The 141,205-nt window shown below is 42.8% G+C and overlaps 7 protein-coding genes and 1 pseudogene across 9 annotated transcripts; 5 read left to right on the forward strand and 3 right to left on the reverse strand.

Annotated features, from left to right (window-relative positions):
- Positions 1 to 8,809: 8,809 nt before the first annotated feature.
- LOC139303551 (neurotrypsin-like) lies at positions 8,810 to 31,235 on the forward strand. The gene is made up of 14 exons (XM_070927401.1): positions 8,810 to 8,908; positions 14,002 to 14,044; positions 21,688 to 21,930; positions 23,094 to 23,232; positions 23,313 to 23,491; positions 23,745 to 23,892; positions 25,823 to 26,001; positions 26,371 to 26,512; positions 27,197 to 27,417; positions 28,408 to 28,549; positions 28,641 to 28,919; positions 29,779 to 29,910; positions 30,018 to 30,286; positions 30,643 to 31,235. Exons 1-14 carry the CDS (start codon positions 8,810 to 8,812, stop codon positions 31,233 to 31,235), a joined length of 2,808 nt encoding a protein of 935 aa, XP_070783502.1.
- On the reverse strand, positions 16,747 to 19,436 carry LOC139303437 (E3 ubiquitin-protein ligase TRIM21-like). The gene is made up of 2 exons (XM_070927259.1): positions 19,382 to 19,436; positions 16,747 to 18,790 (listed from the first exon to the last, which is right to left on the reverse strand). The coding sequence occupies exon 2, from the start codon at positions 18,786 to 18,788 to the stop codon at positions 17,097 to 17,099; it is 1,692 nt and encodes a 563-aa protein (XP_070783360.1). The 5' UTR covers positions 18,789 to 18,790; positions 19,382 to 19,436; the 3' UTR covers positions 16,747 to 17,096.
- Positions 31,236 to 40,253: 9,018 nt separating the features above from the next.
- On the reverse strand, positions 40,254 to 72,242 carry LOC139303165 (calcium/calmodulin-dependent protein kinase type II subunit gamma-like). Of its 3 annotated transcripts, XM_070926890.1 has the most exons (23): positions 71,988 to 72,242; positions 69,818 to 69,912; positions 63,770 to 63,829; positions 60,515 to 60,569; positions 60,333 to 60,398; positions 58,652 to 58,724; positions 57,153 to 57,255; positions 56,600 to 56,683; positions 56,226 to 56,320; positions 55,348 to 55,470; positions 55,063 to 55,146; positions 54,108 to 54,150; positions 53,267 to 53,329; positions 50,513 to 50,553; positions 49,667 to 49,750; positions 47,886 to 47,930; positions 47,713 to 47,758; positions 47,410 to 47,490; positions 44,811 to 44,951; positions 43,165 to 43,240; positions 42,895 to 42,989; positions 41,876 to 42,112; positions 40,254 to 41,170 (listed from the first exon to the last, which is right to left on the reverse strand). In XM_070926890.1, the coding sequence occupies exons 1-22, from the start codon at positions 72,047 to 72,049 to the stop codon at positions 41,880 to 41,882; spliced, it is 1,848 nt and encodes a 615-aa protein (XP_070782991.1). In that variant the 5' UTR covers positions 72,050 to 72,242; the 3' UTR covers positions 40,254 to 41,170; positions 41,876 to 41,879. The 3 variants fall into 3 exon arrangements, with proteins under 3 accessions (XP_070782991.1, XP_070782992.1, XP_070782993.1); XM_070926891.1 differs by lacking the exons at positions 49,667 to 49,750; positions 53,267 to 53,329; XM_070926892.1 differs by lacking the exons at positions 44,811 to 44,951; positions 47,410 to 47,490; positions 49,667 to 49,750; positions 53,267 to 53,329.
- A 3,166-nt stretch (positions 72,243 to 75,408) lies between these two features.
- On the forward strand, positions 75,409 to 80,579 carry LOC139303032 (zinc-binding protein A33-like; annotated as a pseudogene).
- A 517-nt stretch (positions 80,580 to 81,096) lies between these two features.
- Positions 81,097 to 85,650, forward strand: LOC139303605 (NACHT, LRR and PYD domains-containing protein 3-like). The gene is made up of 9 exons (XM_070927453.1): positions 81,097 to 81,121; positions 81,392 to 81,532; positions 81,608 to 81,679; positions 81,803 to 83,585; positions 83,840 to 84,001; positions 84,089 to 84,262; positions 84,401 to 84,568; positions 85,000 to 85,046; positions 85,130 to 85,650. Exons 1-9 carry the CDS (start codon positions 81,097 to 81,099, stop codon positions 85,648 to 85,650), a joined length of 3,093 nt encoding a protein of 1,030 aa, XP_070783554.1.
- A 2,823-nt stretch (positions 85,651 to 88,473) lies between these two features.
- sec24c (SEC24 homolog C, COPII coat complex component) lies at positions 88,474 to 104,900 on the reverse strand. Its single transcript, XM_070926881.1, has 25 exons — positions 104,789 to 104,900; positions 102,927 to 103,105; positions 102,563 to 102,643; positions 101,646 to 101,772; positions 100,537 to 100,703; positions 99,658 to 100,389; positions 99,434 to 99,576; positions 98,076 to 98,144; positions 96,657 to 96,765; positions 96,283 to 96,410; positions 95,091 to 95,229; positions 94,883 to 94,998; positions 94,120 to 94,244; positions 93,511 to 93,702; positions 93,314 to 93,407; positions 92,468 to 92,584; positions 92,158 to 92,328; positions 91,876 to 91,972; positions 91,615 to 91,760; positions 91,217 to 91,355; positions 90,633 to 90,751; positions 90,209 to 90,388; positions 89,271 to 89,456; positions 88,941 to 89,030; positions 88,474 to 88,622 (listed from the first exon to the last, which is right to left on the reverse strand). Exons 2-25 carry the CDS (start codon positions 103,084 to 103,086, stop codon positions 88,482 to 88,484), a joined length of 3,768 nt encoding a protein of 1,255 aa, XP_070782982.1. The 5' UTR covers positions 103,087 to 103,105; positions 104,789 to 104,900; the 3' UTR covers positions 88,474 to 88,481.
- Positions 104,901 to 106,393: 1,493 nt separating this feature from the next.
- LOC139303519 (synaptopodin 2-like protein) lies at positions 106,394 to 118,672 on the forward strand. Its single transcript, XM_070927362.1, has 5 exons — positions 106,394 to 106,495; positions 109,526 to 109,677; positions 109,783 to 110,085; positions 110,729 to 111,117; positions 115,056 to 118,672. Exons 1-5 carry the CDS (start codon positions 106,394 to 106,396, stop codon positions 117,785 to 117,787), a joined length of 3,678 nt encoding a protein of 1,225 aa, XP_070783463.1. The 3' UTR covers positions 117,788 to 118,672.
- A 2,989-nt stretch (positions 118,673 to 121,661) lies between these two features.
- myoz1b (myozenin 1b) lies at positions 121,662 to 130,303 on the forward strand. The gene is made up of 6 exons (XM_070927540.1): positions 121,662 to 121,836; positions 124,632 to 124,715; positions 127,653 to 127,819; positions 127,905 to 127,971; positions 128,071 to 128,257; positions 130,069 to 130,303. The coding sequence occupies exons 2-6, from the start codon at positions 124,634 to 124,636 to the stop codon at positions 130,301 to 130,303; spliced, it is 738 nt and encodes a 245-aa protein (XP_070783641.1). The 5' UTR covers positions 121,662 to 121,836; positions 124,632 to 124,633.
- The last annotated feature ends 10,902 nt before the right edge of the window (positions 130,304 to 141,205 follow it).

Consider the following 141,205-nt stretch of genomic DNA (forward strand, 5'->3'; position numbering starts at 1 on the left):
TGTCCGGGTGACCACACGGCGGCGCTGCCGCGACAAAACACACTGTAAGCCTGCTAAGATTCACCACCGCAAGATATTGTTGCTGTCTAAGGGATATTAATAGGATGGTAGTTTCAATAAGTTAATGATAAAAGATATATTAAAAAACTAAATCAAATAGTAGTTTCCATTGAATTTGTTCCATTTTCTGTATATTTGATGTTTACTTTAGTGGTAAGAAATACCACCACTACGAGCCCACTCGTCAATGATCATCATGAGTTAAACAAACCTCCAGCACACAAATCAGCTCCCCTTCCAGGCATTTATTTTAAAGATAATGCGTTGCTGACCATATTTTATAAGCAAAACAACATAGTAAATGTAAACACGGATAGAGAGTAACAAAGTGCAATTAGTCGACCAGCAGTTGGTTTCAGTTGAACATTGCTAGTAGCAACCACTACTGGCAGAGTTCCATAGCTGAACTGACCTTGTTACAGACACCATTTTGTCAGATCTGTGACCAAACGAGTATTGACAGGCATCTTTTATCTGCTCCCCTTGTAGAAGCATTATCTGTAGGTATCCCTTTTATTACTTTCCTGATTTAGTAGAATTTAGATTGTTCTTATGATCAGGTTACTGCTCACCAAGCTAGCTAGCATTAGTTATACTAGCTGTCTGCTAATGTGTTGCTAATGAAACATTCTAAACTGTTGAATTACAGTTCAGATAACTGTTGTGTATTTTACTCTTTTTACCTTTACTCTTCTACAGTTTTACTTAATTAATGACTGTGTTGTACTCCCTTTGAGAACTTGATCTTTTAGTAGTGACACAAGAAGCTCAGTGTAACTAATTTGACAGTAAACCTTAAAGGCCATTTTCTGTCTTCAACCTTTTATTGGAGGTGTGTTGAGCTCACTATATAGCTGTGCATCTCCACACATAGTGAGGGCAGAAGAATTTTACTTGTGTTTTGATTTTGCTCAACTTTATACTTTATACTATATTCTTCTAGCTACATTTCCAGCTTTGGAATAAGTATTCAGATCCTTTCCTTAAATAAAAGTGAAAATATTTCACTGTAAAACTACTCCATTACAACTGAAAATCCTGCATATACATTTGATTTAAGTACATAAGTATTATCAGTAAAATATACTTAAAGTATCAAAAGTAAATGTACTACAATAGCTGCTTCTGAGGGATATTATATTGTATAAATTAAATTATTGGATTATTATATGATATATAGCCTATTATATCATTAGTGTGTGTGCAGCATTTGAATGTTATAGCTGGACCAAATAGAGCTAATTTTACTTTGTATCCTGAGTAGTTTCATCTATAATGATGCATCATATTTCATAAATTGATTACATGTTTTGTACATAAAATCTTTATCTGCAGTAGCTATAGCTGACAAAACAATGTAGTAGTTTTGTAGTAGTCTTTCTAAAACAATTTCTACAGTTGCTATAAATAACATGCACATACAGATAAGTGATCTCACAAAACTGCTTCTGCTTTCAGCCCTCAGGGCTTGTTTTCTGGAGCTTGTGGCTCTTCAACAGGCTGCATCTCAGTGAGGCGGTTGACTCAGAGACAGTAGGTCATCATAGTTCAGACACATAGAGAGCGAGAGGCGATGTATTTGTCAAATCAGAGCGCCTCCTCTCTGCAGAGGGACGTCAGAGAGCAGCTAACTGAAAGACAGTGCAACACAAAGCTCTTTCAGACATGTAATTTCCTGAATTCATCTTGTTTCCCATCTCCCCTGAAAGTACGGATAGTTGACTCAGACTGAGAGGCTGTAGGACGTCAGTAGTTGAGTCATCTTTCAGAGAGGAAAAGTTTTTACTGTGAGTAGTCGAGGTATCTGGACCTCAGTGGCCAGGGACAGAGGGGGCGGCATCCAGAGATGGAGGACGAGCTGCTTTCATGAATTTTTCTGAAGTCTTTGGATTCTCTGGCAATGAGACATCGTCTGGAGTCAAGGGATGTATCACATGTTGTACGCTCTATGATGATGATTCAGAATTATTATGCAAAACAAACCAAGATTGAAGCATGTATATTGAGCTTTACTGTCACACATCTATATAAAGTGTGCACTGTTATCTGGTCTAATGTTTTTGTTATTAGTTTGGAGTTTGTAGATTGACATTTTGTTATTTCTGGAGCAAAATAAAAGTACTAAACTGTTTGCCTTTTGCCTAAGACACATAGCACCACTTATGTTTTCAGTTCTTTCCATTAAAAGCACTATTTCAGTGAAAAGCTGCATTACCATAATGTGTATTTCCATCAGCTGGTGGCAGTGTAGTCTCATAATTTGGTCTGAATTCCCTGATCAGCATAACATAAAAGTGTGCCTTTCATTCAAACAAAGGAGACATGTTACACAAACACATACTGATTTACAGTCGATTAGTCATTTGAACACATTGAAAGAAATACACACGATCAAATAAATTAACATACCACAGGGTGTTGGTCCACAGTACAGATAAGAAGCAGCTTTTGATCGGCAGCACAATCAGATTTCAGTTTCGGTATCAGACGGAGACAGATGAAAACATTATGCATGTTTTGTCTTAGATGAGAAATGATGTGCTGTTCTGGACCCCAGAGGATGATGATGAGTGCAGCATCAACCTCTTCATCCTCTCTATCTCCTTCCATCTCTTTCTTTTCCCCCTAAATGTATGTAAAACACACTTCAGTTAGCTGCTGAGCAGGGATGTACCGCATGTTTGTGTGTAATGTGGGGGTGTTTATTTTTATTGTGTGAGGTACTTTTATCATCTCTGCATTCATTCATATATCTATATCTCTTTGTATCCTTTTCATGACCAAAAGTATGTGGACACCTGAACATTACACCATTATGTGATTGTTTCACGTCTCATTTCAAAACCATTGACGTTAATCTGCTGCTGTAACATCCTCTTTTCGATACCAGTTCTTAACTTCCTTCTAAATTATAATACATGGTTCTGTGTAGTGTTCTTTGATTTGAATTGATTTTTAAGGACTTAATAGTGCTGTTAATCAATAGCAATGACTCAATGATTTCTCAGCTGGAACTTGAGATATGTGGCCTCCACCAAATTGTATTTTTAGCCATGCTAGCAGCTGTTGCTCCAAAACTTTTGTCCAGACTGGAATATCTCATCATGGGATGGATTGACAGGACATTCATGGTTCCCAGAGGATGATACACATCTTGTGCTGTCATCAGGTCAAATTTAAATGTATCCAATACTTTAGTTTAAGACCAAATACCTGCAAAACTAATGACATTCCCATTGGACTTTGTGTTTATTACTAATTAGCAAATGTTAGCATGCTAACACGCTAGACTAAGATAGTGAACACGACAAACATTGTATCTGCTAAACATCAACTTGTTAGCATTGTCATATTCAGCATGTTAGCATGGTGAGGTTAGCATTTAGTACAGCGGCACAGAGCTGCAGTCTTGCTAATAGTTCAGCAGTGGATATTAAGTTGGGAGACATTTTTACTGGGGAGCCTAAAAAGCCTCAAGACTGTAAAAAAAAGAAAAAAGACTCTAAATCTTCCAGTATTTGTCACAGAAAGGTTTAGTCTCTGTATTGCGTTAGCCAACTTATTTCTTCCATTAAAACATAATATTTGCGTCATTCATCAGTCATCATTACCAGCCATGAATAAAAGTCCCTGATTACTAAGTGTCACTAGGAAACCAGGAAGCTGAGTCACAACAGTTTTCCACGAACAGATTGTGTGAGTAGTTGTGTAGCTGTTACGTCTCACTAACTCACAAACCTCAGGCCAGATTATTCAGCCAGGTTGAGGATTAGCTGCTGTAACATCACAAGCTTTTCCTTTAAGGCCTCTTAGCTCCAGCCCTTTTCATCTTACATGTGCTCCCCCCCGTTTTTTGTGCTCCACCCTCAGTGTGTTCCTTCTCTTCCGATTTGTCCTCCACCACCCTCCTGATTTCTCCATCTCTGTTTTGCGGCTGTCAGCGAGATGAGAGAAAAGGCAGCGCAGGAAGCAAGAGCTCTCTGCAGGGATTCGGCTTCTCAGAGTGATAAAATAGCTGTGATCTTTTTTTCTGCAGAATCAACTCTCTGTTTGTATTTCCCCCTATCTACACTTGCACCCGTGGCATTTTTGCTTTTATTGATGCTGTATTGCCTTTTTCATTTTGCATTTAACGGGGTGTGAAACGCCAAACAAAAGACTGGGACCACATGCACTTCTTTAGCCCTCCTGTTATTTTATCTCCCTTTCAGAAAATGATTAGAGGTGTGTTTCATGTTTTCTCTGTGTCAGTAAAGGCACCTTCAAGCAGCACAATAATGGCTTTGCAAGTAAAAGGAAGTCAGATAAACCAAGGGAGGAAATTGAAATATTACAGGCGAGAGTGCAGGCAAACAGGATGATTACCACCATGCTCACCAACCCATTCACACATTCCTCCTCATCCCTGCAGCGATCTGGGTTAGTAATAGTGTTTCTCACTGCCATAGCGTGGAAGCAGTGACATTAAAGGGCGGCAGCAACCGGTAATGAGTCGTTAAAAGAGAGATTTGGAGCTTTACTGATCCGTTTCCATACCAACTGTCTCAGCTGTGGGGATTGGATCCTCTCAGTGTTTTTTTTTGGGGGGGGGGGGTGCGAGGAGGAGATAGGGATGGGTGTAATGGGATTTGAAGAAGTGCTTCTGGGTAGAACTAAAACACACACACACAATACATATGACAAAACCTGTGTTGTATGTGTGTGTGAGTGAGTGCTTGTTTTAAGTTAATCTTCAAAGCTCTTAACGTTTGGCAGAAATCCATCGTGACCGGCCGACGATTTTAATTTGTCGTGAATTATTTTTGACAGACAGATTCTTGTCGTCTTCCATGTTTTTTTTGTTATTTTTTTTTCCCGACTGCCTTTTGTTCTGGACATGAACAGAAGACAGTCAAGGATGGGGAGATGTACTCGCGTTGAGAGGAGCAGCCGCGTTTCCATGACAACCAGACGTTTGCAAAAATCAGCGTGATGCCAACTCTCATACAGGATCACATATGGGCTTGTGTTGGGGGGGGGGGCGACGACAAAGACGCTGGCGGGGGGGGGGGGGGGGGGGGGCAAAGATGCTGGCAGAAGCAAACAAGCACACATGCTGTATACTGTGTGTGTGTGTGTGTGTGTGTGTGTGGCAGATATTGCTTTTATATTGCACCAGTCCATCCATGTTGTTTACACACCGCAAAGCAATAAACAGAAAATTAGGAATGAGAGAAATGGGAAAAGAGAGACGCAGAGATAACCAGAGAGAGAAAGATGACGATGATATGAGAAATTGGATTCGGGTTAAAGACAGCAAACCGTTATCACTGAACACCAACATCAAAGGCATCGTTGGCAAGGGAAACTATGAAACTTTAAAAAAAATAAAAAAGTTTAATTTCACAAGTAATCTCCCACCCTGGGGCCCGTGGGTAAAACAAAACTCTGTGAAGTAGATGAATTTAGCTAATCTCTCTCGCACAGCTTCAGGGGATCACAGAGGCACAGGGATAGAAAATTGCACTGGTGTCTCGTCTGGTGCTCACATTTTATGAAACAGAGACGTCTCATTCCTCTGATCTGCTGAGCATCGACGGTGGGTAGGTCCATGCTCTCAAACACAAGAGGAAGAAAAAAAAAACATGCTTTTGACCAGGATCCAAGAGGGAAATTAGTCTGAGAGGATGAAAGGCCTCTGCTCTTACAGGTTGGAGAGAGTGACTGGCAGCTGTCTCCTGCGCAGATGTTTTCTGTTGTGTGTGGATGAGAAGAGACTTGGCTGATGTGACGTCAAAACACAGTGCTGATACAGCAGACAGGAGGGATGACGGATGGTGTGTGAGTGTGTGTGTGAGTGTGAGTGTGTGTGTGTGTGAGAGGAGAACAGCAATCCAGTTTAGAGCTGAAATGATCAGTCCATGAATCAACAGAATATTAATCTGCAACTATTATGAAAACTGATTCATGGATTAAGTCATTTTTAGAGACCACTTTGCTCCAGAGTCTCTCAACAACTTTTGGATGGATTGCCATGAAATACTGTACAGACATTCGTGGCTCTCAGAGGATGAAACATACTAACTTTGATGATCCCCTGACTTTTCCTTTAGTGCCACCAGCAGGACAATGTTTTGACTTATGCAGTGAAGTAGCTTGACATCTATTTGATGGGTTGGCACACATTCATGGTTCCCAGAGGATGAATCATACTAACTATGGTGATCCTCTGCCTTTATATCTCGTGCCATTATCAGATCAAATTTTAACTCTGTCTAATACTTTGATTTATGAACAAATACCTGAAAATGAATGACATTCCTGACAATGCCAGTCCCTGTGACTGGTGCGTCCACAGGGCTGTACTTTGTGTTTACTGCTAATTGACAAATGTTAGCATGTTAATGTTAGCAAGTACAGCCTCACAGAGCTGCTAGGATGTTTTGTTTCAGTATAAATGCCAAACATTTCCCAGTTACTTTGTCTGATGTGAAAGTCAACAGAATATCTTTGAGTTTTAGACTGCTGGACATACTTTAGGAAATTGGCCATTTTTCATTTTAATACATTTTATAGACCAATTGAGAAATGCAGAGTAATCAGTATTTGAAAATACTTAGTTGGAGCCCTAATCCGGTTAATTTCTCTTTTTTTTCTGAGTGATTCTGCTCCACGCACACCCTCACTGCACCTTGGTGTGATTGCATTTTATTTTGGATCTGATAAAAACACACACAAGCTGGGAAAAGCTGAGCTGACCACTTCTCTCCAGCAGTACAGTCCAACTGCTGAGTGAAGACAAAACGTCCTGGCAGTCGACTCTGTTTTTATCTGTACTGATCTGAAATGCTTCTTCTTGGATTAGTTTCAAATGCAACATCTTGAGGCAAAGCATTCAGGCAATTTTGTCAACAACTATAGACAAAATGTGTGTGTGTGTTTTTTTTTTGGATGAGTTTTTGTCGCCATCAGCCAAAATCTTTGCTGTGCGGATTTTATTTCACAGCCAGTTTCTGTTGTGGATGTTTCCTCACAAAGCTGATTATGTTTAAGCAGTTATACAAAAAGGAGCCGCAACAGTAAGAAAAAAAACAGACAAATGGGGAACATTAGTAGTGTTTTTCCACAGTGGTTTGAATCATTGAACACAGACAACTTTTCCCTGATAAACAGCGAAGTGGCCTCTTGCAGCTTCCTTTAGTGTAATGTTATATTTACAGATGGGAGACAAATTAAAAGAAAAAACATCAGCTTTAGTTCTCCTTCTCATATTTTGGGATGAGTTCTTCCACAGTTGATGATGTTGGTGGAGAACGCTTTCTGACATGTTGCTCCAAAATCTCCCGTCGGAGCTCAGTTTGGGTTCAGATCGACTCTGAAGGTCAAAGCAAATGATTCACATCATTTTCATCAAACCACTCAGTGACCACTCGTGTCCTGTGAGCATATGTATTCGATATGTTTCTTCATGTTTTTCCTTTCAGTTCTCACCTGACTGTATAGTGGATTTATTTACATGTGGATGTCATTGTTTTGCAAGTCACTAATAAATCTGAAGTCAGATTCAAGTCCAAGTCTAAGGTTGTAAATGTTTCCAGTCCTAAACCAGCCATCATGAACAAACCACTAAATTTAAAGCGTAACTGCACCCAGCCTAAATATTCTGCTTGCCCTGCCAGCGTTGCAATATAGTGCTGAGCTACATCACGGCCGGTTGTGGTCACAATTACAGCAGACCCAGCTGTGATGTTGGGTGTGGTCAGAGATTTATACCTTTCAACCCATAAAGGCCAGTGCAGTTTTCCTTTAACACCATTTCAAATGTTCAAACTGAACAGCAAGTATAGTAAATATAGAGAAACGATGAATTCTGTTCTGAATTATGACATTTCTGACTTGACTGTAGGTATGTTTTGCATATTGCTGTCTAATCTTTACATGTGAATGTGATAATCCATGGCATCATCTGTAATGATGTATTATACTACTGTACTCTACTGTTATATGTTTTCTACCACATAGCGTTGTATGTTTTTGGCTTATTTCCTGTGGTCTCTTGAACTGCTGTGTTCTGAATATGACATATGACATGAATGAGCTAAATAAAAACTGTTAAACATCACTTTTACTACAAGGAATCATGATGTGGAGCATCACAGTGATGTTTAATCTGTCCAAAAGCCACAAAACAGACTGGATTATTAATTACTAGTGAAGACAAATACAATATTGTTCAATCTGACTGATCAGCCGTAAACATGTGTGAGAGGTGCAAGGTGTGTTTGACTTTGTGAGTAGTTTAATTAGTGACATTCATTCATCAGCTGAGGAGGTCATTGGCAAAATTGTCCGCAGAGCTCAAACCTAAATATGCAACATGAACCAAAGTGATCAAATCAACAATTCATCAATGATTAGCCACGTAGGTGTGTGTGTGTGTGTGTGTGTGTGTGTGTGTGTGAGAGAGAGAGAGAGAGAGAGATGCTTGTGGCATCAGGTTTTTGCAGAGCTCAACACTATTTCATCCAGGATTGGATCAGTCTGTGTGTGTGTGTGTGTGTGTGTGTGTGTGTTTTCCATCCCGTGTAGCGTTTATAGTGCCGCACCCTGTCTTCTGTGCGTAAAACCTCCCACGTAGGCTACATCATCATCATCATCATCATCATCACACACCACGTTTCTTCCAGCAGCGGGACGCGCGGAGGATAACGGTTCACCTCGCGGACAGGTTGGACTCAGAGATGGGAGTGGAGCGGCGGCTTTTCTGGCTATGACACGGACACACCGGGCGGGAAGGATGGCTCTAACCAGCCGGGAGATGTTGTGCTTGATCGGAACCGCCTGCCTCTGGCTGCCGTTGTTCGCGGAGGTATGTACTCCTGTTTGATGATGATGATGATGATGAGGTTGATTTTGCAATGTGGCCTGATTTTTTTTTTTTATGCTTCCCTTTTTTCTCGATGTCCCGTGACTGTCACGCTTTGATGACCTGAGCTGCATTTTACAGAAAGAAATTAGGTCGATAATTAGATTGATAATATATATATATACATATATCACAATTCAGGGCAATGCAGCCAAGCTGTTAGGACTGACTCATGTATGTTTTCATGCTTCACAATAAACCCTCCATTGATTTATTCAGGGTGCGTTTCCAACAAAGCAGGTGCAGGTCGGGGCGTTAGAGGAGCATCAGACACCTCTAATCTGCCTTTTAGCCAATTAATGGTGCCATCAAAGCGCATTGTCCAATTAAGCGGACACTATGGTGTCTCACACGCACGCGCGTACACGTACACACACATTCATGCACGGTCTCAATCACAAGCCCTCCTCCCTCCTCCTCCTCCTCCTCCTTCAGCCCCTTCGGCGGGGTATCATGAGAGGAGCCCATCGGTGTCTCCTGTGCCCCCGCGGTGTTGTGGGAATGAACCCTGTACGGGCTGTTGAAGCTTGTCACAGCCATTCAGTCAACTCAGACATGTTGAAACTAGTGGAGCAGGTGTTGTTGTCAGGTGAGGGTCAGAGCATCCTGAAGTCAGCTTCAGTCATTTAAAGACACATTTGGTTCTTATTTCTAAAGCTGGCTCTGCATGTTGCAAAGCAATTAATGCTAAACCATGCATTAATCATTAGATTCATTCATTTTGTTTTTTTACTACAGTAAAACAGTGTGTGTTGTGCTAATGTGCAGCATATGAGCTGTGTAGCCTGCGCAGAAGTCATTAGTGGAGTACAGTGATGTGCAGGATTTAATTAGACCCACTAACACTGGAAGCAGCCATGCATGTAGCACAAATAGCACACTGCAGATGAGTTTCAGCCTTTTTTTTCTTTTTCACTTCAACTTCATTAGACAAACCTTTTCATCAGTAGCACCCTGAATGCAGGGGTGGGCTACTGTCTCTAGTCGGCAACAACAGAACAAAACATCTGTTTAAACTCTGCTTTAAACTGAATCACAGCCAACGTTTATTTATTTTCAGAGATCTGTTTCTCAAAATGTAGTTATAGGATTAAGTTCCCAACATGGCCGGATCCACCCTCAAAGAGTCCTGGGTGCCAGTGAACCCTGTGCAGGGGAACAATCTAAATACATTGGCAGAAATATTGGTAGGTATAAACCAGCAAGTCCACCAAATTAAGTGACAAAGTACGTTGTTTGTCCACGCCGTCTAGAACGACACATAAGCGTTTTCTGATTATCGGCAGGAGGGAGGATTTGTCTGCGCCCTCTGAAACTGTTACAAATCACTGATAAAAACTACAACACTCAGGTTGGCACAAAGACGACTTGGTTAGGTTTAGAGAAAGATCGTAGTTCGGGTTAAAATAAGTACTTAAGGTTTTGGGAGCTTCGTCGTCGTCAAGCGATCTTTGACCGTCTGTAGGAAACATGAAATGAACAGCGGTCTCTTGTGTTTAAGTCAGACGTTTTGTTGACTCATCCGTCCACCTCGACCTCCTCCCGCTGTGGACTTTGTCACTCTTTTCCCTCTGTGAAAAATACTGCAGCTGCTCGAGCTTTTGTCACTTAAACGTCGTTTTGGGCACTTGCTGAAATGACTGATGCTGTCGAACACAGACTGTATCTGCAGAATACATTTGTCTGGATGCAAAACCACCAACTCTGTCTGCTAGAAAGCACATTTATACACTTCTAATTTGCAACAACAAATACATTTTGTGATGACAAGTGATGTAATGTCACCTTTTCCATCAACGTAATGAGAAAATGTTGTTAATTAATGTATCAACGCAGTCGCAAAACGTTCACTGACAATGTATTTTATTTGTTTTCCAGACAATGTCCAGTTTTTCAAAACAATATCCACTGGTAGCGACTGAAACGTCGTACTGTTTCATGTTTGTGTTTAGGCACCCAGTTAAATTTAAAGAAAGAGAGATCATGTCAATTTAAACCACCACCTTTTCCAAACCTTAACCAAAGTCCTGACCACACGAGAGGATGTGAACCGCGGCCTCCAGCGTCAAAGTCCTGCTCTTTGTATGTATGTAGCAGCAACTGATAAATGAATTGGTAGTATAGTAGCTTAATTTCTGGGAGACAGAATTGGATCGATCAGCATTTAAAACAACAACATTTTGGGGGAGAAATCATTTTAATAGAATCATCACAATCAGTGTTCAACTTTGGTGAACTTTGACGTGTAACTACAAACCGTCTTACTTTACTATTTACTACTATTTTTCCAGTCTTCTCGTCTTCTGTGATTGAAAACTGAGTATTTTTGGTTTTATACTGTTGGTCGGACAACATTCGCTTAAATTTAGTGTTTCAGTTCAAAAAGCTTTCAGCACTAAAGATTTTGTGACGACTCGAAAATGAATTCAGCTGTCCCACTTTCTGTTGTGACCAGGCACTTACACACATTAATTATAGCTCGTGATGATAGACAGCAGGAAAGCTAGACTTAAAGCACAAATTGTGCTTTTACAGGTTTGAAGAGGTTAAACCGTGAAAAAGAGGAAAACATTTCCAAAAATACACATTTTGTATCATTCAGGACTAAAAGCTTTCCATCCTGCTGTAATGTCTTGTCACCCAGATCAGAAATAGACTGTCTATCTGTACATTTCCTGCTCTATTAGGTGTGTGTGTGTGTGTGTGTGTTTGCATGGCCATGCACTGGACGCAGCTGTGAGGAGCGTCATAACTGATTACCGCAGTAATCGAGCCGTGTGATTGATATGAATGGAGATATCAGCACCCGTGTTCACTACTACAGGTCACCTGTTCCTGCTCTAATGTCATTAGACTGAGCAGAGTCTTCTGGGAGGTGTTCGCGTGTGTGTGACTGTGTGTGTGTGTGTGTGTGTGTGTGACTGCGTGTGTGTGTGTGTATGTGTGACTGTGTGTGTGTTGTGGGCTGTTAGAGAGAGACAGTTAGAGAGCAGACGTCACCTGTGTGAAGGTGAAATGTGTTGTATTTCACTGCTGTCACTGCTACAGTTATTCCAAAGCGTGTGTGTGTGTGTGCGTGTGTGTGTGTGTGCGTGTGTGTGTGTGTGTGTGGTATGTACATGTGTGTCCTCTCGTCTTCTGCAAGGTGCCCTGCTGTGTCAAGGTGTGACCTGATTTTGAAAATGAAACAAGCACTCCTCTGTCAGATATCATCTGATGCTGTCTAGTACCATTTGTGTGTGTGTGTGTTTAACACTGAACACTACGCTTTCATACCTGCGTGTCTTATACTTGTTATATTTCCTTCTTCCTTTGACTGGTGATCCCTGCTGTTAATGAATGAACTTGAATGAATTTTACCTCTTGACATGGCAGACTTGTCTTTGTTCTCTGGTTTCTGGCTTTGACCTGAGAGCATTTCATATTCAAGAATAAGTAGAAACCTCTCAGACAGCGTCAAAGCCGCAGAATCCTGTACTAGAAGGTGTTTTTTACTGTTCTGTTTGTACAAGAATGAGTCAGAGCCATCCTTTAAGTTTAAATTCATCGCCTATATGCAGAGATACGGGACATGTGGGATCACTCGGAGCTGATACGTGCATGTTTAATCTAAATTTGGTTGCAGTTACACAGTGACACCAGAAAAACCTCAGTGCTGGTCACTTAAAATTATATATGTTTGCATTGTTTAGACGAGGACCACTCGTGATCGTGTGATCGGTTTCTGTTAAGAGCAAAGGTGGAAGTAGCAGTATGTTGTTACAGTGCTGCAAAATCTGTTTGGCTGCTGTTTGCATCCAGATTACTATCAACGTTGGTTGCTTTTAACCAAAAGCACAATCTTTCCCTAACGCTTTAGTGGCCTAAACCTTAACTATAGGAGGCAGATCAGCGAACGGTCATATGGGTCGTTTTGGACTGACAAAGAAACAAATGTGTCTAAGTTTCAAGGACGAGTTATTATCGAATTTGGCACCCTGTGACAGATAAAACACTCTGGAATGTTCAAAAACATAATTTTTTGGACATTTTGACATTTAATTACTACATGATAGATTCATCTTGAACCAAGGAATGTAGAAAAGTATCTGTACACCTCATGGTTCACGAGTTATGAGCCAATTTGTTAAAGAAATAGTTCAACATTTACGCTTTCCGGTTCTTGCCAAGAGCTAGATGAGAAGATCAATACAACTCTCATGTCTGTACGCTAAGATAAGAAGCTACCGCCAGGAGATGATTAGCTTAGTTTAGCTTAGCATAAAGACTGGAAATGGGGGGAAAACGCTAGCCTGGCTCTGTCCAAAGGTAGCAAATCTGCGCACTAGCACCTCTAAAAGCTCACTGATTTAACATGATATATCCGTATATATATATATATATACAAAAATCTAAGAATAAAAAAGTCAGTCTGCGTGCTACGGGGGCTGATGTGTTTGACTATTTCTTGGCTGGGAGCAGTGACTTCCTGGAGTCTTGTCTTGAACTATTCCTTTAAGGGCTTTATAAATAAGGACAGAAACATGTCTCAATAGTAGTGACACATACATGATCCACAAATGAAAACCAAATTTACAAATGTGAATGGCACATACATGATGGTGATTAGATTAATGAACTGGACCATTAAGTGACGTGTGTACTGTCTACACTTGGAAAAACATAACATTTACTCAATCAAGTTTGGTGGTATTTGTTGTGATGTGGATTGGAGTATTTGTAATCACCAGAATTTATTCACAAATCATCATATACATGTAGTTGTGCCCTAATATTGAGGCTTATTTCTCTCCATATTTAGATGCCTTCATGGTGACGCAGGAATAATGTATTCCTGAATTTTCCACCATATTGTTTGAGATATTCTGCTAAAAGGAACAGACAACCTCATAGCCTTGGCAGTCTGTCTTGTTGTTAGTCAGCACTTGTATCAATAACATTATGGGTTTTTTTTGTTGCCTTAAATAAAAGTAAAAATACTGAGATTATCAACTGAAATCCTGTTTAACTTGCTGTATCTGTCTTCCCATCTGCAGGTGGTGGCTGAGGACAGTTACTTAAACGAGGTGCAGAACTCAGGTAAGTGGGAGGTGATACTCCTGTCTGTACACTTAGCTATAAATCAAGCTTCCCTCTGTCCAGCCTCTCCTCCTACCTTCTGCTCTATTTGTGTTTTTCCCTCCAGTTTAACCCACATTCTGACTCAGACACTCATAAAACCCCTCTGTTGACGCCTCCTCTTTCTTTTATCCACCCTGCTCCCACTCTCGCTCGTCTTACCTCTCCCCTCTGCATTTAATTTCCCTATTTTCTCTTCTTTCTCTCTACATCCCTGAGAGGAGTGGAGGCCGTGATGGGGGTGGGGTGTGGCGAGGAACTCCGCCTTCTCAGGCTCATTTCCAGTGCTGAAATATCTGTCCTCTTACAGCCGTGCAGACATTGAAAGACGAGTGAAAATGACATGCAATTACAAACACACTCTCATCACAGAAGCAGCTAAACCAACTGGATCACGTGGAAACCACCTCAAGGCTCTATAAATATGATTTAGCACCTGGATAACAAGTTGATTTTCATAACGAGAATTCAGCAAATGTTGCACAAGATGCTTTTCTGTTGCAACGTTTTCCTCCGGCTCTCCTTTGTTGCACGAAATTGAATCAAAACCAGGTTAAATAGTGAAAAACAGGACGCAATTCTACCCGTATGCCATATTTATTATAATGTGTGTGTTTTGTGTAGAAGATGCCGCGCACCCACCCCCCATACAGCAAGCCTCCGAGTGTGAACCGTGTCAAATACTCATTGTGGATGGGAAATGGATTAAGGGAGCAGGGAGACTGAGTGTTCCCATGGCGATGGGCAGAGTACGTTGTCGTGGCAATGAGGAGGGTGTTAGCGGCGAGTGTTGTGTGTGTGTGTGTGTGTGTGTCTGAGCGCTGCGGGTGTTGAGATGAATAGAAGAACTTGAATGAGACATACAGGACGAGGGAGGAAGGAGGAAGTGGGATTTACAAGTTGTGAAAAAAGGGGAGTTTAAAGATGAAAATCAGACACGCAGAGTGAAAATAAAATCCAAAGCAAAAGGAGAAATGTTCATTTTATGATGTCCTGCTTTCACTGCTGATGGAAATGAAGGATATAACAGAGACAGACACAGAGAAAATGTTGCCCGGTTTAGTTACGTAATGCTTTCTTTGCTTTATTAAAATTTCATCAAGCTGACTATAAAAGTTTTATCCCCATTACAGAGCACATACGGCTTTAAAATATATGATATAAATAAATATTGAATCATTTAGTTAATCGTCATCGACACAAAATATAACAAGATATACATGTTGTGTTATCATAAAAACAAAATCAACATCAGAACGCATGCCGTACATAATTTAAATGACATGAATATGTTTGATGTCTTTGAAATATTCATGTGGGAATTAAGAACATATCATCAACAAACAGTAGAAAGTTGCTTATATGTGACATCATGCTGAACATTATTCTGTCGTGAAGTGTTCAGTGTAGTGTTTTTTAATATAACAGATACTAAAATAACTTAACTGACTCCACTCATGTATTAGATGAAGAATGAGTTTTGGATGGTATGTGGTGTTTTTACTGCCTTCTATGTCTATTATTTAAGCGAGTACACCTGATGAATGAATCTAGACATTTTGACGTGTCAGTAATGATAAAGTGTCCCAGTAAGTCGTGACGGTGTTGCCGTGAGCCAGCAGCTAAATGGAATTCAGCCATCATTGGTATTATTTACACCTGGGCTTTTCCTGCTGTGACGCGTCAAAATGTCTTCTGTGAGAAAGGCCTGTCATGAGCGACTGCACGACTGACTTCCACAGACTTAACGTTGCCTATGAAGAGTTCTGAGTCACCTGGACAGAAGAGGCTGATAGTTCATTTGTAGTTTAACGATGTTTCTCTTTTCAAGCAAACAGACATTTGCCTTTTCCAGCCTCACGAATGTGATGATTTGCTGCTTTTTCTTTGATTTATATGAACAAGCAGTTTAATTCTGCTACTTTCAGCTCCATTTTTCTGACATTTTATAGACAAAACGATTATTATTAGATTCAGCCTCACGTGTTCATACTTGAAAGGAAAAAGTTGTTTTTTTTTTACAAGGGGGAATTACACTGTTATTCCGCCATTTTAACCTCACAAAGCTTTGCATTGTGGGTTATTCCCTTGAGCAATGTCACACAGAGTGTGCATATAGGGCTCAAATAGTCAACCAGAGCCAAAGGAGAGCTCAACGAGAGAGAACAAGCTCTCTAACACTCGCCAACTTCATAGAGCCCTGAGCCCTCGCCTCATAGTCTGTAATGGAAATGGACCAATGTCTCAGTGATATGAGCTCTAGATTTTCGCCCCTCGTGGTTCAAGCATTTAATGTCTTTTGCCAAAACAACCTCTAGTGTGTTTGTATGTGCTGGTTTCACCTTTACAGAATCAGAATCAGGAATACTTCATTGATCCCCGGGGGAAATTAGACAAAAACTCTCTCTACCAGCATGTTTGGAGAGGTTGCAACTTCAAAAAGTTAGTGGTTAAAATACAAAAGTTATAATAAAGGAATGCGCACACTATACGCAGGTGTGTGTGGTTACATTACTTACTCATGTGGGAAGGAGTGCAACAGATACATGTTGGTGTATATTTGATATTAATGAAAGACTTTTGACAATAATGAATCACCCGTCAGGGAGCTCTGGAACTTGATTTGTTATAAACCATCTCACTCAGATTTTTTTCCTCTTTAAAAAAACATTAACAAATATTTCCTGCAACCAAACCAAACACCACCTTATTCAGTCAAATAGTGATAATCTTCACTCTTTACTTTCCACTCTATCGTTGTACTTCCTCCGCCAGTTTCTACATTTCTATATTTACGTTTAACTCCACTTCCATCTTCCATTGTCTTAAAAACAAATAATAAATCAAGCTAATTTTGTTACCAAATATTTACTTACCTGTATAAAATTCCCAGTTTGGATTTAAGGCACTGAGATGGTTTCTCCCCCGACATGCTTTCCATATTTTGTGATTATAAAAAAGCTGCTTTACTAAGTACCAAGAGTTTTTAGTAAATAGTGTCTGAGGCCTCCGTTCACTCCGTACGGCTGGCAGGAACAATTATCATCGGATCCAGGTTTGAACCATATTCATTATCACAAGGATTAAAGTACGGATACAGTTCCTCAGTGAAGCAACACTCAGTAAACAAGTAAATAAGTGTTGCGGTCTGTACATCGTAGAAAGAAATCTGCCCTCCGTTATAATCCACAAACACGCCGACCCTCTCCACTTTTCCTAAGTGCACCGGCACGTTTGGAGAGCTGAAGGTCTCGAACTTATCTTCTAGGAACCAGATGGCCCAGAGTCCACAGCGAGGACCCCGAACAAGTGCCCCTCTCCTCTGAACCGACGCCATGGCAACGCCCAGACACCACTCCGTCTTTCCACCCACGAACACCTCAAAGTAAAACCTACGTGACGAGAAGCCTCTCTGTCCCAGGACTGCGAGATGCTCGGTAAACATGTTCGGGTTCAGGTTCTGGATTGCCCACAAACCTGAACCCATGCTGTATTTCACCTGCTTCCTGTCATCGGATAAAATGAGCAGAGGGTGAGCCGTGTCGGGATCGAGCACAATGTTGGCTTCGTACTGCTGCAGATATCTCAGCATGGTATTGTTTGACACGCCTGTGCCGTCAGAGAATTTCTTTATCTCTGTGTTCATTTTATTCAGCGACATTCGCAGATGAGACACTGATTCACTCAAAGATTTCTGTATGTGCAGAATCTCCACATGTCTGTTAAAGCTGAATGTGGCCAAGTCCATAGTGTGCGGTAGGAGGGATGAGTTTGGGAAGCTCTGGAGGAAACAAAGCTGGTCTTCAGTCTGTTTCAGCTCCCTCAGCTTCATCGTTGTCCTCTGCAGCTCTGTGATCTCCTGCTCGATATCGCTAATAAACCCATCAGCTTGTTCTTGTGCCGCTTTTTGCTTCTTCTCCATCACCTTTACAAGCTCCGTCTGGCTCTTCTGAATCTCAGACACCAGCGCCTCCAAGTCCTGCACGCCGTTTGCTATCACATCTTCGGTTTCCACCTCGCTTTGTTTTACCGACTCCTTCACAGCTTGGACCTTCTGCAGCCTTTCCTGGATCATCTGCTGCACTTTGGCCTCTGTGTCGCCCAGCAGAGCCTTCATCTCTTTGTACGCTTGCTGCACAGGAGTGACGTTGTGGTTCACGTGGCACGAACTGGCGCAGACGTCGCACAGCAAAACCTTGTCGTTTCTGCAGAACAGCATCAGGAGTCTGGTGTGCTCCTTGCAGGTCCTGTCCACCAGGCCCGCCAAGGGGTCAACCAGTGTATGTCTCCTCAGTCCGGCAGCTCTATGATGAGGCTCTAGGTGAGCGTCGCAGTAAGAAGTCAGACACTCCAGACAGGATTTGACTGCCTCTTGCTGGGTGTCAGTACAAATATCACACAGCACTGTGCCGCCACAGCTAGCCTGCTGCTGCTCCATGCCCCAGATGTGAGCGTCTGTCACTTGAAGCGACATGAACTGCGATGCAAGCTCTGAAATAAAAGTGTTGACCTTGAGGTCCGGCCTCCTTTCAAAAGTTTCCTTACAGATCGGACACTGGCAGGCCGGTGTGTCGTCCCAGTAGCACGAGATACAGGACATGCAGAAGTTGTGTCCGCACGGAGTGGAGACGGGCCGGGCGAACACATCGAGGCAGATGGGACAAAGAAACTGCTGCTCAGTTAACAGACTGTTGCTGGAGGCCATTTCTGAAAACAAACAGTTAAATGAAGATAAAAAATTCATAAACACAACACAAAACTGAGATCCAAAGTTCACTCTTGACTTTGGGATTAGTAGTTGCAAAAACTAATCTTACCACAAGCTGTGGAGCGTTTGATCACATCGCATGATCTAAATCAGTGGATGGACTTTGCCCAGTTGCCATGTTTTAAGAGACGCAGCAGTTGGAAAAAAACACCACAATATCATGTATGATCTCCACGAAGACAATGTGAAAGCTCCAGAAAAGCCAATAAATGGACCTTATGGTGGGTTTCTTCAGCTTCAGCTGCTGTTTCCAAGTTCAAAAATCAACTGAATCTGAACCTTTTAACCAACATGGACGAGAAGTCCTCAAAGTGCATCGACCACAGGCTACATTTCCATGACAACTGAACAAACTGTATCTGCTGATGAAGATCATGTGATGTGAAAGCTTATGAATTTACATCAACTAGACAAAGCTTTTATTATTGTGATTGAGAAAGCAGCATTTCTCAACAAAAAGGCTCAAACAGCAGACAGTGGGGTGAAACTACAACCTACAAACATACAACAACATAGATTTCACTTCTTACGTGTTATAATGAAGGTTTGGCTCAGTAACGGCTGCTCACGTCTGTCTGTGTTGGTCTGAGAAGGCAGAAATAATTACAGCAGAGAGCACGGTTGTTTCCCAGGAAATAACTTTACTTTCAGTTTCTTCCTGTGTCATGTTTCTTAAAGGGACAGACACACCTTTGTGTCTGAAGTCAGGGGCTTTTTTAGGGTTTTGGATACTAGTGAGGGTTCCTGGGTCCAATGTATGAGTGTGTTGTATTATTTATTGTTTGAGGATAGATTTCTGTTTTAGTTCAGTACATTTCTGCCTGATTGATTTTCAGTTTCTCCTGCTTTCACCGCTTCCCCCCTCTGCTCTTCCTCTTATCTTCCTCCAAATTGGACCCAGCATGTGTGTGTGTGTGTGTGTGTGTGTGTGTGTGTGTGTGTGTGTGTGTGTGTGTTTCTGCATCCGACTGTACTGTAGTGTGTGTGTTTCTGTCTCGGTCACTATGCAGCAAATCTGCGAGTGTGTATGTGTGCTACTGTGCAAGGTGGGCATGCAGGTTGCACTGCGCAGATAATGTTCCAGGACGGCCGAGCTGTGTGTGTCGAAGAGATAAGACTGTTGCTGGTTACTGAAGCACCTCTGCCATTAATCATAGTTTAGTAGCCGCTTGGCCTCAAAAACCCTTAAAGCTTCAGTAAAACTGAAAGTAGCAACGCCGCAGAGGAAAAATACTCCATTACACATAAAAATTTACATTCACTGTTTCGGTGATTTTCATACTTTCAGATCAGTGGATGAAGGAAATGAGAAAAAAACCAAATAAAGGAAAAAAAGGCACAACAGAGGGAAGGATGAAAGAATAGCTGGAGGAAAAGATGGAAGCAACGAGATAGAAAGAAAAAGAAAGAAATAATGAAACACAAAGAAGTTATGGAACCCCAAAGTGTTAAATATGTAATAAACAAATGAGACATTATGAAATAAATGTTCGTATGAATATGAGTGAAATATATAAATGAACTAATAACTTGTGAAACAGTTTGATTGGCTGAAAGGTGACTCCACTGTCATGAAAAGTGACATCATGAATTAAAAACAAGCTTTTGAAAAGAGTTTCAGTTTTAATTATTTATTATATAATTTCACAATCGATGGTTTGATTTATCTAATGTCTTATTGGTTTATTTAATATTGGACACTTTGGGGCTCCATACAGAGTATCTCCAGCTGTCAGACAGAGTCTGGTAAAAAGTAAAAATGTTCCCCATCGGATGGATTGTCATGATTTTTTTGTGCAGACATTAAGTGTTCCCAGAGGATGAATCATGCTTGGCTTTTATTGAAATATCTCAACAACTATTGGATTCACATCAGCCTGTGTTTAGTGCTAATTAACAAATGCTCATTAACAAACATGCAAAATGGTGAGCATGGCAAACATTGTGAAGTAACTTATATGATACAGGCAGATGAGGTGTTCAGGGGTGAAACATCACATTTCGCTTGTGAAAACATGAATATCACATTTTACTTTCTTGGAGGACCACGTGGGCTTTTAAGACAGTAAACAACCAAGACGGCCACTTAACAGTTCGTCATGTGCACCTCCACAAATCCCCAAATACACGTCCGATTTACATAATAGAAAAGTCCTATAAACAAGGATGCTGTTTAATCTGCCATCCTTATTCTATAAATCCAATAAAAAAATGTACTAAAAGTTTAAAATACCACTTTACAACTTTGCAGTTACCTTGCACCTCTGAGTGCTTTAGCATGTCTGCTGCCCTTTTCTGCTTGTTATGTTGTGCAATATAATTCCTTTTCATTAATGCGTGATGTAAGTTTTTAATAGGCTACACTATATAAACTGCTCTACATTTTGTGGCCTAATTTTGCAGCACTTTGATGTCAGCAGTTTCCCTCTCGGTCTGTCTGAGCTTCACTCACATGTTCCCTCTTCTCAGAGAAGATTACTGGAAGTATTTGAGGGCCACCATGTTAAGTGAGGGCGGTTTAAGGTTATGGAAATTTCACCAGTTCGGCTTGGATCAGCGGGGGTAAATGCATTAGGCGGGATCCTGCTGTGGCAGTGGACAGCATATGAGAATCGTCCATGTAAGCCTTTATGTTCAGATAAAATACAGACACGGGGATAATGTGACTTGAATAAGAGCAATCCCACTCCTCTTTCCTCTCACTTCTTCCAAACTTTCCCCATTTCATTCCCTTTTATTCACATTGACCCAAATCCTCCTCCTTTCATCCAAACACATCTTATTCTCCCATCTTCCTCAACATGTACTCACTCTCCTCCCCCTCCTCTCTGTGCAGTGCCTCTGTCCTGCTCTGAGGGATTCACAGAGTTGGGATACTACAACGGCACCGTGTCTCAGACGGACTCTGGCGCCCCCTGTCTGAAGTGGACCGAGTTTCCAGACTATGTCATGCAGTACCCGGGCCGAGGGCTGGGCGACCACAGCTACTGCAGGAATCCAGACCGAGAGTCCAACCCCTGGTGTTTCTTCAGACAAAACTCTGGAGCCATTGGATGGGCCTACTGCGACTGCCACCAGGGTACGACCACAGATCACCGGGGAGGTGGCTGATCCGGGACCATTTAAAATAACAATGAACTTTGTTTTTACAGCACTTCTTTAAAACAAAGTTACAAAGTGCTTCACGATTTAGAATAAAACACACAGATAAATAACAAAAGGAATTATTAAAGAACAGTAAAATATAGAGCAACACGGGAAGAACAGGGGATGCAGCTAACGACTGTCCCAAGAGGCCGCGCAATTAATCTGAGATGATCAAAGGAATAGGAAAGAAAACATTTGTGCTCTACAAAATAAGTTTATTTCTTTACAGTTTTTGTCTAATCTTTGCATTTTTCTTCCAATTCAAATGAAATACTAAAAGAGGGAAATAAGTCTGTGGTTCAACTGCCTACGACTTGTAGACAAATGCAAATTCTGACAAGGTGGGGGCACAAGAAGACGCTGCTTTCTTCAAGAAGGTCACAGGCCAAAAAGGTTGGAATCCACTGGTTTATAAAATGTCATCAATGCTCATCATAATTTCCCAGAGTTCAATATAATTGCAACAATTCAAAACCCAATGATATTTAATTTACAATGATTTAATAAATTTGATAAATGTCTTAAAGGTGCACTAATCAAAAATGTGAATGGATCAGATGCCTCTGTAATGTGAGAGGGGTTGTTAATAGTGATGAACCCACATTGATGAGTATTATCATCCAACTCTGCAGTTACCTTCATCTTTACGGAGTGTTTTAGTCTATTTGGATCTTTGTTTTTTGTTTTCTGACCAGCAAACTCTGCTCTCATCTACCTTGTTTTCCAGCAAAAAAGCACTAAAACTCCACTTTACTCTACCTGCTTAGCACCCATTGGCTGACAAAGACAAAGTTAGCGACTAGCTGGTGAACAAAGTGGAGCATTTAGCAGCTAAACAGCCAGAGATACCTGTCAGGAGTTGGTGTAGACCAAAACAGAGCTAAAAGAACAGTGAATATTGGACTGGCACCTGAGACACAACTTCAAATGAATGAATGAATGCTAATGTTTCTGGATGTATTAATGGACAACTGCTTATAACCATAACAACTTTATAATAAATGTCATGTTGTGTTTCCAGCTTGCTCTGCTGCCCAGTGGCCAAAAAAAGAAGTGAATGCAGCTTTATTAAACCGTCTGTCTCTGGCTCTTTAGGTGCGGCCCGTCTGGTCGGCAGCTCGTCTTCTGGCAGTGGGCGAGTGGAGGTCTACCTGAACGGCCAGTGGGGGGCGGTGTGTGACTCTCACTGGTCAGACAGAGACGCCAGTGTGATCTGCAGGCAGCTGGGCCTCGGGTAAGAGAACACACTGAACACAAGTCATCGTTCAGCGTTGACAGCTTCTTCTTCTTATCGGTGATTTTCTACTTTAACAGCGACGTTGGCTCAGCGCTTCAGCACTCGCAGTTCGGCTCGGGCTCCGGCCTCTTCCACTACGAGCGTCTGGGTTGCCGTGGTGACGAGAACACTCTGAGTAAGTGCCGGAGCAGGACGTTCGTCACTGGTGACTGTAGCCATGGAAACGAGGCAGCAGTGGTGTGCGCACCGCCGGAAGGTCAGTGTGACTTCCACAGTGTCATGGCGACCAGACCGGAATATTTCCCCCACACACCTGAGAGACACAGAGAGATTTATTAAAATGATTAGTTTTTCTGTTATAGTACACTGTGTAGTAATACTTTATGCATTCCCACTGTATTAATACTAATTACAGTCATGCTAATAAAGGAAAATTAAAAACTAATTACAGGGAGACAGGCAGACAGGAGGGATGCTGTTTGACCTTGTATTTCCGCATCCTCTCTCAGGCAGCGGCCCTCCGCTGCGATTGGTCGGAGGCGAGGAAGAATTTGAAGGTCGTGTGGAGGTGTTTCACGCGGGAAGGTGGGGCTCCGTCTGTGACGACCAGTGGGACGACAGAGATGCTGAGGTGGTGTGCAGACAGCTAGGTTTCGGGTGCGTACATCAGGGCTTTTTCACACCTTCACACCAAGTTAACATATGTGACATTAAATCCAATCCAAGACCAAAGCCATCAATGTGTTAGTCCGCCTCACAACACTCTCTGAATTCCCCACTCTGTAGCCCTTTGGTTCCTACTGAAGACATAAATCACAAACATGTAGTTTCATTTTTAAAAAAGTGTCCAGACCTGTGTACTACAAAAAGAGGATGGTGCTACTTTGGGTCATTTTGAATAATATGAATGGGACACTTTGCAATTGCAGTGTTTTAACTAGATAAACAGGAGCTGCCATTAAAGAGTGGGAGGAGTTCAGTGTCAAGACTTTGGATCAGAGCACATGGGTGTCATTTGGATCAAGGTTTTCTCACTTAGCCAAAAAACAGAAGAAGAATCCCCAGGAAACAACTCTGTTTAGGTAGATTATGTTTGAAGGTGTTTCCTCCTCACACACACAGTGTTTCCCCCGCAGAGGAGGTGTAACTTTGAGTGTCAAACAGGGATGAAGTCTTAGCTGTGAAGAGAAAGACCTGCTCCCATGTTCAACATTAGGTTGCATTTCATCTCCTGAAACACAGCGGGACACCTCACCATCTGTGTTTGTGCTTCTGAATAATAGATGTTCTGACGCTGATGCACAGGATCCCTCACAGCTGCACACAGCTGCCCTGATGTGTTTTGACACTTAAACACAAAGTGAAGTGAAAATGATTTGTTTTTTCCCACCTGGATTTTTTTTTTCTGCAATAGATATGTGTGTCAAACATTTACATGCTTTTCATGTTATCAGGTTTTTGCCAACTGACATCCAAACCTACTATGATATTATTCTACTAGCTACTACACGTGCTAACAGTCAAATGTGGTTTATTTGATGGGTTGGTTAGCTAGTTACCCATCACATTTAATTGGATACAGTTATGCGTATACCTCCGAGTTCAAGCTGAGTCATGAAAAATATTTTAGTGCTTTACAGGAAGAGAAATAAGAAGGATCCCTCCTCTACTTCCTGTATTCTGACCATTCTGCACATTATTCCATTAAAAAAGCTCCATATTTATAATAATAAGAACATGGAGGTGTTGGAGGAGGCTCGTGGTCACTACAGTATGATGCATTCTAAGTTCAACTGTACACAGGAGCAGAAATGCATGGACCCACTCACGCACACAACTGCTTTTTGTAGCATTTCAGCATCAATAAATAATCACCACATGAATGCAACAACATCCTTGTAGGAGCTATACATTATTTATTTGGATGATTTGATTTATTTTAGATATCTGCTTTATTTTGAGAGTATTTTCTTTTGCTACCTCTTTGTTTTGTAAGAAGTGGGCAGCAGTACAGGGACCTCAGGTTTATGTCCAGTATGTAGGCAGGGAGAGAATCTATATGCTGATCGTTTTTAGCCATGCTAACGGCTCTATGGATGATAATGTGAGTTTGTCCATCACTCCAGACTGAAATATCTCAACATCTGTTAAATATATCGGTATGAAATTTTCTACAGACATTCATAATTCCCAGATGATGTAACCTAAAGACTTTGGTGACCCCCTGATGCTTTCTCTAGCGCCACCGTGAGGTTGACATTTGTGGCTTTTAGTGAAATATCTCCAGGTTCCATCAACCTCATCTATGCTTTGTGTTAAGTGCTAATTAGCATATGTTAGCATGTTAATACGCTAAATTAAGATGGTGAACATGGTAACCATTACACCAACTGAAAATCAGCATCTTAGCGTTGTCATTGTGAGCATGATAGCATGCTGATTTTAGCATTTTGCTCAAAGCACCACTGTGTGAGTGAGTGCAGCCTCACCAGAAAACATTTACGACAATCTTACAGTATATCCCTAAAAAAGGTAGAAATACACTCAATGTTTAGACAAATTGTGTGTGTGTGTGTGTGTGTTGTAGGGGTGTGGCGAAGGCCTGGTCCTGGGCTCACTTCGGTCAGGGTTCAGGCCCGATCCTGCTGGATGCAGTGAAGTGCACAGGAAATGAGCTCTTCCTGGAGCAGTGTCCCCATGGCGACTGGGAACAGCACAACTGTGACCACATGGAGGATGCTGGGGTCTCCTGCAGCCCTTATACAGGTACATGTACAGAGCACACACACACACACACACACACACACTCACACAAAGGCTACTGTACACACTGATAGGCTTCAAGCTGCTATTTATAGCCCCTGAACATCAATAAATCATTACAGGATGAAGCAGCAACATCCTCTTTGTGACAAACAGGATTTATATGAACTGCGGAGGAACATATCTACTGGCATGAGATAGCAGCTACTGTTCATCAAAGATTAATAATGAATCTGAAAATTATACATTAATTTTAATGGAAAATGTAATTGTGTTTTATGGTTACATAAAGTCCAGTAAAGTGTACCTGCCTTTAATCACATTAATGTTCCCAAAGGACTTTATGACGGCAGCAATATGAAACTGTTACAGATGGTGTGGTGCGTCTGGTCGGAGGAGACAGTCCCTGGGAGGGTCGGGTCGAGGTTTTCCACAACGGTGACTGGGGGACGGTGTGTGACGACCAGTGGACCCAGCAGCATGCAGAGGTGGTCTGCAGACAGCTGGGCTACAGGTATTCTAAAAAGCTGCAGCCAAAGAGATGTACACCAACTAAACACAAATAACTCCTTCTCCATGTGTGGGGAAATTATCTGAAGACGTCATCAGATGTTTTTACAGACAATTATTATTATTAGTTAAAAGGAAAATTAAACAAATTAAAGAAAGGCAAGGGGTGGGGTTGGGTGTAAAATTAGTTTTTCATTCTCTTTCTCTCGTCCGTCATGGATTCACTTATTGTTTTGCTTTCGTGGCAACATTTGTTTGTTTGTTGTTTGTTTGCTTTGTTTGTTTGCTTTGCTGGATTTTGTGAAGAAAAGATGAGTACATAAATGAAAATATTTAAAAGAAAACGTCTTTATTGTATTAGTAACCTTGAAAAGCTTGTAATTATTAAGATTCTGTTACTCCAGCTCAATGTTCTTGATGTGTTTGATTTATTTATTATTACAGTATTTTACATGTTGATGTACAATGTTGTTGTTGTTGATAATCAGTTTGTAATCTGAGAAGGAAGCAGAAATCCGGTAACTGATCTGATGAATTTTACCTGATGAAAGTCAACCGAGACGTTTTGCTAAACAACTAATTTTGCATAAATTTACCTTCAAATTCTGAATATGGGAAAAGACATAAAAGAGTTTTGACCTGGTGTCCACAAACAGGGTAAAGACCTTCACCTCTTCTCCACCTGCAGGGGTCACGCTGAGGTCGTATCAGACGGGACGTTCGGGGAGGGCGTCGGCCTGATTCTCCTGGACGACGTCCACTGTGAGGGGTCTGAGACCTCCCTGCTGGACTGTCGGCACGGGATCTGGGGGCGGACTGACTGCTCCCACAGCGAGGATGTGGGTGTTCGCTGCAGGGGCCGATCCAGCCAAGAGACCAATGAAGTGCCGGTTATCGCACCTTCCACAGGTAAGAGATGATGAACAAGGCCTGCATGCATGTTGTTAAGAAATGGGGTGCTAACTAGGCTAATTCAACTTTTTATTTTCTGTAGTCTTCCCTCCTAAAAGTTTTATTTTACTGTTATTCATGATACCTTCATCAAGACACCAATTCTCTATTTTCCAGGTGTAGTAAGTTGTGTAGATAAAAATGAACATTAAATGTAGATGACAACAATGTGAATTAAAGCTACAAGGAGCAACAAGGCAATAGAGTTATTACTTGATTGTTAGCATTTCCTCAAAATCCAGAATGAAGTTGAGAGTTTAATTAATTTTGGTGTAAAAATAACACGTGTTATTTTCTGCTGCCTTCTAATGTTTATTGTCTTCCTTTTCATGATTTTACATCAGTTTTGCCTCTAATTCTCTGCACATGTTCACACTTTATTTTACTCAATGTCTGTAAAGCATTTTAAAACTAGCCTCGGATTTGATTATACGTTGTTTGCACTGCAGAAGTGTGGTGACTGCGCAACTGCAATTAATTTTGTACAGAAAGGGCAAGCTGTCCCTGCAGAGTGCTGGTCTAATGCCAGGCCGTGAGCTATTTACTTAACTTTAGTAAACTCTTGCAGAAATGGCATCTATCTATATATCTATCTATCTATCTATGAAAGAATAAAACCAGTTGTGTCTGCTTTTGCAGCGCTGTATCGTTACCTCAGTGTGAAGACGCTGGTGTTTTTCTCTGTCTGAAGAGTTTAAATGCCACATGTTGACAGCAGAGAGAATAAAGCTGTGTTTACTGTCTCAGCACCTCCAGAGGTCCTGCGCCTCCTGTAGACACACAGTCCATTAGAATGAGAATGGAGTCTGAATAAAGAGGCACTGGGCTGCAGATGACATTTAACACCGTCAGTGGACATATAACTCGCTCTCAGTGAGTGTAGTCTGGAGTATGTAGACGCACACACATGAATATGAATGAGAGTTGTGTGTTTTTTGTTCCTGTCAGGTCCCCTGGTGCGCCTTGTGGGTGGCAGCAGCAGAAAGGAGGGTCGAGTCGAGGTGTATCTCCATGGCGACTGGGGAAGTATTTGCGACTCAGGCTGGAACGACCTGAACGCAGCCGTGGTGTGCAGACAGCTTGGACACAGGTTCATAATATAAGTCTATATGTGCATGAAAGAGACAGAGAGTTGCGTTTTTAAATGTTACACAAAAGTTCACATTCTCCTCCCTCCTCAGTGGTGGAGCGGTAGCAGCCGGAGGGTTCGGTCAGGGGAAAGGGCCCATCCACCTGGACCAGGTGAGGTGCACTGGGAAGGAGGAGTTCCTGGGAGAGTGTCCCTCTCTGGGCCAGAGCATCCAGGGCTGCAGGCGCAGGGTGGATGCAGGGGTGAGGTGTGATGTCACGTCGCAGGAGTCGGCGGAACAGGCTAAACCTGAAGAGCTGAGCTGTGGACTGAGGAAGCTGGTGGAGGAAGAGAGCAAGAGGAGGAACCATGGGGAGGAAAACATGCTCAGGTAGGATTTAGGACCTAATTTGGTGGAACAATATGTCCGAATCTGTGGCTTTGTCCTGGTGACAATGAGGCCTCATCAGTAACATTTAAAAGAAATGTTAATACTGTACACACAAAATACAAAATAAAATAAAACACCCAAGATAAAAGACTGATATATTTGAATTAAGTGTATTTAGTGCACATGGAATAAATCAACATTTTAACCTATTGCACCTAATTTATTTATTAATTTAGTTTGATTTATTAAACACAACTTTATTAAGGAATATGCATCATGTGAACACAATTCAAACAAAAATGACACAGGGCCCTCTATAAAACCTGGTCACAAGGTTCAGTAATTATACGAGACTCACCTTAGTTGATGTTGCAAAAACGAATTTGCAAATTTCAAAATTTCCCTGTGAAGTTTTCATAAAAACAAAGTTTACAGTCTGTGTTACTCATCAAACGCATTGCACTCCACACAGCACCCTTATTTAAACTGACACAAACTAACACACAGTTAACCTGGAGCTGTTTGGGCCCTTGTGGAAATCTTCCGCTCTGAGTGGGAGGTAATTCAGCTTTGATCTATACCTTGTTGAGTATTCACATTTTGTTATCTTTGGTTGTTGCTCCAGATACTTGGTGTCGGATGGATCCTTCCTGGTTAAAATCCTCGTGCACAGAAATGCAAAGTATTCTACATTTCCTGCAGCCGTTTCTTTAAAAATAAATAAAATAAGAAATGTATCGTCAGTGTAAGCAGCAACGCGGGGGTTAATGTGTCTGAGGAGACACCAGACCTCCTTCAGAGACTCAAAAAGAGAAGAAAGAGGGAGTTTTGATTGAGATATTTTCCTGCTCTCCTACAGGACTACGTGGCCATGGCAGGTGTCAGTGTGGCTTCAGTCTCAAGAGGAAGAAGAAGAAGATGGCGGTCCTCTCTGTAGCGGCACTCTGATCAGTCCCTGCTGGGCCCTGACGTCTGCCTACTGTGTCAGCAGGTAAATCTGATGTTGAACTATAAATCAATTCCTACCCCCATCCCCGAACATCATGACAAAGTGCAAAGTATAAATCCACCAAGTTTCTTCTCTCTTCCCTCCTCCAGGTTTGGCAGCGACCCGTCCAGGTACGTGGTGCGTGTTGGGGCTTCAGAGCAGACTCTCACCCCGGAGCAAGTGGTGGTTCACAGGAAGTTCAAGGGTCAGAGTGGAGGTCACGATCTGGCTTTGTTGAAGCTACCCAGCACCAAGGGTCACTGTCTGACCTTTGACCCCAACACCAACGCAGCATGCCTTCCTGCTGCAGACTCAGCACCAGGGGGAAATACTCCATCTTCTTGTGTTGTCATGGTTACCGCTGGCTGGACAGGACCAGGTATGCGTTGACATATTAACCGTGTTTCTACCACTTGGCCTTCCCAGGCTGTACTTTGTGTTTAGTGCTAATTAGCAAATGTTAGCATGCTAACACGCTAAACTATGGTGGTGAACATGGTAAACGTTATACCTGCTAAACATCAGCAGGTTAGCATTTAGCTCAAAGCTACAAAGTACAGCCTCACAGAGCTGCTTGTATGGCTGTAGACTCTCAGTCTTGTTTGATAAATGACTTAAATAATCAATAGTCAAAATTGTTGATTACTTTTCAATTGACTTATCAATTAATCAACTAATTGTTTTAGCATTTCTGCCCTGCCACTCCTTTAATCCTCTCTCCATCCTCTCTCCCAGACTCAGTTCTTGCATCCTGGGTCCCTCTGATGTCGTCATGGCAATGTAAGAAGCGCTATGGCGACAGCTTCTCCAGCCATGGCACCCTGTGTGCCGGCAGTCCTCCAGACACCGGCCTCCTCCATGGCGACAGTTGCCAGGGCAACTCTGGAGGTGGGCTGGTGTGTCAGGGGGAGATGGGTCGATGGGTCCTCACCGGGGTCGTCGCCGGGGGTTACGGCTGCGCCGACCCCTCCTCTCCTTCGCTGTACACTCGAGTCAGCCGCTTCAGGAGCTGGATCGAGGAGGTCATCAACACACGAGCACCTCCAGAGGAAACACACACACACACGCTGACACAAGAAGATCTGACGCAAGTTGACAATGACCTAACACACACACATGAGGAACACACACACAGCAAGGATGAATACTCCCATGTGCACGACAAGATCAAACACACACACGATCAACAACAAACAAATGAAATCAATGATATTAAACAAACCCACACTCATCATTCACACGCTAATCAGCACGCTAACACACACACTAAAAGCACGCAAACCCACCATGTAGGGGATGCCGATGCATACACACAAATTCTGGTCTGATTGAGGCCGTGCCATTGGCTTACCATCTGTGCCATGTGACCGGCTGAGGAGGAGGAGGAGGAGGAGGAAGGAGAGTTAAAGGAAGACGAAAGTAAACTTTAACAGTAAAAGAAAAGAAAGATGCTCCTAAGTTAAGTCAGTACAAACGGCCGTCTCTGTGCTCATTTCAAATCTGAACTCAGTGTTGTGAATCCCAAGTGTTTGTCGGATGAGTACAGCAGTGTGGGCAGACCTTCCTGAGCTGCCAGGATGACAGAGTGCGTGGGTGATTTGTGGTGCTTTACATGTGAGTTTCAGGCCGTTAAGAGGCAGAACGGCGGCTGAGGGGGTCGGCAACGTTTAGGTTGAGCCTGGCATGCTGATCAGGGCCTTTCACTGATACCGAAAATCAAAAAAAATCAGCATGGCATGTATTTTAAGGGCAATAGCGTTAGCATAAAAACATTCGGGGATATTTCTAAGATGGTCACACAAGAATCTATGCTAAAACTCACCTATTAATGTGTGTCTTCTGTGTGAGCTGTTTAGTAACAACAATCAACAAACTAACCACCAGAACATCTAGAATAAAGACTGTATATCATCATCATCCCTCTAAGATTAACATAGTTAAACCCCAAACTCCTGCATCAGGTGACGCTCGTCCTAAGTTAAGCTCTGATTAAAAAAATCACATGTGGGTGATTTTGCTTTTTCAAACAGGGCTTCAGGCTGTTGTCTCATACCTTTACTGGTGAAAGTGCTGTTTAGACCCATGACTAAGCTATTTAACTTGGGACCATACCAGTGATTTTTCTGTCCACTGCTGACTATTTTGAATCCCAACGTTCATAATGACGTCTAACAGGGCGCCCCTGTGTTTTTTCATGCAACTACACACAGGGAGTGTCGTTCGCAAGGTCCAAGTACGTATCGCAAAATCTGCGGTTTAATCAAAATAATGGAAACACACATCAGAAGTAATAACACATCTGTATACTATATAATGACACCCTTCATAAAGGGGTTTATTAATGGTTAATAGATTGTTTACTAGTAATTTATAGATCAGTTATAAGCATTTACTGAGAACAACTTTTGGGTTGCCAGGTTTATAATTAACATTTATAATTACAGATGATTTACTAACTGTTGCTTATTAGAAACAGAACTTGTGGCCCTTATTATTAATGACTTTAAATTATTATAAATGCCATTATAAATTAACATTTATAATTGATGTTAGGAATGTATTAATGACTTGACTATTAATGACTCACCAACCAGAGAGATTTTTTCACAACCTGGCAACCCACAAGTTGCTAATGGCTTACAACTGAGCTATAAAGCAATCATTTTTTAACCTTTAATAAAGTAATTACTGACCCGTTATAAAGGAGGTCTTATTAGGATGTGGAACACAGGATGTAGAAACCCAAATGTACCAAGTTTTTTCTTTGTGTCCCTTTTTGGCCCTCAGCATCGTGTCCTACGTGTGGTGATCTTTTAAAAAATATTCCCTGCTTTCCAGGAAGCTGCTGTTTCCAGGAAACTTGTGGAATCCATTATGATAAATCTGTTAAAATCTGCATTAATGTTTTTAATTTTTTGTCAAAGTCGCATTATTGTTGAGAGGTAACACAGTGCATTCTTTCCAGATCAATTAAACTGCATTACTCGACAACAGCAATGGAGAAAACGTGATGAGTCTGCTGATTTCTATTCCAAAGGGAAAACTATGGAAACAGTGGAGAGCAGGAAGAACATACACTAGAATATGGTTTGTCAGCAGTTATGAAGTGTACATAATTTGTTGTATTTGTAGCTAAAACTCGCAAAAACACTGGTATGGTCCTTTTTAAACTGTACAGGACAATTCCCTCCTTTCAAAGCCATGGGACGCCGACTGTCGGGGCGTAAAATGTCTTTTTGTACTGATTCCAGCAGATGTCAGATAGATAGATAGATAGATAGATAGATGGATAGATAGATGGATAGATAGCTACTACTCCTGAGTTTAGATAGTATGTGTACTACATTCATTCTTGACTGAATTAGATAGCCGAACTCTTGAAGTTAAATGTTGTCTGTTCCGTTGTACTCTGAGCAGGTGTGTGGTCTCACCAGAAGATGGCGACATTGCTCTATTTTCACAGAGCCACTGGTTGATGGAAAACATGGCCCTGATGGTTCTTTTTATACTGTTGCTATGAGTGTATGGACTTGACTTGTGCTTTTGATGTACTGTGAACCATTGTGTCGTGAAGCATCTTGTAACCTGCAACTGCTGTTTCTTCCAACATGAGACCTGTCCGTCCTTATAATCCTGTACATAAACTCAATCCTATCGCTACTCCTTCCTCCCTGAGAATCAATGTTTTCTCATGCAGAGCCTGTAGGTTAATGTAAATACTGTATGTCTTTGGCTGGACAGTGAGGGAGCAGTGTAAAGTGTTTAAGGCCTGCTTTACCTGTGTTAAACCCCATCAGCTGTTCCTCAGTGTAATGTGCTGAATCATGGTTGAGTATTAAAACATATACCTGGTATGAACAAGTCCTCAGTGTTGGTGTGGCCTCTCTTCTCTCTCTTATTATTCAACAGTAAGATTAAATTAACTGTTTGATTTAGCATGAATGTCGATGTCTGGAGGAGCCATTCAGAAGGATCAGCATTGATACACATTGAATCCTTTCTGTTGTCATAATACAAGTTAGTTACATATTTGATCCAATAAACAAATTGTTAAAGCTCTGTAGAAATCATACGCTGTTCTCCACACACACAAGTTAAACAAAATAAATAAAAAGATTGCTTACAAAATGTTTATTGCCTTCGAGTAAATGAAAAGTAAATCTGCTTAGCTGCTGCTCTCAGTCACTCATGAGCCATGTTAATCTTTTCTTTTGTTTGGATGAGTTCCCCTCTGAAAAACCCAGGGCATCAGAGGATACCCCTGCTGCAGCGGATTGGCTGGTTTTTATTGAAAACTGTAGAAAAAGTGATTTATAATGAGCATAAATGAGCCGGCTTTTGGGACTCGGCTGAATATTTAGAAATCCAACTGAAAACAAAAAGATATCTGTAAGATGGGCTGCTGTTACTGCAATAAAACAAAGAATAAACATATTATTATTAATATATGGAGAAAAAAAAACCTCTTGTGAGTTTATTATATTAAATTGCAAAATGTATTAATTGGAGCCGATGGGATCCTCTACTTAATTTATGTATGAATGTATGATTAAACTATTTTTCATGGTCCTCATGTTCAGAAAAGTACTACAATTCTTTACTTAGGTAAAAGTAGCAATACCACAATGCAGAAATACTTAGTTACAAATAAATGTCCGTCAACAATTTTACTTATTTTAGTAAAAGTACTGCAGTATTTTCAGCAAAATGGTATTAAAGTATCAAAAGTAAAAGTACTCATAACGCAGAATGCATTATGAATGTCTGGTCTATGTTTAACTAATTACTACACTGTTAGGTAATTTCATCTGAAATAATATGCCTCATATTTTATGTTAATAGTATGTTTTATATCTAAAATTTGAACCTGCAAAGCGAAAATTAATGTACTGCAGTAAAACGTACATTTCTGTCTCATGAATGAAATGGGAATACTCAACTACAAATACCTTGACATTGTACTTAATTAAATGTACATTCCACTATTGCTCTATATATATATATATATATATATATATATATATATATATATATATATATTCATACATTTGTTGTATTAATGAAATTCTGCATATAGGCTGGTGTGGACTACAATCAAAATTATAAATGGCACTACAGTAGTACTCACATCATGTTTGTGTGAGTCAGTCATTCAAAGGGTTAAGTCACATCTGTCTAAAACTGGATCTACAGCATAGCAGCGTGAGGCAGGACTGTCACACGAGAGCAAGATGTTCAGAGTCAAGAGGATGAACTGAAGAGACACAACGACGTCAGAATTGTGGCATCATTTTGTAATTGCAGACCACGTGTGTGGGCTGTATTCACACCCCCTGTGGGAATTGGTAAATGCTGTTTGTCTGTACACCTTTAACTCTGCAGCGAGTTATTCTGAGTGTATCTGCCTTATTCAACGTGTGAGTACTAGAGGAAATAAAACACAAGCTCACATATTGGTCTGAGAGATGAAAAACAAAAAGCCGATATATTTTTCAGGAAGTTGTGGTTTATGTAATGTTGCAGGCATGACTTCCTGCAGTGGCCTGTTGTCTGAAGTGCGGTTTCAGTGCTCAATCTGCCTGGAGGTCTTCACTGCGCCCGTGTCCATCGCATGTGTCCACACCTTCTGCAAGACCTGTATCATGGTATACTGGGACAACAGCAACCAGTGCCAGTGTCCGCTCTGCAAGGAGACATTCACGAGGAGACCAGAGTTAAAAACCAACACGACAATCCGAGAAGTCTGTCAAAGTTTTGCAGGACTGAGGAGACACACTCTGCTCGACCCTGAGGTCAAACTGGATGTCCAAGAAGCACAATGTTCTTCTGGACATTTCCTGCAGGACGGATAAAGAGTGTGTTTGCCGGCTGTGCATCAGCGAAGACCATGAGACTCACAAGACTGTACCACTGAGACTCTGAGCTCTGAGTACGACAGGTGATCCAGGAGAAGCTGCAGAAGGTCCAGGAGGCCAAATACCTGGGGGACAAGAGGTACGCCTAGTAGGACATATCGGACAGTGTGCAGGTGTTCGCCGCTCCCTTGATTGAAAGGAGCCAATCAGAGCTCATTCAATCGAGAGGAGAGCCGAGGGCTTCATTGAAGCCCTTGAGCGAGACATTTGAGCGCTACAGCAAAGATGTACAGAGCAGCTCTCACACTCCAACGATCACATATCACATCATGTCCTCTTGAGATTGTCATCAGCAAGAGCTCAGCAGCCAGAGCAGCCAGTACGAGCAGAACATCAGGAAGTCTTTGCGGAGCACCATCTCTGAACTACAAGAGACCATGAGACGAGAACTTTCCGACTTTGACTTTGGGTTAGGGTGGTGATGAGGTCTGTCAGCTGTTAAACTTGAGAGGGATTGGACTATAAATACAGAACAAAGACATCATAAACCATCCACATTTTATGGAATAAAAATAATCCACTACAAAGAAGGTTTATGCTTCTCTGTACCTCTCAGAGAGCTCAGAGGCCCCTTACAGATAGTGAAGCTGAGATCCAGCAGGACTGTTTTGTACCCAGTTTGGTGTATATTTAGGAGACATCAATAATCCTCTAAGTGGTCCTGATGCTGTAAATCAATGTATAATAACATTGTATTCTCACAGTATGAAGTACTTTAAAGGAATAGTAACGGTGTTTACATTCTTTCATTTACTGTGTGATGCAGAGCGACAGCGCGAGCTACACACTTACAGTCACATCCAGTTAACCACCGTGTAATCACTGTGTAGCCCCTTAGCCCCGCGTAAGTATAAATCCAGATGACAGGATGACAGTATGATGTTAATATTAAAACAAACAAGATACGATGTGTTAATTAGTGAGATTTTCTTTTTTAGATTTATACAGAGGCAGGTTAGCTGTTTCTCCATTTCCAGTCTTTGAGCTAAGCTAAGCTAACGGTCGCCTGGATGTAGCTTCATATTTAGTGTACAGACATGAGAGCGGTATCGGCCTTCTAATCTAACGATGCACCTACCTTAAAGTGAAAGTTCATTGTTTTTCAATCCAGACTTTATTTTAAAAAAAAAATGCAGTTTCTCATAATTTACGAATGTGAGTTGCACAATCTCACCAGTAGCTAAACAAAGGTTCCTGATCTGACCACAACAGAAGCTTGTTTAGGCCTTCATAAACCAGGATGAACCTCCTTTTCTAAAACAGTTGGCTCACAGGCTACATGGAAATGTTGAGTACAAGGGTGTTTTCTAAAAATAAACATTCATGTTTTTTTGAGGACCACATTGGACAACAAAAGCTATTCATGAGGTGGTGCTATGCATGCTTAAATGATTGGAAATATTTGTCTAAGCTCTAAGATGAAAGAAAGCGAACATGTCCTTTAAGATCTAAACAAAGTCAAAGGTAATTTAGATTCAGGAGACGTGTTCTGGGTCAGCTTTTCTCCTAATTTTATTGACACGTAGAGTCGGAGGTCAGGGAGAGCTAACAAGGCACATTCCCCCAAGAGTTTCTCCCTTTTTGTGCCTTTGAGAAAGTAAGTGCGAGTGTTGAAGTTAAGCAACTGCTGAGCTCTCCTCATTAATCACACAGAAAGCAGAGGAACCAGGGGGAGCTGTCCTACATCTCAGGGACACACACACAGACTCAGTCCTTAAAATAACTGGGACCATCATAAATAACACCACAAAACCTTTTTAAATAAGGCTGCAGCATTACTCAACACTTCACAGTGCTCGATACAGCTAAAATAAGAGCACTGGAAGACGGCGCAAAGGCTGAAGTGGTGAGACGGGACGATGCACGAGCAGCAGTGATTGTTTTATCCTACGTGTATGTTAATGGCCTGGAGGCTATGCAGTGTTATGCGGGGCTTAATCTGACTTTATGTGATGACAGGCAAGTATGGAGGGCAAATATTACGCCAGCTGCGATGCCGGGTGGTGTTCAGAGCATCCAGCCAACCACAGACACGTGGTCCAGGTTTATTGTGGAACGATCCAAAGCCGGTTTATTTTACTCAGCTCAACACCCTTTTCCCTTTAGCAGCCAGTGTCTTAATGCTAAATGTCACAAGAGGCTACATGAGCAGATATTCAGCATGACTAATCAATGTTGCAGTGTTACATAATCAGAAACATGTGTTGCATATCTCTATTAGCTCCAAATTTGGTGATTTCAGGCCGAGGACTCTGCTGATGAAACCCTCTCTAAATCCAGGCTGAAAAGGTAAAAAATTAACAAAAAAAAAAAAGCACAGTGATGAGGCGAGAAAAGGGGCTGTTATGTTGTCAATATGGGGATACGTGTAGGTATGTGTGTGTGTGTGTGAGAGACAATCAGTTCAGAAACCATGGTGTTAAAAAGCAGCGAGTGTAAACACAAAACTGTTTTGGCAGGTTGTTTGGTCTGAGGGTGGATGGAGCACATTTCCAGGGAATGGATGCCTTTCCAATACCATATTTGTTGGAGAAGGGACAAAAATGTTTCCGTGTGACGACAAACCTTAAAAAAACCCATAGAAAATAAATCGAGTCGAGAGACAAACCAGTGCTGAAATAGTATTTTTATTAAATACTTTCAAGATCCAAGTTTGAAGAATAACAAAGCTATGATGAAGACCAACTAACACTCAGACAAACACTTGATAGTCGTCAATTCATGGTTGTATTTCATTGTACATCATGATCATGCAAAAAAACTCCAGCATCCATGTGAAGGCTGGGGGAGAAAGCGCAGCCCAATAGTATATCATTACAACGCAGGGAAAACGCTAACATCGAGGGCCTCATACCAAGCTACGGCTCCTGAATCCTTTTTTTAAAAATTTTGCGTTTTTTTTTAAATATTTTTCATGTCACCTATTCAACATTCTGGATGGAGGAAATTCTTATTTCAAAAGATGCAAATATCATATATTAACACTAGCTCCATCCTTATTCAGGTAGGTACATGGTAGAAATGCGTAACTGAAACATGCATATAACTAGGTCTCCCGCTCTGGTTTAACAGTGGAGGTCACAAAAACCTGCACACCCACACCAACTCTCTCTCTCTCTCTCTCTCTCTCTCTCTGGCTTTCAAAACTCCTCTCAACTGAGCAGGCACGATTTAAAACCACCAAGGGTAGATTACATTAATAAATAATTTAGTCCCGATCAATCTATTATCACTCAATCTGTAATTTCGTGTTGTCTTTACTTCCTCCCTCTTTTCCCTTTTTTTTTTTTTTTCCCTCCTTCTTCTTCTTCTTCTTCTCTGTGTGCGAGGGAGAGTGCAGAACTCCAGCTTGGCAGATCGGCAAATTACCAAACGACAAGTTAACAGCAACAGCGACGACAACAAAAAAACTCAAACCAGTAACACGGGAACAGGGAAACAACAGAGAGAGGTACAAATAAACATCTCAAGAGTAGGGACTCGTTGGTACACGGGGAGGAGGGGGGTGGGGGGTTGGGGGATATCAGGAGGGGGTTTAAGATACGACTGTCGCGGATGGATGGAGACAATTAAGCAGCACAGCAAGGGTGGCACCGTGGTCACACAGCAGTGGTGCAGATATGTTACAAAGCCTAAACACACCACCAGGCGTGTGTGTGTGCATATGATATGAAGAGACGGCTCACAGCATTGTGGGATCAGGAGTTAAGGATACTATGATGAAGGTCTTCATGTTTAAAAAGTCTTGTTGGACGCGCGGGGGAGGGGGTCAAACTGATTTTCAACCTGTTATTTCTTTTATTCCCCGTCTCCAGAAACAGTCTTACGGCCATGGGACTAGAGCTGGTAGTCCACATGAATGTGTGTGTGTGTGTGTGTGTTTTCATGTTTGTCGTGAATCATCAACAGCTACCAATATTTTAAGGAAGTACTTTAAAAGGAGGAGAATGAAAGCAAATTGAAAATGTTGCTCCTAAACTAGATGGGGGGGGGGTCACAGAGGTCATGGGTTGGTTCCCATGTTCAGATGCACAGGATGAGTGTCTCTTAGATACATGTACATATATTACACTTTTCTACATATATCTATACATACACTGTATTTACACAGTGATTATAAACAAACCAGGCCCTTGCAGAAAGCAGAGAAAAAGGAGGGAGGGTTAAGAGAGGGAATGGTTTAAGAGTGAGAATAAAAGGAGAGAGGCTGGGGAGGGGGTGAATGAGGGAGAGGCGGCGGGCAAACATGCAAAACGCAGACGCCTTTCCCGGCCCACGCTCTCCCTCCACTGCATACAGACACAACAGAACGTGTTAACACGCGCAGGTTAGCTTTAAACTTGCACAATAAAATCCCTCTTTTTAAAAATTCAGCTGCTTTTAAAAAAAGAAAAGAAAAAAAAAAAAAAAAAAAAAAAGGAGCCTTGAATATAGGATCAGTCAGACAAAAAACAAAACAAAACACAACAACAACAACAACAAAAGAAATGGCTCCGGTTCTTCACAGGAACGCAGAAGGGAACAGGACGCTAAAAACACAACAAAACATGTAACCTCAAATCAGACGCCCTGCCCACCCCAAAAATCCCACAACGACACGATTTTCCGTTCCGACGGAAAAAACAAACACACAAACGAAAACACATGAACACATAAAAAGCCTAAAGTTCTACACTTTGGTGCTTCATGTTTTTGATATCAAGTTTCTCTCGTCATCAAGTTCTCCGACTGAGCCGACTTGATTTTTCTTCCCCCTCTAGAATTCAGTTGGGGAAATTCTCCCTACATCTTTACATCAACGTCCGGGTCACGAGCAACAACACTTTCTACCCGGTAATCCCTAGAATGCCAAAAATGTTTCCAAAATCTCAGCTGCTAAACCTCACACTCCCTTCTGTTCCTCCCTTATTAGATAGTGAATATAAATGCTTGGTTGGGTTTTGGTGGTTTCTGGTACATCTAGTCATAATTTACACAGCATATTCATAACTCATACTCATAAACTGTCACAAGTTCAACTGTAAATCCTCTCCTCACGCAGGACGTCTCATCTCGCGCGGGCAGAAAAAAGATGGCTGCCAGGGGAGGGATAGAGGGCAAAGACGCGCCCTCCAATCAGGCGCCAGATGCATGCATCATCCCATGGGGGCGGTGTCTTGTGTTCAGCCGGCCCCCAGCAGGTCAAAGGGGGGACAGGATTGGTTGGTATCGTGGAGAGGGATGCGATCTCGCCCGGCCGGGCTCCTGGCACTAGCCAATCCACGCAGAGGACGTGCCTCTTAAACACGCTTGCTGAAAAAAACTGCCCCCCAAAACACACACTCCAGTAGACTGGAGGCTCAGGACCACTGGAGGGGGGCGGGGAGAGGATAGAAATTAATGTTTGTTTTGACAAGACGCTTCAGTGGTAGCAAGAATAACTCCAGTTCATTACCGGATCTTATTTTCATAGTTCTGTTCATTGTGTCTATCAGTAAAAACGTTTTATTATTATAATTAACTTCGTACTCAGTGAGTTCGTTGCTGAAATGTGGGAAAGATGCAGGACAATGCCAAAAAGAAGTCAGACGGGACAAGAAACACCAGCAGCCAGACGACCAGGCAAGTATTTTTTGCCTTTATAAGCAGCGTATAAAGCGTAGAAAGCTGACAGGAAATGTCACGAGAACGAGGGGGGACTTGACCCGGGAACGCTGCGATTACATGGCAGCTTCTTAAGCTCCAAGGCCAAACTTATTTAGAGGAGCAAGTGAAGGCGAACAGTAAAATTATTTCTCAAACCGTCCGTTGTAGACATCACAGACTTATTCACTCAATTGTAGTGATGCGGCCGTGTTCCCACTAAAACGTTATCATAACTGACAGAACTAATGGTATGAAACGTATGAAAATGAGACCCAAGTTGTAATAAACCAGAATCTTTCCTTTAAGACACAATTTGTGATTCAAAAGCCAGGAATTTTCAAATTCAACACATAGTGGCTTTAAAATGTGCTGCTTTTCTCCATTTGTGTGAAACTGTGTGTGTGTGCGTGTGTGTGTGTTGCGGGTACCTGATCACTGTAGTGGTGCAGCAGGCGCTCCTGAGCAGTGGAAGTGAACATTGAGCCACTTGCCATCGCGACGATGCCAAACCCTGGTCTCCTCTGATTGGCTGGAACGAGGGCGGCCCGTGGTGTCCACAAACTGTGTGAGCCGAATGTAGGCGATGCATGCGGCATCCTCGCCGATCAGGTGCACGTGTGGGTTGAGCAGGGTGGTGTGCACGGGCTTGCTGTTCTTGCTCAGTACTGGATAAAACAGAGACGGACAAAATGTTTCCTTAGATACCAGACTGTAACTGTTGTAACTGTAGTTTTGTTGCGTCTTTCTTGTATGTAAAGTGTTCTTGGGTTACATGAAAGATTCTTAAAATCAAATGTATAATTATTACTACAAACGATACCAGTTTAAACTGATGAGTCATTTAAAAATGCATGCACAAGTAATGGCTGCTCAAGCTAAAAAGGGAGAAATATAAATCACAAGGAAACCCACAAAGGGAAACTGCTGCACATCATTTGAAAGCTGATGTATTCAAATTCAAAACACTCAACTGTGTTTTGAGGAAAAAAGTAGAAAAAACTATACTGCCATGTCAAAGTTCAGTATCGAGCAGTAGAGCTGAAACAATTCGATTAATCAATTAGTCGATCAACAGGAAATGAATTGAACAATTTTGATGATCAATAAGTCATTTAAACAGTTGCTAGTTACAGCATTTCAAATGTGAAAATGTCCTGCTTTATGTTTAGAGTAAACTGAATATCTTTGGGTTTAGAGCTTTTGTTGTGACGTTTTATAAACCAAATGATAAATCAGCAAAGTTCACTGTAAGTGTGAAATTTACTACATCGGGACTTTTCAGATGCTGTTAGGAAAAAATGACAAATTTACTTCATAATTCCTCAAAACTGACCACACTTTCCGGTCATCTTCCTCCTATCTGAGACGAAGCTTCACCTCGCTGGTGTTGTAGGCAGATTAAAATAGACGAATGCATTGTGTGTGCGCTGTACAAGAGGAGACTCACAGTTTTCAAAGTAGAACTTGTGAAAGTCCATGCCCTCCACCAGGTTCCCCAGAGCCTCGGGTTCAAAAGAGGTGAGTCCAGGATCACAAATCCTCCTGAGGAGGTGCAATGAGGAAGAAAAGGAGACGGTGAGAAAGTAAGAGTGGGTGAAAATACAGAGACATTAGAGCAGAACAACTCTGAAGAAGGCTGTTAGAGCATCACATACATGTAACTTCCTGCAGAAAGCACAGACTCCCCAATTCATTCACTGCTTTTTATCATACTCACGTGTAGGCATCGAAATCTCCGTTGTTGATGGCTTCAATCAGCTGCTCCGTTATCTTGATGATCTCCTGTTTACGAGCTACAGACAGAGCGGGAGAGAGACAGACAGAGACAGATGGTAAATGGTGGGAAGCCAGTTGGAAGGTGAGACAACAATTAACTACGTGGTGGTTTTGCTTGATGACATTTTCTCTCATCACTTCAGCTCCTGCCTTCCTTCAGGCTCTCTCCCTCTGTGGCTACAGCTCGACGCTCCTCTTTAACCTCACCACTCGGTCCGAAGCAGTTTCCTAACGGCGGCTCGACCTCATCACTGTCTGTCGCTCTGCTTCTCACCTTCTGTGCGGCACAAAAACTGACTAAACGCTACTCTCTGCTGTGTGAGCACACGCTGCCACCGAAACAAAAACTACAAGTCCGCTTGTAAACAACATAAGATTAATTTGACAAAAACAAGACAAAACATGAAGCTGATAGGATTTATATTGTGTTATATTTACAGCTGCTTCTGAACACGTTTACTAATAAATAAATAAAACTAACAGGATTTTAATCACGTCAGTAGAGAAAATGTTTGTCCCACATTTCCGTCTCCCAGCAAACAAAACCACAGTTGTGCAAAATGACCTTTAAATGTTTATCAAAAACTGTTTATCAATATTAGTGAGTAGTATCCTGTTGCCTGAGAAGTGCCTGTAACCTTTCCACAAATTACACATACAATTTAAAACATCAATGAAACCACATCGACAAAAAGACAATCTTAACAAGGATGAAGCTGGTGATATTCTATATTTTTCATCTTTTTAACAAAATCCCAAGAAAAGACCAAAACCAACAATGAACTAATCCAAGAAACAAGTATTATCTGTGTAGCCAAAGCCTGTATTTTATTCCTCTGTGCCAAAAAGCTCCATTGTTGTTCAAAAAATATTAAAAACACCTCAATGAGCCACACTGCTGCAGAGGGTGACATGTTGTCCACTGAACATGGATACTGTAGGTTAAGTCCCACATACACCGTCCTGCTCTAAGTAGAGCACCAAATGTGTATTCATTCACGGCTGAAAGTAGTCCCAAACAAACGCACAATTTACTCCTGTTTCTGTAACGTTTGCTGAAAACTACAGTGTCCAGCTGTTTGAGGACATTACTTGGCCTTTAACATATATATCATATCTATGAGCTATTTTTAAAGATTTACGCCTTCTGTAAATTGGGCCACAGACGAGGTAGAGAAGTCAGAAAGTGACGAGAGACCGGCTAAAAGATTGTTGGTTGGTCTTCTGTTGGGACGTGTTGACCATAAGAAAAATATAGAATAACACCAATCTTATTCTTCTGCAAGTCATTTGGTAAAATTAAGCCATTTTTTTCTTTACTTGCCACTGTTTAAAAACCTGAACAATAACAGTCAAATCAACCGTTATTGGTCCGATAACGTGGAGTTATTTGTCTCATTTCGAGTCTTCAAATAGGAGAGAACCCACGAAAGAAGTAAAACCATCCCACCTAAGATTCTCAAGATTTAAACACCCGACTATGACTGCTTTCTTTATTCCTGAGATGCAAGCTTTTAGTGTGCAACAGCTACAGCGAGTAGACGGCAAAGGAAAGCTGAGGTCAGTTAGTCAAGACTGTGTTCTTACTCTGCTTAGTGTTGTTTATAGCAGCGACAGTGTTGCTCCCTAGCGGAGCGGCTGGCATGGAGGACTGTGAGAGCTCAGAGTCAGGGCAGGAGCTGTTGCCTGTGCTGTTCCATGCCATGCGCTTTACGTCATGCGGTGGAACTGAAACACACAACGGATGGTCAACAAACACAAACACGTGGATGGATGACATGGATGACAAGTATGACGGAAACGTACGTGTGATCATCCGCACACGCACACAACGTGCACACACAGATCATGCAGTAAAACTAAAATAAAGAGGCAAAACTGAACGAGAGACGAAGCTGGTTAGTGAGTGTTTAGCAAAATGAGTGAGAAACACTGCAGAGTTAGTGTGGGGGTTGTGACAGACATGCAGATGGGTAACATGAGGACAGGATGGCAGCTGGAAGCGAGATCAGTACAGCTCTGATTGTGATGTTGTGTGATGTGGAAGTCATTTAATTGCCTGCTCTGCTCACATCTACTCTCCTCTTAATGCTCGTATACATTAACAAAAGCCTCGTCCGATGAACAGCAGCACCCAGCAGAGAGGATCGAAGCCATTGTTTGTTATTAGCTCATGTTATGCCTGTGGGGACACTTAGCATGTTCAGGAAGGAGGGAGTGGACAGAGGAGACAGGAGAGGACTGAAGAGGAAGAGAGATCAGACTGTCCTGTAGTGCAGGAGCGTCTGACGAGAGCAGGAGGCGAGGACAAGAGGTCAGGAGACGACAGGAGAGATTAGAGTACAGAGGTGGGGGGGTGGGGATTTGTGAGAGAAAAGAGGCGAGATAACGATGTAGCGAAGGATGGCGTATTAGAGAGAAATGGAGAATAAAGATTAAAGAGAACATGACAGAGAATAAAGCATTAGAGTGGAGGAGAATGGAGGAGGAGAAAATGTGAGGACAAAGAGAGACCTGATGCTCTATGGTGTGCGTGGCTCCAGTAAAGTCAGACAGGCAGCAGGGCCTGTCAGACTGGGAGGCCGATTTAGGACGCCCAGCTGAAAGATAAGCAAGGCTTCCTCCAGCTGGAGCCGTCACATTAGGAGGAGAAGGGGGGATAGATGCAGTGATCACCAAGAAACACATTCTCTCTCTCTCTCTCTCGCTCTCTCACACTCACACACACATTTCAGGGTTCCCACAGTGGCCCTGATGAAAAATTCGCCAACTTTTTATTTCTTTATTTTTATGACTTTCCATAATTAGGTCAGAGTGCCTCTGTGACCTACAAAATTAGTCCTTGCTGGGTTTTTTTAAAAAAAAAGTTCTGAGCACAGTGAAGTTACGTCCAGGTAGTGATGCAGTGAGGCTGCACCAGGTAGTTAGGTGCAGTCTTACTCTTAAGAACTGAGCACACAATGTACAGTGTAATAGATATACACAGCAGGAAATGACCATCTGCAATTAGTGTGTAAAACTTATTCTCGTAATGCATCCCGCTTAAAGGAAAAGTCCGGTTTATTACAACTTGGGTCTTATTTTTGTAGTTTGGGCCTGTTAGTTATGATAACATTGCACTCAAAGTTATTGCCGAGATACACTGTGACATCGCTGTAGGACAACAGGGCAAAAAAAACCAAACCAGGCAATCATGATGTAAACTAGGGATTTATTGATCCCGATACTGACCTTATTAAGTAGATTGAGTGTCGAGGAACGTGACCGATCCACATTAAATACATTATTGACATTATTCCAACTACAGTAATAAATAAAATCTGAACTGGGACCCTGTTCTTGTTTTAAATAATCCAGGCTAACATGATCCTGTTTATTTTGGTCATGTTTTCTGGTTCTATCAGTCTTTTAACAGAGTTTATGTCTGACTTTTTAAGGGTTGGTTGTTTTTTCAAGGGTTTATTTTGTAATGTATTTTATCATATAAGTATACAAGTATTTAACTCATAATGGTTTCTCAACAATCTACGTGTTCTCATTTAAATCATAATACCTCTAAGAAAAGTAGTCACTTGTATCTAAAAATGGGTTTGTATATGAGGGTTTTCTCTAAAATGTTTCGGTCATGAACCAGCTAACTGTGAATAAGATTACTTTTAAACCAGCTTTGAAGAGCCAGATCATCAATATTCAAATCAAGCTAACTTGGTTACTCGTGTACAAAGAAAACAGCCCCGGGTGTTTGTTTAAAACTTGTCTGACTGTTTGTGTTTCTCCTCTGACTTGTTTTTAGAGACCTTCGAGTACAATGTTATTATTACCGATTGGAATGAAGACAATCCAAGTTGCAATTAACCTTTACATAAATCAAATCAAATCAATATTTAAAATCTATGATGTTCCCCGAGTTTTCCTTAAGAATTGTCTGGATTTCCATGAATGAAGTCTATAAAATTAAAAAACAAAGAAACATAGGGGGAAAAAAATATTCCACATTTTCCAAAACCAGTGGGAACCCTCAAAAAAAGCTTGGTGGATCAGAGTGAGGGAGCTCAAAGATGTAAGACGTCATTGCCAGTGACTACAAAAAGCCAGGGGGGGAGTGGGGGGAGGGGTGGGTGGGTGGGGGTGTTAGGTCCTTGCCAGTGGCGACCATATAGCTTCTGGTTGCCATGGATAAACTTACTGGCAGGTGAGCTTTGAGGTGAGGGCAGAAGTGGGGGCATCTCCTCTGTGGCGCTGCTCTGACTCAGCGCCGAACTGTCCGCTAGAACACACACACAAATTGCAGCCGGACACACAATAAATACATACATACATACACACACCACAGGCACACAGTCAAGAGTGTGAGAGACACGTGTCGTATCTCAGCACACCTGCCAGTCACTACAGTCAAATACACACACTTCACTAGATGGGAGACAGAGAAAGAGAGAGCGGATAAGAACAGGAAAAAGGGAATAAAACACTTGAGTACCTTTCCTACCTTTCATTTCCTCCTCGTCGTTGGTGGCGTTGCTCTCTGTTGATCCCTGGAGTGCAGAGAGACGAACAGAAAGATACTGAAATTAACACAGCCGGCTTCTCGTCCAATAGGCCCGAGAAGTGAAGCAGCCGGGTGAAGCTCGGGCTTTCAGACGGACAAAACACACATCTCACCTTGACTCCATCAGGAGGGTTGTGCACCACTGTGCTCTGAGATTCCTGTGATGCAGAACAGAACGGTTAGTCCAGCACATCATAATCCTGAACCAATGCCTCTCAACTGGCTTTAAACTGCGCACCATACTTAACCTCAGCCGTGGGGTCAAAACCGAACACAACATCTCCTTCCTAGTAGCTGGTTTGTCCTATAAATTGATATGGCTAGGATCGGGAGATGATTCAATATTATCGTTTAGGGCTACAACTAACAATTAAATGATAAAATAATTGGCAGATTAATTGTTGACATATTCAAACTGCTTGTTTGGTCTGACCAACTATCCAAAACCCAGAAGTATTCAAATTTACTATCACAGAAGATATCAAATAACGTTTGAGAAGCTGGAACCAGTTAATTCTTTTTGGCATTTTTGCTTAAAAAAAAACAAATGAATTGATTATCAAGATTGTTGCAAATTAAGTTCCTGTTGATAGACTTATTGACTTTAAGCTAAATTAATGAAATTATAACAAAAATGTGATTAAAAGCCAAAAGACGAGTCTTTTGTTTCACATGAAAATTACAATTAATACATTTTTGATCATTTCGTCTACAAAATGTAATGAAAATAGTGCAAAATCCCAATTTCTCTCAATTCCAGTTTCCCTGAATCCAAGGTGACATCTTCAAATGTCTTGTTTTATGCAAACCCCAAAATATTCAGTTTAAAATTATATAAAAACAGGGAGAAAAGCAGCCAATCCTCACATAAGAGAAGCAGCAACCTGAGAATAGATGGCATTTTTCCTCAAGTTAAACAGTTAATTGATAATGAAAATATCTGGTGGTCGATTGACTAATCAATTAATTGTTTTATCTGATGTAATACATAAAATTTATAAGTGATTTTGCCATAACATACAAAATCTATGGTTAAAATATTGTGATTATATTATATATTCTGATATTGATTTCAGCCTTATCTCCCAGGCCTACCCACGGCCTACTTTGGGGTCCTGCACCACCAGTTGAGAAGCACTACCTTACCGGACCAGACAGTGCATTATGCAACCATATCAGTACAAGATGTTATATGTAATGCATGCTAGTAAAAGCATCTTAAAATCACAACATGCTAGTACCGGATAAGAGCACAGCGATAAAAGTTAGGCAGTAAGCTAAGGATGTCGATGGGAACGTTAATGGTGACAAGATAAACAGGTGAGAACGATGTTTGGATGGCTAAAAAATTTGGATGAGTAAAGTAAGATGTTAGGATAGATGGTTGCAAGGCAGTGTTGACTTTAGCGAGAAAGTTAGGGGATATCTGGTTAAGCAGGTAGAAAAGCGACTAACACAGAGGCCATTACACGATGAGACTAAACTCTACTCAGACATCAGCACTCTCTAAACCAGGACTCAAGAGTTCTCTGTGCTGCCACTTTAGAGGCATATAACCCTAAAGACAAGTTCATGCTCCTCAGAAATCCAAAAGGTGCACATGTGCTGCCTGAGATTCAAAGTAATTGATCCAAAGCATGTTAAATAATTTCCAAAAAAAGTGTCTTTTCTGCTTTGATCAAGGAACACATGTGCACCTTGGGGGGGGGGGTAAAGATGGCCAGAGGATGGGAACTGCTGGGACAGGAAATGTTAACACCTCCTGGATGGTAGATGAAGGATGACAAGCAGTGACTATGACGATGGAGGATGACGGGCACAACGGGCTACTATGCAAATAATTGGGGGGGGGGGGTTAAGATGCGGGAACCGACACTGCGGCGGCCTACTGTACCATCTGGGCGTTGGTTGCCATGTTGGTGTCTTTCAGGGCATTGATGGCGCTCACTATACTGTTCTTACTGTTGTTGGTAGAAGGCTGGGACGAGAACGCAGACACTCAAAGTGAACACATACGTTACACACACGCACACCTACACACACAGATGCATTAGAATTACACGCCTTTTAGGAAATGGGGCTAATGTTGGTCGAGGCTCCCAGGCTGTTGAGAGCTATCAGGGTAAATGAGAGGGTGAGTGCCACAGAATGGCCTCTAGATCATCCTTTTTACTGCCTCACTAACTCTCTATGCCTCCGCCACTTAACTGCACAGAGAGACCCCTGGGGCAGAGGAGAAAGAGAGGGAGGCAGGAGGCAGGAGGAGGATGGGGGAGAGAGATGCTTAATAGCAGCAGAGAATGAGTGAGACTGCTCGGAAAAGAGAGCAGTAAACCTCCGACTGAGGCAGACTAAAAGGTGAAAGAACAAAACCAACATAGAAAAAGAATTGACTGATAATTTAAAAAGCTGCTAAACCGAGTTTCTCAACCTGTGGATGAGACTACAGGAGTTCTGGGATCTAAAAACAGGCCGCAGAAGGTTGAGAAACCCTGAGGTATAACATAATCCCCTGTAGATATGAACAGGAAATTAGCCAAAAACTAAAACTCTGAAAAATATCTTTTACTGTGTGAAAAATACATTGCTCGACATAATACAGGGAGGAGAAAGAGAGCTTGAGAGAGACACTGAGAGGTTCAGAAAAAGAAGAAAGTAAAAAGGGGTCAGCTTATAGAGGAGAGACAGGACACAATGTAGTCGAACAAAAGAGGGCAGAGAGGTGACGAGACAACCTTACCTTAGCAGAATCTGACTTCTTGTTGAGTAAACTTTTGCATGCTGTAAAAAATAAAAAATAAAAGGATAGAAAGAGAGAAACGGGTAGAAAATTGATCACCCATGTCAATCCATACAAGTCTTTTTCAACTTTTACAGAAATGCACAACTGGATCTACAATTTTTCGTATCTATGGAACCCCAATACCTGAGCCTTTATGTCAAAGTAAGTCTAGCACGATTTTAATGGATTTCTTGAGTATTTTTTTTTTGTTGCCTTGGCTGTACAAGTTGCTACACTCTGCAAAACCCATTCAGCATCATAATCCATTCATTGCCATCTGGGGATAAAAGAGAAACCTGAGAGCAAAGTAAACTTCCTCAATCCATTTCCTGTCTGGAAGACCCCAACAGATCTCAAAAGAGTGATGGTCAGACTCAAACAGCCGCCAGGACTGACTGTGATGAGCTGGGTTAATGTAAATCATTGATTTCCTTTAAGGGCCCCAGTCACTTTTCCTCTCTGTCTAGAGCTCTCAACTGTCTGTTGCTTCCCTTTCTCTCGTTTTTCTACTGACACACACGGGTTCCAAAAATCTTATCTTGTGTTTCTTACCTTCCAATAAGAAATGGGAGAGGGGAACGAGGGGGAGAGAGGGGAGGGTTGAAAGAGAGGGCTTAGTATTTCAATACAAGAGAATGGAGATAAGGGGCACAGCATTTACAGCAGCAAACAATATCAAGTGACAACTCATGCTCCTTAATCTTGGCTGTTGATATGCAGCTTCTATCTTGGCCTGGCCATGCAGCATCCAAAGAAAAGTAATATAAAAAAAAAAAAGAAGACAAGTTTCATTCCACAACTAAGGAAAGGAGAACATCTGCTCTTCATTTGGCGACATCTTCTACCAACAGCCATCAGGGTGCCACCACGTTCATACGCTCTCTAAATACGTCCTTCCCTGCTGCTCCTCAAGAGAATGATGACCAATTTCTCATGACAGGTTAGGTGAAGTCAAGATGACCCACAGTAGGAGCGCTGCACCACTCGAGCAACATACCAGGGAAGGACGGATCAGAAAGCATCTGAAGTTGTATCTCCCGGGAACATTTTACAGGATAAAACCACACAGGACACCCACATGCGAAAGGCAGCAAGGCAAACACCTTTCTAGAAACATATAGAAATGCTTCAAAAGCACACTTCTGTCACATTTTGCTATAATGTCATTAAAAAAAAAAAAAAAAAAAAATAGAACATCATGAGCAAACTGCCAAGCCTTGCCTCAGCCATACTCTACAGAGATGTGCAAGGAAGCAGTTATTGTAAAAAGTGCCAGGATCTGCAGTGATGAGTGACATCATCGGAGGACCAAAAGCCAAAAAATAAAATAAGATAAAATAAAATAAATTGACGATTAAAAAAGGAGGAGGTTGAGGAGTCCCATCTGGAGTGATGATGTCACACATGATATTCACAAAAACTTACAAAACAGGCAACTTGGTCCAGTCTCAGTGAGGAAGCCCGCATTCGGAGGGCTCTAGCTGACAATCAAACCACCACAAACACCCCGATTCTCAGCGCATCAATCACACATTCCAGGAGTAACACCCGCTCCCCATAGGTTTCTCCACTGAGGTCATCTCCTCTTTCACATTTTACCTTTACCCTACCTACTCACAGATCCTTGTTGCCTAAGGAGATAGTTTTTTCTACACTGTAGAGCAAAGAGGATTCTCTCGTCTGAGAAGGTGACAGAAAATCCAGTCTGCTCTACACTGTCTGTTTCTAATGTACTCAATCCATGGAGCCACCATCGGAATCGCCGACCTTCACCACCCGCCCCAAACTGGCAGGATGAGAGCACAGCCTGGTTTTAGTACTTTCAAAACAAAAGGAATCCGTCCCTCCGTTCGTGGTGAAATAAGTGATGTAATGTGTCACTGGGTATTTGGCAGGTTTGCTGCCATGTTGGCTTGTGGCATTCCTTTGAGGAGGCACGGAGACTTTTTTTGAAAGTACTAAAACAGACCTCAGGAGGGGGAGATGAGACATGGGATGCCTTTAACCTCAAGGGATTCATCAGGAAGGCTGCTCAACGGTGATGGTTTCAACAGTTGACTCCGGTAGCAGCACCAAAGGCAGCACTCCCATCCGTCTCAGTCTAAACCTCTCCCCCAGCTCCTCAACATCCGCCTTTCCCCTCCCCTCCCACCAGACCCAGGTCGGACGATGGCAGCACGCCAACCCAGCTCTTGCCGGCCCCCTGCAGTGTCAGTTCCCGCCCCCAGGATACAGGCCCCTCCTCATCCCCTGCCCCAGTCCGCTCCTGAGCACAGGAGCGTATGGGGTCAGCTGGAAGTCAGGATGGAGCTTGCTAGAAGTAATGACATAACTAATTTGGGAGATGAAATGGGGGGGGTTATAATGTTATAATGGGGGGGGTCTAGGCTGAGTGGTGGTGAGGTGTAAATGTAAAAAGCACTTTGGAGTGCAGGTTGAACTGAATCAATTACCCTTAAGTGATGCTGATGTACATGACTGTGTGCATAAAATGTGATATCTTTGCATTACAGCAAAGACAACACACACACGTAAGACCCTAAATGAACAAAATCTGGGTGAGTATACACGTGTGTGTGAATGTTGATAAAGATGCTGGCAGAGGCTGCATGCAGGAGTTTGAGGGTGGTAATGGGGTCCCACTCTGTACTATAAACCAAAGAAGTAACTGTGTGTGGAGAGGAGGTGGATGGGCGTGTCTCTGGGACGTACCTTCCTGAGCCAGTGAGGCCGTGGAGGAGGCGGCAGCAGCAGAGTTGGTATGCTGCCGGCCCACTATTGGACAGAAATGCTACAGTTGGGAGGGGCTGTACAAATTAGGCAGGTCTATCTCACGCCGTTCAATCATGGGCCTAGAAAGCTACAGGGCGTGCTGGCTGCAGCCCAGACACATCACAAGATTTGATAGAAATGGGCTAAAGCAAAGACGTGCACCCCTGTGGTTCCCTAGGCCCAGGGTTGAAATCATTAGCCATCGACTGACCAATTACTTAAGAGGCTGAGAACAAGGCTTCAACAAAAACACTCTCAGTCGACTGAGATTAAAACACAGAATCTTAGCAGCCACCCCCCTCCCCCCCAACATAAAAGTCTAGGCTTCCCTCTCTCATACATGCAAACGCTCCATGGGCAGCAGAAAAGAGGGACACACTCATACAAACACACACAAACACCCACACACAAACACACAGGGAGAAATACATTAGCATGGACAAGGACGTAACTGGCGCCCACATATAATCTGGTACATGACAGAATATCACATTTTAGCCTGCTCACATTATCAGGATACAATGCACTCATAATAATCCATCATTATCAATACATTATCTCTACTGTGACTTGAAGGAATAAAATCAGATTTAACGTTGTAAGCAAGCAAACTCTTGTGCACACACAAAAACATATTGTTATTTTGAGAATGAGTGGGTGAGTGTGTGCGTGTGTGTGTGGTGAGGGGGTTAAAAGAGGTGCAGAGGACTCTATCCACTCTCCTTCCTCCTCTCCCTCTGCATGTGCTGCGTGGGAGGCTGAGGGCGAAGTGCACACCCACCTGAGAAGTTTCTGGACACCAGCATGGTGGTGAGAATGGCTCCCTGGAGGAGAAGAGAGAAGTGAAGGAGGTATAATGAGTGCAAGGAGTTTTATTTAACAAGATTTCAGTTTTTGTTTTTTTTTTCTTCTGGACTCGCTGCTCTGCCTTCTTCACAGTGCAATTCTTTTAAACTGCTAAAAATCCAGTCAAGGCTGACGGTTTGTTTGTTCTCTGTCAAACAGTATCTAATTATTAAAAACATTGTATGCATTGTGGTGGGGAGGTGCACCATTAACTGTAAGTCTTCACATCTCCAAGTCCCACAACACATTCTTCTATGCAAATGAATTTAAATGATGTGGAGGGAAAAAAGAACAACTTCTACTTGATCCATTCGTTTGCATTTATGGCTGTGAATGCAAACTACAGCTGGGTATCGTTTGGTATCGTATCAGCAGCAGCACTGACACATTACAAAGTTTCTATGCTCATACTAAAGTAATATCTTTTTTTGATACCTTATTTTGAGAAGTATAAATATATTCTTCTATTCTATAACCCCACTTTTTTCATTTAACAAAAGAAGTCAAGGTCATTTAAGAAATTAAGCTGAATAAAACAGTCTAAAATTGGTAAAAATGTATTCATTTAAATCAGGAATTAACAGATTTGAAGAACTGACCAGACATTCAACGCCAGCTTTTAGTACTAATACTATTACTACTATACTCAACACTACAGTACCATAAAAGGTATTGTGTTTCGATACCCAGCCCTTTCTCCACAATTTTTATCTATATAAAAGAGATCAGTGCAGCTGTTTATGTTCAACACGATCATAAAAGAGATGAATAGGATAAGTAGGGAGACAATATATATATATATATTATCTATATGACAAAGGGAAGGTTTAACAAAATTAGTGGGATGTCTAAAAACAGAAAGGTGGTAAATCAAACTTTAGGATGAGTACCTTGAGTTTTCGGCGAGCATTAAACTTGCGAAGACACTCGACAGTTTCCTGTCTGTGCATCATGGAGGCCACTGTAGAACGGTGCTGCAGGAGGACAAAACAAAGAATTAAACACAGTACAAACTCTCTGTGTTTGTGTCAATCTATTTGCACAGAATTATAGTTATTTGAAGGCTTCTCTAGGTAGCGTTGTGTGAGTATGTTTTATGTCCAGATGTCCAGCACAGCTATTTGTACCATCCAATAATTCTCTCAGGTGGGTTAGGTGAGTGAGTGAGTACTTACGCAGACCCAAGGGTGTTTGAGGGCCTGTTCGGCAGTGATTCTCTTGGCTGGGTTGATGGTCAACATCTGGTTGATCAGGTTCTTTGCTTCTGGAGTCACTGTGTCCCACTCTGGGGAGGGGAACTGACAAAAATGGAGAAACAAGTAGGTGTGGAAGTGGTAGATGGAAAGGAGGGAAGTAAAACGGATTGGAAACAATACAGTGTTTCCTGAAGGACTGATTAGGAGTCTGCTTCCGCATGTTTCTGCTTAATCCACACCATCTGGGCACCAGGTCTTGAGTTAATTTGTCAAAATTAGGCTGACATGAGAACAAAACTGCAACTTTTCTTTGTGGATTAACAGAAAACATGCTTCTGTTCCAGCTCATTAAATATTTTTTTTATTCAGAGTAAATTCCCTACAAACAGGCTGCCTGAGACTTCCCCAGTCTCTCTGGAAACTGCAATGTGACTTAATTATCCAGAGACTGAGAAAGAAGGATACCCCTTCTCTGATTCTCTGTCTCTCTCACATAGTCTCTCTTTCACACACACACAGACACAGACACACACACCCTCTGCAATGCGTCAGGGAGGCCCTGATAGGATCAATAGCTTTGGACCAGCTCTCAATTGGACACTATTAAACATTCAAAAACTGCTTAGCAAACCCCTGCACTGCACCCTTCACACTCTCTCACTCTCTCACTCTCTCACTCTCTCACTCTCTCACTCTCTCACACACACACACACACACACACACACACACACACACACACACACACACACACACACACACACACACACACACACACACACACACACACACACACACACACACACACACACACACACACACACACACACACACACACACACACACACACACACACTTACATCATATGCCCCAGCTTTGATCTGCTGATAGAGTTTGTGTTGATCTTCATCCCAGAATGGAGGATATCCCACTAACAAGATATAGAGAATAACACCTGACAGAAAATGAAGTGGGAAAAAGAGATTGAGGAAGAGGTCATGTTACAATACAGAGAGACACTTAACCTAAGACTACATTATTCTTTTCTCTGCCATGGGTTGCAGGTTTTTAGTTTTATTATCAACCATTCACATTTTCAAAAAGAAATCTACCTCCAAATAGTATTTCGTAAGTTAATCTGACTAAAGAAAAAAACATGTCTGTTATCCACCACTGCAAAGTAACAAGTTGATTGCAACAGGTTTATTGCCCAAACGTGAGGCTTAAGACTCACCACAAGCCCATATGTCCACAGGCTTGCCGTAGGGGTCCTTCCTCAGGACTTCAGGGGAGAGATAGCCAGGGGTGCCCGCAAACCCTGCCCGACAGACAAACCAGAGGACACAATTAACTGATGCCTTTTATTAAAAATTCTGATGAAGGCTATTCTTGTGCAGTTATGTGAATGGTTCACATGATATTGACCTGTTGGACTCCACTGCAAGACCAGATTATGACAGCGTAGAGTCACAAGCAAATACCCGTTAATCATCTCGTCCCCGCCGGAGAGTCAGCCAAATGCTAGCAGCTCGGCTGTTAGCCAAGACACAATGGCCTAAGCATGAACTGGAGAGTGTCTGTGAGCCTCTTAAGCAACGCTCGCACAAATATTCTTTGGCTTCCAAGTGGACAGACGGATGTGCATCTATACAGACCTACTGTATGAATGAGCTGAGCAGTGATTCGTATGTTTCAGCATTGAGTGCTTAACATCCAAATAGAATAACAGATCAGGTAGCGGGTCCAACACATTTGATGTGTGTGTGTCACTGTTTATGTTTGCTTACCAAACCAAGCCTGCTGGTCTCCCTGCACTTCAATAGCAAGGCCAAAGTCTGCCAGCTTCACTGCAGCTCCCTTCATCTTACTGGCCAACAACAGGTTCTCAGGCTGACACACACACACGGTGAAGCAGAATGTAGGACAAGAGATCAAGACAGTGAGAGACAGATAGTGACAGGCACTCTTCAGTAAAGCTCTTTCTTAGAAATATTCATATTTGATGTATTCGGCACAGCTCGTGTGGGGGTGGGGTAAAGGTGTGAGAAAGCGCTGGAAAGACGGCGGATGTAGAAAGAGGATGGGTGGTTGAGAATCTCCACAACGCCTTATATGGGCATGGGTTCGTAGCCATAGAAACCACTCGGGAGTCATTTAGGCAGCGCTGCAGACTGCATGCTAAATGGAAAGTGTACTTAGCGAGAGGCAGCGTGTGTGGCAGCGTTCTAAATGGCCGTTGTTTGGGCAGTAGGACATAAATGGCCGCAGTAAAAGCCCACTCAGGATAAAAGGCCAACAAATCAGACAGGCAGCGCTCGAGGTAATAGCGTTATTCTCCGACACAGAGCGTACACACACACACACACACACACACACACACACACACACACACACACACACACACACACACACACACACACACACACACACACACACACACACACACACACACACACACACACACACACACACACACACACACACACACACACACACACACACACACACACACACAAAAGCCGCCCACACATGTCTGAGACATCCATTGAAGTGTTTTTTTCTGCACCTTTGCGGTCTCTGCTTGAAAAGGTACAATTCAATACATATTATTATTGTCCTTCCTACCAGGATTATCATCATCATCATCATCATCTTAAACTGGGTTAAGTAGAAAACTGGAGGTGACAGAGACGTTCTCTTCCTCTACTCTTTGCATCTGAGCCTATCAGCATTTTAGGACGATTCAAGGCCCTCCCCCGCTGCTCCATGGGTGGTGTGATGTCACATGGGTTGTCCTGGCAACTCACAAGGTTTATCTATGCCTTCACCTCCTCTCTCATGATAGACCCCCTTCACAACAAGTGCGTGTGTCTGTGTGTGTGTTCATGTGCGTATGCGCTGTTTGAATCTTTTCCTTGCCATAGGTGAGAGACCCACCCCTCCACCTCCATGTGACCATGACTCACCATCTCTGTGCTCAACATGAACACACACACACACACACACGCACGCACGCACGCACGCACGCACGCACGCACGCACGCACGCACGCACGCACGCACGCACGCACGCACGCACGCACGCACGCACGCACGCACGCACGCACATGCACACAGACAGACAGACAGACGGGAGAGGGACGCAGGGAAAAAATAAAAAAGGGATAAAGGCAGAAACGCAGAGAGGGAGAGAGAGAGAAAGATAGAGCGCCATCTGTGTGTTGCCATGGCCACGAGCAGAGGTGTGTGTGAGTGTGTGGTTGTCACGGCAACGGGCAGCCACTCACCTTGAGGTCTCTGTGCACAATATCATGCTGGTGGATATGATTGACACTCTCCAAGATCTGACTAATGCAGTGGCTACAGAGAGAAGAAGAGGGGATGGACAGAGTGAAGGGTGTGTCAGTCACTGCCCTTCATTACAAAAAACAAAACATCCATCATATATACTCCACATGATGTGTCAGTGTGTCTTCTTAACGCCTGGTGGATTACGGTGTGGTTATAAAACTGACGTCATTCTCATTCACCATACTATTAATAACGTAACTGAAACTGTTGTACATTTGTAAAAGGTTGAATTGACCAAACGCTGTCTGAATTGCTGAGGTGACTGAAATATGAACTTGTTGAAAGTGTGAAAAAATAAAACCTTTTAAAAACGTAGGACATAGAGCTTATTAATTACTCCATCAACAGAAAATTAACTGGCAACTACTAATAGTTGTTTATCTGTTGCCAAACAGGACCTCATCGCAGCCTCTAGAATGTGAGGATTTGCTGATTTCTGCTGTTTTAAATCATTTTAAATTGAATTTCTTTGGGTTTGTGACTGTTGGTCGGACAAAAAAAGGCTCGGGAAGAAGTCACTGTGGGCTTTGGGAAATTGTGATTTCTGACATTTTATAGCTCAAGTGATTAGCAGAGAAAATAATCAGTAGGTTAATCGATAATGACAAATAAAGGTACAATACAATTACCATTACATAATCAAGGCACTGTACCTTAAACAATCAATACTAAGCAACTCGTGTGGGAGGCCTTACACCACACAGTTAATAAATCTCTATCCAAGTAGCAATTTTAATAATGGGGGCGTCAATTCAGCTGCTACTAATACCATTACTTCTCAATTCTGGATGGTGAGCATGTTTTCACACTAGCCTGGTGAGTGTGTTGGCTTGTAAAATTTTCCTATGAGCCAGTACCCGACCACCTTATTACTGTCCTACGCACTGTGGTGTCAGGCTCCACGATCCCACTATTTAAGGCTCGTGTTCATGTCACGTCTCCGGAAAAAGGTTAATGGGTCAAAGGTCGGGCCCAGCTAGAGAGAGCGAGGCTGCGTCAATCCACGTGGCTTAGTTTGTGCCAACCCCCCCACCCCTAATGTGTGCGTGAACAGACAAAGACCCCTAATCCAATGGTACAACAGACTTCATACGCAGCACTCAGCCACAGGGGGAAAAAAGAAGAGGAAGGAGAGAAAGCTTAAATGTCACAATGTCAACAAAATGTCTGAAAACTGTGTAAAATGCACAACACAATTTCACAGAGGCCAAGGTTACGTCTTCAAACTGCTTGTTTTGTCCTAACGGCAGCCCAAGTAAAATCAATTTACAATAATACAACACAGAAACCAACATTTTTGGGGTATTTTTGCCTGATAATAGATAAACATTGGGGGTGATTCATCATAATGTTGATCATTTCAGTACTTCTTCAATGTAGGAGGAGGATGGAGAGTGATGCATGTGGCCAAAGAGAGACAAGTATATTGATGCACTTGTTGACAAGGGGGATGCATTTGCTGACAAGAATACAAGCAAACCAATTATATCCACCTCTGTGTGCCTGTGCGTTCTCACTCATAAAATGGGAGCGAGTATTCATATATTTAATGTGATTACGCTGTATGGTTGCAGCAGAGTGCGTGTGCATATGTTCAGCTTTATGTGAGGCACTTACCTGGCATCTGCCTCACTGTAGTACTCCCTGGCTACAATGTCTTCAAACAGCTCTCCTCCTGTCACCCTGGGGGGTGGGGGGATAGGGAGGTAAGAGAGAGAAGTTGTTAGCATACACAAACAAACCGCAGTCACATGCATGGATAAAATGTCACTGTGTGTGTGTGTACAGAATATACTCACAGGTCAAAGACTAGGTAATGAAAGCCTTCCTCTGAAATGCTGTCATGGAGTCTCACTGCAAGAGAGACGGCGGGCAGTGAGACAGAGATATAAAGACAGGAGTCAGGTAGAAGAAATAAAGGATTGCTGCAGTGTTTGATGTATGGAGTTCTTTTCCACACCACAGTGATATGACAGCACATCCAGTGGTTAGGCAATTAACCGCCATTTATTAAAACTCACACACTATGAGTCGGGAATGAGTCAAATGTATCTTTATAAACAAACACTCTGGGATACATGCGCTGTAACTAACCGTTGAGCAACTGTGATTGCAGCTTGTGATCTGACACAACATGAGTGACAGTCCATATGAGAGGAAAAGGTGTTTCGAAAGTGTTGCAGGTTTGATAAACTGTACAGCCTGTCACAAGCACACCGTACAAACGTATACGCTGACAAAAAAAAGTGCAGTCCAACACTTAATGTAAGGGTATGTATTTGATTCATTTTAGGGACATTTTTGCCTTTATTTCATAGTTGACAGTGCAGAGATAAACAGGAAGAGAGGGAGATAGAGACATGACACACAATAAAGGTTTCAAGCTAGAATTGAATCAGGGCTTGTGGTTATATAGTATACAGCCTTAACCATTAGGCTACTAGGACGCCCCTATATAGGGGTATTTTACCCTAACCAGTCCGTAGTTACTGACGTATCTGTCACGTTGACATCATTTTCAGTTGACAACTGAGCAGTTAAAGTAATGTCTGTCATTGTGATTTATAAATTGTTATTTTTGTACAGCAACCTTTCTTATGTCACTGTTTTTCTGGCTCTGGCACAGTAAAATGACGTCCTCATTCTTAATCCCATGTACAAAGCTCTGATTGGCTAAAATAGACCTTTGAGAATAACTGAAAAAACTGCAGATGCGGGCAGCAATTCAGAAGTCTGGGACCAGGCTAGGAAATGCTATGTTTACAAAAAACAAAACAAAATGCTTTTTACCAATAATGTTTCCTGATTACTGATAGATAAGAGAGTGCCTGGTCCAGAATAGAAAAAATAAAGTGGTGATTACAGTAACGAGCTCATATTACAACAATACTGCGGTTATGTGGTAACCATTGCAGCCCTACTGTCAACATAACAAAACAGCAGCAGCATGACAAAGCAGGATCCAGGCGGCAGGAGCCAGGTGTTGGAGGATGGGCCTGAGACACAGCTTAGGTTTAGTGTCAGGGAGCCACAGTTATCGTTATGTAAAATGAATATCAGTTGTATAATAAGATGAAGTAGGATGGCCCTGCAGCAAGAAACAAGAGCGACTGCTCTTTCCTCCTCCTCCCATCTTCTCGCTCTCTCTCCATCTGTCTCCTACTCCTCCTGCTTTCGTCTCTCCATCTGTCTCTTTTTTTGTGCCCTCTTTTGTCCAAAGTTTGAATGCAGACGATGCCAAAATATGTCAAAAAGAGGAAAAAGGACAAGAGAGAGCGAGAGAGAAATCTATACAGAGAGGGGAAGAGAACAGGAAAAGTAGGCGAGGGGCGAATGAGTGCCTGAGGGGCCCACAGAAAACTAGGACATGAGGAAAAGAGGAATAAGGACTGCAGTGGGAAAGGTGTCATTGATTTTGTCATTTTTCCCCCCTTTCTGCCCTTTCACACCCATCTCCTCTAGACATCCCGATTAAATAATGAAATGCATTGTGCTGCTTTAATGATCACTGCAATACAAATTCCCACAATTAAACTGTTACGGAACGGTCTAGAGTAACAAAACCAGAAAGTCAAGAAAGCAGGACATTTTTCACCGACACAGAAAACCTCTGATATTAGCACAGCATAGTCAGAAAGACAGAGGTAACCTTCGGTCACGTCTCATCCTGACTGGGTTTACTGATCTTGTGTTTTAAGACAATACTGGCGATGACCTCAACATATCTTTTGTTTGTCACGACTGATATGAACAAGACTCACAAAATTCCAAAAACCACAGCTAGCAGTTACAGTTAGCAGCTGTTAGCATCTTGATAGCAATGCAAAGTAGTAATGTTGTACTGGCTAAAACACAGCGATGCCAGCTATCATTTCTGCTGTACAACAGACTCAGCGCCATTATATTAAGATATTTTAGTATGTTTACGTGCCCACTAATATGCTGATTGTGAATTAGGCTTCAGTTCAACTTTCAACGATTAAAGACGATATTAAAGGAAATAAATTGTTGTAGAAAATAAAATCTACAGGATGTTTCAGATGAAATGACTCTGCTTCCTAATGTAAAGCATCTCGTTTGTGATCCCTTTTCCATCTGCCAATCCTGACAAGTGTGCTGTGCAATCTGACAAAACCCTGCATCTCCATCCCCCGTACGCCTGCTCACCAAAGCTCTGCTCTGCCTACCGATGTCCATAATCGACGGCAGATGTGTTGGAGACAGGCTATATTGACATGCAAAATGAGCGATCAAAGAGAAAGTTAGAGCATCTACAATCTAATAAAAAGGTATCACTGTTGTGTTTTAAATACACGCGCTGTTAATTAGCACAGTGAATTATTAATGCAACATTCTGGTCAGCCTCTGGTTTCTTATATCCCAGTTTACATGATTATATCAGGTTTCTGAACACTTGTGAGTCTTTAACTTCTGTATCGACTGAGTGATCTTCAAACTTAAAGATGCTTGCCCTTTTGTTTTATAGCTGCCTGTTGCATCTTAAAACTATCTTCTGGATTAGGATACCCGTATCATCCTCTGTGTAAGCAGCATGCGGAACATCAAATAATCATACAGTTTTATTTCTGATTTAAGAACATTGTCGCTCGAGTTATAGGAGCACCTGCACAGCAAATGATGTACTAAGATAATATCAGAAACCTTGATTTCTTCAGTCGGCTAGCATATGTGGGTTTCTCAATGGCAGGATAAAAGGTCCATCCTGGTTTCCGTAAACAATCAGAATATGTGATTGTACAACAATTTTAACTCAAGGTCCACTTAACCAGCCTTTTCCTTATTGAGTTAAGATTATTTTATAAAACTACTGTTTCCAAGGTCATGGATGAACTTTCACACTCAACACATTAATTTTGAATAACAATATTAGGGAAACTCTCTCTCACAGATACCCAATATCAGCATAGCATTAGCCTAAAAGTTGATGCCAGCACCAGTATTAGTGCATTCTCAGTGATTAGTCTTATCCTGTATGCATGAGCAACAATACAGAACCACACATTACACATCTGGTCACATGTACAGAAACTCACCGATGTTGGGGTGCTTCAGGAGACGGCAGATACGAGCCTCTCTCTCAAGCTTCTGATGGTCTGAGGAGAGAAAAGTCACCGTTTAGACAAGTTAAGTCACATCATTACCTGGTCAAACAATTGTGTTCAGTAGCTGATTTAAAACAGCACAGTAATAGATGACAACATAAGATTTAATAAGTCATTTTGGCCACTTTGCTTTTCTTTGACAGTGACAGTAGAGACGCAGAAAAGAAAGGTGTGAGAGACGGGTGCGACAAGCAACAAGCATGAATTGAAACAAGGACATTGTGGTTATAGGGTATGAGTCTTAACCACTATACCATCGGACACCACATATGCACCAATTTAGAAAAACCCTTACAGTAACGTTTTTAGTGAGAGTATCAGACTGTAGTGTTGTCAACCTAACACCCGATAATGTTGTTCGGTCAGAGAAGGAGCTCTACCAGTGACCCACTTTTTACAAAGCCCTATAGACTGTATTGTATGGTATGGTGATGTCTATACCTAATGTACAATGAGGCAATTGCTTTGTCTTAAACATACATGTGAATACTTGCTAATTGGTATTAAACTTAAATTTGACTCACTACTGCAGTTTTCTTTGCAATAGCGTTTTACTGGAGCAACAAAAGCATGCAGTTAAATTAAGTACGTAAATGTAAATATTTGAAAAGTGTGAGGTTATTTGTGTCACGTAAAGGTTTGTTTTGTGAATGCCAAGGCAAATATTGTAGGCCAGGGCACTGACCTATTAGTAATACAGTCGTTCAAGCTGAGTGGCTCCATTTGCCTCTGAAAGGTAACAGCCACATGGTGCGTTTAAGCAGAGCTCCACTGACCACATGCATGGTTTTATTTAAGGTTATTAAACTGTTTGTGGAAGTTAATGAGGCTGTGTGTAGCAATGTGTGCACAAGTTTGCACGTGTGTGTAAAGGGGTTAGTGTGAAGGCCAGTTGTAGAACATAGGAGTGTTTGCACACTGCTAGCAAGAACACACACACACACGTCATGTATGAACAAACATCCTTGTTTGAGGATTTTACTGAATCCTGTAGCATTATATGTGTACATGCATGTTTGTAGGAGATGTCAGTGTGTCAACCACATGAGCTTGGGGTTGAAGATCCAGTATGACTCTGGCTATATTCGAAATCGCCTACTATACTATCAGTACGTACTGATTTGGCCAAAATGTAGCATGTAGTATGCAAACAAAAGCAAAACCTGCAGTATGCCAAAATTACTCGGACAAAATCTCCAGTATGCATCGCACCAGTCTATCTCGCCTACTGTGTCCCACAATGCAAAGCGCTGGAACAGTAGTCGTGCTATACTTCCGCCTTCTAAAACCGGCTAAGCCTGGCCTAGCATACTGCAAAATTAATCAATTTGATAGTTTTATGCAGCACACTGCTTTTCACAGCAGTGTGCAGCAAGTACTACATAATGCGTTTGTGGTAGTATGTAGCAGGTGGTTTCGAATACAGCCTCAGTGTGTGGATGTGTGTGTGTGTGTGTGTGTGTTTTCACTGTGGTGAAGCCAGCTCAACCCCACAGCTCCATAGCGATTACGCCACACAGAGGCAGGCTCACTAAGATTTGCATTCATTTCCCCAGTGCAGCAACAGCCTCAGATAGAATTCACATGCTGCTGCTGAGCAATCAACTATCACCTTACCCAACTGTTCTTCTCCAAACGCAATACAGTGTGTACCGGCATAATATGACAGCACATTATTATAAAAAGCAGCATCACTTTCTGCAACGCTCTCTGCATCTTTCTTCGCCCGACTTTCTCTGACTTGTTGCTAACTTGGACTAGTTTCAAAGCTGCTTTTAAAAATGGTGCTTTTAAGCTCTGTCTTCTGTTCTCTAATACAGTGCCACACTCTCAACATCTACCTTCCACTAACCTCCCTGTCGTCTCCCTGCAGGTATAGATTTCCCTCATCTGAGAGAAAGTGAGTGAATAAGGGAGAGACCTGAACCTCCTTGTAATTACACCAGTGACGCAGGACCGAGACACAGACAGAAGGAAGGAGGGAGGGAGGATTACATGGAACGTCCATTTGCTAGAGGATCACAGCTCCCCTGCGTGTGTGTGTGTGTTTGTGTATAGCCGTCTACCCTGGTGCAGTGTCACTGCAGCACTCACTAATTCATTCAATCTCCTTATTTGTTGGTGCGAGAGTGTGTGGTAGAAGAAGACAGGAAAGAGAGGGCTGGAGGGTAATTACTGGCACTTCCTGCTGCTCTCTAATTGGCCATCTGCTTTGCCATGGGGCGGGCCCACAGCCATCTTACATCAGCTGAGGAGGATGGAGAGGACCCGACATACACCCCCCCATACACACACACACACACCCCCCCCTCTCTGCCACACATACAAAGCTGACAATCTGATTGAAGGCTTGAGGATCCAGTTCAGTCTGTTTCAGGCAAGTTTACATCCAAACTGTTACCACTGGGAAATACTGAAAAATCAAAACACCACTTTGTTTTTGACAGAGTAACTCAATATTGATAATGTGACAGTATTTTCAGTCTAATACCCTCCTAGAAACAACATTAAGACCACCCAAAATGTTTATAATGTAACTGGCTAAATGGATCCATCTATCTGGAAGTTAGTTATGTTAACATAGAAAATTATAAAATCTAAATTAGATATAATTTAGATTTAAATAAGGTATTTATCTGCTCCTTCAACTAGTAAAAAGTGAAATCAGAACTGCAATTTCCGCAGTGTGATGAAAATGCAGAAGCAACTTCCATTATGGTCACCATGGTAACCATTGCACACCAAAAACACTCCATCAGCTGTCCAGTTACTTATTGATCAATGGCAGGAAGCACACTGCCTGATAATGAGGCTGAATTTGATTTCACGTCATTTTGACATCATGTTCATGTTAGCCAATTTCTTTTTTACACAGAAACTGCAGTCGCGGTTGCTAGGAGCAGTTCACTGAACGTTTTTCACGACGAATTAAGAAATATGCTGAAACAACTCTCAGCATGTTTTAAAAAATTCAACAGAGGACTGAGGGAGCAACGACTGTAGGTGTTGAGGCCTCGTCGCTAAATAGTGAGTGACGCAGAGGGCGGAGTGTGGAGTTCATTTTTAAGAGTCGTTATTCAATCTCATCCACGCTTATCACCATTCATGTGGTCATGTCACCATGGTCACCATTTTTCTTGGACGTAACTATGTACAAAGATGACGTCCCCATTCTTAATCCTGCCTACAAGCTCTGATTGGTCGACTGTTTTTCCAACAGGGGAAAATAGCCACCAATGAGCAAACACCAGAGCTATTCAAATCACTGAACAAATTGGAGATGTGGGCTGTGATTCAGAGGTCTGGAACCAGGCTACACTCAGGGGGGACTGCTGAATCCCAGTGGTCTGCCATTAATAATAATGAGAGACATTGGCGACAGGAGGTGAGCAAGGAACCAACTGGACTGAAATGGAAATCTGGGACAATGTTGAGAAAGAAATAATAGTGAAGTAACACATTTTAAATTATTTTTTACTGGGACAATCACACAGCCCCAGGACACTAACTGTAGGACACTAAAAAGGAGTAAAGGTATTAGGGTAGTGCATCATAGTGGATAGTCTGTCTCACTCTGACTCACACACAACACACAACACACACACAGAGTGTTGCAGCAGACAATGCAGCAGCCAACCACTTTTCACAGTCACTTCACTCATCAACAACGAAATAAAACAGAGCATTCATTCTGCGCAATGACACTTTGATCACTGCCACGTAAAAGTAATATGGTTTGTAGAATTTCTAACAGATTTCCCGCCCTCGTTGAGTTATTCTGAGTGATTTCAATTTGTTGATAACAATATCTTATATATCTTTTCCCCCTACAACTACATTTTCTTAGTTCAATTTATTACGTTGTCTTTTGTGAAATTTTAGGGGCTGTGTCTTGTTCTTTGTGTCATTTTAATTAATTACATTCTCATCTTCCAGGTCTTAGCCACCCACATCTATAAACTGAAATCGCTACAAACGAGATAGCATTACAGATTTGATTCCTTGGAGTGAGTGCGTATTGTGTACCCTGCTGCCCACTCGCATCCACCCCCAACTGCCTGTAGGCTGGACTATCCCACAGCCAACAACCTACATCCATCCCTGACATCCAGTCCTCCCTCACTTCCTTCCTCCTTTCGTTTCCTTCCTTCCTTCCTTTCCCTCGCTGCCTCCCTTCCCCCCTCCTCAGATTACTGCAGTGTTTACCAGAGCTTTGAGAGACTTACCCACCAGGCCACGCGTGAGGTCACACTCGCCCCATCGGGCTAAAAAAAACCCACCCAAATCCTACCAGGCAAGCTGCCTGCTCACGCACTGGCTGCCTGTGTGTGTCGACGTTGTGTTTTGTGTGCGTGTAGGTGCATGTTGCGTCAGCCAGGCGGCCTACCGCAATTCTTCTCTTAGCACAAAATCCTCTTGTTCCCTCTATCGTGTCTCGTTCTCTGTCTCATTTCACCTTTCTTCCCTGGTGTGGAGTGTCACTGATCTCCCTGCAAGACTATATTGTTAAAAGTCTCCTCCTCCTCCTCCTCCTCCTCCTCCTCTCCTGGCCAGCTTTCTTCTCCCCTGGCAAACACACACACATACACAGGCCTACATTGTACTGCCTGCCTCTGCAAAGAGCCAACAGTTTTCTGCTGAGCCCTTACTTTTCCTTGGTGGGACATTAATACCAGGAGCTGCCCAATGTGGACACTTGATGGCAGGGATAGAACAATAACGGTATTACAACACACTCACAGATGCCTCACAATAGAGACATGCTCTATTAGTGTTACTCCCTGCTCTCGCTTTCACACATACACACACAAATGCCATCAGACACAGACAACAACAGGGCAAACAGGGAGGCGCCTATGGAATCCTTGGGGTCTTAGTGGTTGATGAGATACATTTAGCATAAGTGGATTAGCCTCAATACAAACCAATCCCCCTTTGCAGAAAGGCAAGAGAAAGGCAATGAGGGAGAGAGGCAAGCACAGAAAGTGAGAGATAGAAGTAATGAGAGAGAGAGAGAGAGAGAGAGAGAGAGAGAGAGAGTGAGAGTGTGCAGGAAAGGAGAACAAAGGAAGCCAGGTGTGTGTGAATGTCAGGAAGGAGTGCAGGCCTAATTTGTCAGATAGAAAAAGGAGAAAGCAATTAAGTATCTCAGTCTGAAACCAGGGGAGGTTCTGACACACTGACATGAGCTCACGTCATCATTACAACATGGCACGCCACACCAGGCATGTGCATGTGGGTGTGGATCTATGCAGAGATGCACAAGTAACGCAACAACTCAAATTCAGGAGTGGACTGAGGAGCTACACGATTACACCAAAGCAACAATTAGCGACATGACAGACAAGAAAGGAGTTTCATGTCCTGCCAGTTCTTATTGTTTTATTTCCGTCCCCACCGTGTGCCCTTTCCATGAAGAGCATCTTTGGAAATTTGGATCAATTCATTGTACAGCAGTTCTCTAATGATACCACAGAGGAGCGATTGAGAGTTATTCAATACAGTGTTTATAAAGAGGGTCATTAAACCACCGAGAGGTTGCTGATAAGAACTCCCAGCAGACACAATGATTGAATAAAATATTTCCTCTGCTATTGGAAAACTTGGGAGTCCTGTTTGTGTGCATGCTTTCCAATAAGGCTGGGCGATATGACGATATATATACAGAGAGGCCGGGGTAGTCATCCCTTCAATATCTCTGGTAGGCCATAGAAGACAAATCAATGAGCTGAGCTACTCTATGGCAATATTGAATTTAAAGGATTTTTGCTTCGCTAGGATTTAAGTAATATGATTTTAAGTATTTAGTTCACCGGATTAGCCACAAACAGTAATTTCCACTTGTTATTTTACTAATTAACTGTTTCTCAAGACAATGTCCTGTATCATGCCATATAGCTCTACTTTCCAATATACATCACAAACAAAGCAAACATGCACATATCAGAGTCTGTGTGAGTGTGCATGGAGTTACCATACCTCTTGCAGACAGCTTCTTAGTGTTGATGATTTTTGCAGCATATTCCTGTCCTGATGACTTCTTTACACACCTACGCACCACTGAAAAAGCTCCCCTAAGAAGAAAGAACACAAACAACCAAAAATCAGTTCCATTTCACATGCTCTCTCTCACACATACACAAAGTGTGACATTTGTGGTTTGTTTATTTGTTTTTTTGTGTATATCGACAACCTTGGTCTCTCTCACACACTCACACAAAGAGTTTACAGTCATTACTATCACAGCCTCTGTGAGCACAACCTGAAAAGGTGGGCAACAATCATGCGAACCAGCAGCAATATAACAAGCTTCTCAAGCATGAGTGTTGATATCAGCTGAGGTCTTGGATTGTAAATGAATGGCCAAGTACTTCGGCTAATCTTTGATAGGCACACAATACAATGCAACCTATTGCCCCAAAGGAAATTCAATTTGCAACAGCCAGCACAAAGAATGGGCTGCATCTCGCACAACAATGGGAAATATTCAATAAATTCACAAGGTAACAACGTTCAGTTATAAATCTGCTCGAGCAGAAAAGGAAGTGCATAACACGCTGTTAAACAACTCCTACTCTGAGGAGTTTCATATTGACCTAGATGAATGCTCCATATTTTTCACCTGCTAGCTGCTATGGTGATCGTTCAATTTTGAGCATCACAGAACAAGTAATTATGCATGATTTTCATAGTGCCTATATCACCGCCTGTGCAACCTGCAGTATCTGGCCCTCTACGCAGTTTTCTACCAAGAGGAAGGCTGCCTTTTACCACTCTTGATGATATATGGAGGGTCGCTACTTTCTGCTGCACTCTGCTCTTAGTTTCAATTATTTACTAGTAAATGAGAAGTGACAGAAGTACATGTCAGTGCCTTGACGTTAATAACCTATGACGGACCAAAATGCATTAACAAACGGGTGTAGACACATAAGCCGGGGCAAGCGGTCAGTCTACATAAGATTCAGGAGCAGCAGAGCACGAATCCACTATAGAGCACGAATCCACTATGGAGGATGTGTAGGTGTGTATATGTGTGAGAGTGCACTGGCTGTGCAATCAGTGCCATCGATTACTGTCAATTATTGGGCAGAGAGTGGAAATGGCAGCTGGAAATTAAGGCCGGTGTATCTTTATAGGGCCAGTGTCGCCCTGCTGCCGCTGGTTTGGGTACAGAAAAAAAAGCCTTCGCTGGCCAAGAACAACAGATGCTGCTGCTGCTGCTGCTGCTGATGATGATGATGAAACAGAGGAGGTAGTGGCCCGGTTTTTCTTGCCGTCATCAAAATACCGAGAAAACACGTCACTGCCTCTTACACAGTAAAAGCCAAAATTGCAGCTATGACTGCCAGTGTCTGACGATTACCCCCGTTTAAACACCCTCAACGACAATGCATTTATTGATAACATCATGATCGGGCCAGCTGATGTGCGGAGCGTATTGGGCATTACAGTGCAAACACAACGCAGCGCAGCCTGGACCGAATAACTTCCTCATTAAGTGATCCAGGGGTACGTAACGTTACTCAACACGGTTACACAAATCATCTGCAGCTGCTCGGGGGGGGGGGAAAGTGGCCGGCCTAGTTAGCTAGCGACCACAGCCTCTGGTCTATCGAGCCAGCGCGGAGCTGTCAGACCCGTGGGCCGGTGAAATGTCACAGGGCTACGTCTCCGGCGTCTCTCGGGGCCCCGCTGACGGGTCCAGTAGACCAGAAAATACCGGCTAGCAAACACGGAAGGGCTAACAGCTGTTAATGCACCAACGTCTGTGCGGTGTATTCATCACCATTAGCGACTAAAAGACGCAACGCTAGTGGGCTAACTCGGCTAGTTTATCAATATCAGCATGGTAGCTCGTCGGCTAGTAACTGAACGTTAGTGCGCTGTTCTGCGTTACTGCGGGAGCAGCTAGTTAGCCGATAGCAACGGTTATTTAGCCTGACTGCACCACGACAATAACAGACTGCAGTTGGCATATAGTGACAAATTATTAAAGCACTCAACATGACTAGTCTGTAAGCTATTTTGGCTAGCTATCGTCCGCTAGCTGGCTAACCAGAAATAATGTGAGGCGAGGTTGCGGGGGTGGGGGACAAAACGACAAGACAAACACGATGCACACTGTAACGTTAAGACTGCTGCTTACTTCCCGAGCTCCTCGTACAGCTGGTACTCGTCGGTAAACCTGGTGGTAACGGTGGTTGCCATGGTTGGAGCCGTGAGTAGGGAGCCCGAGCCTTGGGGTACGACGGTGGCTGGCTCTCGTACGGGGTCCGGGAGGAGGGTAGCCTAGCCTCCAATACTGGAGTACCTTTCTGACAGGCAGGCAAAGCTGAAGAGGATAGAGGCGAGCAGAGACGGAAAGGGAGGGGCTGGGGAGAGGAGGAGGAGGAGGAGGAGGAGTGATGATGATGATGATGGTGTGTGTATGTGTGTGTAGTAAAGGGGACGAATCCTCGCGAGAATAGGCTCGTGCAGCATGAGACCAAGGCCTCTAGTTCAATGAAGTCACTGGAAATGTGCTGGATTCTTTACCTTGTTTAGATTAGATAAACCTTATTTTGGGGGGCCAATAAAGCACAATTAGGTGACATATCATTGAAAGGTGCATAATCCCGTGATGGTGCATATGATTGACTGAAAACCAGTTTTAACATCCAGTTCCTGTCTCTCCTCGTATCTTCAAAATATTCATCACAGCAGCATTTTACTGCACTGGTTGGGATACACCCAACCCTGGGTCACACCTCACTGCAGCACAGAGGCAAACTGTGACACACACAAACACATACACATTGCATAAGCACATGCACATACAGACACTCTCTCCAGGAATCAATATCGATTAATGCAGGTCTTGCTCTCAACACAGTAGGCCTTTCTGAGCCACTGATTTTGCCTTTGCGTTCGAGAGTGCGTGCGTGTTTGAGCATAAGAGAGATAGGGATGGGTAGAGGGAATGGTGTGACTGCTGTATCAGGTTTCCACCGACGAGCATGCACCTATGTTTTTCCACAGTGTGAGGGCTGTTAGCTTGGCGGCGCTAAAAGATGGTGTCACACAGATCCAGAGTGCCTCACTAAATGTTTAATGTGGCATGAGTGGGAGGCCATCAGAGGACAGGCGGGTGGGGCTGGAGGGAGCCGTAGAGCTTCAGAGTTAGAGGCCCTGTGTGTGTGTGTGATTGCATATGAATGTGTGTGTGTGTGTGGTTGCCTGCTCAGCACCCTGGCTCATAGACACTGTCAGAGCGAAAGAGAGCAAAATGGTGATTTCACTTGAAAATCTTTATGTGTGGTTGTCAGCGTGGGAACACAAAGCTGAAACACTGAAAAGTTCAAATATTATGAGGCCATATCTGCGAGTGCAGCCTGCTGAATCCGTGATGGAGAGCAGGAAAAAGGAGGCCAGCATGTGTGTGCGTGTGTGTTATGTGGAAGACAAATGAGCACTGCAACGTAGGCTACTAGCCCTCTCCTGCCCTCCTTTTCCTACGTGCTAACCCTGCTGCCTCTCCTCCTCTTCCTCCACCTCCTCAGCCTCCACAGAAGTTATATAATGGTGAACTCCTCAGCCTTTGTTATCTCACACCAACCACACACTACGCCTTGCCCGCTTGATGAGAGACAGAGGAGCAGAGGAGGGAAGAGGAGGGAGAGCACGGGAGGCCGAGAGAAGAGAAAGTAGGATGGTTTCAGCTGAAATCGGCACTCAGTGAGGGAAAGAAAGAAAGTCTGTGTCCTATTTTCCATATTGTAGTATTATTACAGTCATACCTATTGAGCAACCTTCACTATTCACTTAATGTGTGTGTTACATTTTATCCCTCCTGTTCTTGCACATGTGACTCAAGACCTCCAGCTGACTCTGACTTTGCTGTGAAATGAGTAAGAAGTCCAGCTCTTCATGCCAACTTCCCTCTTGAACTTGCAGTGGAAAAGGCGCGTGAAGACGACAGCTATCTATGCCGACATCACTTCGGTGTTCCCATGCCACCCTGCTGTGAAAAACATGCTCAGCACTTACAAAAATGGCAAGAGGACGTTGATGTTCTCGCACCTTGCAATGTGGCTCCACACGAGCTCAGAGAAAACGCTAATTGGGGAAAGTGGATGACTGGATAATTATGGTCACATAACGGTTTTTCAGCCGTATTTAGAAATTCAGTAGTGACTTAAGTGCACCTCAAAAACTTCCTTTACTGAATCTAGCTGTAGGCAGGACAGGAAACTCATCTAGTATTATCCGGTGGTATCAGCAGAAGAGAAAATCTATCCAGCTTCATCTTTTTGTATGGGGCCAGTTGAGGCTTGCAGCTATACACCCATGCAGGACTTACATGCCTTCCTGGAGCTGTAACAGTGTCCTGTGGTATGATCTGCAGAGCCAAAATATCACACTTCTGTTTGTAGCAGACTCCCATGGCTAACTGAAGCTCTGTTTGTATCCAGAATAGACTAATTGTGCAAACAGAGCTTCAGTAGCTGCGATACATTTAGGCATGACTTTTCCTTTGTTGTGTTTGTTGTGACTAATGAGGGTGAATATGCCATCTGTTACATCATCACAACTGAGAGAGTGGACGGGGCCAAGAGCTGAGTCATGACACTGCTGTTCTCCACTGCTTCTGAGAAATAATCTGACTGGGGGAAATGAATGAGTAATGCTCTTTCGTCCTTCAACAGAGACCGTCGTGACGCCCCGGAGCAATAAGCTACTGACCCCCACACTGCTCAGCAAGTCAGTCATGGACGGTCCCTGCCGCGTTGGACAGCACACGGCCGTCACTGTGCGTGCGTGTGTGTAGCTGTTCGGGTGAAATGCAGGGTGTTGCTGATGAAATGCCAGTGTGCTCAGTCAGCTCAGCCAGGATAAATAAATAATGGTACCTTTTTGAACATCACAGCAGAAATCCTCGTACAGAGGTGACATGTACTCAGCTCCTGTTCTTGATGAGTGTACAGTTTAGTCATTGGGAGTTTGGAGTCTCCTCTTAATGTTTTTATGTTTTTAGTCATAGATACTTCAGGTTGCACTGTTAGAAATTCAACAACATCTCCTTGTCATAGTCAAGTTGCTCAAGGGTGCCAAGTGGACTCTACCTACTGAAAACTACATCCATTAGCTGTAACTATATTATCCCAAATTAACCAGGACTGACACCTGAGTTCTGCCTGAGAAAATAAAAAATGACAACAATTTAAATGTACATGAAAGGGTGGGTTCACAATTTCTTTTAAGACTGTCTTAAAACAATAGTAAGTTGTCCATATGTACAACACATTGCAGCAGTTTTTTTCTTGCTGTAATAATTCCTCCTGCTCATACTGGCCATTAAAAGACCCCTTCCTAATGCACTTTAAATGTAAGTGATGGGGAACAAAATCCAGAAAAGCTAATATGATGCTTCAGCAGTCTGAGTCAGACAAATCAAGTGGATATATCCCAAAGTTACTGTGTTTTTAGGGTAATGTAATACAGTGCTCCACTAGAGGTCAGTGGAGCAACTGACACCAATGAAAGTGAAGCAACTTGTATTGTTAGGACTATTGGCAGCACCTGCACAAGGAAATAAGGAGGAACAAATTGTTAAATATTTAAAATATATTGGATTTAGCCCAAAGAACAACGGTGAGCAGCAAATTATGCTAATGAAGAATTAGAATGTATTTTTTATTTAGCACTGGCTAACATTAGTTTAAATAACAAAGACAGACTTTACTGTGTATAGCCCATTCTGTTATAATGTCTCTCGCTCTGTTGTTTTCCATTGCAGTTTCACTTTTCTTGCAAGGTGCTTTGTTTTGACCATATTCCATTTGTTTTGATTTGTATTCAGGTTCAGCTCAGACCCTAGTAGATAAACCAGAGTTAACTGAAGAAGAAGTGAACACGCTGTGTTACAGGCCACCGTTTGTGGGACAACAAGTTTTCTTCTGTGTGGTAAGAGATCAGTTTTTTTAGTCTGGCGACAACATATTTATACACATATATAAATATAAATATATATAAACACACACACATAGAAATAAATACAGTGTGTGATATTGCTGAGCTTTTTTCAAAAGTGACAAAAAGTGACACCCACTCATACAAATGCTTGGTCCTCTTCACATGTCGTGCAAATCTTACATTTTTTAAACTTTAATGCCATGGATTGAATTTAATATTAGTTATATTGGTTTTACAGATTGAGTCAATATTTTAGTCGCCTACCAACAACATATCTATGTCGTTTTGAAGGATAGGTTCACAATTAAAACCACAGTCAGGTGCCCATATGAACACTGAGACAGGTTTGGTCGCTTACATTGAAAGCGCATTAAGAAGCATGTAGGAAGTAAGAAGTATGAACAGGAGGAATGATGCAAAACCTGTTTAAGGCAGATTTGAAAAACAGTGAATCTTTTATTGTAACATACAGATTTTGCTGTATAATGTAATTCACCAGAGGTACTGCAGAAACCCAAGTTTATTTTCATTTATTTCCCCAAAGAAAACGTTATCATTATCTGCCTTAAAAACTCATATCAGTCAAAGCATGTACCGCACATTGAGGCAGCAAAACCGGCACAGCACAACTTTGACTTTGCTTCCACCATCTGTTCAACAGGCACAACTGCAGCATGTAGAAAGTGGACCTTAGACCCCATAAAGAAGGCAGTTGTTCACCGCGCTTGTGCTTAAATGACTGATCCCACACTAATGAGAAATGGCTTGCTCTGTTTTGTTATGTTTAGTAATTCTATATAATGGTATAGGTGGAGAAGGCTGAGTGAAAAGTATGTAAATACTTTTAAAGGCAAAACTGACACCTAAAACTCAATATTTTTATATACCATGATTTTTATAAGACAGTAAATAAAACTTACACTTGGAAGAAATAGACGAGTAGCTAAAACAAAATGTAATACCAAAAAACAATATTTTCTTTAGAATGAGCTGTGTTCAAGTCAAATCCGCTTTAAATTCTTGTTTTTGTCTTTCACAGTCAGCTGACAGCTCAAGAGAATTGCCTCAATTGAATGTTTGATATCCTGTGAACTTGCTGGAAGTTAAAAATGACCACACCTGAGCAAACGGAAAAAAAGCTTAAAGAGTTCCTGGACCAGCTGAATGAAGTCGGGCTGAGGACATTTCAGTGGTACTTGGTCCTGAATGAGAGAGAGGGATCTCGACCCATCCCGAAGTCCCAGCTGGAGAATGCTACCAGAGAGGAAACTGTGGATAAACTGGTGCAGGTTTATGGGGAAGACGGTGCTGTGGAGACAACAGTGGACATTCTCTTCAGGATGAAACATAATGACCTTGCATTAAAGCTAACTCAAGGTAAAATGTGTATGGAAATATGTATGGAACACAAATGTTCCCTTTACACTGTCATTTTTATTGTGTTGTGATGATGTCACACTGTAACTCTGAGCTTCATGTGGATGCAGAAAGAGAACTAATTAATTCAGTATAACAAATATTAGAATTTCCATTGAGGAACCTGTAACTGAATTATTGCAGTAATATTTCTTAATAACGTGTTTATTTGATTTGCAGCCCAAATAGGCCCAAACGTGGAACAGCAATATGAGACTTTCTCCTCCACTGCGATAGAGACACAGAGAGATGTAGATTCGTCTATCACTCAGGATCTTCCTTGTCCAGTTTGCTTACTGGTTTTCACTGAGCCTGTGGCGCTGCAGTGTGGCCACAGCTTCTGTAGGACCTGCGTGCACGACCACTGGAGGGGGAAAACCTCTCGGAGATGCCCACTTTGTCAGCAGGTTATACATGACCCTGAACCTCTGATTCATTTTGCTCTCAAGAGTTTGAGTGAAAAGTATGGAAAGAGAAGTCAGGTTGAACTATCAGGTGGACACAGAAATGACTCAAAGTCATATCAGGTAAGGTCGCTTTAGTTATTGAATTGACTGTGTTTAACTACATATTTCACAATGTTACTTAATTTAAGCTTTCCTTAAAGCCACTGTTTTGGGGATACTGGGGCACAGGTTGGAAAATTGCACTAATTTGCATTAAAGTTACTATAATTCTACATGTACTAATGGAACATAGTTGGATTGTGTGTTTCATGTAGAAATTCTTTGAGCTAATTGTGTTTTTTTTCAGTGTGGTTTTTAATCTTAATTTTTCAGCCATGCTGGGCTGTTTGAATGTCAGTCTGTCGGTTGGTCCACCACTTTGGTCCAAACTGAAATATCTCAACAACTATTGGATGGATTTCCATTAAATCTGGTACAACAGAATATGGTGATCCCATGACTTTTCCTCCAGCACCACCATGAGTTTGACATTTGTGGTTTTTTGTGAAATGTCTCAACAAATATTGGATGGTTTCTCATTGAATTTTGGCTTATGATCAAATATGCGCAAAACTAATGACATTCCCATCAGCCTTAGCTGTACTTTGTGCAACCTGCTATCAGCTTTTCACGTCCAGTTGACAAGAATGATACACTTTTAACCAAATGTTCAGCCCTCTAATACAGTGTTCTGTGTATGATCAGTATAAATAGCAGCTTTTGAAAGAGGAGGGTTATGTGACACCTAAGTTTACTCTTTGGGCCACTTCATGAGTCTTGGGTTTGATAAAGCAAAACAAATGCTGTATATCGCATCTAGACTTGTTGCGATAGCTTGAGTAATTTTAGAAGGTTTACCTTTTCACTCTTAAAATTTCCAATGGTGTCATTGAGATTTTTTATTTCAGACTCCTTCCAAGAACATCAGAGAGAACCAGGAATCTTTTGCAAAGGTCAAACAATTTTGTGATTCATCAGTTGAGCACATTAAGGTTTGTCAGCAGTTGTACATATTTTTTGAATGTCTAATGTCTAATCTTAAAACACATAAAAAAAAATGACCAGTTCTTACCATGACCGACAGAGTCAGAGCCGCGACACAGAGAAGAAGATTAAGGCCGACTTTGATGAGCTTCATCTCTTCCTCCAGAGAGAGGAGGCTACCTGAACAGTGGCATTAAGAGAAGAAGAAACTCAGAAGATTCGTATGATGCAGTTGATCGCAGAGATGACCAAAGACACATTCTCGCTCTCTGACACTGTAAAAGACATGGAAGACTTAGGGGTTGACAAGTCTTTCATACAGGTAGTTATTAAAACTCAGGAATGGTCTTATCCATCCAAAGTAATCTGAAGACTGCTTATGCATTTCTTGTTTTATTTGCAGACCTTTAGGACTGAAATGGAAAGGTACGTATAATTCATACTCCTTTCTTTAATTTCTGAGCCTATGCCTTCTGAAAAGTTATTAAAGGATAAATTCAGATTTTTTCAAGTCTGTCTTGAAACAATTCTCACATGCCTATATGTACATTGAAAGAGTTATTGGTCACTGTAATCATCCCTCCTGTCCAAACTGGCCATGAAGAGATCCTTGCTCGAGCAGTAAGAGATATGGCTCAAAAGCCACAGTCTGTTCTGTACAAAATGCATTCTTAAAGGGATAGGTTTACATTTGGGGAAACATGCTTATGCCCTTTCCTGCTGAGAGTTAGATAGAAGATTGTTGCCTCTCTCATGTTTTTACGCTAAATATGAAGCTACAGCCAGTTAGCTTAGCTTAGCATAAAGTTAGAAATGTTTCAACTCAAGGAAAAAAATCCTTCCATAATTTCAATAATGGATACAATAATGATTATTCTATTCTCTTGAATTTGCTCCAGGGCTCAGAATGCACTACCAGATCCACAGCTTCTTCCACAGGCACTGATAAATGTGTCCAAACATGTGGAAAACCTTCAGTTCAGAGTCTGGAAGAAGATGTTGAGCATCATAAAACACAGTAAGTTTTGGAGATGTAAGTTCTGAATTTATTGTTATTTCCCCTCTGGTCAGGAAAACGTTTGTGTTGTTGTTTGATCTGTAGCCTCTGTGGTTCTGGACCCCAACACTGCATCTCCATGGCTCTCTCTATCTGATGATCTGACCATGGTGGCAGTCATCGATACCTGGCAGCAGCGTCCTGGAAACCCAGAACGCAACACCAATTATCCACAGGTCCTGGGCTGCGAGGGCTTTGACTCAGGAAAACACAGCTGGGAAGTGGCAGTAGGAAACCACACCAGATGAATACTGGGAGTTGCCGAAGAGGCAATAGACAGGAAGGAGGAGATGTGGTCGACTCCACAGAATGGACTCTTTACAATTATGAAAAGCAAGAGAGGGTATACAGACGTCATGGGTAACACCTTAACACTACTGGAAAGACCCAACAGAATTGGAATAGAGCTGGACTACGAAAACGGGACAGTGTCCTTTCATGACGCTGAACACATGTGTACGGACTTATGAGGGAACATTTACTCAGAAGCTGTACCCATATTTTGCTTTTGTTGAAATTGATGATGATGATGATGGTGATGGTGATGGTGATAGCAGTGGAGGCTTTATACAGATCTGTGAGTCCAAGGTTTCTCTCACAGTGACATAGTTGCAGAAAATGGCTGCCTCAGATTCAGTGACATAAATTACCTTAAAGCGTCACTAATCAAATTGTTACAATAATTGTGGTATTTATTGTTTTTGCAGGGCTGTAGACTCTTAGTCCTGTTTCCTAATGAACTGAAGTAAAGATTTAAAATTAGGAATATCAGCTTATCTTCAAATTTTTGTCATGTTTTGGGTGTATTCAGTTTTTGGATTTGCTACATGGTTTACAATTCTCAAGCCATTGTCTTTGTTATGATATATACTAATGTGAAATCCTGAAACATTTTTTATTTGATGCCAAATAATTCTATTAACAAGATCAATGTATTATTTACCATTAAAGCTAATCAAAATGTGTTCAAGTTCATTTTGTAGTAAATGAAAGTCTTATAAGATATTATTATTCAAGGAGCCTTTAAATAATGCTTGGCTGTGCAAAACCACCAGCTTCCTGTTTTTATCACCCAGGAAGGAAGCAAGAGACAGTTTCTTATTCTGTGTACTGCTTACTGTCAGCGTGTGAATCACATAGCAATCAGTTGTTATCGAAGTAGGTAGGCATTTCCTTCATCTTTTAATCTGTTGGGTTTTAATATTATCCCTGACTGAAGATAGTCCCTCTGTATCTGAAAGAATGTGATTTGTTTTTTAATGTAGTTTATTACGACCAGTTATTTGGTCCGCTGGTAGTAAATGACTGGAACTGTACAGGAAACTCTCTGTCTCACCATTGATGAGGAGTACCCATCAACAGAAATCATGTAAGCCTATGAGGAAGCTGATGAGAAAAACATGGAAGTAAACAAGGTCTCTCAAGGTAAGGATGTCAAATTCAGAAATAGAAGTTCCTATGGCAAAGGACTGAACCCAGTACCATTAGTCATGAGGAAAATAAAGGGTGCAAAGGAAGAGCTCACTTCCAAAACTGTAAATATAAGATTTGGCTGAGAAACAGTTAACAAAGTGATAACCTAAAAAGCACCAGACATGTCTTAAAATCTGGCTTTAGTAATCAATTTGCTCCAGCGGTCATTCACTACACTGTACTTAACAAACTGCTGAGATTGAGTTTTCTTGTTTCTCTCAGAGTCACCTTCCTCTATTCAGGCTGCGATTCATAATTTTCATCCCAGCTACTCCGCTCAGAGTGGAGGCAATGTGGTCGCTCCCTCCATTGTTGGTTCTAACATTGGCAACATAAACATCAATATCATCTCAACGGGCCAAGGTAGATATATGAATAACATGTGGGAGTAACTGAAACTGGGGTTTGGGCTCTGCTGATCTTTTTCTTCTTTTGCAGGGTCTATTGTTTCATCAAAAGAAGCACTGAATCTTGACACCGCAGACAGCTGTGGTGCTCTGCAGCCCCAAAGTGAGTACTTCTTACTACCCATTACTTTATCACATTCAGGAATTTCACATATTGACAGAACACCTTGATTCTTAAGAAATAAGAAAAAACCTAAATAACCTTTGAATGCATTATCTCCTCCAGATGATAAGATCGCTGAGTGTCAACAGAAACTGAAAGCTACTCTGAGGAGGAAGTTCAGTCTCTTGCTTGAGGGGATGACGTCGGAAGCAAACAAGATACCTCTCAATAAGATCTACACCGAGCTCTACATCACTGAGGGAGGAAGTGGTGATGTCAATAAGGAGCATGAGGTGAGACAGATTGAGACGGCATCCAGGAAACATGTGGCCCAGGAGAAATCAATCCACTGCAATCACCTCTTTGTTCCTGTACGGGGACGAGACATAAGAACTGTGATCACAAGGGGAGTCGCTGGCATTGGAAAAACTGTATCCGCCAATAAATTCACCCTAGACTGGGCTGAGGAGAGAGAAAACTCCAACCTGGAATTTGTATTTCCTCTCTCCTTCCGAGAGCTGAATCTGATGAGAAAGAAAACCTTCAGTCTAGTGGAGCTTCTCAGTGTCTTTTTCCCAGAAACAAAAGACACAGGTATCTTTACTAACGGTAAAAGCAAAATGGTCTTCATCCTGGATGGTCTGGACGAGAGCCGCCTGTCAATGGACTTCAACAAAAGTGAAATAATGTCTGATGTGACACAGCCAACCACGATTGCCGTGCTTCTGACCAACCTCATCAGGGGAAGACTGCTTCCTTTGGCTCTTGTTTGGATAACAACTCGCCCGGTAGCTTCTGGTCAGATCCCTCTGGAGTACATAGATTTAGTGACAGAGGTGCGAGGGTTCAACAACCCCCAGAAAGACGAGTATTTCAGGAGGAAAATTAGTGACGAGAGCATAGCAAACAGGGTAATCACACATGTAAAGTCCTGCAGGAGTCTTCACATCATGTGCCACATACCGGTCTTCTGCTGGATGGCTGCGAGTGTCCTTGAGACGAAGTTGGAGAAAACAGACAGTAAAGACACGCCAAAGACTCTCACTCAAATGTACATACACTTCTTGTCCTTGTATGTGGAGAACACGAAGAAGAGGCTGCCTGCAAGAAGAGAGTCAAACACTGAGTGCATGAGAGCTAACCTCATCTCGTTGGGTAAACTGGCCTTCAAAGAGCTTGAGAGGGGTCATTTGATCTTCTATGAGAGCGACCTCATCCTGAATGGTATAAAAGTCACGCAGGCATCCATGTTCTCAGGAGTCTACACACAGATCTTCAATGAGGAGCTGACACTGTGCAAGGAGAAGATGTTCTGCTTTGTGCATCTGAGTGTCCAGGAATTCTTTGCTGCGTTGTATGTCTTCCTCACGTTCAACAACGATAACTTAAACGTCTTGATCAAGAAGTCGTCCGCTTCGAGGCTTTTCCTGTTCAGAGATTCATCGGAGCTCATCCTCTACAAAGAAGCTGTAGAAAAGTCTTTGCGGTGCGAAAACGGACATTTTGACATCTTTCTGCGCTTCCTTTTGGGCCTGTCTCTGGAATCCAATCAGACTCTGTTGAAACATCTCATGACCAGAAACAGAACAAACCAAAGAACAAGAACAGAGATCATTAAACACATAAAGGAGAGGATCAGGGCAAGTCAATCCCCAGACAGATGCCTCAATCTCTTTCACTGTCTGAACGAGCTGAACGACCACTCTCTCGTGGAGGAGATTCAGAGCTACCTCAGCTCGGGCAGTCTTAACAAAACCAAACTTTCATCTTCCCAGTGGGCCACTCTGGTCTTTGTGTTACTGACATCAGAAGAAGAGCTGAGTGTGTTTGAACTGAGCAACTACACCAGGTCAGAGGAAGGTCTTCTGATGCTGCTGCCTGTCATGAAAACCGCTGGAGTGGCAAAGTAAGTACTTTCTAAAAGCAGATAGCAAGCTCTAAAGCTTTCCTCTTGGCCTTGATGTAAAAAAAGTCAACGTCAGTGCTCAGATTATTTTTGGCACAAGGAAAGAGCGATTTAAGAAACCCCTGGCTGTGTGGTCATGAAACTGTAGCTACGTAGCTCATATTCCAGTAATATGTAGTATGTCTAATCTCTACAGAAGGGGGTATTTCTTTATGACATTGTTTACCTTTCTCATACTGACTTTCCTACTGCAGTCTAAATGCATGTGATCTCACTGTGACCTGCTGTGAACGTCTGGCAAATGCCATCAGCTCATCCCGACTTAGAGAGCTGGACCTGGGTAACAACAACTTGACAGACACAGGAATAAAGCTGCTCTCTGATGGACTAGAGAACAGCAAACTGGAGACTCTCAGGTCAAAACCCAATAGGTTTCTTTCTTTTTTCTCTCCAAGTCAAATAGAGATGCTTTAAATCATGAATTCTATTTTCTGTTTGTTTAGACTGAGGAGCTGCAGCCTGACAGAGCACAGCTGTGAAACCCTGGCCTCAGTTATCAGCTCAGCCTCCTGCCAGCTGAAAGTATTGGACCTCTCTGACAATGACTTTCAGGACGCAGGAGTCAAAACACTCTCTGGTGGACTTGGGAGTCGTAGCTGTAAACTGGAAATACTCATGTGAGTGCCCTGAGTGAAATTCCATGCCAGATGAATTATTTAATACAGTACAATGCCAAACGTGCCAAACTCAGTTGTTACTCTTGTTGTCATGGAGATCAGCTGAATGAAATGGTCTTGGTGTCTTGTGTTTTGAAGTTTGTCCCTCTGCAGAGTGACAGAAGAAGGCTGCACTTTCCTGGCATCTGCTTTGAACTCATCCGGTCTGAGAGAGCTCGACCTGAGCTACAACCACCCAGGAAACTCAGGCCTGGAGCTGCTGTCTGCTGTGCTGGACGACCCACAATGCAGCCTGCAGAAACTCAGGTAGTAGTGATGTCGACCATAGCCTGAATTATAAATCAGATGGCCGAAATAAGCTCACCACAGATATATTGATATTGAAGAATGTCGGCCGATAAGTAACAAGACATTGTAATATAGAAATACAGAAGATATATTTGAGGTATATATTTGTGGAGTTCGAAAGAAGTGAGATTACAAGACCTCTGTTGCCGACTCCTCATCTCTGATGGCTTGAGGCTATATTACCCGTTACTAGCATACCGCACCAGAATCTCTGATGTCGCAGTCAGGTTGCATTATGGGTAATGTGGGCACCAGGTTTTGACAAAGAAGAAGAATGTGTGGAATAAAAAAGATGATATCACTGCTTAATCCAAAAATCTGTGGAGTACAGTTTGAAACATGTCAGTGATACAGGTGTCAGAAAACTGTGGTCTTCTGTTCTGTTTTAGTGTGGAACAGTGTGGTGAATCCAGGATTCAGCCAGGTCCAAAGAAATGTGAGTAACCACCACTTCTAAACTCATAACACAACACTGAGTAACGTTTAACACTGACCGACATTCTTCATCTGTTTCATCAGATACCAAGAAACTCACCCTGGACCCAAACACAGCACACAGAGACCTTTCTCTGTCCGAGGGAGACAGGAAAGCGACGCGCTGGACCAAGTTGCCATATCCTGATCACCCCGACAGGTTTGCTTTCTGGACACAGGTGTTGTGCAGGGAGGGACTGACTGGACGCTTCTACTGGGAGACAGAATGGAGTGGGAGAGCTTTCTTGGGAGTAGCCTACAGAAGGATGAGCAGGAAGGGGGAGGGCCACGACAGTTGGTTAGGCAAAAATGACTCCTCCTGGGGACTAAACTGCACCAAAGATGGCTACAAAACCTGGCACAAAGGCATGTACACTGCTGTAACCGTCCCACCCAGCTCCAACAAAGTAGCAATCTATCTGGACTGGTTGGCGGGGACACTGTCCTTCTTCAGGGTCTCCTGTGGTGCACTGACCCTCCTCCACACCTTCTACACCACCTTCACTGAGCCTGTCTACCCAGGGTTTTGGCTTGGCTGGGTGGACTCCACAGTTTTCTTGTGCTAAATAATACCTGGAGATGGTGAACAGCTTCATATCCTCCTGTCCAACATAAAACTGAGGACATGTAACATATTGTTGTATTTTATTTCCTCCTGCTCTTGAGCCTTAAACTTAATTAGAGAGTTAATTCACCCAGATAACAAAAGAACATGTTTTCACCTCTAGTAGGTTAAGACCCCAACCAATACTGGCTTTTTTTAGTCCAAAACCAATGCTGATATTTGAGAACTTGTTTTTTTATTTTATCTTACTATGTTTATTGTGACCAAAATACCAAGTAAAATCCCTTGTATGTGAAAACCTACTTAGCAATAAACCCGATTCTGTTTAGAGCTAATTAGCAAATGTTAGCATGCTAGCACACTAAACTAAGATTATACCTATTAAACATCAGCATGTTAGCATCGTCACTATTAGCATATTGGCATACTGATGTTAGCATTTAGCTCAAGGCCTGACAGAGCTGCAACCACGGATGTAGACTAGTACACTTGTTTTTAAAGAATTGTGATCAAGATATGTTTTGTACGGGACATTTTACAGTTAGATAAAAAAAGTTAATGAGCTTGTCAGTGCTCTCCAGAAAGTGTTGCTGTTACTCTGAACAATCCACAGAACACATCGTTAGCCAATATTTCTAAATGCTGTGAGCACCTCAACAAAATTCCAACATCTCCTTTGTATTTGTGTGGAAGCAGAAACTGAGAACATGTACCTTAAAATCTGAAAATATAAAACCAATTCTATCTGCATCACTAGGAAGTGAAAAAATGTTTTGTAATTTGAGAAAAAAAAGAGGAAAAACTGTCTAGACATCACTTTCACAGCAATATGAATATAATGTATTTTGATTAAATTAAAAATATGTAAATGTATAATTTTAATAAAGGTTTTTTCGTCAGTGAAGACACATAAACCACCAGAGATGGAGACGCACAATGTGGAGTTTCACTTTAAACAATCATTTTATTAGCAGTCCCAAGAGGCAATGAAAAAAAAGAATCAAAGAAAAGAAGGAACAGAAATTAAGATTACAGTCAAGACGGTGGGCCAATCAAAGCCAGTGAACATAAAGACAGAACAGAGGGCTACACACACACACACACCAAACAAACACAAAGTCACATCGTTAAAAAAGGAACAGAAAGTGATAAATGAAGAAGTCTGATTTTAATCTCATGGGTAGTGTGTGTTTGTGTGTGTTGGCTGATCCCTCTGTTCCTCAGGAGAAATTCACCAGGACCGACACCACATTCACACACACACACACACACACACACTCTCTCATTCCTTGCACTCACACACACACACACAAACACAAACATATCAAAAAGCCAGTCAAGGCGTCTCCCTCTCTTCAATAAAAGCCATGATTTTATATTTAGGCTTTTTTTGTGACAGAGAGACCAACCATCAACAAACCACATCTGTTCAAGCAGGTCTTTAAAATTGTTATTTTCTATTAATTCTGTACAGATTATATATTTTATTTACACACTGAACATTGTCCAGTGCGGTGACAACTCAAAATTTGCAAACATTAACTGATGTCCATTTATCCGCCGTCATTTCTGTGCTCATTTGTCTGCTGGAAATTGCTTTTTTTGTACAATTTTGGACATCAAAACGTTTGATTGATATAAAGTCTGCAGCACTACGCGTCATCAGCAGACAAGAGTCATCCACACAAACTAATCATGAGGATTTCTCATCGCTGTGATCAAAAGTTCACACCCATCTTTGATTCTTCTTTTTATTCTTTATTAGATTTTGTCTGGCCTTTCTCTTTGCTGCATAGACTTTGAACTAAGCTTCCTCTCGTGACAGAATCATGACAGCAATTAGAAATGCAAATCTGGGACCAAACATCTGAGCCAGATGTTTGCAGAGAAGGAAAAAAGGAACACTCAACTGACCCTGATTCAACAACAAAACAAATTACTGTAACGACTGGTTATCGGTCACAGCAGCCACGTGCACTTTGATTTTCAGTTTACTTGTGGACACTAAAACCAAATTTCAAGATGCTTCTTAAATGCTTCCTGTAGGTAAAAAAGTCATCAGGCTCCAATGTGAGCTGTTAAACTGGGTTTAAACTCGGAAGCTCACACCAGGAAATAATAATTGGGCAGTGGGCGACTAATTCTCTCACATCTGGAAACACACACACATTATGGATGATTGGAGCAGCATGGGGAGGGGGTTACTAAGGCCATGATTAAAAGGAGAGAAGAGACAGAAAGAACAGCATTTATTTAATTCCATTTATGTCTTGGTATGTAGATGTCCTTCACTCTATTGGGATTCAATCATATAAAAAGTGTTTGCTATCTGAGGGTCGTTTATACACCCAAAACAGCCTTTCAGTGCTAGTAATACAGACAGTACACCGACTACAGTCAACATCAGCCGTCTCCGTCAGTCTGTTGCATACGTAATTGTTCACTTGTGTATATACATTACCCTCCCTCGCCAGTTATTCAGCTCCTGCTGTGTTGGAGCAGTCGATTTGAGGCAGAGTAAAGCTCTATCACACACACACACACACACACACACACACACACACACACACACACACACACACACACACACACACACACACACACACACACACACACACACACACACACACACACACACACACACACACACACACACACGATCTGCCAGCTGGTCTCTGATGTTCAGCTGACAGACAGCAAGGAGAGCTTTAGTTTATTAGGTTTAAAAAAAAAAAACAAAAACAAAAAAAAAGGTAAAGCGCTTTCTTTCACAAGGATGGGTGAAGGGGGGGGGGGGGGGGTCATACAGGTGAAGGTGGGAGCTTTGTAGGCCTAGCTGAGAAGCTGGCGGATCTCCTTGTGCATGTGACACAAGAAGTCCACGTATGACGCTCCCCCGCTCGCGCTCTTGTCCTCGACCAGGAAGTGCCTGAATATCAGCTCGGTTCTGTCTTCCTGTTTCACCACCATCAGCTGCGAACAAGAGGAGAGAGACGAGTGAGACACAGAGAGCATGCAGGAGTATGGCTGCGTATCGAACCATAATACTTAATAATTCTGGTAACGACCAAAATGGCACACTTGTTCAGATACCACTGCTTTGTTTTGACACTGACGTGTCAACATGTTTATTTTTTTGAAGGTAAGGTATCAAAAAAGCTTTGTTTAGGTATCGATATTGACACTTAAAATGGTTTCTTTTCCTAAACGGTACTCAGCCCTCGACAGGACAGAGAAATAACAAAAGAGGGACACAAAGTGTTTGAGAGGTGATAAGGAAAAGGGGTTTACCTTCATGTATCGTGATCGCTGAGCTCTGAAGGAGTCAACGATCTCTCGGAGTCTCTGAGAGAAGGGGTTATCCAGCACTGGCAGGCTTGTCTGAAACACAGAGCAGTGACATTCAGGAATGATGCACAACTTTGACAGTTACGCTGAAATAGAGCTGGGCGAAATCAATGAGGAAGTATTAATTCAAATCTTCAGGACATTACAAGACAGGAAATGTCTGCAAAAATCACACATAATAAAAATCTGTGTTTACTTTACATCAATCCCCCATGAACACAAACTCGGATAAAGCTGCAGGCAGCGGGTCAGTCAGCTAAGGTTTCCTCTCACCATGCTCGGGTCTATCTGGCTGAAGCTCGACGTGCCGAAGATGTTGAGCAGCAGCTCCTGCTGAACGCTGGCTCCCACCCACAGGAAGAGGTGGAGTCCCGTCTCCAGGAGGTAAACTCCGCCTTTAGACAGCCTCTCCTCCGAGTCCCTCACCGCCACTGGCAACGACCCGCTTTCCAACTTTGTCTGGAAAGTCAAAGAGAAGAAAGTATTGTTTTAATGGCAGACGTGAACAGAGACTTGAGGGAGAAACAGCACATCTTCTCTCCAGCGCACTGAAATTAGTAAATATATGTGTTGAAAATACGTGCAAGCGCACATTCCTGGTAGATTACTTTGTAACGTTAACACCGTGTCTGCCTTTAAACGCATTAATCTGTTACTCCAACCGGACCTCCTGGATTGTATTTCATTGTCTCACTGGTACCTTAAACAGCAATCCTCCACCAACTCAGCTGTTTTGAACGCAGGGCTGATTAAGTCCACAACACTGCAGACGAGTTATACACAATTTATAGCCAATGATAAAAATAGTGGTGATGAAAAGCACTGTGTCTGGTTCTCTGGTCTATGAAAACATGATTATGCAGATTTATTTTCATCTGGTTTTATAAACAGTATTTTTAATAACACACTGGAAATTACCATACTGAGTAGGAGAGCAACAAACACTTGTTTTGATGAAACTACATATCAAATGCGAGCCATGGCTCTTTGATGATCACAGAAATGCCTCTGCCTGTATAAAATGTGATTTCACAAAGTGCTGCCCCATTCCCAACTCAGCATTTTGAGCCTTTTCACCCTCCTACCGTATAATACAGTAAGATGAACACAAAATTAGGGGTTTCATGAGGATCATTTGACCAAACCATCCAATAGGTGAAGTGACGAGAGAAGACCTTTGTGTTGCTGTGTGTGTGTGTGTGTGGTCTCACCAGTGGCAGCAGGCGGGGGTAGAAGAAGACGTGGCTCTCTTCGACATCCATGCAACTGATCAGCTGTCTCAGGTAAGCCCGGTCGTCCAACGAGACGTCTGCTCCCGGCAGCAGCACGTCACTCTTCAGCACGCAGTTCAGATAGACCGGTAGCAGCTTCATGCACTCAGGCAGGATCAGCTGCAAAACACACAGGAATGGTCAGGGATGTAAATAACTAAAGTGACCTTTAATGATGTGTACATTTGTGTAAAGGAAACGATTCTTAACTTAATCTGAACACTGAGATACTTTGATATTTATATTTTCAAGTGCATGGATTGTGCTCTGAATCTATTTATCTTTTAAGAAGGTATTCCTCTAAGTGACAGCGGACGTGATGTCTGCTGGGTATATCATACAGCGTGCTTCAGGTTTTCAGTACCTGACCAGCAGATGACGGGCTTGCACAGTTCTTTCGGTAACAGGCCAGAATCTGAGCACACTGGTTGACCAGAGTGTCTCTCACTGCTTTAGTGGGGTTGTTGAGGATGCCACGGAAAGCTGCGACACACAAAAACACACACATTTATGCATCAACTGCGACAGCCATGAGGAATTAATATCATGAAATAAGTGCCTTACTGTATGTGATATTACACTGATCTCAGAGAAAAACAATTAAAACTGGCTTTGACAACTCAGAGATCTGCAGTTTAGCATCTTTCTTTATCCTGTGGACGGTGAGTGAGTGAGTGAACGACGTGCTTCAAACTTCCAAAACTGCGAACATTCATACCAGCAAGATATCAAGAGCAGCCGCAGCTTTCTACTGGAGCTCCAGTGGAGCAGCTGGGAATTGCTTGATAGTATTTATAGAAAATGTTACTCATTCATTTCTCCACTCACACCTTATTTAGACTTTTAGAGTACAATGCTGGACGTGTAGATTTGAATTGTGCGCTCTCCTCCGGCCCTGATGGCCTGGCACTAAATAACGATGAAGACGACATGTGAGCTGGTCCTCACCATATTTGGAGAAGAAGTTGATGATTGTGTCGGTCTCACAGTTGCGGTAGAGGTCAGCCAGCTGAGAGCAGCAGTTGACCGCCATGTTGTGGACGCGGAGACGCCTCTGGCCGCTGCAGCTGGTGTACAGCACGGCACACTGCGGGGACACAAACAAGACACGCGTTTCTTACAAATGAACGGGCTTCAGCAGTGTTTTTCTTTTTTACATAATGAAATATTTACAAAGTTGTGCATCAAACAAAACAAAACTGGCGAGTATTCAAATTTGCCACCCATGAGGATATTTTAGTAATTTACATATTCACAGTAAATTCAAACAATCCTAAAACGGCTGATTTGGAAAATATGAATAAATAAAATCTGTTCCCTTCTTAAAAAAGGATTCTCATGCACACCTGCATGAGTGCCCCCGTCTCCTCGCTGAGCTTGTCATCGTGTTTGAACTCGACCGTGATGGCCTTGTCACAGTCCAGGCCTGCTAGCTCCACATCTGTGGTGTTGCTCATGAAGAAGGAGCCGAAGAAGTCTGTCGCTCGGATGCCTGAAGGGAGGGGAGGGTGCCGACAAAAGCAAAAGAGGAAGGATCATGAAGTCAGTTGTCACATATCTCTCGGTCTGACTGCCTTTTCTTGTTGTCAAGCGGGGGAGAGTCTCACCTGTGCTGGTTCGCACCCTCATGACGGCATCAAAGCCTACTAGTTTCTGAACGTCTCTTCTGAGGTCGTTCAGGAATCTCTCCCTGTCAGACTGAGCCTGCGATAAGAAATACACCGTGTTACAAAATGCTTTCTTGGCAAAATACACTGAAGAGAAATAGCAGCATTATAGGGGTTACGATACATCCTAAAACTATATATATATAAATATAATCCATGTGCGAGAAAACCGGCAGCTGTTTCAGAATGAGACTGAAAGAGGAGGGGTGTGATTTTTCTCACCTGGAAGTAGGTGTATTTGTAGACAGAACCTCCAGTGGAGACAGGAACCACCCCTAACGTGGCAACATCCACATACTGGTTGGGGAAGAGGAAGAGATCCACACAGCAGCCCTGGGCTACACACTCCTTAGCCAGGGTGTTGTAGAAACCCACCTGGGGCTGAAACAGAGACTGAGGATGACAGGAGAGGAAGCAGAGTCAGTGAGAGATACCTATGAAGCTGCTATATACAAACACATACTTAAAATCACATTATAAAAAAATACAGTTGAGTGTACAATAAAGCAAAAGTTGCTTGACTGGTGTTTACCTTCTCCTTATCTGTCCCAATCAGCTTCTTGTCTTCTCTGTTCTTTAGTTTTCCAGGAGCCTCTGCGATGGGCAGAGAGGTGTGAAACACAAACAGCTTCCCTGCACAGTCCGCAGCCTGAGAAAGTGACACAGCAACATACATATCATCAGGCGTGTCAGCAGCACTCTTCACACTTAGTGTCGTGTATCCGGATGTATTAAGGTCAAGATCAAGATCCATCCGCTGCTGCTCAGTTCATGAAGGCTGGCATTCCTTTATCAGCAAATATAAACTTGTCACCTGAGGCGTTTTTACAACAAGAAACATCACACAACATTAGCCCTTCAATCCAAATGTTCAGAAACTGAAATTCAGGAAAAGGTCGGATCCAGAGTTCCTGGCCGTTGACCTTTGTCGTATGTCATACCACCTCTCTCTTTCCCCTCCCTGTCTGCTTCTACACTATGAGCTTTCCAATAAAGCTAAAAGTAGCTTTACTACTAGTACTCTGTGGGGTCGGTGGTTATATTTGTCTTGTGCACAGGACGCATGTGCACACGCATGTCCACACGGGTGACGTGATGCCAATTATTGCCAATGGCTTGACACTGATCTACAGGTGGCAGTAATGCCCCAAGATATGCAGGAACAAAGGCAGGGAGGAACAAGACTCAGGGATGTAAACGGTGCAGGCTGTTTAGCAAATCAGCTCTGGAAGTATTACGACGAAAGAAATGCGTTCAACACGTTTGTTAAACCTCAAGGATTCACACAATGCACTGGATGGAAACAGAAACTTTGAATAAATCAAATATCAAGAAAGACTTTCCAGACTTAAGAAAATTGAACAACATATGTGGTTACTTTGAGCGCCTCCAGTCCCGCCTGTATGACAGGCCCAAAGACTGTCTCCGTCTCCCTGGTGTCTGCAAACATCTCCGGAATCTGGTCCAGCAAACTGGAAAACACAAACAGCGTGTCGTTAGACCACATCAATTTGTCTATCCATACACAGCTCATGTATTTGTTAATGAGTGAGCGTTTGGTTTATGTCTTCTCACCTCTCGATAACTAGCCGGCTCTCGTTTACGTTGACCAGGAAACCATCAAGCAGCGGTACAAACATGTCCGACACATCTGACACCACCAACATCTGGGGCTGCGCCAGGCTCGACTTTACATTGTAGAAGTGCAAAACCTTGTTGTAGGTGACAAACCCCACCCGCACCACCGAGTCCATCTCTGGGTTCTCCCTGAACGAAGAAACAGAAATGTTGGCCAAAAGGTTTGCATTTCCGGACGTGAGCTGGAAGTGACCGTATAAACTAACAGCGTGTAACATGTTTAGTAAATCCTCCCTTTAAAGAGGAAATGTTTTTCCTTCTTTTAATTCCTCCTTTCTTCTTCTCTATTTCTCTCTTTACTTCCTTCCTCTTTATCTACTCTTCTTCCCTCTTTGCTTTACTTTCCTTTATTCCTGCTTCCCCTCCTTGCTGCATGCTTAATTTCTTGCTCCTATCCTTTCCTTCCTAGCGCATTCCTCATTTATTCCATCTTTCCTTTCATCAGTCTCTTCTTCATTGGTTCCATTTGTCTCTTCTTCCTACACCCTTTCCCTGCTCCTTGCCTGTCCTCCTGTCCATCCCTTGTGTGTTTACGAGTATGAGTACCTGGGCAGATAGTCGAGGAGGGTCTTGAGTTCCTGACAGACAATGTTGACCATGCCGCTCTTCACAGCGTTGTAGGACACATCGATAAGGAAGATGAAGGCTGGAGGCTGAGGAAGCTTATTGTTCTGTTAGAGAGAAGCAAATACTACAAATGAAGTCAAGTGTAAATAACGGTCGCATATAAACCACACAGACGAGGCCTGAACATTCAGTGGAAATCAGGGTGATATAATACGTTTAACTACTCTAATTCTCATTTGACAGAAACCTCACCAGTAGCTCGAGTACAGTCTAGAACAGGTCCTTATTGTGGTTGTGCAAGCTCCCTGTCAATACCACAATCGATCCAGAACCCATCAGGATAACAGAATGTATTGATTACTGTCCTGCACAGAATCACTTCCAAACTGATGCCCACGAAATAAAATAAAGACCAAGCCAATTTCAGCAAGATTCAATTGAGACAGTAGCCTACAGGCTTTGCTGTTATTAGTTCATTGTAGCTTGTTGTTGATGGCTTTGTTCATTATTGTATAATTCTGACCTGTAATAAAATTCATGAAACAAGCTTCTATTCCAGAGAATTACTGATTCATAGTTCCTCCTTGATCATTTGATCAACTGCGGACTCTATAATTTGGAAGACCATTAGAATACCAAAACCGAGCTCTTAGAACAATGATAGTGGCTGTTCAATGTATGAGTCCAATGAGCAAAAGGTTTGTTTCCTGCAGAAAGAAACCCTTTTGATCCCAGGACTTACCTTACAGTAGTCAACAGTGGCCATAAACTCATAGCTGCCCAGCGAAAGCTCCGGCCTGTCATAGCAGTCCACCCTCTTACCAGTGTGGTCCAGATGCTGGAAGTAATTTGGAGGCACTATGGAAAAAGAGCAGGAAGGACAAACGGACAACATCAGCACAGTTCAGTTCAGTTTAGAAAAACAAGTTTGAACACAGACACAAACTCACCCTCTGTGACGCAGCTGCAAAAGCCACACTGGAAGCGGCGACCTCCCTCTATGAACTGCATGTATGGACACATGTAGGCCTTGCAACGGTTGCAGCGGATTGGACCACCCTCACCGTGGTCCACCAGGTAAGGAGGGGTCTGACAAGAGATGCAGTGAAAGGAGTAAGAGAACCAATAATCTGGATATCCGAGGCTGACAGCTTTCATTCATACAATTCTGCTACGAGGTAGACTTCATCTAATGTGGACACAATTACTGAAACAGGAGGTAATGTGTCCCACTCCCATATCAGCAAATATTTACACCCTCTTTATATGTAAATTCCTGCCAAAAATGATGCAATGTAAAACCAGTCCAAAGGGATATTGGTTACACATGTGACGAGTGCATGAAACAAGGTCACGCAGCCACTCCCACCTCTGTGATTTTGAGACAGATTATCCCACTGACATTACTGGCATCCTGTTATAATGACTACATATAAGGCCCCAAAACCTAATCTTTTTTTTTTTTTTTTTATCCGGTTCAGGGAGAAAACTGTCCAACTGTTATGAAAATCTCTGCTGCAACCAGCTGCACTGTACAGATGAAGAGAATGAAAAGCAAAGGGAGCTTGTTGTTGGGTTAGATTAACACGATTATCTAAACACTTTTTCGATAATTCATTAGGTCTATAAAATGTCAAAGAATAGTAAAAAATGTCCTTTATAATTTACCACAGCCACAGGGGGGTGTATTCAAATGTCCTGTTATATTTGACCAACAGCCCACAGCCCAAATATATTCAGTACACTATCATACATGAAGAAAAGCATCACATTGTCACATTTGAGAAGCTAAAACCAGTGAGTCAATTATCATAATAGCTGCAGATTAATTTTCTGTCGATCAACTAATCAATCGACTAATTGTTGCAGCTCTAAGCACAGCCAACAACCTCAAGGATAATATGCTATAAATATTTTATATGTAGAGCTTTTGACTGGCAACTTAGTCCATCATTTGTCAACCAAATGCTTTATATTTTGCATCTTGCAGGACTTCTGACAGCGTTCGAATTGACTCAGTTTATCTCTCAAAGGATATTGTGTCATATTATAAACAGCTACAGATCAGACTGTGTCTAAACGGGGCTTACAACGTTTACAGTCCCAGCGAGATAGTGAAAAGAGGAGGGGGGCATCGCTCACCTCATCTGGCGGCAGCGTGGCGAGGGGCTTGATGACGGCGGCCAGTGGCACCTGAGACTGCTTGGCCATATCGGCTGTGCAAGGCATGTTGTAGGCCGTACAGCGGACAAACCTGGGACTGGCATTCCCTAAAAAACAGACACAGATTCTCCATTAATATCACAACCTCTACGCGGCCCACACACTACCTCTCTAAGATTAAACTTTCTTCACTTGTTTTGATTTGTGCTTCACTAATCTTTTGATCAAAAAGGTCACAATTCAATTTCCTGCACCCTTTAGTAAGATGTGGGTGAGGAAAGTGACGGAGTAACACTTCCTCAGCAAGTGAGAGGCTGCCAGATGTGAGGGTATTCACAGGAAGTAGAACCTACCCTGGTCTTTGACCTGGAAGTTGGTAGTGACTAGCGGTGGGGCCTGACCTCTGACCCCTGTGGTGAATGGCTCGGTGCTCTTAGCCCTGTCATCCTCTATTACCTGGATCTAAGACGGAGAGAGGGGGAACAAAAATATCACAACTTTCATACATGTTTACAGCAAAAATACACACATGTAAGTGCACGTGACACACTGTCCCTGGGTCTCACAAAGTCTAAAAGAGGAACATTTAACACCCATGCAGGAGACGACTTTCACACAACCCCAACACGCACACATCTGTAGCTACTGAACACACACTGAAAACGTCTGTGGATACAAATGTCATAGTCAAGCCATGAGTAAGGCGACATATGGGACAAGTTCTGGCTGAAGTAGCTTGTGTAGATTTGACTTAAAAACAAAACTAAATGACACCCCCTAGAAACAAAGGGCAGGATTTATCAAAGCATGCCATTAATGCAAGGAATTGTAGGTAAGTCAAAACATTGCAGGCTAGCATGCAGGACACAGGGAGGAGGTTTTGAGGGGGTGGCTGTCTGAGGCTAGGGGCTGCCTCAAAGTCCTGATCAAACACACAGAGACAGTGAGGTGGCAGTGAGGTAGTAGGGACAGCCAACACAGGGTTAGGGATCCAGTGCATATGATGATAAGTGGAGGGCCACAATAATATGACTTTTATTTAAAATACGCCTCTAAGACACAAACATGATTCTTAAAGTAATAGTTCAACATTTTGGGAAATACGCTTATTTCCTTTCTTGCCGAGATGAGAAGACTGATATCACAAGACTGTCAGGAAATAGTCGGTTATCCAACCCACCATAAAACGCTGATTTGTTGTTTACAACGTGTAATGAGATACAACTACAACTTAATTAGTTAGGTTTAGAGGTGCTGGTAGGAGGACTCTGGTATCTCTGGACAGAGCTAGGCTAGCTGTATCCCCCTGTTTCCAGTCTTTATGCTAAGCTAATTTAGCTGGCTGCCGGCAGTAGCTACATATTTAGACATGCGAGTGGTATCAGCCTTCTCGTCTCACTCTCCTGCAAGAAAGCAAATAAGCATTTTTCCAAAATGTCAAACTACTACCGCTCCTCCTTTAAACAATTTTATTTTTAGCATTACTGCTGGAATATATCAGATACCAAAATGTATCTTGGGTGTGCAGCATTAGTGTATGTTTCCAGTCCTACTGGATAAGAAAGTTTGTGGTGAACTGGTCCATTAACATAACATACAATATAAGTTAAAGTTTGTCTTATTTCCAACAGGAGCCCATCTTTCACACTGTGACTATCACTGACTTTGAGGGGTTAGAAGGAAAGAAGAGGAGGTGGAAGCTGTGGGTTAGTGCAAGCCGGCAGAGAGGACAGGATGAAGCGGAGGAAAAGGCAGGCACACAGGAAACTTACTGGGCTGGGAATAGCGTCTGGATCTATTCTATGTCTTGATTTCTGCACAGCCGGCATGTCAGACGCTTGCTTTACATTCAAAAGTTTGTCCAGCAAATTATGCAAAACAGGACAAAATAAATACATACAAAGAGTGAAAATATAAAAAGGAGTGTGAGAAGAGAACACTCAGCAAGACTCTGCTGAGTAGCAGGCAGCATTGATGTTATTGAGACAGAAACTGATTAGTAGTATTGATTACAGATTAGTGGTACTATAGACTATGACAGTCAAGCGCAAATAGATATAGACTAATATACCAGTAGCCTGTTTGACGCACATGCTAAGCAGCTCTAAACGTAAAGAAGGCTACAGAAATGTACAAACAAAGTGAAAATATTATTGTTATTAACAGTAATATTTCAAGATAATCATTGGGGCATTTCCAAAAATCAAAATATATTAGTATATACTATGATATCCAGAAGTTAATGTGACATCCCAGGTTGAGTAAACAAATATATGTTTATTATATTTGTTTTATAAAAAGCCCCATTTAGATTAAAAATCTTTTTTTTAAGAAAGATCTGGGCTAGAGGGTAGCATTAAAAACAGCATCATGACAACAAATACAATAGACTCCATTAACAAGCCATGAAAAAATGTCCCACACCAGAGAGCACAGAGATTATCCAATTATAGATGTTTGAATTCTTACTGGACTGCATGGTAAAGTCAATTGCAAAAATGAACTAAAAGTGTGATTGTTTTATGGTAACAATATTCACAAAAATATTAAATTGTGTCAAAAATGTACTTTTTGCTATGGATGGTGTATAATAATACAGAATTACTGCCCAGCCCTAATTAATACGAGCAAATTCATTCACTTTATCAGGTACACCTGCAATTCAGTACAACAGCTCTTCCATAAATTCTACCTTTATGAAGATTATAATGTTCAGTTTTTGTTGACATGTGTTAATTCAATTATATGTTTATTATTGAGGTCATAGTTAAAGGTGGTGTTGTACTGAACTAAAGCATATTGAGAGGTGCTCCTAATTTTTGGTCCTCCATGTTTACATACAGAGAGGGGCAGAATATTAGGAACACCTCTGACTATAATGCAGTTCAGTAAAACACCATCACCACTATATCCTCAATGCTAAATTGAACACCTCATTACATTATAGGAATCATAAAAGTAGACTTCTTGATTGTACAGGATTACCTAATAGTGGACACTGAGTGTACATATCACTTTAAAACTCACTCCGGAACAGAGCAAGAACAGAAATAGCCAGAGAGCAACAGTCAGTATGGGTGTTGTGTTGTAAACTAGGAAATGTATATTGTGTGTGTTTGTGTTTGCTCACCGGGCTAGGAATGGCATCTGGGTCGAGTCTTTTCTGTGCAGGGGGAGCAGGGGCTGGTGCTGGTGCAGGGGCTCCGTAGTTTGTTTGCCCGGGATAAGGGCCTGCATAGCCAGGCTGAGGGCCTCTCACTTGGCCAAATGCACCTGAAGAGAACAAGAAAAATGTTTAGTGATGAGAAAACAGCAGAAATCTATCTAGCTTCCACTTAGTGGTCATCTCCTCACCATTCTGCTGAGGAGGGTATCCTCCCTGCATGCCAGGCTGAGATGGAGGCTGCTGCAGGGGCCCAGGAGGGCCTGGTGGGCCCTGTGGTCCTGGAGGCAGGTGGTTGCTCTGTGCCATGGAAGTGGGAGGCATCTGAACACTGGGAGGAAGGGGACCTGAGTGGTAGGGGGATGGCTGGGATGGAGGGGACTGCTGTTGGGGTGGCATGGGGCCTGGGTACTGGCCAGAGGAAATGGTCAGAGGAGGACCAGGAGGAGGAAAAGACCCAGGTTGAGAGGAAGGGGGGGGTGCTCTAGGTGGGAAGGAACTCTGGGCAGGGGGAGGTGGGCCGGAGACGAAGGCAGGCTGGCTGACAGGTCGAGGTGCTGAGGAGAAGTGGGGGTGGGTTGGAGGGAAGGGCTGCTGTGGCTGGGACACTGGGGGAGCAGGAGCTTGGCTGGGTGGAGGCACAGGACCCGAGTAGGCGGAGGGAGGAAAGGATTGCTGAGAGGAAGGAGGCAGTGGTGCAGAAGAGGTGAACTGCTGTTGAGAGGTAGGGGGAAGAGATGAGTTGAATGGCTGTTGAGAAGGTGGTGGGGGGCCTCCATAGTATTGCTGAGAAGCTACAGGGCCGCTGGGAGGTGGTGGTTGGGTTGGGGCAGATGACAACGGGGGTGGGGCTTGGGTGTAAGAGGGCGGAGGTGCTGCTGAGTAGGCCGTGCTGGCAGGGGGCTGCGAGCTGTTAGGTGGAGCTGAGGAGAGAGCGACAGACTGTGTGATTATCTCCAGGTGACATAAAGTCAATGATACATCCATCTACATTTGTTAAGACACGTCCACATCACATCATTATCCCATTAAATTACATTTCACTCATGTATGAAACCATCCAAATTTACCATATCCTGGCCCTGCAGGGGTTGGCGGTCCAGAAGAGATCTGCATCCCAGTCATCTGGTTAGTGACCTGCTGCACTGCGGGTGGGGGTGCGTAGTGTTGGGGATAGGAGGGGTGCGGCCCTGACAGGTTCACAGCTCCTTGGTTGTATGGCTGAGACACAGCAGGCCTGGAAACACACAAATCTTTCAGCGTGTTTACATGCACTCAAGTAACCGGGTCGGCTTTCTACAGTAAGTTCTTAAACGTCATGTAAACGAGAAACCTGGTTTCCGTATTGGGGTAGGGGATTAGAGAACGTAGGTAGAATAGTCAGGACTGACTGACGCAGCTTCTTCTGTCCCTAATACAGTTAAAATAAGAATGCTCCCAAAATACTGTTGGGGGTAGAGGAGAAATCTGATTAGACCTGCTGCATGTATATGTGGATTTACAGCAACCAGGTTACTACAGTGCATGTAAACACGTAACCTGATTTCTCTGAGTAACCTGAGTACATGTAAACGCGCTGATTAACATAACATACTTCCTGAACTACCTAAACTACTGCCGGCTTCAACTACAAACAATGCATTTGGAAAAGGTAACTCATCTGTTAGATGGCCTTGGTAACTTGTTCATCCTGACATTAGAGCTTTCTGCAGTAATTCCAGTCAGAATAATTTTATCCAAGCATGACATTATACCAGCAGGTAAAGAAAAAAAAATGGCATGTGCTGTCTATTGCAATTCATAATCTGTCTCTTAACGCACATCACATTGAGTGTGTTTTTGAGTAATTTGCTTTGGTTGGTTTATGGAGTCCACCTTCAGTTCTAACTAACCACATGACAGTCTTCTTGGAGGAGCACCAAGGCCTGAGGTTTCAGACACTCTCTGTGCAGTTTTTGCCGTGTTTAAATGGATTCTTTCACCGGCTTGAATGAGCTAAAAGTATGAAGTGAAGTTGCAGAATTTGAATAACTGGCTACAAGTGAACACACCTCACGCAGGAAAATACATTTTTAAGTATCTACAAAAATGTCATCCTAGTTTGCATTAAAAACACAAGTTGTGGGTACATTTTGGTTAATAAAAAGGAATATAAAAAAATGAATCAAAATGTAATTGCCTGGGTGGTGCCTGTGTCATAGGTGGGGGTCCATTCTGCATGTCCCCTTGACTGTGACTGTACTGATTATATGGTTGAGGCGCTGAGACTGGAGGGGCTCCGGAGGTGGGAGGACCCCTGGCAGGACCTGAAATGTAGGACAAAATATTACACACATACCTGCAAAAAGCATAATCATCCCTGCGACAAATAATCCTGAATTCATTCTGATATCAATCTTTCTAATGTGACGAGATTAGTGCAGCAAGCTAAACATGGCTATAGGCCACTGTGGTGCCCAAATACATTTTTAGAACTAACTGATTAGGTTCCCTGATTTTGCCTCTGGGGTTAGGAGGACAGACTTCATAATGAAAGCAGGTTAGCAAAGCCTGTGTGCTATGACGGTCAGTTAAATTCACGGGACCAATGTTCTGATCGAGGCTGGAAATAAACCCAGGCATCTGACATTTTAAGGATGTTGCCGTCAGTAAAATCTAGCTAAGCAACTGTCAGGTTGACAGCTTTGTTTTTACTGTTTTAAAATTGCAGTCATGAGAAACCGCCAGCTGAGCCGTTTGTTAATGAAAAAGTGATGTCCACACTCACACTCTACCTTCCTAACTAGACTCAATAACACAATACGTGTGTAAAAATACAATGTGAGCAAATATAAAATAAATATCATCAGCAGATGCAGAGATTGAATTTGGAACATCTATCTCACAAAAAGCGAAGTTCACGTTTCTAGGTAATACAAAGGTTTAGTAATAACATGGTTAACAGTCACTGGTGTTAGGTAGTCTCAATAGATCTTCTATTGTACACTGAGAAAAGGACATGGCAGCAAGAATAATGCCAGTAGGTACAGAGAGGATCCAATGATTGCAGGGCATGTGGAGTGTGAAATGAGCAAGAAAAAGAGAGGAGGCAGTTACCTAAGTCAAGAGGAGAGGAGAGGTCAGAGACTGGGTTGGCAGCCACAGTCTTAGAGGGAAAGCTTGTGAAAGGAGAATAACCTGAAATACAAGAAAAGAGGGAAAGAAGGCAAATACAGAGAGATGTAGGGAAATGCTTAAAGCAATGTGAAGAAATGAGAGGGCTGCCGAGATTCAGATTAGTATGCACAGGCACAGTGCTGTTCTCACACATACGTGAACAATCACATGGCGGGAAGCAAGTGGGTAGGACACTCCAAGGTTATGAGCGCTTGTAGAGCATCACAGCTGACCTGGTGTCACTCTCTCTCTCACTGTCAACACACTCACTCATACGCAAACTTTGAGTGACAAAACAATTTACCTGGTGGTGGAGCCCCAGGCTGGTAGGCTGAAGCAGGGCCGTTGTAGGGTGCGTAGGGTGCCGGGTATCCCCCATCCAGGGGTGCGTAGCCGGGCTGGCCGTAGCCAGGCTGGGGCTGGCCATATGGAGAGGCCATTGGAGTGTGCTGGTTTACATTCATCCTCTGTTCATCACTAAATCTGGACGGAATTGTGACACAATCATAAACAATTACTCAATATCATGATTTTGGACTAAATTGTTTAGCCTGTTTCTAGACTCTGTACAGACATTTCTGGAGTGTAAAAACTGATGAGAAAGTTTGCTATTAATGACAAAGGCTGTTGTGACATTCTTGGAGTCTGAACCTGAAGGGATGGCCTTTCTTTACAGGAGCCGGGATAACCTGGCCACGCAGCACTCCTCGGCCCGTGGGGAAAATATGGACTAGAGACAGAACCTCAAAAAACACAAACAACTGATCTTAGTAAGGATGCTTACTGCCAACTCTCTCTTTTAAGAAAAAGTGCCGGGCAATTCAGAAAAGTTTGCTTAGCTCTCCAAGTTTCTACAGTCAGACACAAGTCAAACTTTATGACTAATATTTCCTGGTTCAGTGACACCTTTATTAGCTTTTTTTTGTTTGCCTTAGCCACACCCACAGCTTGCACCTTAGCCACCAACCTTTACATTTACACACACACAAACACTGAGCAACAATAAATGCTTCACATGAAATAGCTGCTTACTAAGACACAGTAACCAGCTTAACTTAACACTTAAACTAGACCAAAAGTTAAACCAAACAACTGGAAGCAAAACAGACACAAACCACAAGACTAGTAACTAGTACTCTCTCAGCTCATACTGTGAAGACAATGTGTAATAATGTCTACTGGACTCGCGCCTGTGCCTTAGTAAAGTGTCTACAGGTGCCAACAGCGGAGTCTTGAGAGGACCCCCTAAAGGTAACTTAGTGGGTCAATCAACTTTATGAGCATGATTACTCCTGCATATCACATGTCAACGTCAACCTTGCTAACAGAAGTGTACGAGTGGCGTTGTTTATTCGCTTGGCTTCTGGAGTTTGGCCTAACTTATATGATGTGATGAGTATCATCTAACAGACAAACACGAGCTAAACGAGCGGGGCCTTTGAATAATTCAGCAGTGCAGGTGCCACAACGAGAAATACAATCGCTGGAGCCGTACAGACACAGTGTGTCGGGCCTACTGAGTGACCCACATCTGCTCTCCAGGCTCGGTAGCACAATTAGGAAACTGGGTTAGCAATTTCAGTCAGACACTAGTAAACTTATTCAAAACTCGCAAAGAAACACGGCCTTTGAGAACAAGAACGGTGTGACAGGAGAGTCAAACGACAGCTTCGTAGGGGTAACGAGTAATAACTGCAAAGCCGAGCGTAGCAGTGTGCTAACGGGAAGAACCTCAGTGCCGCATTACGACCAGCTCGCAAGCTAGCTTATGTTAGCAATGTCAACCAAAACCTCAAAACACCGAGCCTGGTTAGCACATAATATGGCGAACTGTTACGAGTCCAATCAGTGGGGCGACGCTGTAAACATCTTTGATTTTACAAACTTCCAAGTCATGAGTGCTAACTTAGCTTGCTAACGTTAGCAACCAGACAGCTTGAATCATGATGACAGCAGCAGTGGTTGAATCAGCTGTGACCAAATCGCCACAACCGGGAGTAGCAAATGTTAGCCTATTAGCTAAGCTAGTAACCGCCAGCTATTTCGCAGAGCGCTGCTAGCCGTGCCATAGAATTAGCTAGCATTAGCAAACGTAGCAAAAGCAGAGCTCCCCTGTCAAGCCGGGCAGGGATGTCACACATTAACTGGTTTCAAATCGAAACCTACCGCCGAAGTGTTGTAAATAGTAAGGCTATCCTCTGTTCGGGACAAACTGTGAATCCCGGTGGCCGACAAACTGTGAAACCGATGTCGTCCCGGGGTGTTTCTCACTAATCCCTTCTTGGAATCAGAAGCGGACATTCAGCGGAACTGCTGCAGCGCTATGCCACGTCCACATCCGGACACCGCAGAGCGACTTCCCCCTCATTCACCTCCTCTACTGTAACCGAGAGCAAAACACAGGTTGCTGTTGTGAGGTTTTCTAAAAATGTAAACATTGACGTTTAAAATAATGTAAATAACAGCCTCATAACGATTTCCACTTTTGAATCTAGCTTTTTGTAACTAGCACAAGGTAAACGAAGGTAGACCGTCCACATGCAACACTTCAGGCTTTCACATTTGAAACATTCATACATTCATACTCACACTAGGTTTTCCATAGACATAGTTTCTTGGCTCTTTTAAGTTTCCCTTAGGCTAAGAGCCAATATCGCTATGGTGATAGCGATCAAATAATAATAATGGGTCAAGAGGTAACCATCTGAATTGGGCCAAAATGTCAGCACCAAATGTGAGCCAGCCTGGGAACATATATGGCTGCCAGATTTGGATACGGTTCTGGGAGAATCAGCTCCAGTTAGTGGGACTTGGGCTGAATGTGGGCCCTGGTCTCTTTGTTATCAGGTCCAATTTGGAAATATTTTAGGGGGCTATTCATTGCAAACCTGGCATGAGTTTCATAAGGTGATGAGATTTAAGCTGCTGTTGGGCCATGTCATTTTGGCTACCTAAATTCTGTAATCCTCATCTTTCTTATGCTGCATCAGAGGTGTTGACGCTGATACGCAGCAGCCTTAGAGCCAGTATTCATCATCTTGCCCAACACTGCAGAAGGGCTTGCCAACATAGAAACTGCCCCTCATTTACTGGACTCATTTTCTAATGCTTTCTGTATGAAATTGTGTGTCTTGATTGCTTTCACAAAATGAAGCAGAGGGATCCAAAATTATATCTCCTAGAAGGTCACTGGAGCACAACTCCCTCTAGCAGCCACTGTAGAGCTGTATAGACAGTAAACTAACTGAAAATCACAAGATCTGTCCTCCTCACACCCCCTTTCTGTGCTGTAAGGTCGGGGTACTGTGGGTAGATGAAGACAAATCTGTGAGCGGTGGCTGCTGGCCAGGCTGTCTGAGCTGGGGGTCAAAGAGGGAGTGGTGGTGGCGGTTATTTCGGGATGGTGTATCAGCAAGCATCCCCTCCTCCTCTACAGAGTGCTTGAGAGTGACATGGCAAGTGTTGAATACAACGGAGGATGAACACACACACACACACACACACACACACACACACTCTTTTGCCCCTTCTCGCCCTCCTGAGTGCCCACCCTCCGACACAGCATTCCAGTGTAAGCAGATGAAAGCCAGCCACCCCCTGTCTCCTCATGGGAGGAGTGATTTGGTCACTGAGAGGAGCGGGAGACAGGAGCCTCACACTCGCTCATTGATACTCGCAGAGTGTGAGGGACTGACAAAGGGCAGAGCAACTTATACACCGTCACACACACACACACACACACACACAGCAGGCTGTGAGCTAGGAGTGAGGATGGTAGCGGAGGAGATTGTGGTCTCCCTCTCAGGAGGAGCCCCGTGGGGCTTCAGACTGCAGGGAGGAGCAGAGCAGCAAAACCCTCTACAGGTGGCCAAGGTATAGTGGAGCCTATATGTGTGTGTGTGTGTGTGTGTGTGTGACTTACTGCCAAGGTGGTAACATGAGTAGATGGGTTTTATAGAGCCCGCAGCTGTTAATTGCGGTCTGAGGCCTTGATGGTCAGTCCTGTGCATTTGCTATGTTTGTAATCCGAGCTTCGCTTAGAAACTTTCTAGTCGACATAAAATCTGAATAAATGAATCAGTAGCTAATTTCACTGGTGTCACTATGAGCTTAAATCTCCGGTGCTTGTAGGTACTTCTTGGGGTGTAAAATAACTAAATACAAGTACTCTTGTCAGTGTGGTTGTCTAGCTTTTTCACACTCAGTGCCAGTAATTCTACTTTCACTTGTAGTTTGTTCCGAAGTAGTTCTAGAAAGGCACGAACAACCTTACTTTGAGGAGCATCACTGAATTGGAGAGGGATTCGTTTGATGGGTGAAGTCATATTGAAATGCTTATAATCAGGATATCAACCAGGACGTCTTTTCACATTAAACTCATGTATCTAAGTAATTGTTACTCAGAACAAAATGCTACTTTTCTACTCTTTCTTGAGTAGTTTTGACAACAAGTAATCTTCCCTCTACTTCACGCATCAGTACCTCTAGGTACTTAGGAGTACAATTTTTTACTAATTTGGTCTCTGTTGTTTGGTTTGTGGGTCAGAGAACACATGTCGAGGGTCTAAGGACAGAATGTCTTCTATGCTGTGCAGATTGTAAAGCCCCCTAATCTTTGGTCTTTTTTGTGATTTTAGGCTATATAAATAAAATTGACTTGTTTAGGAGTTGATCTTGACTTTGGTTTCATCACTGCATCCTGATGGCGATCACACAGATCACAGAGATTAGTAGGGCTTTCTTTTAAGTAGGTTAGTGTGCAGTGCATCCGTGTGCATGGCTATACGTTCTATATTACTGTTATATTATTATATGGGGTGCACATGAATGTGTCTGCTGTCAACACACACACAGTAGATAATGAACTTGTTTCAGATTTGTCATCGTCACATATTTATTAGACATAATAAGCCGACTTTAAGCCCAGGAATATTCTATTTTTTTTTTGTTTGGTTTCTCCAAAAGCTTTTTGCGGCTGTGTTTATATTTGTTGACAGTCAAGAATGTTCTCTCTAATAAGAAAATCTATTCTGGAGAGGAGGAATGTGCCCTCGCTCACACTGACGTTAAAAGTTGGCCAGTCACTCAGAAGCTGTCATAACCCCTGATTCAAAATGGAGGGGGAGGTGGCTCTGGCACCAAAGGCCCGTCTTTATCCAGGATTTTCAAGCAGATAAGGTCACCTTTAATGAGAGTTTGATCAGTGTGTGTGTGTGTAACCTGTTGTTTGTGTGTGTGTGTGTGTGTGTGTGTGTGTGTGTGTGTGTGTGAGTGAGTGTGTTTGTGTGTGTGGTTGAGCATACCTTAGATAAGCCTGGTTGGGAATGGAGTGCAAACTAGAGGATCAGAATAGCTCATTTAAGAGGAGCTGGAAGCTGAGCATGGAAAAAGGCCTCTTGTTCACACACAAAGATATTGATATGCACACACACACACACACACACACACACACACACACACAGAAACACACACACACACTTCACTATATTTCTTTTCTGTGTTTGCCGTCACAGTAGCGCCTGTCTTTCTTCGCCAGTCTAGAAACGTGGTTGATTTTCCTGCAAGGTTTTATTTTGGGTATGTGGGGTAACATATGGTGAATGACAGGCATCCCCCCCGGTTCAGACTGGTGATGCAGCTGTTCAGACCCCCTCTTTCATGATGTTCACTCGTGCTGTGTGTGTGTGTGTGTGTGTGTGTGTGTGTACATTTGTCTGAGTGGGAAAGTACGAGGTAGATAGCTTGTCCTTTGCACGCAATGGGATTACTGGGTCAAGGGATACTGATAAAGGCAAATACTGCATCCTCTTCAGAGTCTAAGTAGGTGCGGGAACACACTTTACTCCTCTCAACATTTTTGCAGTGATAAATTGTGTGTATTAGTGTGTCTGCGTGAGGAGACAGAGGGGCGGGCCTTATCTTCTTCTTTTAGAGGAAACTGCAATCTAGTGGACAAGAATACTATATCACCCACCCCCCACCAGACATACTTCCTGAAGGATCCTATGACATCATCTCTTAGCGACCTCCACCAACAGCTGCGTGACTTCATGAGTTATTCTGTTACAGGGACAAGGATGGCTGACAGCAGCGGAAAGAGCTGCCTGTTGCTGAACACTGTCTATCAGTTGTTCTACGAGTTGCACAGCTTTAGGCCATTAGTAGCACTTTTACAGAGACTAACTAACTGCCCATTATATGGCTACTGAGATGGTTATCTGCTGTTTTTTCAATAACATTAAATATTCATGATAAAATAAGCAAGAATCAGAGTTAAAGGTCAGAGAAAAACATCCTTACTTATTATTTATTAAGGTATTATTCACTTAATATGCTTCATCAGGGCTGTGTGGGTGTGGTTTGATCAGATTTGATTGACAGTGGCCTGGCAACATGAGCAAACAACCCCACAACTGTCATCACATTTTGATTGAAATGTGGCTGAATCATGATTGCATGGAAATACGTGACATCACCATTTTTCCAACTGAGCCCCGCCCACTTAAAACCAGTGAGAAGAGCACAGACAAAAACTGAAACCTGTCATGTGAAACTCTTCAAACATTGGCAGAAAAGAATGGTTCATATGATAGAAAAGAGGAAAAACATTATGCTACACAAAATGATATGTTTTTCTTTATAAATTCCTTAAATCTTGTGAATTACTGGATATTTTCCTCTAAGAAATCCCCCTTCTGGTCATAACTTATAGACATAGCAACGGGTGACAATGTGTCACAAGTGCTGTTGTGTTTTAAGGGGTCACAAGCCAAAAAGGTGAAGAACTATTGTTTTAAAAAATTAGATTAGGAGGGAAAGTCGACAATGTAATGTCATATATTTGATGTGTTTTTACCACAGCTACAAATATGAATGTGTTATCGACCCCTCTCCTCTCTGCAGGTACGCAGGCGCAGCAAAGCGTGCAGAGCTGGACTGAAGGAGCATGATGAGCTGGTTGCCATCGGCGACCATGTGTGTGCAGAGCTCAGCCATGCCCAGGCCATGAACCTCATAGATACACAGAGCACTACACTCAACCTGAGGGTTAAAAGGTGAGAGCATGGACTCACACACAGACAGTACATCACACACTCTTTGACCTTGTCACAAACAAACATATTTCGCATTTTCACAACTTGTCAACTGTGTGTTTCCAGGGCCCCTTCTGGACTCCACTCCTCGTCTTACTCTGGTCGCTCTGCATCGCCCCGCTCCTCCATGAGGGTCTTGTCTCCCACCGCGGCACCCCTGTCCTCCCACCGTTCCTCCATCCTCTCCCCTACCGGGATAACCAGGGGCATCACTTCCCCTCCAGACAGCGAGGCCTACTACGGGGAGACAGACAGTGACGCAGACACACAGTCACTCACACACCGTCGCCAACGCCGCACACCTCCTCACGCACGCTCACCTGCGCGCTATGACAACCAGGAAGAGGAGGAGACCTCAGAGATGAGCGGGTAAGGGACCATAGAAGATTTCTTTTATCAGTATTTCTACATCATACTGTGTTTTCATGTCCATATTCTAACCAAGGAGGACATCTGACAGTAAAATCTGAGAAATCAATAATTTTAACCAAGATATTATTCTGTTAGTGTTCAGCAACTCCAGCTTCAAACGCAATATCAAACTCTCATTGGAGCTGTTGTTGTTGAACATCATGATCATCATTTTATCCTTTTGAGATTTTACCATCCAGTACAGTAGCAGCTATCTATTTAACTTATTAAACACAGAGGAATCTCTAATATGATGTTTTAGCTCTTTAGAAAGATAGATGAAAGAAATCTTCGGTGGGAAAATATCTTGATGCTAGGTTGCAGCTCTTTGTAAGGATGGCTTATCTAGAACTAACCACATCAGACAGAAATTCTTTGCCTTTTATTCTTTATAATTTGTGTGGGACACCTTTAATATATATGTAGTCTGTCTTTTCTTCTAAATATTGGAAAAGCAGGATATGCCGTGTCAGATCAAACCGAAGCGAAGATGTCTCAGCTACATTGTATAAGGTCAACTAAACCACCCTGACCACCTCTCAATCTCAGCATTTGAATATTAAAATGTATAATCTTTGTTGTTTTCTGTCTTTCCTCTAAGGTATGAGAGCGCCACAGATGCAGGGGTTTCCATGCAGGGGCAGTGGGAAGGCCAGTGTCTTCCCGGCGTCCCTCGCAGAGAGCTCATCTACCAGCCCCTCCAGACCGAGTGGACCACTCCAGCACACACCCCACACACTCTCACCCCTCACACACTCACACCGACCCCTGATCAGGGGTTGGTGGAGGCGGAGGGAGAGGGGGACAGTGGCTTCCAGGAGGCGGGGGGCTGCATCGGGCTGGCTTGCCCACCGCTTGTGTCTCCTGAGCGGGCGAAAGAGGCTCTGATGTTGGGCTCTAGTAAACAACTGGTGCCCATGGTGGGACCACAGCAGACCCCAGTCAGCGACGAGCTCTCCACCACCTACATGGAGAAAGCACGGCAAGCCAGTGAGTATATATCCTCACACAAAACTAGAGTACACCTATACAGTTAAATAATAACAATAATAAACAAAAAAATTATCCAGAGGCAATTTGAAAAGAGGATACTGATTTTATAATTAAAATCCCTTCCAACATGTTAAGAAGTCTGTATGAGGAATCAAGCAACATGATTTATGGAAAGAAATAGTCCTAATTTTGAAAAGCCACACCATTCTTTGTGGAAAATACACCAGTTTCTAGTTTCTCATGGTCATGCAGCTATTTCAGTGTTTTTTGATTTTTTAATTTAAATTCCTAAGATTCCCCTGGTGCCTCCAAAGGCATCAGCTGCCATGAGCTGTGTAGTCTTGAAGCTTAAATCAATAGCTTGATCACCCTCTAGTGGTTGTTTACTGTAACTGGAGCACCCAGTTACTTGTACATGCTGGTAGTGATGGGGTGAGATATACCAGACACCTACAGAGATGTTCCACCTCCCCCTTCCTCCCCTCTTCTGTCCCCTGAACTAGAAGTCTATTTCTTCTGTCAGTATTCTGAGCATTTGCCTCACTCGCTGTATTTATAGGCAGTGAAGCTTCTGATCGACAGGCTGGACGCATCTCTGACTTACAGGCCGCACAGCTGAATATGTGGTGTATGAGTGTATGTGTGTTTGCGTGAATGTGTGTGTATTGTGGTATGTGTGTGTTTCTTGCCACATGTGTGCACAGTAGGCAAAGTCATTGATTGGTCAATCGACAGAAAATTAATCAACAAAGAATTTAAATAATCAATGAATCGTTTAAGTTATCTATCAAGAGAAATGCCAAACATTTCGCTGGTTCCAGCTTCTCTAATGTGAGGATTTACTGTTTTTCTCTCTCTTATTTTATTTATTCAAAATTAAATATCTTTGTGTTTTGGACCGTTGGTCGGTCATTCTGACGTCGCCCCCTTTAGGAGTGGAACGTTATGATTGCTGTTTTTCAATAGACTGGTATTTTATAGGCAAAACAATGAAGTTAGTAAACTGAGTAGTGGACAATGGTTTGTGAGATGAATCTCCGGTTGTGAGATGATTCCAGGGATAGGAAATACAACAACTGAAACATAAAGGTTGCCCCATAAGGAAAGTTTGTTTTTCAGAATTTTCTCTTATCTTTGCTTTTTTTTCTGGTGAAATGCTGTACAGTTTTATCTCTTCAGGCCTAAAAAAGTATTCAAATGAAACAGTCTAATAGAAGTTGTAAGTAGATGGTGTTATGTCTTAAGGGGTCACAAGCAAAAAACTGTCAACAAAAGCCTTATATGATTTCTACTGTGTTGGTGAGATGTAATTCTAAAGGAATAGTTTGACATTTTAGTTGAATGAGTTAGATGAGTTAGTAAGATGAGAAGGTCGACACCAGTCTGACGTTTGTACGGTAAAAATAAAGCTACAGGAGGGAGTTAGCCTAGCTTAGCATAAAGACATGGGGAAACAGTTAGCCTGGCTCTGTCCAAACAAAATCCACCTACAAGCACATCTAAATGTCACAAATTAACATGTTATATCTTGTTTGCTTAATCTGAACAAAAGTGTAAAAACGTCAATTTGCCACTTTGCGACTATATTTATCGAAAAGATGAGAGAATGGCATCCCCAGGGTATTTCCCAAAATGTTGAACTTTTCCTTGAACTCGTAAAGTTTTATCAACTTATCATTTCAACAAGACAGTAATGATCACAGCTGATTCAACTGAATAGCTATGCACTGACTAAGCTGTGACTTCATAATGTTGTGGTAATGAGGGATCTGTCCTCCGGTACAAGAGGCTGAAGGCCTGAATGACTTAGGTTAGGGCTTTACTATAAGACGAATGGTGACTGAGGTTTCCAGGGACCTGCCCTTTCTCATGTTACACACACACACACACACACACACACACACATTGCCTTTGGCTGCTATAGAGTTGTGTGTCTGTGTGTACAGTGCTTGTTAGGTGTGAAGTATCAGCAGCAGCAGCACATCAGAAGAGGAAGAGTTATGACCGAGCTTTCCTCTATAAACTCCTGAATTGTCACTGAAATTGTTTTGAAAAAAGCGTACCCGTTTATGCATCATAACTGGGTTTTGACACACATATACACACACTCAATGACATTGCTGTCTAAATATCCTTTGGTGAGGGGTCTTCCCGTCCTTGTGTCTGTGTGTGTGGACAGGTGTTTGATGCCTGTCAGACAGACAGGAATAGTGGGTTGACATCATGTGTTGGTTAGGGTTGCTGGACACAGACAAAGGTCTTTACATGGGCTGCGCCCTGAGAGAAGAGCTGGAAGACAGAGACTGAACGGTTCCCCACTCGGAGCAGAACTGGACACTGTGAGGGTGTGTGTGGGAGGGTCTGAGGGAGTTTAAGGACACACACACACACACACACACACACATACGCATACGCACACTTGTGAGATGAGGGACCTCACATCTCCTTCAGGTTCATATGTAGGTGGACACACAGTCCCGCACACGGTGTACGCAGGTAAGACATGAAATGAAATTTTTCTTTTTCAAATCAAGAGGAATTACTTTTTCTATGTTTAGAAGGTTGACCATTAATGTCAAGGTTATTTGTCATTGTCGTACTCAACGGATTTGACTGATGATCCTGATGTTGAAAAGATTTAGACCTGAGGCGAGGTGGTGAATCACTCTAACTGATTGTGCATCTCATTTTTGGTTTCATGCTGTAAAGACAAATTATATAAGCCGATGTGTCTATACTGTGGTACTTTATCAACATGATGAAGCTATGTTGGTACATAATGCAAAATACGAATGGAACAAAAGTGTTTAAAGTTATTTATAAGCTCTCAATTACTGGATGGATATGGATGAAATTTGGTACAGATATACGTGACTTTGGTGACCCCCCTGACTTTTCCTCTTGCGCCGCCACGAGGTTTACATTTGTGGTTTTGAGTGAAATGTCTCTAAAGCTATTGGAAGGACGGTCATAACATTTGGTTCAGACATTCATGTTCTCTTAATCTTTCCTCTAGCGCCACCATTGGGTCAACATTTTAATTTGTGTTATACTTCGTTTTAAGACAAAATACCTGAAAAACTAATGACATTCTCTCTAGCCTCAGCTGTTGTTTATGTTTAGCGCTAATTAGCAAATACTATCATGCTAACATGCTAAACTAAGACGTGTTAGCATTTAGCTCCCTGCACCGCAATGCATAAGTAGAGTTTAACAGAGCTGCTAGTGTGGCGGTACACTCTTGTTATCCCTTACACCTTGTTATGTCAAGTCTTGTGGACTAGCTTCATAAATATCTGAACTTTGCAACTGAAATATCAAGTTTGATATTGGGATTGTGTGTGTGTTATGTCTTGGTAAGCTTGACTGTATGAAAGTTATGTGTGTGTGTGTGTGTCTGTGTGTGTGTGCAGAGGCTGCATCAGACTATAGTTATGTGGTGAGGATATTCATGTGAGGTGAGCCAAGATACCAAAAAGACTCAAATAGCCTTGGACTAAACAGCTAATACACACATGTGCCACATGCTGGCGTGTATACGTGCGTGCGCACACACACACACACACACACACACACACACACACACACACACACATAGGCACAAAGAAGCATTTGTACAGGAGAGACACTCTGATCTCACCTTCCCAGAGTGTGTGACTCAACTCTGGAGAGCAGCAGGAATTCTTTGTTCTAAATCCACAACACACACTCCTGTCTGTCACCGGTAATCCTCATTGCAGCTCCTCACTGTGATAATACTGTATAAATCAGCCACTGTTCACAGTCAGTGAGGCCTATCACACTGTTGTTTCCGTTATTTGTTCCCTTGTGCCTTGTTATGTACTCATCAAAAATCTCATTACTGGTTCCCTCCTTTGTTTCCTCTCTCTTTCAGTACATTTATTTTGGTCTCCCTCTCTCTTCCTGTCTTGCAGAGTTGCAGCGTGGGGAGAGTGTGGTGGAGAAACAGGTGAAAGAAGCTCGTACTAAATGCCGCTCTATTGCGTCTTTGCTGACTGACGCTCCAAACCCCAACTCAAAAGGGGTGCTTATGTTCAAGAAACGCCGGCAGAGGGCCAAGAAGTACACACTGACCTGCTTTGGCAAAGCTGAGGGAGATACAGGAGGGGAGACAGAAGGAGAGACAGGAGGGGAGACAGAGGAGGAAGGAGGAAGTTCCATCCTAAGTGGCTCAGAAGTTGATGAAGAGGGATTTTCAGCCTCGTTTGACCCTACGTGGGATACCGGTTATCTTGACCTGCTGGACAGGAGAAGCTCTGCCTGCCCGTCAGCCACACCAACTACTCCAACAACACCAACAACCAATCACATCTCGGGGCTGGACATTTCGGCCTATCAGACTCCAGGACTTGTGACCTCTGTCAATCAAAGCCCAGGGTTGGAGGTCTCAGGGCTGGAGAGCTCAGCCTTTCAGGGCTCAAGGCTGGAGAGTGGCATCACGAAGAAGCCAATCAGTAACCACCCTGCACACATGTCTCCTCCAGCTGTGGCTCTGACCAATGGGGGGTCAGCTGTTAGTCGGGCTAGTGTTGTTCTGAGCCCGCCCTCTCAGATGCCCCTTCCAAGTCAAAATGGGCAACATGGCAACCCTAATCTTAGTCCTAGCCCAATCACAGACTCAGATCATCACCTGAACCTCAGTCCTAATCCAGGTGTTCTGAACCGTACTGCGCGACCCTTCACCCCAGGCCCTACTCCTTCTCTTGGATCTGTAACCTCTGTGATGTTTCGCCCTCCCCAACCCAAACCCACAGCCGTGACCATGGCAACCAAACCTGTGGCGGCCATCTCCATGGTGACCATCCAACCTACTCGCCATCCATCAGGGCCAGATGCAAGGAGAGCTGTGTCTAGCACCTCACTGTACATCCCTCCGAGAAATAACAACAGTAACACTCCCCCTTCTGTTAACTCTCCCCCCTCAGCTCTCTCGCCTCCCTCCTCTCTGTCTTCTGCTCCTTCCTCCCAGCCTGCCACAAATCCTCCAACATTTTCCCCTCAGTCCGCAGTGTATGCTTCCCCCTCCACCCTGTTCTCTCCTTCTGCAGCTCAAAGTACCCTGGTCTATCCATCACCTGCTCAGCCCTTCTCCCCTCCAGCTCCACGGCTGTTTCATTCTCATCTTGCTCCTCCTTATCCACCTCCCTCCACCTGCATTTCTGCTTCTCCCATCTCCCCACCACACCCCCCTGATTTGACTCAGGCCTCCTTCCATGCCCAGCCCACCCCTCCTCCTCTTCCTACTCCTCCTCCTCCTCCCACCCATCCTTCTCCATCTCCATCTGTCCATCCCTACATCAGCATGGCCCCTCCTGGCCCCCATACTGCCATGGCAACTGCATCACCACCCCAGGCTCCTGCCACCGATTCAATGGCGACACGTGAGCAGCGCATCTCGGTCCCTGCCGCTCGCACTGGCATCCTGCACGATGCCCGTCGACGTAGCAACAAGAAGCCAATGTTCTGTGCAGTCCAGAACAAAGATGTTTCTCCAAACCCAGACTTGATGTCGATGGTCCAGAACATGGATGACCACTTTGGGAGAACCCCAGGTGCTGAGGCTGGAGCTGCACCCAGTGGGGAGACTGGACATGAGTCAGGGCCTGAGGAGGACTGGCTGAGGCTGGGGGCAGAGGCCTGCAACTTCTTGCAGGCTCAGCGGGGACCCAGGCCACCTCCTGTAGCTCCCAAACCGCAAGCCCCTCAGGTGCCACAGCTGGCGGGGAAGGGAGGTCAGCTGTTTGCCCGCAGGCAGAACAGGATGGATCGGTACGTTGTGGACCGAGCTCCCTCTGTTGCTGCAGCACCTTACTCTCCCGGCCAGACGAGAGAGCCCTCACCCACGCCTTCTCTCCCTGCCACCTGGAAATACTCGTCCAACATCCGTGCTCCTCCTCCCATCAGCTACAACCCTCTTCTCTCTCCCTCCTGCCCTCCGAAGGCCCAGAAGAAGCCTGAGGTGACAAAGTCTGGGCCAGCTGGATCTAAAGGGCAGAAAGCGGGCATCAAGTCTGTGGACATTATGAGCCACCAGCCCTACCAACTCAACTCCTCTCTGTTCAGCTATGGGGGCGGGGTTCCCCAGGACACCTCCACCTATCAGCAGCAGCGAGGAATGCCAAGTGGTCCTCAGAAGACAGCACGAGTATATGAGGTAAAGCGCTTCTCCACGCCCCCGCCGACAGCCTCAGGGCCCGCCCTCAAAGTTATTGTACCTCGATCAGCTACGACACTCGGAGAACCATTGTGGCGCTCTGATGTCACGTCTCCTCCACCCACAGTTGGCCCCGCCCCCTACCAACCCTATCAGCCTCAAGCCCAACCATACCAACCTCAATGGGCAGCCTCCCCTCTGTCTCCCCCACCTCCCCCTGCCCCCACTGCTCCACTCCCTCATCTCCCCACCTTCTCCTCTGCTCCAAATCCAGTCCAGTCCCCTACTTTCTCCCACCTTCAGCCCTCCAACAGTGCACAGGCCAACAGGCAGTTTAAGAGTGCCCCAGATCTGAGTCCCATGGGCCCTGCTGGTGCACCTCGGCCGGTGTCCAGCAGCACTCAACCTACCAGGGTCCCCAGGCCCAGGTTCAGCACTTCCAACCTGGGTCTGCAGCCTTGCGTCTGGCGCCCTGGATCCACTATGCACTGAACAGACTCTGGTCTGGACAAAATAAACCATGGCTCTATGGGAACATAGAGCAACATTTTCTAACTAAGTCCATGTGTTTTTAGTTTTGTAATATTGTTATTCAGGGCTTGGGGTTTTATCAGCCACGTTTTATCACAACATCTGTTTGGATTGGCCCCCCATGTAGCACATTTTACCACTTACATTTAATCTTGTTGACTCATTTATCCAATGCATTTGGTTATAATTAAAGGGAACACTGTGTTTTGCAAAGGAAATGTAGTGTGGAAACCTGAGAAGAGTAAAAAAAAAGATCAACGGCAGATTGAAAGGACAGAGAGAGATGCTGGGGAAAACTGAAATGAAGTTCTGTAAATATTGTATCGAATGCTGAAGAATTAAGTTTAAACATTAAAAAAAGAAGAATAGAGGATGTGGAAAGATAAGACTGTTAAGACTGTGAGAGAGATGTGGTCGAGGATGGGAAATAGATGAAAAGAAAAGCACTGATGAAGTGACATAATAGAAACAATGTCTGATGAGGTGTAAAAGGTGCAGATTTGACTTCACAATCTGTAAACATCCTACGGTACCTATATCAGCAATATCATATTAGAAAAATTGCTTACTAACAAATACTACTACTACTGTAATCCCCCCTCTGTTATATATATTCTGAGGATGTGTGTTTGATGATTCTGAGCGTCTTTTTTTAGTTGCACTCTGCAGCAGTGTGTGCGCTTTGTTTTCTGTAGTGTTTCAAAGGGTGAGGAGCACAGCTGCTGCGAGGGAAGCCTTTTACAGTAGACTTGATTTCTGATGATATGTAACAGGAGACACATAACATGTCTGTTTAGCTGTGATTCTTTTCCACAGAGACATGCGGCTGAATAAAAATAGACATGACTCACCTCAGCTGTCACTCTGTTTCTTCCTGTGTCACCCACACCGGGCGCCCAGCACCTCCTCCTCCCATTAATTCTTACTCTATTTCTCTCTTTCATGCATTTGTTGGCGAGTTTAATCACTTAATTGTCCGCGCAGGATTTAGACAGTTTTGAGATTAAATATAAACAGTCTTTAAAAGTGATAGTTTTAGCATCAGGAATTGGTTTTCTTTTACTTTCACCACATGGAGGCACTGTAGGATTTGTCATCCAGACATGCTGCAGCACTACAGTTTATGGTCTCCTCCTTGTCTCATCATAGATTTTACGTAGCTACAATGTGCATAACAGTAATACACACCTGGCAGGGGGAAATAAATATAGTTTCCATTTTATATCCTATACTTTTATATCTTAAATTAAATAGATCCTAACTGTGAACACACAGTATATTTGGTAATCTGGCTGAATGAGAAGAGATAAAAAAAAATTTCAAATACATCCCTTAACTAATTCTTCTATTTTGATTAAATATCATTGCAGGTAAAAAGTGTTCTTGTAGAACTGCAGGCCTACATTTCAGAGCAGTTTAATGACAGCCACCTGATGGCCTTGGAGCTGTGAAACCCAACCATGGCCACAGAAAGGGATCTAACCTATGACCCCTGACTGGGATCAGGTGACAGACGGGGCTAACTTTAGCTGCTAACTTTAGTCCTGTTCAGGTCCACTGGTAAGCTTAGCTGTGCTAGTGGAAGTTACAACACTCACACACTCACACACACACACACACACACACACACACACACACACACACACAATCCCTGCAGTGTGCAAGCATATTCACTTTTCTTCAAACTAGGTCACTGGATTTTAGAAATACATAAAAGCTGTAACTGCACTTACAGTAATGACTGAAGTGGCTCTTTTAACTCTTGGTCAAATTACTAAATTAGTTCTACAATTCTCCCTCTTTCGGCCTCTCTCCTCTTCTCTGTTAATTCCTCAGTTGTACACACACACACACACACACACACACACACACACACACACACACACAGCCCATTTCACCTATTTTTGGAGCCGTTAATCTCCAGCTATTTGGCCCGGTGCAAAACTCTTAATTCTGATGGCTTTTTCACAATGTGATTGAGAGCGGAGGGGAAGAGGTACCTCGTACATCCTGTCTCCTCCTGCTGCTCTGCCAAAGAGGCTCTTTCTTCACGCCGTGTTTCTGGGTCAACAGAGTCCAGTGTTTGGGGTCAAGGGTCAGGGTTTATAGGCAGGTCAGATTATGGACAAATAATGATCATTCTCACTCTCATGTGGATCGATCATTTTTTGGAAAAAATTAGTTTCTTTATTGTTTTCTAAATCAATATTAACTTATCTGTTTGGCTGAATAAAGTATTACTAGAAGGTAATTTGAAATAACCAACCAGCTTGGTAATAAACCTTCTAACAGGGAGTTACATTCCCTGATGGATTTATAACCCAGCTACAACACAAATCTGTATCAAGGCCACCTGGAACGTCCAATTTCAGGACTACCATACTGCACGGGTGATTATTATAGAGGCACCAAACTTTTTGTCCAGACTGAAATATCTCAACATCTATTTGATGGACGTTTTGTACAGACATTCATGGGTCCTAGATGATGAATCCTAATCACTTTGGTGATCCCTTTTCATCAAATTCAATTTGGTATATATCTAAATACCTGCACAAGTAATGACATTAGACTCAGCTGTACCTTTTGTTTAATGCTAAATAGCAAATGTTTGCATGCTAACACACAAGATGATGAACATGGTAAACATCAGAATGTTAATTAATAATTAATAATTTTAACACTAACTTGTCAGCAAACAATTGCTTATTTACAAATCTGGTAGTTACAAATCAACATTAGCCTGTGTGTTTCTGGTCTGTACCAACCCCCCCCCCCCCCCCATACACACACACACACACACACACACACACACACACACACACACAATTGCACCTGCACAGAAAAGTCAACAAGCAAACAGTGACTTACAAAAGCTACAGGTTGAAAAGAAAACTCTTAAAAAGCAGAAGACTGACAAGGAACTGGCTGACATGATGATACCGGTGTAACTGCTGCCAGGCACAAACGAGGCATGAAGTTGCAAATCATACCAAAGGTTTGTTATTTAGAGGAGGATGTATAAAGAGACTATGAGAGGGGGAGGAAAACAAAAGCATAAATGCCTTTAGGCTCGTAAAACCGAGTGACAGGGGAATACAGTAACAGCTGAAAAGATGTTTTCTAGTCTCTTTTGTTGTTTGTCATGTTATCAAAAGCCCCTGTTCCCCTGTGATTGCAAGAGGTGGGACAAATGATGAAATGGGGTTCACAAGCTGGAGGAACTGATGATTCACTAAAATCATCATGTAGATTCTTGTTCTTTCAGCATCTGCTGACTTTCAGGATCAGGATTTAAAAATGTGCTCCCTACGATACTAATACACAACTCTTCTGGTTGTTCCAACGTCTAGGCTGAAGACCAAAGGTGATCTTTGCAGATAGGACACCTAGACTTTGTAATAACTTCCCAGAGGAGAACCGTTGGTGCATCCTCAGAAGCAAAAGGAACTACCACGCTTGGTTGAAACCCTCCTTCCATGTTGTTATGGTCACCCAAGCAACATGTGTGTATGAAGACTTGATTTTGTCTTTGACACCTTCATAAATTCTACATATATATGTAATGCATCATAAATCTTCAATGCGACTATTTACATCAAATATTTCTTCATTTTCAAATAGCTCTGGTTATTCTGAAGAAAATGTTTATCTTTAAAGCTAACTGTTGTCTTTGAATCTTCAGGTTGATGAAAAAAATCATCAAATCAATTTCCTGTTATCACTCATCTTACCAATGTCTTAATTTGAAACACCACACCCACCTCCCTCTTTACCACCTACTCAATCACCCCACCCCCCCCCTTCCCACCCCCCAGGCCAGGTCCATAGCACTGGAGCAGCCCTGCTGATAGGGTTTCACTCTCTCCGGGGCGAAGAGGAGAGCAGGCAGTACAATACAAGCTCTGGGACACAAATCTACCTGGGAATCTATATTCCTCTTCCACTGAGCCACACCTGTTCTGGGACCTTCTGGGACCTGTGTCTTCCTGTGGATACCTGGGTCTTAGGTAAGACATTAGAGAAGTGAAAATGGCAGCGATAAAAACCAGAGAAATGTCTCACACACATGCCTTGAGTGTTTGTGGATTATCTGGCGCCGATGGTCACTGAGTTGTCAAATAATTCTCTCTCAGCACGAGGAGACGGTCACAGTTAAATTCATTTGATTCCCGTGGCCCGCAGACTTTGGCTGCAGGAGAAGTCACTATCTGTGAAGGCCTCTGTAACTGGATGAATTAATGAATGAAGGAAGCAGAAGCAGATGCTGAACTTCATATTATAGAATTGACTTTTGTTTGAAAGTCACAGTTCTTGCTCAAGAAAGGCTTCACATTATACACAGTTTGACAGATATATTGCGGATTTACAATTTCTAGAGTTAAATAGTTAATTTAAATATCAATTACACTAAATCTGAATCATGCGAGCCAGCTGGTGGATGACTTTCCTCTGCCTCCACCAGCTCTTACCTAACACTGTGGTAGGTGAGGAATGTGGCCCTCTGCGGTGGAGTTTTTAGTCCGTGGGTATGGATGTATGTGTGTATTTGAGAATGTGCTTACTGATGCCCTTCCTCCCCAGCTGTCCCCTCGAGATTTATCTGGAGCTAAAACAGGCTGGTCATGGGGGACAGGAGCGCCTCTTCACTCAGAGAGGTGGTAACAGGACCCAGGCCCTCGCTCTGCTCCTGGAGCCTCCATCTTGCATTTCCCAGAACATCCAAAAACACCTGTAATCTCCAGTTTTTAATCCACGAGAGACACACATTAATCACAAGAAAGAGGCTATTTGAGTGCAAATCTGTCTGTGTGTGTGTGTGTGTGTGTGTGTGTGTGTGTGTGTGTGTGTGCTGGCGGCAGTCCCATTCACCACAGTGCTATAGAACATGGGTTCATAAAAATAGCTCGCACAGGACTGAATCCCAGGCTAGGAAATGAGCTTCAATTACAGCGGATGAAAAGCAATTACATTAACTGTCTCCCCGTAGACGGGCCCTCCAGCTTTTTCTCTTGTACTGGGACTCACCTCCAGCCTTACATAATTGCTTTCGACCCGTGCAATTGACAGCGACATACTGCCGGCCCCCATCTGAGTGGTTAGTCAAGAGAGACACGACCTGCCATTGGGAATTAGTGTCCTCAAGGGTATGCGGGGGCTATACACAATGTTTAAAGTGTGCTTAAGTTAATTAGGGAACCCAGCGAGGTTCTGTTGGAGCTTGCTAGATTTTGGGACGTGATGTGCATCATTCATTGCACACAAATATATCTTGTAAATCAATTTTGACTTGAAGTGTTTATGGAAAAGAAAAACACTTTTGTTGTATCAGATTTCACTGTCTGTCAGTGTTGCTAATTCTGTCTTGGTCTCTGCTAGACCCCTGAGAGACTTAGTACATTTAGGCATTTGGGGAATAATTCTCAATGACTGTTTAAGTCTCTCTTACACTATAAAGTCAGGTCAATTTATTTATAGAATACAATTGAATACACAAAATAAAGACCTTTATTTAGTCATGATAATAATGAGTGAGTGCTATAAACTCAATTTATCTGACACTGACTGACCATTTGCTGTAAAATGAAAATGAAAATGTGACATTGGCTAGTGTATGTATGACTGCTTAGTGTACCAAAAATGTGCAACAAGCCGTAAACCAACAAGTCCTCCAAATGAAACGTCAAAATACGTTGTTTGTAACTGCCCTCTAGAGTGACAAATAGGAGCGTTTTGTGATCCGACGCCCCTGGCAACGACATCAGTTGTCTGTGTCTTCACTATAATTCTGTTTAATCTGTTTTTATGATGTGACAACACTTAAGGTTAAGGTTAAGGTTGGGTTTAGTTTAGGCACAAAAACGACCTGGTTAGGTTAGGGAAACATCGTGGTTTGGGTGAAAATGAATACTTCCTTAAGGTGAGGGGACCTCCGTTGTCATGGTTACAATAATAAACATGAGTTTAAGGTTAGGGAAGGATAGTCCTCATGATAACAAATTAAACTACGTTGACTGTTGGAAACGGGAAACGAACAGCTGCCTCCTGTGTTAAAGTCCAATGTTTTGTTGACCATCCCCCGACCTCATTCATAACTCCTACGGCCGCAGCTTTGTCATTTAAACATTGTTTTGGGGCACTTGCTGAAGTGGCCGATGCTGTCGTTCTTCATATGGAGTCACGTTGGTCATCTGACCAATGTAAGTCCAACATTCACTCTCCTTTTAGCTCTTTGGTCTCCATCAACTCCTGAAGGAAATATGTGGCTCTTTAGCTGCTAAATGCTCCACTGCTGTAGGAGCTAGTTGCTAACTGTGTCGGCTGTTTGGCGCTGGGCGGGTAGCGCACCGTGAGTTGCTGCAGCTGGAAGGTTTATGAGAGCGGTGAGAGTGAACCAAACAGTAACACCGTCGACTGTAAAACCAAAACAATGAGCTGAAAGACGCTAAAGAGTCATTTGATCCAATGCTAATATAAAAATATTGATTAGTGCAGCTTTAATTTTTATAATCTAAATAAATTGAAACTTTAATTGAAACTTTTCTATTTCAGTTGAGTCTAAGTTTACTTTTGACTTAACTCTTAACTCGAAGGTGGAGTTTTATCAGCAGCAAACTCCATCTGCTGATGAAGGCTGTGAGATGCAGTTGAAAGATCCAGAAAAAGCTAATTAGTGGACCCTTAGTTCTTTATGGGTGTATTTTTCCTTCTGTGTAAAGACACTGCAATTCTTTGTCTGAAAATGTGTAAATGGAGCTGCTGATGAAGATTAATATTGTCATAATTTCTCTCTTCAGTCCTTTAGCCATGCCTCTCACAACTCCTGCGCCTTCTAACAAGAGGAAGGCCAACAAGATCATCACTGACCTGTCCAACGTCACCCAGAATGGTAACACACACACAGAAACAGCATACCAATCACATATTCACACACCACATGAAACATCTTGTCATCTTCATCCACATTCCTCCTTCGTCTATCACCCGTGTGATCTGATTAATCAGCCCCGTAAATGTCAAATCCAATTGAAAAAGTTTCTCTCTGTGGTGTCTGCAGAGTGTGTGTGTGTGTAAACTGAACTGCCTGGGTGTAAATCGTTGCATGTGGTTTTATGGTACTACAATTAAGTAAGAAACACATACACACACTTGTTCCAAAGCAGTAACACAATATCTCCTGGAAGGATGTGGGTCATTATCAGATGGCAGAGCAGCCACAAATCTGTCACCATTAGAGGCAACACAAAATACCAGACTGTGATTCTGCTCCCACCATATTTGTTTGAGGGTTGTGTGTAAAGAGGAATAAAGTGGAATCAATGCAACTTTATATGATAATTGTGCTTTGTGCTACATCAGTAATGGCTGCTCATGCAAAGCACCAAACGTCATTTATTTTATTATTATTATTATTTATTATTATTATTATTATTTATTTATTTATTTTTACAAAAATCACTTCCTGTGCATCAAAGAGTTATTTAGATTTTGATGTATTTTCTAGTGGAGATCCCAAAGTTTCCAAAAATACCCAACATGTCAGACTGAATTTTGGTGAAATGTGTATATGATGATACAAAAGACATCAAGAATATTTCCATTAAATTAGATAGTACAGACAAAAAAAGTGTAATCAGTAGTGGAAAGTAACAGTACTGTACCAAAGTATAATTTTAAGGTACTATATACGTCTTTTCCACGACATTTCAGACAGAAGCAATGTACTTTTTACTCCACTTACATTTAATGTGACTTACATATTTACTAGTTAGTTTGCAGATTTTTACATAGAAACAAATGATGAGTTTATAAAATAAAATTGTTCTATATTAAACTATCCAACAGTATATGATGTAGTTAAAAGCTCCACCTTGCTGTTTATACACCTATATGCTGTTTTTACCTATAATATAATAATCAAATAAATATATGTTTTAACACTCAAAAAAGTTTTAGCTTCGATACTTTAAGTACAACATGTTGTTAATACTTCTGTACTTTTACCTAAGATTTTGAATGTAGGACTTTTACTTGTAATGAAGTAATTTGATATGACATTACATTGCTGTTACAGTACTTTTACTTAAGCAAAGAATCTGGATACTTCTTCCAGCACTGAGCACCGCCGCTGTGCCTAAATACAACCTCACAGAGCTGCTAGCTTTAGACGCTTAGTCTTGTTTTAATTTGTTGTTTTCTATCAGTAATAAAACTGACACTCGCATAATATATTACTTTTATAAAACAATCACAATATATTCTCTGCCAATCTCTGAGCATGCAATTTCCAACCTGAGCATGCTCTGAGTGTCTGTGCACGTGCTTGTGTTTGTCATTCAATGATCTGTTGATGTCTTTCCCCATTTGTGTCCTTTGCTGTTTTCGCTACCACTCCTTCTGCTGTCACATCTGCGGCCACATCTGTATCTTTCCACCAGTTTGTTTTCAGTCACTCAGTCTTTCCGGAGCTTATCCTGCTTATCCCTTATTTTGCTCCAGTTAATGCCCACTCATCTACCCATCATCCCTGCCACCGTGTCGTTCTGACATTTGTCCCATGCCTCTCTCCGTCTCTGTGTTGTCCGTCTGTCCACCCCCTGCCTCTGTCAGTCTGTCCAATTTCCTCCCAGTCAGCAGCCAGCTCCAGTTTCACATTCTTCTGAATTAACACTCTAATCAATATCCCCATAGGAGAGTTCGCTCTGCACATCGGCCTCAATTACTCTCTCTCTCTCACACACACACACACACACACACACACTTAACACACACCCACTTGCACAAGTCTGATTTACGAGGTACTGGTAACAGCTCTCTGCAGCATTGCAATGCCAACTCCCCGCTTTATAGATGTGTCTGTGCGAGTGTGTGTGTTGGTTTATGGCTGGACTCCAGGTGTTATGAGTGATATCAGAGTGTATGTGGTGGATGAGTAGAGTTTTATGAGGAGCTCTGTGGAGCAGTAAAATCCATCAGATCGCTCCATCACTGAAAGAGAAGAGAGGAGAGAGAGGGAGGCAGTGTGTTATAAGGATTTCCCTCCATAAACAGTTCAACCAGAAAACCTGCTGTGGCGTTCCCCAGTGCCCTTTTCTTCCATATTGCTTTGGCCTAGTAACCCCTACAACTCCCCTGGTCTCACACACACACGTCGTCTCACACCGTTCAACAGGTTTCAACTCTAATTCATCCCAACAAGGGTAGTATGGAAGCCAGAGGATAAAAAATATGTCCTTAATGGTCACATCCCTCATTCAATATCAGACATGTAGTGGAAGGTAAACCCACCTTTTAATTTGCCAAATGGGTTCAGCTGATAAGAGAGAGCAGAGCGCAGAGAGTGTATACCACCTGCGCCAAGGCTTTAATAACACAAAATGCTTTAAAATTGTAAATCTGCACAGTGATAAATCAGCATGGGATACATGAGTCAGATTTCATTCATTCAAGTAAGTGAAGAAGTTCATGAGAAAATAGAGAAAAAGTTCAAAAAATATCATATCTTCTTTAAAGGGATAGTTTGACATTTTAGGAAATATGCTTGTTGGGTTTCTTGCTGAGAATTAAATGAGACAAATACAACTCTCATAGTTGTCTGTTAAGTAGGAAACTACAGCCAGAAGATGTTAGCTTAGCTTAGCATAAACTACTCCTATAACAACAGCTTGTCGTACACTTAGGTTTCTGTTTACAGCTTTTTATTCACTTTTTCTGGGTAAACCATGAAAATTTCCTTTCTACCTCTACCTACTTACACCCACCTGCAATTCCATACTCAGTCCCTTCATTATGTCCTCCTCCTCCTCTTCCTTCCTCTTCTTGTCAGATGATGAGTCAGACCCTGAGGCCTCTGAGCTCGACCTGGGCACCAAGATCAAGACGCCCAAGGACGTGATGCTGGAGGAGCTCTCCCTGCTCAATAACAAGGGCTCCAAGATGTTCAAGAAGAGGCAGCAGAGAGTTGAGAAGTTCATCGTGACCAACGAGAACAAGGTAAGAGTGAAGAAGAGAAAGGGAGTGTGTGTGTGTGTTTGTTGTGTGTATATCTGTGCACCGATCAGACTATATCTATATCCAGCAGAACCTCCAGAACCTGCTGATGTCGCCTCCCCCTATTCCACCAAAGCCTGAGATGCCAAAGGAAAGTAGGTTATATTTTCTGTCCCTTTTCAGTATTTAAGATACTTTCTTTCTGTGAAGATTTTACCTTTAATCTCTCTGGTATTCCCCTTTTTTTCTTCCAGTGGTGGAGGAGACAGTGGATGAGGAGGCAGAGAAGGAGAAGATGAAGCAGGAGTATGTACGCACCTATGTATCGCCATGGGAACGGGCCATGAAGGGCAATGAGGAGCTCACAGCCACCATGAGGGCCTCCATGCCGGGACCCATCCAGATGCACCCAGAACTGCCTCTGTACAAGAGCTTCAACAGGTACACAGACACAAACAGTAATGATCACCATCTTGTTAAATTTGGATGTGCATTCACTACATTGTAGCTGTGAAGTAGTGGAGCTCCAGGTGACATCTTGAAATTACTTGTTTTATCTGACCTACAGTCTAAAACCCAAAGATATTCAATTTTACAAGAAGCTGGAGAAAGCGGAAGTTTGGCATTTTTGAGAAGAATGACTGAAACAGTTAATCCATGATTAAGATTGTTGTTGTCTGCGTCGATTAACATTCAACTAATTGTTTATTTGGCTAACATGTTTTGCTCTAAAATGCATGCAACTACACACACATGTTATACAATTCCTGTATTCATTGTATTTTTAATGCATAGAATGTCTTTTAAATAAGTTATTTAATTTTTAATTGAAAGTTACGGAAAGTCATTTGTTGCACATTGACTGACTTCACGCTTTTGTCTAAACAACGCACAAATGAGGTACAATCCACAGTAGATCAAGGAAAAGCCATTGAGAATAATTCAGTACAAGATTGCAGTGCATAAGGCAAGACATAAGTGCACAGGAAATTAGAAGGAAAGTGGTCGAGTGACCTTAGCTAGCATTGTCACTCGATTCTCAAAAATGACTGTTCGTGAAGCAGTGAAGGAAGGAGGTGGAATTATCTCTTAAAGGCACTCGAGCAATTTAGAATTGAACTTCCATAAACTTGGGGGAGAAAGAAACATTAAGAAATTATTATAAACTTATCCTGACTTTCCCTGGATACTACACGTCCCATAACACCGGTGGTTACTATCTTTCATCTAACTTTCGCTGTGGTAATCGTGATCTGCCCATTTCAAAGATGGAGTGTTCCGACACAGAATGCTTTATGTTGGTTTGTTAGAGATCAAGGTGATGAGTATCATAATGTATACTCGTTTGTCGTTTGTCCCAATAAAACAATAAAACAGGACATACAACTCACAAAAAACTGTACAGAAGAGAAACAAGTAGGTAGAAAAGAATACGTATTATATGATGGAAATATATTGTAAATGTATTAAGATAGTACTGGTAACAGTAAACAGTAGTATTGTTAAATTGATAGTGTAGGTAGTGTTAGAACTGCAGCAACAGTCTCAGCTACATCAGCTCACATCACTATGACAACCAGCAGTTTGGTGCTTCGTCAGCAGTAAAAGCGACGTCCTTCCTGGGTGTGTTTCCATGGCTTTACTCAGCAGACTTCACATAACGTACCATTACATTTAGACAACATGTCGCCCCTGATGTGATTATATTAATCTTATTTGAACCCGAGATCTCTGTCCGTTGTAATACTGTTAATGGTTGTCATGGACCCCAGTAAGAGCAGCTGTATCCTTCGTAATTACTAATGGGTCTGAATGAGCAATAAACAACCAGCCAAGGATGGTTGGAGACAACAGGCCCCCGGGCACAGATATGTAACAGGCCCCCCAGCCCTCCTACATAGAAGCAAGACACCCAGACTGAAAGAGACACAAAACGACAACAGTAACATTTTGACTCTCAGAGAAACGAAAATGACTCGGAGATGTTGTTTGTAGTCATTTTGCATGTCTTTGTGGCCGTTTCATGTCTCTTTGTGGTTATTTTGCATCTGTTTGTGGTTGTTTCATGTCTCTTTGTGGTTGTTTTGTGTCTTTTTGTAGTTGATTGATGTCTCTTTGTTGTCGTTTTGCATCTCCTTGTGGTTGTTGTGTGTAGTCGTTTGACTGACCTGGGCCAGAGCCTGGCAGAGATGCATGTTCTGGTTTTACCTTGTCTCTCCTCAGCTTCATATTTCTTCCTCTTTTCTCCCCAGGACGGCGCTGCCATTTGGCGGCTTCGACAAGTCCTCCAAGTTGCTGACCTTCGAGCTCCCAGAGCTCAACATCAACACGGAGGATCCGGAGCCTATTCCCTCCATGCAGGCCGACGTCCGCTCGCGCCCCTCATTCAACCGCACGCCCATCGGTTGGGTCTGCAGTGAGGACAACTCACACATCCACATGGACCTGGACAACATCCCCTTCGACGGAGAGACAGATGACCTGTGAACACCCATGCACACACAAGCATATTTACAGTACATGTAGCCTGAAACACATCAAAGTACATGCACTGGAACTCATAAACACACACATACATGAGAAATATATGCTCACATGAATGTATACATGAGAGTATCAGACACAGTCATAATGTACACCACATACACTGACAACATAAACACTGTTAGAACTGCTGAGGCTCCATAAACACATGTTGAAATGTACTTTAATAACATGGAAACGAAATGAAGAAAAGAATATTTTAAAATGACTTGAAATGATGATGAAAAGTACAAAGTATCTCCCCTGGTCTCCTGTGTGCTTTCTTATCTTTTCCTCCCCAACTATTATTGAGTCTTACTATGATTTTGCATACTGTGAGACCTGTGTGAATAGATATAGATAAGCACTCTGCACTCTTAAAACTATGTATTTATGCAATAAAGTTCCCCTTTACAGATTGTCTATCTTCTTCTTATGTTAACACTGCACCTTACCCCACTTAACACCTGGAGGAGTGTTATTGAATTTCTGATTATAAAAAATGTACTTGTTTTTGATGAAATAATCTCAATTTAAGGCCGAATTACTAGCTCTCTCTGGAGCTTTCCACTGCAGTCTTCAGTGGATGAACTTTGCTCAGTTGACGCCATCCTTGAACAGAGACAGGGGTTACGATATCCTCCCATAGACCTGTTAGCCAACATTTGGCATATACCTGTCTTTATATTGTCATGCTATCTAATAAAATAAACAATAAATATATAAAATTGACTTAATGAAAGCAAAAAAATATGCTTACTTTCTTTCTTGCCTTGCTTTCTAATTGAGAAGATTGATACCACTCTTATGTTTGTCAGCTACAGCCAGCAGCTGGTTAGCTTAGCTTAGCATAAAGACTGGAAACAGGTGAAAACAGCTAGCCTGATTCTAACCAAAGGTAACAAAATCCACCTACCGACACCTGTAAGGCTCACTAATTTACACGTTTCTACTGCTGCTGGCGGTTGTCCAGCACCCTGTGTGGTAACTTGCTGCCATTGATGTGTGAGCGTGTGCGTCAATGAGCGGCAAAAAACCATTAGGGGAACAGTCATCAGGGACCAAGCCAGGCTAACGGTTTCCCCGTGTTTCCAGTCTTTGTGCTAAGTTAAGCTAAGTCAAACGACTGCTGGATGTAGATTCATATTTGCGTGTGTTTCAATCTTCTCATCTGATTCTGTGGAGTCCCAGACTGTTGAACTATTTCTGTGAATGTCTTCCTATGTTGCTCTGTTGTATTACTGTTCAGTATTTATAATTTCTCTCAGTTATAGTGATATTAAAAATCACTGCCAAACCAAACAATGTCCTGTGACCTCTCTCACCTGCTCTATGAATAGCAGTGTGTTCAGGCTGTGACTGTAAAGCGGTGCTGGCGGGTCTCCAATGGCAGCAATTAAACAGATGTCCTCTACATGCTGCTGACAGCAGGTTACATCTGACAGTGGAGGTGTGTGCGCGAGGAGACAAAAAGAGAAACAGGTAAGGCCACACGGTCAGCTACGGGGTGACATCATCACCATCCTCGCGCTCCCTTCGCCTCGTGCCCAGAAGGCGGCGGCATCGGGCCGAGCAAAGCGTCGGATAAAACCGCTACGTCACACACTCCGCACGGAGAGCTGGAAGATGGCACGGTATCGCGAGAGCGGCTTGCCGCGACCGCAGCGCTGGATGGCGCTGGTGGGGGCTGGATGCGCCCACGGCTCGCCCTCTCTCCCGTTAAATCACACGGTACGACACGCGATCGGACGGAGACTGGCGGCGACAGCACCCGGGGTGAGTAAAAACCCGCACACTCCGCACTGCGTGGACTCCATCACAGCTAGAGAGGCCGGGGGAACACGCATGTGACCGCACCGGACAGAATACACAGTCAGTAAGGTGTGTGTGTCTGTGTGTGTCTCTATGTGTGTGTGTGTGTTAATGTGGGGGGGGGACTCAGCGTGTCACCCAGATGTGAGCCTCAACAGATGTGTTCTCGTGACAGTCTCAGAGGATGGCTCTTCTCCATCATCATCATCTCCATCATTACTCTCATCAGCAGCACGAGCGGCGTCTTTTCCTCGTGCTGGGTTTCCCCCCTCTGTTGCTCTGAGTCTTGTCAGTTTTAGTATTTTATCAGGTGGTCTGTGGTCGGTAATCCCCCTCTACGCAGCAAGTCTCCCTCGTGCTGCACACTGACAACAGCATCCCTTCACCCCAAGTTCAACCCGTCACAGTCCGGGCTCGTTTTTCCACAGTTAGCCTACAGGTGTTGTTGTCCCGGCCGTCCCATCCACACAGCCAGGTACATACCGCTACCGTGCGCGTGGCTCCTGTCCCGTACTGCGTGTTTTGGTCTCGCGCGGAGCGGAGCGGTGTTTGGTGGACTGTAGTACGATGTGCGGACTTGTTGATGGATGGCCGAGAGACCGCAGCCTTTTACCGAGGCGGATTCACGCTCCGCTGTCATCGCTCCCGGGGGCCGCTATTGATTTAACATTGCGGTTTCGATCCGCGTGATTGATGACTTTGGCCCCTCACCGGGCCCGCATCACCGCCAGCCTAGTGCCGTCACATTATTAGCGATGGTGACACAGCCCTCTGCTGCCCGCCTCACGCGCGCTCACACTCGTGAATACTTACAAAAAAAAAAGGGAAAATAGGGTACAGGCCATCCCCTCATTGTCCTACCCGACATCATCATCATTAACCAGCGGCGCATACTTTTATTTTGGCGACTTGTGAGGACATTCCATTGACTTACAGTGATTCCTGAAGGTTTACCATAATCTTAAACATTACTTTAGCTACATGCCTAAACCCAAACCTGAGTCTAACCTTAACCCTTTTATCTAATCTAACTTAACCCAAAAAACAAGTCTTAACCCTGATTGATTGAACCCCAATTAACCTTGTGGCTGGTTGAACAGGTGTATGTCCCCACAACATGAGGAATACAAACCACACACACACACACACACACACACACGAGGACACACACAGCTACAGCAGCACACCTTCACCCTCCAAACTGAGCTGAAATGTCGCCTTGACATTTAAGTTGGAGTCATCAATTCTAGTTTTTGGAGATGAAACACTCTGGAAGCCAGTGGATTTTTTTTCTCCATGCTATATTTAATGTAAGCATTAATGTGTGTGTGTTTATCTGCTGCCTGCAAATGTACAAATACCTACTCACCCTGTTTTAGCTTAAAAACACCAGCTCAAGGCTCATATCTGTACTTTATTTAATATGACATGTCCTTATATACACTGCTGTTTCCATATTTTATGACCTGTCACTGTAGCTTTGGTACAGTATTCTTGTCTTACAGCCTTTTATTCTGTGTGAGTAGTAGGGATGTCCTGGAAGGAAAACTCACTTTACCTTTATCTACAAAGTAGTTTAGCCCTTAGCCCCAGTCGAGCTGAACACACTGCCAGGAAAGCCTGGCTTCTTTCTTCCCTCTCAGAGCGATTTTACTTTCCACTAAGATATTTAAATACTGAAACCAATCAGGGCAATTTATGTGATGTTGTACGTCGCTGTCGGGCAACTTGACACTTGACGAAGATGCTCAGGATTATGGACTTTGGGTCATCTGTTCTTTTACTATGTGGTTATTTGGATTCTATAGTATAGTTTATTTCTTGTATTTCAGAGTTATGTGTTGAAAATAATCCCTCCAGGATCCAAACACACAGCCCCGCGGAGAACCACCTAATCGCCCTGCATGTGTGGGCAAATGTGTCTCAAGGTCCCATTGACTTATCGCATGTATTTGCAGACAAACCATCATGTGGTGAAACAATTTCGAGGATAAGTCTATTAAATTCACTTAAATTCTACTTAATTGGTTTAAATCCTTCTTTCTGGACGCGGTCGTGTGTGAATGATCCCGGCTCGTGTGTTTCCCACGGTGTTCATCTGTCGTTGACGCTTCAGTTTAAAGCGTCCCTGCCTCGGTGGTCAGTGGTTGGGTCCACATGTAGGGGATTACAAGAGGGTGGAGGTATGAAGAAGAGCAGATTAAGTCATTGCAGAAGATGAAGAAGGAGGAGAGGAAAAGAAAGGCACGCTCATATGTCTCCTTTGACCTTTACCATCCGCTGGAGTGCTCTTTCTCTCTTTGTCCCGTAACTGCTTCTCTTTGGCATGTGGTTGTTTATTCAATCTAATGTCCCACTTATTCCTCTCCTCTTCTCTCCTTCTTCACACTCACCTGTTCTCCTCTCGTCTTTTGTCCTTTCCTTCCCTTTCCTCTCTTCCCTTGTCTGACTTCCTTGTTCTCCTCTTTTCTCTCTCTCTCATCTCCTCCTCTGTAATCTTTTCCTCTCCACCTTCTCCTCCTTTTCTCTCCTCTCCTATCCTCTGTTATCCTTTCCTTCCTTCCTTCCTTCACTCTTCTCCTCTGTTATCCTTATTTCTCCTCTCCTCTGTCTTTCTCTTTATCACCCCAAAACCCTGTTTCTCCTCCTCTCCTCTCTCTCACTCCCTTAAACTCTAAAAACCTCACATGATTCCCAGCATGCATCGTAAATATGCCTGGTTATGTAATAGCCTAAATATTAAGCAAATATTCACCCCTTTTTATATTTTCTACTAACAGGATTGGTTGTGCACATGTGCCACAGCGATAATGGGTTGCATCTAGGTATAGCATGCATGCATGTGTGTGTGTGTGTGTGTGTGTGTGTGTGTGTTGGTGTGCGTGCATGTGATTATGTGTGTTTTCACATGTATACTTTAATGTTACAGAGTCTGAGCAGGGAAATGACCTTGATGATTGCAAAAAAAAAAAAAGATCCCAGTCTCGCTAATATGCTCACACATGCAGCTGCACGTGTGCCTACTGTATGTTCACACACATACACTCGAAACACACACACGCACTCGAAACACACATACACATATGTATAACTTCTCTTTAGATTCAAAGTGGGAACGAGGAGACAGAGAAGCACAGAGGGGAGGATGAACTCTGGGCTCTCCCTATTGTCAACTAAGGCTATTTGAAGTTACACATAACCCAGTTATAGGGAAACCACTGAGTGTGTGTGTGTGTGTGTGTGTGTGTGTGTGTGTGTGAGCACATGCATGTGAAGTGAAGTTTTTCGGAAACGGGAAAGGAAAGAGACAGAGATGAATGGGGGAAAAAGTGGAGAGAGTGAATGAGAATGGAAAATAGAGGTCAGTGGAAGAAAGTGAAAGACAGAGAGCAGGAATGAAGTGAATGGGAGGGAGGGAGAGGAAAGTGCAGCCAAAGGAGACGCGAAGAGAGAGCACAGATTATGAAAGAAAAGATCAAGACGTCTCTCTTTTACAGGGATATATAAATATACTTCTCGCCTTTATGTTTGCTTGAGTGGGAGGCAGACAGTGTGAGAGACGGGCTATTGTCCTCAGGGACAGTATCAGCTCTTTGTTCAGCTTGCATGACACTGGTGTCACTGTCACCAAGCCACACTAACTCACAGCAGAGAGAGAGAGGGAGGCAAACAGTGACAGTAAATTCAAATTACAAAACAGCGTCATTAACAGCATGTTGTTTCCTTCCAACTCTGAGGCCAGTTTTTGAATTTTCGAAATGTTTTCCCCTCAGCTGAAGGGAATAAACAGGATCATAAAATGGAGAACAAATTAGACTAAACAGCAGTGAGCAAGGTGCTGATTCTTTGTGTTGCTGTTGAAAATGTTGGACTTAGAGTGTCTGAAGATAAAAATGAAGAAATGTGTGACCTTTGGGAGGCCATATTTTAGATGTTGGACATACGCTATTTTGCCAAAAGTATATGGACGCCATACTTTTCTGTACTTGTACCTTGGCCCCTTACTTCCAATTCCAAATGCTACAGCATACAATGATTTAATATTGAAAAGTTCTTTCTTGACCTTGGAAACAGCATTTGGCAAAACAATCTCAATGTTCTGGAGCTTTTGATTTGAACATCTGCAATGTCTCCATCTGCAGAGGAAGATCAAAAGCTCCAGAACAGCTACTGAGTGGACCTTGTGCTGTGATTGTTTTGCCAACATACAATGACATTGTAGACAAGAGTATGCTTCCAACTTAGTAGCAACAGTTTGGGCAAGGCTCTTCCCTGTTTCAGCATGACAATGCCCTTGCGCACAAAGTGAGGACCATGAAGGAATGTTTTTTTTCCCAGTTTGGTGTGGAGGAACTCGACTGGCCAGCACAGAAACTGAAACGCAGACTGTGAGCCAGGCCTTCATCACCCAACGTCAGTGCCAGACCTCACTAATGCTCTTGAGGCTGAATGGGAACAAACTCCTGCAGCCAGGTTCCAAAATCTGGAAAGCCTGAATGCCTGAATGGGTTTAATGGTTTGGTGTCCACATACTTTTGGCCATATAGTATATTTTGGACCAGTGTTTCCCAACCTTGGGACTCGGGAGCTCCCTTGGGGTTGCAAGATAAATCAATAAAAAACAAGTTAGGAAATAAGAACACACAGTCTTTCTACTTCACAAAGTATGTTTTTTTCCCTCTAAGCTTTGCTTTTTTTAGTTTTTTTTTTATTGTGAAATGCAAAGCTTCTCTCTAAAAACAATCTCCTCTTTGGTTTAGCTGCTCACAACTCATGCGCATATTCAACCTGTGACAGGGGGCCACAATTAGACATTGCTTTACTTTAAAGGGTCACAAGCCAGAAGAGTTAGACCCACTGTTTTAGACAAATGTTGGTGCCCTAATATCCCCATCCTGGCTTATGGAGTCCTTTTTGTATCCAGTTCAAGTGAGTATATTTCCTAAGATACATCATACTCTGCATACCCAGCGTTTCCAATATAGACTACAGTGAAATGCTAAAATCAATTCCAAGTAGAGATAAAATGACCTTACATGAGAATTTATCACCAAAACAGTGTCACTAGTGTTCTTTCCAAAGCACAGAGAGATGGAAAGAAATGATAGAGGGAGGATGAGAAAGAGAGTAAAAATAAGTAATGGAGAGAAAAATGGAAAGAAAGCTTGATCTGTATGTCATATGTGGTGCCGCTCCTCCTCTCGAATGTTGATTTGATGGAGCGGCAGAATGACTGACGGATGTTTTCGCAGAATGTTTACATTAATCGCAGAGATGTGGATCAGAGAGGAAGCGTCACAGTGCACCGGGGATCAAACAGGCATCGAGCCATCTTTCAGATTCTGTCCTCGGATACACTCCCGCAAACTTCTGTCACTTGATGAGCTCAGAGGAAAGGAGAGATAGGAGGTGGAGTAAGAGAAAGGAAGAGAGAAGACAGAGGTGAATAGGGAAGCAGTGGGTTCGACAGTGATAAGGTGGGGTGAGAAATAGTGCAAGAGAAAAAAGGGAAGCAAGTAAGGAAACAATTTCATTGTCAAATACAGGGGTAAAAGTAGTATTAGTATTTGCAGCTCTAGTAGTTGTAGTAGTAGTAGTAGTGGTGACAGTAGCTCCGAGCTGTGCCCTCCCTGGCTCTTATCGATCTACAAGTAATCATCTGCTGTCCAACAATTTTAACGTCCAAACCGGCTTTACAGGTAGGAGCTACGGTCATTAACTTATGAGTCCCAACTCTAATATGTTTCCTGAAGTAGTTTAAAAGTCAGATAAAGAATAAGTGCCCACACCATTTGGCATCACATCCTGTATCTGCTTGTTGCAGTGATTTCTTGAAGCAATATCACACTTATTGTGAGTAAAGTGACCAGAAAAGTAATTTCAATCAAAGACAACACTCCTGTATAATATGCTCCCTTCGTAAAACGTCTTACTACTTAAAAGATGAGGAAGGCAATATTGTATATTTTTCTTCTTGTCAACGAATCCCATGAAAAGGCCAAAACCAATAATGTGTTAGTCTGTCTTTCAATACTTCCCTACCTTCTTTGTGCCCCAATTCCATTGATTCACAGTGAAAACATAAATCATTAAAAAGGAGTCACAAGTTAGTACAGTTTCATTTTTTAAAAAGGGTCAGTAATTTAATAAACAGCTGGGCGCTGTAATTTTTGGCAAATGTTACTCAAACATCAGTTAATAGCGTATTTGTTGGGGGCTATTTTCAGTGGCGGATTATTACACATTTTGGTGCTCTAGAATATTGTTCTGTGGGTTTGAATAATGCTGGCCTTCAATGATGAAGAGGTTAAAGGGTCGGTTCACCAACATTACTAAAAACTTACTTACTTCTGAAGTATCATACCATGCAAATAGTTTTGGTTTTATTTGTGTATGTTTTAAGGTATGCTGTCTCTGATATTTCTGTCTCCACCACAATACAATGGTAGTTTGTGGTGCTCACAGCATTAAAAATGACTGAAAATTTAAAATACACAGAGCTGCTCCTGTCAACAGGACTATTTCTTAAGTAGAAAGTATTTCCAATGAAAACTGTGAATTATCCAGGACATTGTTTCTGGAAAGATGCACTTCTGTTGCGGTTTTCAAACGTCATTTTTCAAACAAAACAAATTTGAATTCACTTAAATTGTATTGGGATGGCGGCAGAAATCTTAGAAATGGATATCTCAACACAAAGGCTAATAAAAATCTTAAAAAATGAATTGTAATTTGGGTGTGCCAACCCATTAAATCCAACCTAAACTTGGTCCCAATTCAAAATCTCACCCTAGATCCTTGAAAAAGTCAGGGCCTCACTGGAACAACTTCCCTATGCTCAATGTTAAGCTGGGACTGATTTCCATCAGGTTTGAAGATGAAGCCACACACACACACACACACACACACACACACACACACACACACACACATACACACACACACTGTGTCTGTGTCTGGATGTATAACTGGTGTCCTCACCTCAACATCTCACGTGGAAAATGTCTTACATATGTGGTCGCTGTCTGGGCTGTGACCACAGGTCCTGGTTTCCTTATGCCTGCCAGGGTCAGGGAGTTTGATTGACTTGTGCCTTGACTCACTCTGGCTTCCAGGAACTCTCCACCATCAATACACATCATCATCATCACTCGCCAGCCGTGTGTTTGTCTGTGTGTGTGTCTGTGTGTGCTTTCTCAACCAGTGCAGCACAGTGTGTCTCTCAGTTAAATCACATGGTTCGGCTTTTCCCCCGCATGCCTGCTGCTTGGCCTATTTCCATGGTAACTAGCCGAAGATGTGGACACACACACACACACACACACACACACACACACACAAATATAGGCCACATAAACAGCGCTTGTGCGAGTGCTTGCCAGAGCGATCTTGGTTGTGTGTGGCTGTAGGGTGCAGTCAGAGAGAGGATGTGTGATCACACACTCCACACAGGCTCAGCGGGAGACACACACTCTCACACACACACACACACACACACACACACACACACACACACACACACTCACACACACTCACACACACACACTGTATGCTGAGACAGAAGCTCAGGATGCTGTGCTGTAGAGGAAAAATGGCACACAGGGGCATGCCAGCCAAATCCCTTTATAAATCCTCGGGCAATTTGGATTTGTTTGTTTATGGATGAACGTATCGAATGTGAATTTCTGTGTTTTTCATATAGATAGATAGATAGATAAGTGTGGGAATCTGTCAGTATGCAGTAGGACTGTGTGACAAGTGGATGAACTGACATTGCAATGTTGCCGCCTAACAGTTGCATAATGTTTCCTTCTGTATCCGCTCTGATGCATTTCTCTTGCCATCTTTGTCACGATACCTACCCCCCCTTCACCCCACCTCGCCACCCCAATCTCATGTGGCCATCACCATAGCGACAGCCCACGCTGCTTGCCTGCTCGCTGCAGAATCCCTGCGCCCTCTGGCCTTTCGCCAAGGGGGGTGCTGTCGCGGCAACGCAACTCGACAACCAGGCGAGGGAGCTTTGCCAAAAGTGGGGGAGCTATAGGGGAAGAGAGGGAGGGAAGGGTGGAGGGGCGGGGGGGCACTGCGGATCTGTTAGCTACTGCCCTGTGGTGTTATGCAACTTCATGTACACACACCCACGCACATTTACTGTAGGGTGACAAACACACACAGACTGACGCTTTTTTTTTCTCGATCTCCCTCACACACACAATCGGAAGCTGTGCATAGCGATGCTGGAACCAGCATAAGCTTCAGATAATGTCCCTAAGTACCGATTATGAAATGACATAACAGATTTCTCCAAGCAGTCCCTGTGTCAGATCACTGATGCAATGTTACCCTGACTTGCACTGTTGTGTTCATGTAATTCATGAGTTATGGTACGAAAGCAATGTAACGATACATTTAAATCAATTGATTTTTGTCCACTAGGGGGCAGAAGAACATCAAAACAAGCTGACAAATACACAGCCACTTCCTTAGCTTACCTCATGGCTAACATGTTATCAAACAGTTGCCTGCTTAAACATCAAGAAGACAGGGAGCAACTTTAGTATTCCTTTAGTGTTGTGTTTCAATGTAATGTAATGTAAGTCCAATATTATCTCTCCTTTTCGGCTCTGTTTTGGTCTCCACCAACCTCTATTTTTGTCTCTTTAGCTGCTAAATGTTCAAGTATCTCCACCAGCTAGTCGCTAACTGTGTCTGCAGATTGTGTGCAATAAAACCAAAACAATGATCTAAAAAAGCTAAAAGACAACATGAAGCTTATAGGAATTAATGTTGGTTTGATTTGAACCCTAAAGGCAATGCTTTAAGTAGATTTAAGTAACAATACTTAATCAATCTGCCAAATGCATTTGAAAATCAACCACATTGTTGTGCTAGGCTAGGTCAGTAGCCCCCACAGTTAGCTAGCTAACACTATGAGCTGAAAAAACAAAGCTATAAACATTCATTTGCCCGCGTAAACCAAATCTTCAGTATGTCATCATCAATCCGATGGGCTTATACAAACCAGGAGAGACCGTCTAACTCTGGTTTTAA

This window comes from Enoplosus armatus, chromosome 20 (assembly GCF_043641665.1).
Source record: "Enoplosus armatus isolate fEnoArm2 chromosome 20, fEnoArm2.hap1, whole genome shotgun sequence".
Classification (NCBI taxonomy): Eukaryota; Metazoa; Chordata; class Actinopteri; order Centrarchiformes; family Enoplosidae; genus Enoplosus; species Enoplosus armatus.

What these genes read in the sequence shown, in the direction of transcription:
- LOC139303165 (XM_070926890.1), bottom strand. Translation starts at nt 72,049, where the DNA reads ATGGCAACCACCGTTACCACCAGGTTTACCGACGAGTACCAGCTGTAC. An exon ending in TAAGAAGCTGTCTGCAAGAG is followed by an intron (nt 63,830 to 69,817) that starts GTATGGTAACTC and finishes TTCTCTCCTCAG; the next exon opens with ACCATCAGAAGCTTGAGAGA. An exon ending in ACCTCAAAGCTCACCTGCCA is followed by an intron (nt 44,952 to 47,409) that starts GTAAGTTTATCC and finishes TGTGTGTTTCAG; the next exon opens with TTCCACCGCATGACGTAAAG.
- LOC139303605 (XM_070927453.1), top strand. Translation starts at nt 81,097, where the DNA reads ATGGAAGTAAACAAGGTCTCTCAAG. An exon ending in TGGTGCTCTGCAGCCCCAAA is followed by an intron (nt 81,680 to 81,802) that starts GTGAGTACTTCT and finishes TATCTCCTCCAG; the next exon opens with ATGATAAGATCGCTGAGTGT. An exon ending in TGCAGCCTGCAGAAACTCAG is followed by an intron (nt 84,569 to 84,999) that starts GTAGTAGTGATG and finishes GTTCTGTTTTAG; the next exon opens with TGTGGAACAGTGTGGTGAAT.
- LOC139303551 (XM_070927401.1), top strand. Translation starts at nt 8,810, where the DNA reads ATGACACGGACACACCGGGCGGGAAGGATGGCTCTAACCAGCCGGGAG. An exon ending in GGCTGCCGTTGTTCGCGGAG is followed by an intron (nt 8,909 to 14,001) that starts GTATGTACTCCT and finishes TCCCATCTGCAG; the next exon opens with GTGGTGGCTGAGGACAGTTA. An exon ending in GGTTATCGCACCTTCCACAG is followed by an intron (nt 27,418 to 28,407) that starts GTAAGAGATGAT and finishes TGTTCCTGTCAG; the next exon opens with GTCCCCTGGTGCGCCTTGTG.
- LOC139303519 (XM_070927362.1), top strand. Translation starts at nt 106,394, where the DNA reads ATGGTAGCGGAGGAGATTGTGGTCTCCCTCTCAGGAGGAGCCCCGTGG. An exon ending in ACCCTCTACAGGTGGCCAAG is followed by an intron (nt 106,496 to 109,525) that starts GTATAGTGGAGC and finishes TCCTCTCTGCAG; the next exon opens with GTACGCAGGCGCAGCAAAGC. An exon ending in GGAGAAAGCACGGCAAGCCA is followed by an intron (nt 111,118 to 115,055) that starts GTGAGTATATAT and finishes CCTGTCTTGCAG; the next exon opens with AGTTGCAGCGTGGGGAGAGT.
- sec24c (XM_070926881.1), bottom strand. Translation starts at nt 103,086, where the DNA reads ATGAATGTAAACCAGCACACTCCAATGGCCTCTCCATATGGCCAGCCC. An exon ending in AGACGGGGGCACTCATGCAG is followed by an intron (nt 91,356 to 91,614) that starts GTGTGCATGAGA and finishes GTGTCCCCGCAG; the next exon opens with TGTGCCGTGCTGTACACCAG. An exon ending in ACCCCCGCCTGCTGCCACTG is followed by an intron (nt 89,457 to 90,208) that starts GTGAGACCACAC and finishes TTGACTTTCCAG; the next exon opens with ACAAAGTTGGAAAGCGGGTC.
- LOC139303437 (XM_070927259.1), bottom strand. Translation starts at nt 18,788, where the DNA reads ATGGCCTCCAGCAACAGTCTGTTAACTGAGCAGCAGTTTCTTTGTCCC.
- myoz1b (XM_070927540.1), top strand. Translation starts at nt 124,634, where the DNA reads ATGCCTCTCACAACTCCTGCGCCTTCTAACAAGAGGAAGGCCAACAAG. An exon ending in GTCCAACGTCACCCAGAATG is followed by an intron (nt 124,716 to 127,652) that starts GTAACACACACA and finishes TCTTCTTGTCAG; the next exon opens with ATGATGAGTCAGACCCTGAG. An exon ending in TCGTGACCAACGAGAACAAG is followed by an intron (nt 127,820 to 127,904) that starts GTAAGAGTGAAG and finishes ATCTATATCCAG; the next exon opens with CAGAACCTCCAGAACCTGCT.